The 107,918-nt window shown below is 38.3% G+C and overlaps 13 protein-coding genes and 3 long non-coding RNA genes across 43 annotated transcripts; 6 read left to right on the forward strand and 10 right to left on the reverse strand.

The window, feature by feature from the left end:
• The first annotated feature begins 4,768 nt into the window (after positions 1-4,768).
• Positions 4,769-17,529, forward strand: LOC116655747 (zinc finger protein 768). 4 transcript variants are annotated; one of them, XM_032453664.2, is made up of 6 exons: positions 4,769-5,579; positions 11,883-12,756; positions 12,820-13,681; positions 14,198-14,392; positions 14,451-14,842; positions 14,925-17,529. In XM_032453664.2, the coding sequence occupies exons 2-6, from the start codon at positions 12,295-12,297 to the stop codon at positions 15,513-15,515; spliced, it is 2,502 nt and encodes an 833-aa protein (XP_032309555.1). In that variant the 5' UTR covers positions 4,769-5,579; positions 11,883-12,294; the 3' UTR covers positions 15,516-17,529. The 4 variants fall into 4 exon arrangements, with proteins under 4 accessions (XP_032309555.1, XP_032309556.1, XP_032309557.1 ...); XM_032453665.2 differs by having other exon boundaries at positions 14,451-14,839; XM_032453666.2 differs by having other exon boundaries at positions 12,820-13,597.
• Positions 17,530-23,210: 5,681 nt separating this feature from the next.
• On the reverse strand, positions 23,211-24,650 carry LOC6493865. Its single transcript, XM_001958547.4, has one exon. The coding sequence runs from the start codon at positions 24,577-24,579 to the stop codon at positions 23,959-23,961; it is 621 nt and encodes a 206-aa protein (XP_001958583.1). The 5' UTR covers positions 24,580-24,650; the 3' UTR covers positions 23,211-23,958.
• A 3,457-nt stretch (positions 24,651-28,107) lies between these two features.
• LOC6493863 (calcium-transporting ATPase type 2C member 1) lies at positions 28,108-41,737 on the reverse strand. Of its 6 annotated transcripts, none has more exons than XM_044714957.1 (5): positions 35,796-35,941; positions 34,862-35,147; positions 32,594-34,307; positions 31,290-31,605; positions 28,108-31,213 (listed from the first exon to the last, which is right to left on the reverse strand). In XM_044714957.1, the coding sequence occupies exons 2-5, from the start codon at positions 34,883-34,885 to the stop codon at positions 30,514-30,516; spliced, it is 2,754 nt and encodes a 917-aa protein (XP_044570892.1). In that variant the 5' UTR covers positions 34,886-35,147; positions 35,796-35,941; the 3' UTR covers positions 28,108-30,513. The 6 variants fall into 6 exon arrangements, 5 of the variants coding, with proteins under 5 accessions (XP_044570892.1, XP_001958581.2, XP_014764579.2 ...); XR_006507131.1 differs by lacking the exons at positions 34,862-35,147; positions 35,796-35,941 and adding an exon at positions 41,183-41,737 and having other exon boundaries at positions 28,108-29,715; positions 30,252-31,213; XM_001958545.4 differs by lacking the exons at positions 34,862-35,147; positions 35,796-35,941 and adding an exon at positions 41,183-41,737.
• LOC123257142 lies at positions 35,166-38,118 on the forward strand. The gene is made up of 2 exons (XR_006507132.1): positions 35,166-35,300; positions 35,382-38,118. It is a non-coding gene; the product is annotated as an uncharacterized LOC123257142 (long non-coding RNA).
• Positions 41,738-43,178: 1,441 nt separating the features above from the next.
• Positions 43,179-48,377, reverse strand: LOC6493862 (ras-GEF domain-containing family member 1B). The gene is made up of 5 exons (XM_001958544.4): positions 47,601-48,377; positions 44,753-46,206; positions 44,542-44,685; positions 44,272-44,474; positions 43,179-44,205 (listed from the first exon to the last, which is right to left on the reverse strand). The coding sequence occupies exons 2-5, from the start codon at positions 46,115-46,117 to the stop codon at positions 43,920-43,922; spliced, it is 1,998 nt and encodes a 665-aa protein (XP_001958580.2). The 5' UTR covers positions 46,118-46,206; positions 47,601-48,377; the 3' UTR covers positions 43,179-43,919.
• A 768-nt stretch (positions 48,378-49,145) lies between these two features.
• On the reverse strand, positions 49,146-50,750 carry LOC116655863. Of its 2 annotated transcripts, none has more exons than XR_004310942.2 (4): positions 50,612-50,750; positions 50,311-50,490; positions 49,799-50,248; positions 49,146-49,744 (listed from the first exon to the last, which is right to left on the reverse strand). It is a non-coding gene; the product is annotated as an uncharacterized LOC116655863 (long non-coding RNA). The 2 variants fall into 2 exon arrangements; XR_004310941.2 differs by having other exon boundaries at positions 50,311-50,533.
• Positions 50,751-50,960: 210 nt separating this feature from the next.
• Positions 50,961-51,574, reverse strand: LOC116655862 (E3 SUMO-protein ligase ZBED1-like). Its single transcript, XM_032454563.2, has 2 exons — positions 51,383-51,574; positions 50,961-51,250 (listed from the first exon to the last, which is right to left on the reverse strand). The coding sequence occupies exons 1-2, from the start codon at positions 51,572-51,574 to the stop codon at positions 51,074-51,076; spliced, it is 369 nt and encodes a 122-aa protein (XP_032310454.1). The 3' UTR covers positions 50,961-51,073.
• A 6,605-nt stretch (positions 51,575-58,179) lies between these two features.
• On the forward strand, positions 58,180-61,519 carry LOC6506088. 4 transcript variants are annotated; one of them, XM_014909134.2, is made up of 5 exons: positions 58,181-59,082; positions 59,140-59,948; positions 60,696-60,883; positions 60,946-61,105; positions 61,160-61,519. In XM_014909134.2, the coding sequence occupies exons 1-4, from the start codon at positions 58,434-58,436 to the stop codon at positions 61,055-61,057; spliced, it is 1,758 nt and encodes a 585-aa protein (XP_014764620.1). In that variant the 5' UTR covers positions 58,181-58,433; the 3' UTR covers positions 61,058-61,105; positions 61,160-61,519. The 4 variants fall into 4 exon arrangements, with proteins under 4 accessions (XP_014764622.1, XP_014764620.1, XP_014764621.1 ...); XM_014909135.2 differs by having other exon boundaries at positions 60,946-61,100; XM_014909136.2 differs by having other exon boundaries at positions 58,180-59,082; positions 59,155-59,948; positions 60,946-61,519.
• Positions 61,520-61,737: 218 nt separating this feature from the next.
• LOC26514941 lies at positions 61,738-63,162 on the reverse strand. 6 transcript variants are annotated; one of them, XR_004310992.2, is made up of 3 exons: positions 63,048-63,162; positions 62,605-62,715; positions 61,738-62,542 (listed from the first exon to the last, which is right to left on the reverse strand). It is a non-coding gene; the product is annotated as an uncharacterized LOC26514941 (long non-coding RNA). The 6 variants fall into 6 exon arrangements; XR_006507130.1 differs by having other exon boundaries at positions 61,738-62,498; positions 62,563-62,715; XR_004310990.2 differs by lacking the exon at positions 63,048-63,162 and adding an exon at positions 62,785-62,935 and having other exon boundaries at positions 61,738-62,498; positions 62,563-62,715.
• A 33-nt stretch (positions 63,163-63,195) lies between these two features.
• LOC6506089 (alanine--glyoxylate aminotransferase 2, mitochondrial) lies at positions 63,196-72,702 on the forward strand. Of its 2 annotated transcripts, none has more exons than XM_014909137.3 (4): positions 63,196-63,326; positions 69,213-69,531; positions 70,288-71,362; positions 72,050-72,702. In XM_014909137.3, exons 1-4 carry the CDS (start codon positions 63,308-63,310, stop codon positions 72,182-72,184), a joined length of 1,548 nt encoding a protein of 515 aa, XP_014764623.1. In that variant the 5' UTR covers positions 63,196-63,307; the 3' UTR covers positions 72,185-72,702. The 2 variants fall into 2 exon arrangements, with proteins under 2 accessions (XP_014764623.1, XP_001958577.2); XM_001958541.4 differs by lacking the exon at positions 72,050-72,702 and adding an exon at positions 71,537-71,759.
• Positions 71,732-76,444, reverse strand: LOC6493860 (transmembrane protein 64). 5 transcript variants are annotated; one of them, XM_032454831.2, is made up of 5 exons: positions 76,156-76,432; positions 75,626-76,074; positions 73,414-73,537; positions 72,780-72,941; positions 71,732-72,668 (listed from the first exon to the last, which is right to left on the reverse strand). In XM_032454831.2, exons 1-5 carry the CDS (start codon positions 76,252-76,254, stop codon positions 72,549-72,551), a joined length of 954 nt encoding a protein of 317 aa, XP_032310722.1. In that variant the 5' UTR covers positions 76,255-76,432; the 3' UTR covers positions 71,732-72,548. The 5 variants fall into 5 exon arrangements, 4 of the variants coding, with proteins under 4 accessions (XP_032310722.1, XP_014764577.1, XP_001958576.1 ...); XM_014909091.3 differs by having other exon boundaries at positions 76,164-76,426; XM_001958540.4 differs by having other exon boundaries at positions 75,626-76,432.
• On the reverse strand, positions 73,756-75,580 carry LOC26513984 (xaa-Pro aminopeptidase 3). The gene has a single exon (XM_014910072.3). It carries the CDS (start codon positions 75,385-75,387, stop codon positions 73,822-73,824), a length of 1,566 nt encoding a protein of 521 aa, XP_014765558.1. The 5' UTR covers positions 75,388-75,580; the 3' UTR covers positions 73,756-73,821.
• A 97-nt stretch (positions 76,445-76,541) lies between the features above and the next one.
• LOC6506090 lies at positions 76,542-78,269 on the forward strand. Of its 2 annotated transcripts, XM_044714952.1 has the most exons (3): positions 76,554-76,818; positions 76,878-77,403; positions 77,495-77,624. In XM_044714952.1, the coding sequence occupies exons 1-3, from the start codon at positions 76,724-76,726 to the stop codon at positions 77,558-77,560; spliced, it is 687 nt and encodes a 228-aa protein (XP_044570887.1). In that variant the 5' UTR covers positions 76,554-76,723; the 3' UTR covers positions 77,561-77,624. The 2 variants fall into 2 exon arrangements, with proteins under 2 accessions (XP_001958575.1, XP_044570887.1); XM_001958539.3 differs by having other exon boundaries at positions 76,542-76,818; positions 76,878-78,269.
• Positions 78,270-83,709: 5,440 nt separating this feature from the next.
• Positions 83,710-85,714, reverse strand: LOC6493859 (protein maelstrom 2). Its single transcript, XM_001958538.4, has 5 exons — positions 85,591-85,714; positions 85,247-85,392; positions 84,987-85,188; positions 84,348-84,919; positions 83,710-84,287 (listed from the first exon to the last, which is right to left on the reverse strand). Exons 2-5 carry the CDS (start codon positions 85,364-85,366, stop codon positions 83,784-83,786), a joined length of 1,398 nt encoding a protein of 465 aa, XP_001958574.2. The 5' UTR covers positions 85,367-85,392; positions 85,591-85,714; the 3' UTR covers positions 83,710-83,783.
• A 15,625-nt stretch (positions 85,715-101,339) lies between these two features.
• LOC6506092 (ADP-ribosylation factor GTPase-activating protein 2) lies at positions 101,340-104,022 on the forward strand. 2 transcript variants are annotated; one of them, XM_001958536.4, is made up of 6 exons: positions 101,341-101,651; positions 101,729-102,052; positions 102,213-102,329; positions 102,430-102,576; positions 102,630-103,500; positions 103,560-104,022. In XM_001958536.4, the coding sequence occupies exons 1-6, from the start codon at positions 101,571-101,573 to the stop codon at positions 103,712-103,714; spliced, it is 1,695 nt and encodes a 564-aa protein (XP_001958572.1). In that variant the 5' UTR covers positions 101,341-101,570; the 3' UTR covers positions 103,715-104,022. The 2 variants fall into 2 exon arrangements, with proteins under 2 accessions (XP_014764624.1, XP_001958572.1); XM_014909138.3 differs by lacking the exon at positions 102,213-102,329 and having other exon boundaries at positions 101,340-101,651.
• A 587-nt stretch (positions 104,023-104,609) lies between these two features.
• LOC6493858 (magnetosome-associated protein MamJ) lies at positions 104,610-106,192 on the reverse strand. Of its 4 annotated transcripts, none has more exons than XM_032454755.1 (3): positions 105,948-106,192; positions 105,653-105,823; positions 104,610-105,570 (listed from the first exon to the last, which is right to left on the reverse strand). In XM_032454755.1, exons 1-3 carry the CDS (start codon positions 106,024-106,026, stop codon positions 104,762-104,764), a joined length of 1,059 nt encoding a protein of 352 aa, XP_032310646.1. In that variant the 5' UTR covers positions 106,027-106,192; the 3' UTR covers positions 104,610-104,761. The 4 variants fall into 4 exon arrangements, with proteins under 4 accessions (XP_032310646.1, XP_001958571.1, XP_032310645.1 ...); XM_001958535.3 differs by having other exon boundaries at positions 104,610-105,585; XM_032454754.1 differs by having other exon boundaries at positions 105,653-105,844.
• Between the last annotated feature and the right edge of the window lie 1,726 nt (positions 106,193-107,918).

A 107,918-nucleotide genomic window follows, 5' to 3' on the forward strand; every position in this document is an offset into this window, starting at 1 on the left:
AAAGTGGTGCTATTTTTATTTTCGTTTCTTTTACGATCTTTTTTAGTAAAATATTAAAAAAAAATATTAAAACAAGAATTTGAGTAACTATAACTCTTTTTTTGTTTAGTAAGAATATCATTCTACATAAAAAAATTTTATTTGAATAAATTGGTAACATTATTACTATTTTTTTTAAAGCCCAATCGAAGTGTGATGTAGTGGTGCTATTTTTTTTTTCGCAACTGTACATATATTAATTGGGCCCCTATATTATATTTTAAATTCGAACGAATAATACTTACAACATAAAAACGCGCTAGACAAATCTATGAAAAAAACCTTTAAAACTTTTTCCACATATGTAGTACATAGCACATTTACCATATACATTTTGGGAAAATATGTACAGATAGAAAGGAACATACATATGTATACTTAAATGATATAAAAGGGTACGTAGTGGCAATCAGTATAACGAAAAATATACATATTTACATATGCTGATATGTACAGAGCTTTATAAATGCATTCTCATCCACAAAAAATTTCATTTACGCGCAAAAAATTAATTATTGAAAAAAATCGCGACAACATGCGAAGGGGAGGAAAAAAACTCCAATCCCCTTCCCAATGCATTTTCAGGCCCTTTGGTATCCATCGAAAGGCTAGTGGGGATGGTGGGCGGCCATCGGCAGGCGAAGCACAAAAGCCGAAAGGATGAGCTCCCCAACAGCAGCAGAAAAAAATGAGCCATTAAATGAATTGAAATGAAATTCGTATATAAAAATGCTTGTGTGTGGAGACCAAAGTACAGTTGACTCCACACATTTTTAACGCCAGCGACAGGCAGGCAGAAGCAGTAAAGGCTGCGGAAGGGGTCTAGGCAGGAGCGGTCAGCGAAAGGGGTTGTCTGACCGAATGGTCAGTTGCCGAACGCCGTGCATACGAGGATGTGGGGCAGAACTGTCTGCCACCCACACTCTCGTCCATCCCTCAATCTGTCAGTCCTCCCAATTCGCCAGCATTCCACCCTGGGCAGCTGCAGTTTTAATGGCTTGGAGCTGCCGATGCGTCGCCCAAAAGAGAGCAATTATATTTTCGCTCTCTATCTCCATCCATGCTCCAACTGGCTCCTGTGCATCCCGCATATGTGCGGGCCTACATGTATCCCATGTCATTAATGACAAGTATAATTTGCATTCTCTGCTTTTTTCTCAATTTTTCAATTGGAAACTGCGCTTGCACTTGGCAACAGTCAGTCCCCTACCAATCGGGCAGCGATCGGTTCTGTCTCACTCACTCATAGACCTGGCACACAGCACCTCCGAACTGCCGTAAATTGCATATTTCGGTGGCATTCTTTTCCAAGCCCTTGCACGTTATTTTAGCAGCGACTGCTTAAAAGTTTCTGTGGCTGCCAGTTATTTTGCCAAGTCATTGATTGCAGCTTGAGGGACTGGAGCTAATATTATTAACGGGGGAGGGAGAAGTAGGGGGCAGGTTTTGGGTTCTTTTCAATAAATATGTACTTACAAATAAAATATGTACATACTATATTTGTACAAGTAACTGAAATAATCATTTTTATGATGCTAGACGCGGAAAGTAAAATCTTCTTCCAATTAAGGTTAATGCCGAGTTCAATATTCTTGCAAAGATAAACCGTTAACCAATAAATAAAGGGCACAACGGCTTACGACATTTCGGTTTTCGGGTTTTTGGGAACTAAAGTTTATTGATTTTCTAATTTAAGGGACTTGAAACTCGATATGATCGTATCTGTTATTTAATTTATAATTAGCCGCACATCCATCATAGAGTTTCTTGACTATATGATACCTGGTTGTCATCTTTTCCATTGATAGTTTATTTAACCACGCCAAAGAGGGCGTGGCAAAATTTTGTGATAATTCTGATAGCTCTATATCTTATAGCCTCTGAGATCGACGTGTTCATAAATACAGCAAACGAATATGGGAATCAGAATATAAATGTCTATAACTCCTCTAAAAATGGGCCGTTCTAGATTTGTTTGCTACAGAAATTTAAAAAAAGAAATTTGAAAAAAACTTTATCTTCGTGGGTAATTATAACAGTCTAGAAGTTATAGAAGTTGCATACATCCGACCTTTCCTATTCACAGAGTATACATATTTATATATGTATACTCTGACTCCTACGGTTCCTAAGGATATCCGATACTTGCAATATGTATTCAAATTAATACATATCTTATAATATAAACTTCCACCTGACTGCAATTTTATTTCACTACTATTACTTATTATTACTTTGGCTATACATTTTTATTATACAAATTTAAAAACAATTTTTATACCCTTGCAGAGGGTATTATAATTTTGGTCAAAAGTATGCAACGCAGTGAAGGAGACATCTCCGACCTGTCTGTCCGTCTGTCTGTCGGTTTCTACGCAACCTAGTCTCTCAGTTTTAGAGCTATCGAGTTGAAACTTTGCACACATCCTTCTTTTCCTTGCAGGCAGTACATAAGTCGGAACGGCCGGGATCGGTCCTATATCCTATAGCTGCCATATAGCTGATTGATCGGAAATGCCATAACTTTGGTGTGTTTTAAGTTAGAGGGTTGGGACCTGGTACAGATTCCATTTTCATGAAATAATCTTATTTGCCAAATTCCATGGGCATCGGCCAACTATATACAAAAGCCGCCATATAACTGAACGATCGGAAATGGCACAACTGCAAGCGTTCCGCCAGAAGTTAGCTTTACTTTCTTGTTTTTAAATTAAATTTTTTTTTATAAATTTGAAAAATTAAGCTGGTTTCAAAAAATTTTTGGACCTTTGTGGTTTGGCAAAATACATACATAGGTCTAACAGCGTCAAGGTGAAAATGAAAATAAGTCGACCGGCCAGCCTAATATTATAAAGCTACATACTCGTATCTGCTCGGTGAAAATGTGTTTCTAAGTAATCCTATTACTTACATAAATAACACTAAACGGTAAGAATGGGGAAGGAAAATCCTATGGAGGCGCAGAGCTCATGTGTGACCAACATTTCTGAAGCTTTCAACTAGAGCTTGTAAATTTTCGCACTTTAGGTAGAACAGGGGAAGGTGGCAGCTTCGCATGACTTCTTTGTTGTCACCTCCAAACCGTTCTCTGGTCGATGTAGTATCACATTTGTAAAATATTACTTTATTTGCTGCAACTTAAGATTCAAACACGTTTCGCTAAATTTCCTCTTTTCAGTTATTTAAACTAATTGAATTAGACTAGTTTCATTTTTGTTTAGCAGGCTGGGAACGGGAACCTCACCGTGGAACTGCGAACGTTTTTACTTATCTCAAAAAAATGTTCTTATCATGAGCGCTTGTTTATAAGCCGTATATAAATAGGTTCGTTTTGACAAAAAAATGAAACAAATTTTAATTTATGTACATATCTGCTGAATAAAAACCATAGTAAGTAAATCCATTGAACTTTCTGTTTATCTTTTCGCATGGGAATAAATTTATAATGCAATATGCAATTAAATGCTTTTACAAAAAAAAAGAAAATTGGGATAGGTGATTAAAATTGTTGATTATGTGAAAGGAAGCTGTAAACTCTTGTACACACCCCGAGGTATCGGAATCTGACTATTCTAAACCACTTATGGACTTTCCATATCCGTTTCCATTTCCAATCCTAAACCCAACTCATCCTGAAAATATATATGTAATATACATATATCATAATCAGTATTTTTACAAGATTCAAAGCAATAAGATTCGTGCAAGTTTTTTAAACAACGAGAACGGGAACCTCCCCTTATGTATGTTTTTGCCTGCAATGGCAGTTCGGTTAATTTTTTTATTTCGAGCGGCACAATCAAGAACTTGTAATTTTTTCGCATTTGTGCAATATTGCAAAAAAGGCCAATTAAAAACAGCTTCCCCAAAAGAAAAAAACAAGAAAATGAGACAAAAACTCTATGTCAGCAGTCGCAGCCCCCATGTACACATATGTATGTATGTAAAATACACATGTATGTACATACATAGTTATCGCCGAAGTAGGGGAAACTACCTCGACTTTATTCTGTTTATAAAGAAAATACAAAACAGCCAACACTGTTTATTTATAAAAACAAAAATACTTTTAAATTTTACTCAGGGCCTTCTTCCTCTAAATTTTTGGTCATCTCGTGAAGAAGAGAATTCAATTAATAAATGCAAGTTCTAGTGCATCGAAACTCCAACTCTTATACTATTCCATCGCAACCGAATATGCATTTAGTAGAAGCGACTAATCGTATTTGCTTCAACCGTTTGGGTCAGCAGGTCCAAAGGTTGAACTGATTAGGCGATGGGTGCACGTTGGGACACAGCAGTGAGGTGTAGCGTCGTTGGGGGCTGGTTGACGACCTTCGTGGCTTCAGGCCAAAACGCACAGAAATCCGCGGGATCATAGAGGAAATAAGAAAAAGAATATACACAAAATACGACGGCGAGCACAATCTTAGTGTTCATGCTCCAACATTAGAAAATTCACAACAGAGCAGGAGCTTTACGAGAGACTGCGACTGCACTAACACCTAGCCGATTGAGTAAGACATGGTCCGCACTAATACTCAAGCAGGCTCGTTCGCCGGCAAAAAATGGACAAAAATTCGCAAATGTTTTGGCTAAAAAAGCTTAGAGAGGGGCCTCTCGCTACACTTGCTACTCTCCCATGACAGCGCAACGAGTAGCGCACTTACATATACACGCACAGATTCAGGGAGAGAGAATAAAAAGGAAAAAGAGGAGGAGGAGAACGAAAAGACTAAAACAGACGGCGGCGGCATCGCCAAGAGTTTAGTTGAGTCTCGTTTTTGATTTCGGGTTCGGTCTCGGATTCGGTTTGTTATTTTTTGGCATTTTGTTCGATTTTTGGCTCGACGTCGACGACATCTAATAAAAAAGCTGTACTCGGCAGTAAGTACATGTGTGGAGAGCACCGCGCTGAGAACCCCTGTGCAGCCATCAAAAATAATTCAAAATGTAGACTGCCAGCCAAACAAAGCGAACCCAAAATAAAACGCAAATGTGCAGAAAAACAATCGAGAACTGGGAATAAAGTGTTGTTTAATCGTCAGAAAAATAATTTGTATTGAAATAAAAGTGCCACACAACGCTGCGTATACGCAACGCTTCCTTAGAAAGAGGAAGCACAAGCTGGAGTACAGGCACAGCTTTGGCCATGAATAACCGCCAAATGAACAGATTTCTTGTCATTTCGAATTTATGTGGAAATCGAAATAAAAACTAAACATTTTGTGATCGTCTGCAGTTCTCGTTTTTGAAACATTGCAAAGTGCATTCCGCCTATAAATCTCATTGCCGTCCGTGGCGTGCCTGTGTGTATCTGCCACTACAGCTGCGTTGGTAGAGGTACACATCTATGCAGTCGCAGCCACGAAATTCGGTTCATTTTGGAGGTATCTGTGTGCCCACTTGCATCTTTGTGTGGGTGTGAACTGCGCCTGTGTTTGCGGGTCGTTGCAATCCGCAATTTCGGCCTCTCATAGCTCCCTGGCTCGAAGCTTCGACGAGTCGTGCCCATTGCCTGCCGCAATCAACATTTTGAGGTTAGTGCTTTTATACCTCGCACTCTCTCGCCCTCATACAAATTATGTTACACTTAAAAAAATGTTATTCGATCAATTGCTACTTTCTATGAAAACTTCTTAGCTTATTTAACTATTTTTTGACCTGGTGGTACATCATGACCTGTATTCAGTGTTTTTATAGAATTTCCATTCAGTCCACTTAAGGATTTTAGATTAATTTTAGATACATATACTGTATATTATAGAATGAATGGGTGTACACTAGGGCGGGTCAATTCTTGCTCATGGTAAGAATTATTCGCGACGAAATCGTAATCTGCAAAGTATAGTAAGGACATTTCACCAATAAATTAGGGTTTATAATTAAATTCAACATAAAAATTCCAATTTCAGTATTTTTTATAATTTAATTTATTGTTTAATATTTAACAAATTTAACATTTTTTTTCAAGTAAATTTAAAACAAATTTAGAATTTCTATTACTAAGAATCAATAAAAATAACTTAATAAAAGTAGGCGAGCAAATTATTTATTATGTTTTTGTATTTTTTCTTCACATTTTGTTCAGTTAGCTGTTCGACAAACTAGATTAAAATTTTTCTTATTAAAATAAAAAAAATATTTTATATATTTTTTTTTAAATCATATACAGCTGTGAAAAAAAAAATAGCACCACCACCAGACAAAATTTTTCAATTGCCATCATAATCATATTTTTAACTTTAGGAAATCGATTTATACTTTTTTCAAAATCGAAGACCCTCAAGATAATAGAAATTAACGAAAAAACATAAGTTTTTTAGATGTTCTTAAGTTATTTAACAAAATTTATTAAAGTCTATAAAATTAAACGAAAAAAATAATAGCACCACTTTTCAAAAATGGATTTTAAATGCTAATAATGACTAATTCGTTAGAGATTCATTAGTAAACAATATTGATATATTAAAAATATATCTATATGCGTTGATTAGTATTTGGTAGCGCATCCTTTGTTGGCTAAAACAGCTCCACAACGTCTTGGCATTGAATCTACTAAGTCCTGGCAGCGTTTTTTGGGTATATTAGTCCAGGACTCCTTAATAACACCCCAAAGGCAATCGATAGTCGTTGGTTTGCTATCAGCAACTGCCTTCTTAACGTCGGACCACAGATTTTCAATTGGATTTAGATCCGGCGACTGCGCAGGCCACTCCAAAACTTGTACAGCATTGTTGAGGAACCACTCCTTTGCCTTTTTGCTTGTGTGTTTTGGGTCATTATCCTGCTGGAAGACCCAAATAAGAGGCATATCATCTTCTGCGAAGGGTAACATTACAGATTGCAAAATATCCACATAGACGTGTTGATCCATTATAGATTTTATCCAGTGTATAGGACCTACTCCATTATATGAAAAGCACGCCCATACCATGACGCAGCATCCTCCATGCTTTATAGTCTTTGTGGTGTACTGGGGCTTGTATTCTGAATTCTTCGGACGTCTGACATACGATCGGGATCCTTTACCACCATACATGACCACCTTGCTCTCATCGGACCATAAAATATTCCTCCATTGCTGGGGGGTCCAATTTTTATGCTCCTTAGCAAACTTAATACGGTTAGCAATATGCCTGGCATTTAAAAGTGGGACTTTTCTTGGGCTGCAGGCTTTCAGATTATGTTGCCTGAGATATGTGCGCACTGTTTGATCCGTTGCAGCAATATTCAGGTCCTTTTTTAGATCTGTAGCAGGCTTGAAAGGTTCCCTTTTGCTATGGCGAACCAACCTTTTGACCTCTAGAGGGGTCATAGAAGGCTTCCTACCGCGTGTTTCCTGGTTTTTCTTATAGGTTATGGCGTTCCTTATCATTTTATTTGAACATCCAACAAGTCGACCCACTTCTCGAAAGGATTTTCCATCCTTGATCAACTTTTTGATCAGGTCACGCTTTTCATCCGTGCAGTGTTTTCCACGACCCATTTGAATTTTTTTTTTTAATTGAAATAATTAAATTGAAGACAAATTTGTAAAACACGTGCTTTAAGTCGCTGAAATGTTACCATTTCTTTGTGAATTCTTTAGAGATGGAAAGTGGTGCTATTTTTATTTTCGTTTCTTTTGCGATCTTTTTTAGTAAAATATTAAAAAAAAATATTAAAACAAGAATTTGAGTAACTATAACTCTTTTTTTGTTTAGTAAGAATATCATTCTACATAAAAAAATTTTATTTGAATAAATTGGTAACATTATTACTATTTTTTTTAAAGCCCAATCGAAGTGTGATGTAGTGGTGCTATTTTTTTTTTCGCAACTGTACATATTTCGTTGATCTTTAGTGATGGATGGCGTGGTTAATAATAACAAAGTTCTTGGAAATATATGCATATATATTTCGTATTATATCTGACTAGTTTTTTTTTATTATAAACGACATCAATTCGTTTAAAATATAAACTATGACTCTGCAGGTACTACTTTTATAAATGTAACTACCTTACAATTTAAAAAAAAGTGTCCTTTTATGAACTATGAAAGCTTGGTCCATAGAGGTTATTTGAAATTTTTTTAAGAAATGTGTATAAAGTTTTTGAAATGTTATGTTTTATGCTTTGATGCTAGTGATTAAGAAAAGCTTAGTTGTCAGCAGATGCGACTTCTAAATTGATCAGAATAAATATAGTCTTAAACGAAAACTATAAAAGATCAGGGCTCCTAGTAAGGAAATGACTAAAACTTACTAATGTTTTAAATTTAAAATTCATTGGAAAAAACAAAAAATTTACCTGAGGCGAATAAAACTGATGACACGAAGAAGGGGACGATTTTAATTTGATGGGGGTACTCATAAAATGGCACTAATGAGCAGACAAGCTTAAAGCAGAATGCGAAACTAAAAGCGATAGCAACAAATAATTTGCCAAAATCATTTGCAATTTTATTTACTTTTCGATTTTTCTCTCCGTGGGGCTACATTTTTTTGTTGTATGTATGTATATTGTCATTTTTTATGTATGTCGCATGTAGGGAAGCGAGAGTACTTATTTCATGAGTATGTACAGAATGGAACTATTGAAAATCATAAAAAAAAAAATCATTTCAATAAAAACCAAACTTTTTGAAATCGTCAAACAAGGCACCTTTAAAATAAGATAAATGTTGTTTGTTTCTACAAAAAAAAGACAAATAACTGCATGTATGTACATAAGTATATAAATATGTATGTATAAGGTCTTTTTGGGCCTTATCCGTATAATAATATTCAAAGGATTAGTTTCGCCACCGTTTAGGGAAAACGTATACTTAATTAAGTCAACAATTGCGGATAGATCAATTTTGCAGTTATGTATGTATATATGTATAATATGTATATAAATACATACATATGTATTTATTTGATTGTTTCAAAAGATTTTTGCAGCCAAATAAAGACACATACATACATGTATGTACATCTGTAAGTATGCATTTATTTAAATAAAAAGGTGTACACCTTTTGAGTAGAAAGTATAGTAGCTATTATATAATTATATTTTGTGTAAACTTAAAAACGCTCAAGCTAATAAGATTGGTTTAAAAGTTAGAAAAAAATGTACATGCATACATACATATACATATTTCATGCGGTTCTAGACTCAATAGAATAGTTCAGTTATAGAACTTTAAAAGCAGCCACTAACTAAACAGGGTGCTAAAAAGTCCTTCCGTGAATAAGGTTTCAAATTTTGGATTCTGAAACCCTAGGGACCTAGAAAAACAAAAAATAGAAGCATACGTCGAAAGAACATTTTAGATTTTGCGGTTTTGTGAGTCACTTTTTGCCTTCTTTTTATTTCGTGGCGCAAATTGTTTTTATTTACTCGAATCTCTCATATCTCTATCTGTTCTCGCGGTAGTTTTTGCTCTCTCATTGCCTTTCGGCCTCTCTTAGCTAAGCTCCTCGTCCCGAGACAGCACTTTCTGCGGCAAAGCTTTTGCATGTGTACATATATTATTTGTACGTCGGACAAGATAGCTACAGAAATGATGTTAGAATTTTTGGCGCTCTTTTCTTTATTGTGAGTGCCTTCCCCATGAAGCAACAAGCGAAAACAGTTTTCGCAATACAGGCGTGTGCACTCTAAATACCATAAAATAGTCTTAGCTTTAATGTCTTCATATTCATGGTAGTTTTTATCCAATTTATTGTTTGAATAACTTACATATTTGATAATTAGTGCGTACATGTCATGGAACCAAGTTCGGTATTTATTACTTAGTTCTCGAATATTCGATAGATACATAAATATGTACTTATGTGTATGAAGGCTCTACTCAATATTCACAAAACCAATTCGCGTTTCAATTTTCCTAAGTCTAAGTTTCCCAAGTCTCCCTAATCAGTTTTTAAAAACGACCTTTAATTTAAATTTTTAAAAGGTTCCTGTTGATGTATTTATAGAATAATACCATGTTTGAGCATTCCAAGTAACATTATATCCTCCTATAAAGACCACTTTAAAAGCTTATTTTTCCTACTAATGTACATCCATATATCAGTGTATGCGTATATGTATTAATACATATTTTGACTTTAGGGAGGGACTGGGGCTAAACTGGATCACCAATGACAACTTTCTCCTTCCGCAAAGCCGGAGCCACACATTTTAACTCGGATTTCAGCCGACCCAAAAATTTAGTATCTTTAGGCTGCTGTTTGAGCAGTCCCGTTTGAAACTTCTTTGAAACTTGATTTCGTGTCCAGTACTGTTGTCGTTATTCTTGTACAATCCTCAAAGGAGTACGACTTCCTGACTAATGATAGATTTTTATGTAAATGTAAATGTACATATGTACATTCATATATTTCGTGATTTTAGGACAGCAGTAGCCCCCTTTATCATCCCCAGAATCCTACTTTATTGCGACTGACGTGGGGACATCGATCATTTATAATTCAACTATAGAATAGGTTAAAAACTTTAAAGCTGATCGACTTTTTTTTCGTAAAGAAGACCAACACACATTTATGTATGTTGACTTGGAAAATGGTATTCGGGTCAAGAGTTCTTCAAGGGGTCGAAAATGTTTCTATTACTGCGTTGCACGAGTATTGAGCATTTTTTATAATTTATTATGTTTATTTTTTTATTCATAGATGTTTCCAATTTGGGAAGTAAAATGGAGAGATTTAGTTACATACATATGTATTTAGCTGATCACCAGTAGTAGGAGTACGGGCGGAGTGCGATGAGCGGAAAGGGTGGGCAGTGGGGTGTACATACATACATACAAATGTATATATGATGGCAGCCGACAAAACAAACACTTCGAGTTTACAGATAGTGCAACGACAACGAACGCATAAATTGCAAATGCTGTCGCTCCGCCAATGGAGCGCAATAATTCACAAATAGCAACGGCAACGGTGCTGGCAGTGAATGCCTCGCCTGCATTTAGCACGATAGAGACTCTGACTGCATCTTCGCGTCTGGGTCTCCGTCTCCGTCGACGTCTCGCCAGCTGCCGCGTCCCTGTCCATGCCGCTTCCGTCTTGCATGCGTTCCGGACTCGTTCGCTGTTCGCGTTCCACCACGGGTTCAAGGTAGTTTAGTTCTCGTTCTCTCTCGGCGCGCGATATCCGATTGTCGATGGATTGCCGATTCTCCAGTTAAATTCTTTTAGTCTTCTTTGTGGATACGGAATGCGAGGCAAAGTAACGCAAAGAGAGATTGACAAAATCACTTTATTATCAAAGATAGATCCTAATCTCAAGTTGATCAATTCATATCAAAAAGGCGACTGCCTCCTTCGGCTGAAGGGACTGGGTGGGGTGATTGGAAAATGGAAGTGGGGACCGCTGGAGAGGCGCGCTTACTGCGAGACCTTGATCCCGCATTAAAAAGTTGGCATGACGTCGTCACCGCTGTGGAGCAGTAGGAGGAGAAGGAAGGAAAGGAAAAAACCAAACCAAAACCGAACCCAAACAGACTCTGAAAAAAACAAAAGGCAACAAAGCTGGGAGGAAAGTGAGTCAAGTCAAACTGGCAAGGCCTGACAAGAAAGGAGGAAACATGTGGACATTCATTTTTTTGTTGGCAGGGTGATAGGTAATGAAGGGGATGGTGCCTGTCTGCGTGGCATGTGGTGTCCATTTATGCGCCACTCCCTCCAATAAGACGCTGTTGATCTTCATTGTTTTTAATTTAAAAAACATTTCTGCTAATGGCACAGCCCCATTTTGAGTAGTTTTGCATACGGTTTGAAATTACTATGATTCGCTATTTTCAAAATAATCAGATAGTTTATATAGATTAATACACTTATTACAATGGTATTTTGGTTTAATGCTTACAGCTTCACCGGAAGAAAATTATCATCCACAAGGAAAACGAAATCAGTTTTTTTCAAATAATAAAGGGCTCTGCACCCTCTCTCAGCTCGAGGGCAGCCAACTTAAAACAGTTAATAAATCGTAAATAATTGAGACACTTAAGAAGAAAGGAATTTTAAAATTAACCGCGTTGAAAAAACAGATTGAATACGCAGATCAACAATTTAGCAATGGCAACATTTAAGCCTTGTAGCTAAGAAGCAAAAAAAAATGTGCGTTCGTAAACAGTAAATACGAAACACATAAATATTGATACCGAAGCAGGAAAGCGGCAAGAGCTTTTGCCTATGAAAACAAGCCAACATAAAAGTGGATTGTTGGACAAAGAATAAAATCTATCAAAACCTGCAGAGAAGACCTTAATTAGCAAACAGGATGGCCATCAACTTTTCGGCCTCTTTCGCGGCCTGCATAGCAGCTGGGCTAAAAGTACCACGCCAGATCATGTACTGCATTACGCAAGACACGGGGCAGCCGTACGTTCTTTACAAAGACTCGCAGGACGCCGAGCGGAACCCAGGAGCAATTGGCGCCAGCCCAGCGCAGTGGGGAAGCGAAATGTACCCCAATATCCAGCAGCAGGCGCAACAGCACCTGACTGCTCAGCAGCAGCAGCAACAGCAACAACAGCAGCAAAACGCAGTGCAAGCGGCGGCCCAGGCAGCCGCTGCGGCAGCAGCAGCTGGTCAGCCTCAAAGTCCGCCCGGTGGTGGCCAGGAACCACGGGAAAATGGCAGTGGCGATGGTCGCCAGCAACAAGTGTCGCCTTCGTCAAGCCCTTACCCATCGGTGCAGCAACGAGGAAATGGTGGGGGTGAAGAAGACGCAATGAACCAGGTGAGCCTATCCATAAACAGTTTTTACAGATTGATGTGCAATACCTTTGCATTTTTTTTACAGCTTGCTAATCAACAAAACTCTGCGCCTAACCAAAACCAAAGTAACAATGATCCCCAACACGCCGCACCCAACGCAGGGGAGACAGGAAACCCACACGTGCAGCAAAACGGGGGTGGCCCTCAAGGGGATCCTGGCAACGGATTTCAAACTACCCCGGACTATTACGCATCTCGCCATGCGCCGCCGCAGGGGGGAATGCTGGCACCTCCCGGATTTCCACCTCTCCACTATCTCAACAAAGGCGTCTTGCCAATGGAGCAGGCCGGCGGTGGTGGCGGGGGAAGCGGTGGCGGAAGCGAGTCCTACTCCATGCCTGAGCTACTGCCGAGTCAACAAAACGGCCCGCAAAACGCCGGTCCGGCAAATGCCAATGCCAATGAAGGCGCTGCTGCGGCCAACGCTGGAGGAGGAGGAGGAGTGAGTGCGACCGGTGCGGGCGCCGGCGTTGGAACTGTCAGTGGCGTGGCTACTGGAGGGCGGACGGGTAATGGCCCCGGGCGTCCGCATAAAAATAAGCCACACAGTGATTTACGGTTGTTCAAGTGCCTAACCTGCGGCAAGGACTTTAAGCAGAAAAGCACTTTGCTGCAACACGACCGCATCCATACAGACGCACGTCCCTTTCCATGCTCCGAATGTGGAAAGCGTTTTCGGCAGCAGTCGCACCTGACGCAACACCTACGAATCCACGCCAACGAAAAACCCTTCACCTGCCCGTACTGTTCGCGCAGCTTCCGGCAGCGCGCCATTCTTAACCAGCATATACGCATCCATTCGGGTGAGAAGCCCTTCGCCTGCCCCGAGTGCGGCAAGCACTTTCGCCAGAAGGCCATCCTCAATCAGCATGTGCGCACCCACCAAGGCGAGCGACAGATTTAGATAACTTCTTCCTTACCGATGCAGATTCAGATTGTGTCAGGGAACTATAGAGCTAGTACAAGAGACGACTCTAATGAGGAACAAGCTAGATGTTCCAGAAACACAGCTTGTTTGCAAATTCTTGGCAACTACTTCCCCTGCAAAATTTACCATTATATGCAATTGAGCGAATTTTTGGCCGAATATCAAAATTGTCCCTAGGTTAAGGCATTTTCCGTTTGGTTTGTTGACTCGCTTTGGCGCTGAGGCGGAAACAAAACCAGAGGATAATTGATGACCTCTAGGCGTTTCCACCTGACGATTTTTTGGCCAGTCAGCAGCCAAGCAGATATATATAGAAGTCTCTGTATAAGTAAAAGAGGCTAGGCAGTTTATTTAAACGATTTGCATCCCGGCTGCGCGCCAAGTTTAAGCGCTACTAACATTACCTTTTGCTTTCTTAATTTATTTTATGTGTGAACCTCTTATGCTGGATGATGAACAATACGTCTTCCTACAGATGTCTCTCCCCATCTCATATTCAAGAACGGGCCGCACCCCACACTGTGGCCTTCGGATGTTCCCTTTCCGGGCGAGGACAACGACACCAAGGGGGACATTGCTGGAGGTAGTGGGTACCATGACGAGGATTCACAGGGTACACCCGATGGCAGCGGCGGCATGCATTATCCCTCGTATTTCAAGGACGGGAAAGGTAAGTAGTTGCAGCATGCGGTAAAAATTTAAAGAGTTACCATCATAATTTGCTACAGGACAAAAGATACTGCCTGAGGTGCTACAGCACATTGGTGTACGGCCTGCCAACATGCCGCTGTACGTTCGCTGCCCCATCTGTGACAAGGAGTTTAAGCAAAAGACGACCCTTTTGCAACATGGCTGCATCCACATTGAATCGCGGCCGTATCCTTGCCCGGAGTGCGGAAAGCGGTTCCGACAACAATCGCATCTCACGCAACACCTGCGCATCCACACCAATGAGAAACCATTTGGCTGCATGTACTGTCCGCGCTTCTTCCGCCAGCGAACTATACTTAACCAACACTTGCGCATCCACACCGGTGAAAAGCCGTATAAGTGTGGCCAGTGCGGCAAGGACTTCCGTCAAAAGGCCATACTTGACCAGCACACACGCACCCACCAGGTAGTTGTAGCCTAGCCTCAGTCTTATGTTATGTACCGCCAATAAGTTCAATAATAACATTATTCTTTTATAAACTCCCACACAGGGCGACCGACCCTTCTGTTGTCCGATGCCCAACTGCCGGCGCCGTTTTGCCACCGAGAACGAGGTGACCAAACACATCGACAACCACATGAACCCCAATACCACCAAGGTCCGCCGTCAGCAGCAACAACAACATCAGCAGCAGCAACATCAGCAGCAACAACAGCAACAGCAGCAGCAGCAAAACAACAACAACAACACTGTGGCCCAAGTTGCATCTGTGGCCAACCATTTAATGAATGATGCAAAGAACCTAGCCACCCAACAATTCCTCAACAACAACAACTCCTCGAGTGTGGATAACAAGGCTAACATACTGCCGATGCGGAGCATAGCTGCCAACGCAGCTGCTGCCAACGCAGCTGCTGCCGCCGTCGTCCAACAATCGGTGGTGAAGAACGAGCTTTATTTTCCACAATGCTATGGGCCACCTTTCCAGCATCCCTTCCAGACACAACAGCAAGCGCAACAGCCCAGCGTAGCGCACGCTAATGGGGGACCTACGCCGCCAGTGACCGTAACAGTGGCAAACTCGGTAGCTCCGGGAGTGGTGGTACAACAAAATACGTCGGCCTCTGTGGTGGCTCAGTGACATCCCACCACTTCAGCAACTGGAGGACCTCAGCAGCATCAACAGCCGGCTGTTTCGGCGCAGCAGCCCCATCATCCACCCCCACCGCTGCCGGTGCCGGTACCAGTGCCGGTTCCGCCTACATCGTCCGCCCACCATATTACTGCAGCGGGTGAAGCAACAACACCCGCGTTGCCTACCGCCGCTCACGCCTCGCCAGTAACGGCACCACAGACGGTCACGCTGTCCATCACGCTGCCGCCACCACCTAGTACCCATTCGGATCATGCGGCCCATTCTGGAATGGCAAACGGAGTTCCATCCCAACCACCTACCACTCTGTCACATGCTATACCTATACATCCACATATACACTCGATATTTGGTTCTCTATAATGTCTTTAGTTATCAGAGACAACAGCTGGAGCAGATACGACGAAATCAAATTGAAGAACGGACACACTATTCACAATATTTGATAGGTTTTATAAGTTTCTCTAGTATTAGACACATACAAATTCTCCTAGTTTTTAAAACTAAACTCTAATCTGATTACCACAAAACACAGTTTTGGCTATGGAAAACCATCATTATAAACGGCTTGGACGAAAACGTAAACAGGACGAGTACTAGTCTTTTTCAAAAGGACTCTAAACTCCTTTGATATAAACCATAAACATGAAATGCGAATGGTCAACGATTAAGAGAAACAAAAAAGAAAAAAGTGGAAAAGTGGAAAACTGAAGAAAGTGGAGAAAGCCAAAACACAACGTTATACGATTCCTTTTTGATAATTTAGTTTAAGAATTCGGACACGAATACAAGACACACATCAAATATTTATACTTATGCAAACACCTACACACAAAAACACACGCATTGTTCGTCAATCTTGATTCGACAGGAGTTATACGACTAGGCGTAAAGTTAGGATAGCTCAGATCTAGGGAGTATGAATATGTGAAGTGATAGATAGAGCAGCTAGATGGTTAGGGGAGGACGACTGCATCTGGTCGGAAATAAGGTACCGCAGACGTTGCGCTGAGCAATTTGTTTTTTGATAACAGCAGCTAAGTTTTAGTTTTGTTCTTCAGATATGTTACAATATTGGAGTTTTTGTAGGTTAAATAAGGTTGTTTGGCATAAGCCGGGCAGTTAGCAAAACCGATAGGGTAACCCTGGACTAGCAAACTCTCATTATATTTTTCTTATTTGATTTAAAATGATGTGATTTTTTTTAATAATAAAATAATTTTGATTGCAATTTAAAGATAAAGAATTACGAAATGCTGATTATTTTGAGCTAGGGTTATTTCATTGTCTTCCCAATCTGTGTTTCATTTTTAGTTGTAATTTGCAATTAGAAATATGTTAACCTATAATACATCCACACAATGGCTCGCAGACAGGCAGGCAAAAGGAGCGCTAAGCTACTTGTTTATATAGCAATAAATAAATTCGAATGTGACTCTAATAGTGCCATAAAATCAAACAATAGTCAACCGTTAATAGACCAATTTAACCAATGCTTCCAAATTGAAATTTGATATTGATTCTTGATCTTGAATTGACTTAATCCATTGACAGAAGAGCTCCTCCTTACGCTCTTTTCTCATCCAATGTGTGGATTTACCGACAAATTTAGTTTTTTAAATGAAATTTTCCAATGTACCGACAAAGCATTTATAATTGTTATTATTCTTATAGCTTATGTTTCCAAAATATTTACATACATACGTTTTGTGTGTGTCCCAATATTAAAATATATATAATTGTGTATGCATTTGCGCTTTTCTCGATAACGTTACTTACATATATGTCCTATGCAGAGAGAAAATGCGAATAAAAGCACACACTAATTTTAGTTTAGCTGTTTTCTTTAAAATTATCTACTCATTATTTAATACTTGCATAGCCATGTAGTGAATAATTAGGTTTTCATTAAAATGAAAATATCTCAGATGTTTTCTATGTTTGAAGCCTGAAGATTGTCAATTGTCTTTATTTAATTCTTTCAATAAAAAATTATATATGATTTTCTTTTGTTTTTATTCTAATTTTTATTTCGATTATTCCCTAATATAAGTTTTCATATCCAATTAAATATATTACATGGGCTGACTCATCATTTTTGGCATCATACATTCAAACATACATATATGCATAGCGATTTTTTGGACTAAGGCAGGCGTCAGGATTTTGTGATACCAATGGGGCTCAGATATAAAAAAAACGTTTCGGAACAAATAAATTGTACATAGAATATTTCGGATAAAAAAATTATATATAAATCAAACAGTAAAGGTTTATTAAAAGTTTGGAAAAAAATTGTTTGGCAATATAAAGTACTTATTGAAACCTAACGGTAACGCTAGTCAAAATTTTAAAACATCTTTTAGGCACATTAAACAATATAAATCAAAATTTGAATTTGAACGCGGAAATTGAATTTGAACTAAATTGAATATTTTGGAATATAGGAAACCAAAACAAATTATATATGGCACCCAATAAGGCGGCTTTTATTGGAATTAGACCAAATGGTATTTGATCGGAATGATCAGCATGATTTGCTATAAGTAACACAATGCTTATCACTAAGCTATAGCTAACTTTTAGGCCTTCTTAGACGAAATTTTAAGAATTCTTTCGGCTTCAAGCAAAATCGAAAATCCAAATTAACCAACGACGAACGCACACACGAACCTTTTGGCTTTAAATCAAAATTATTTGTAGTTTTAGTTCAAAAAACTAAAAGGAAATTTTATGAGAATTATATCAAGAAAATTATAGCAAATTATGCTATAATTCCAATAAAAGCAAAAATTAGACTGAATGTCGCTGTGATAAAAGCAAATTAAGAACAAAACGTAAAACTTTTGTAAATTTTAGGCATAAACACAAAATTAAAAGAATACACTTAATCAAAAAACAAAATCATAAATTTAGGCGCAACAAATTCTAGCATTTAAACCAAAATTAACATTTTCAAGCTCCATAAACATTTTGCAGATTAACAAGTTTGCATATGTTTTCCTAAAGGATCATTCTTATACTACATTCTCAAGGTATCTTGTCTGCGACTGTTTCATGTTAAGCTAGTCCTTGGGAGGAATAGCTAAGCGATATCCTGAATATGTGGTATAAGGGTATCCTTTAAGATATTTCATATTACATTTTTATTTTTTAAATTATCTTTTGAATATTTCTATTATAAGTTGAATCAGTTTTTCAACCGATTGATTTCGAGTTGCTAAGGAAGTTTTATAGCAAGATAAGTTCCGAAAAAATAAAGAGAAAAGTATAAAAGCTGCTAAAATCAAATCCACGTAGCTAATAGGGAAGAGCACACCGGCCACGACAAAAAAAAAAAAAGATATATAAAACCGAACATGTAAGACCAAAAATGTAATCTATCCCAGAATAATGACATGAAGCCTAGGCAAGGAAAGGGGCTACTAATTAGAAATCGAAACAGATGATCCATGGGGATATATACATACATAGGTAATGGTAAAATACCGCAGGAAACGGAAACGGAAACGGAAACATGCTGAGAAAATAGAAAAAAAATAAAGTTACAAGCATACCTAACAACCAACAATAGCCCAATTTAAACAACCAATAGTACAAATACAAGTAATTTTTATAGCAGAAATTTTAATTGCAGTATCAAAAGCCGTAATAAGTACTCATAAGAAATATTTAACTTTAAAGAACATCAAAGAAACTCAAACAACCAAATATAGGCATGGAAATGAAACATTTTTAACTTGGCACATTAAAATCGGAAAATAAATCAAACATGACGAAGACAAATTTATCTCGAAATCTAATTTTCGATGAGAGTTCTCGATACCCAGAAAATTAAAATCAAAAATCCAAACAATGAAAAATCCTTTCTTCTTAATGAAATTTATTCTAAATGAAAAATAATCGTGGCTAAAATACATATTAAGATTATAAATATTATAAATGATTCCCTTCCGGCTACAATTCAGACTCAACATATTGCTAAAACACAGATCAACCACCCAAATTTATAAAAATGCCTACTACACATACAAACAATAACAATGCAGAAACGCAAAAGGATTACTGGTTGGAGGCAGAGCATTGATTATAAGCTCATAACTCCCTCGCCATAATCCTTCGAAACGAACGCATTGTAATAAAGTACAGCCGCTTTCTGCAATAGTGATAATAGTTTTTAAGTCAACCACCAAGCAACCAACAAGCAACAAATAAATGAAGAAAATCCCCAAACGAAAGGAATAAATATTTAATCAGTAGATGAAAATGCATTGATATGAAAATGATAAAAATCTACTAATGCATAACATAAATTTAAATAATTTACTTCTTTCATTTTTGGGCAATAAAAGCTCAATAAAAAAACATTTTTTGTTGATTTTTGTGGGTCGTACAGAATTTAATGATTATAAGACGATTAAATTAAACTATCAAAATACTTTAATTGAATAATAAACTAAAGTTCTGTCACCCTTATTCTTAAAGAACCCACAACCACTCAAAAACTAATGAATTAAAAAAAGCATTTGAATAACAAAAGAAAGAAAAATATCAAATAGTGCATACTTATAAAAGCCCTAAACTCTTATTATATGTATGATGTATTATATTTTTTAAAGTATTTAAAGCATACTCTCTATGTATACAATATATCATAAAATATTTGAGGTAACCTATAAAACAGAATTGGAAGAAGTCATCCGAAGTAATGGAAACAGTACAGGCAACCCAATGGATTGCCATTTAATGATTATTACATAAACGCGAAAATCACACATTTCCTTTAAACAAAAACAACTATTTACGGACTAAAGCACTTAATTTTGGTCATGTCATAAAGTCGAAATAGTTACATATTTTCCGGAAACGGAAGCCTATTAATTTTAACTTACGTATTGAAATGATAAAATGTAAACTCTTTGTGAACAGAGTGCCCATAAGCTTAGAAATTCTTTATATATAAAGACAAAAGAAATGATTTTTATTGTGTTGCTTAAAAATACATTTTTTTGAACAATGTGTAATAGAATTCCCGAAATAACCCGAAATCCAGAAACAGAAGCAAATCAAACGTAAAATCGACATAGCAACATAAACGATAAAAGAAAATACAAAAAAAATAGTAAAAGATAAACGCAGCAAAAGCCGAAAAAAACAAACTAAAGCCGAAAATATAGTAACATTTACTTAACAAATATAAAGGTATATTCAACTAAGTGTTAGGTGGAGTATGCAAATGAAAAACAATATTTTTAAATGTTGTGCTCGCCTTTGTGAAAATCAGATGACTAAGCGCAGAGATTATCAGATACGATGATTTACTATAAGTTCAATAACCTAAGGAGTAATCACTTCGGAGTTGGAGATTGAGTCGAACGCAATACAATTTTTGTTGTTGACAATTCATTAATGAGAGTATGCGTTTGAAATTATTATGAACATTTGACAGGGACTACCATTTAATAGCAACCATAGAAATAATAACTTAACGGAGCCAATAGAAACAAATTTTATTTATGCTATTATCAGCGTGCTCCGAAACTGACCGCGATATGCACTTTTTATTAATTATAACTGAACTTTAACTGTACATAAGCAAACAAAAACTGCAACTGCAAATGCAATAGTACCAAAGTAAGTAAATCAATTATTTTACACATTTTGCTAACAAATAGCGAATGCATCAAAGATAGAACAGATAATGAAAAGGAAGTGTTCAAGCGGTATAGAGAAATAATAGATATTATCGAGTTTCAAGAATCTGCTTTAAGTTACAGCTGAACGCAACATATCCACAAAGAGAAGTATTAGCACTGCAACTTCAACAATTCAACTGTTTTGACTTCCCAACAGATCACATATTTAAATTTATTTTTATCAGAAAGTGAGAATTGCATTGAAGACTTAACAATTTTTGGTTTGTTGAGCCAACTGTTAATCAAAACATTAAAGTCGAATCAAATATAATCAACTATAAAAGAATCATACAAAACAAAGCAATAGTGATAATATACTGCCAGGTTCAGGACCCTTGCCTGGCCTGGACTAGCCAATAGCCTGATACATGTAAACAACAATAAACCGAATAAATCTCTTAATTTACACAATATACAAAAAACAAAAATGCAACGGATTACGGAGCAGCAGCAACCATAGTACAATAAACATGTTTTTCTTATTGAACGACTTTTATACAACAGACAGCAACAAAACCAACCCAATTGAGCAACTAATAGGTAAAGCAGTAGCAGATTATGAGAACCGAATCAAAAGTGGAATAATAAAATAGAGACGATTTTAAGTATACAACAAAGCATAAATCAAGAGCAAGCAGACTATATACATACATATATTTTTTAAAGAGGGAAATGCATTACCAGAAACAACAGCTAAAAATTGTTAAACATTTTTATATTTAAATTTGTATAATTTCTTAACAATTCAGTGTAAGAAAGATGTAATACATACATATAAATATAAAAATCAAACTAAAAAAAAAATAAAAAATAAAGCAAAAAAAAAATTTTTATATTACAAGAGACAAGAGACATGTAAAAAATAAATCTCACTTTCCTGGTAAAAATTAAATTTATTGGCACAGCAATAATAATATTGTAAACAATAAAACTGGCTACTCAACATAAATAAATACTTTATTTCTATTAAGTGACATCTTAGTTCAAACCTAAATTTATTTTCGATCTGAACCAATCCTAAGTTAGTTTTTAAAACATCTCCGAGTTTGACGCTAAACAACAATCTTTAGAAAAGCAAAAAATGAATAAAAAACAAATGCGGATTTATTAAATAATAAATGCGAATTTTGAAGGTTACTGATATTCCAATTTCATTTCATGTATATTAGTTTTCGCTGAACCAGTATGATGGTAAATAATACCTTACACGCATTTGGAAACAACATAATACAATTTTCTCAAAACTCCTCTGGCAACATATTTAAATAACAATCTAGATTGCAAACTTTCAACCTAAAGTATTCAAATAAAATAAACTTTTGGATGACTAAATCTCGCTTTTGGCGAAGACAAAAATGTTCAGATATCCAAATCTAGGGAATGGCGATTTACCAATGGCAATGAATGAATGAAACCAGATTAAAATCTTGGCAAAATACACTTATACACAAAATCCTTCTCGGCAAATTCAAAAAATATAAAAGTTCTCGGCTATAACAATACTCTCGGTCATTCCAAAATTATTGAAAACAAAAATTAAAGACAAGGAACACTCGAATAATGGCAACCATGCTATGGTTATTCACATTCAATTACATTATTTGGAGCAAAAAAAACAGAATATTTGAACTTAAATTTAGGTCAAATGCCTAAGCATCATTTTTGACATAAAATTTAAGTAATACTAAAAATAACTATTTTAGGTACTACATATAAGAAAAATCAATTAAAACATAAAAACACTACGATGTTAACAACTTTAAATGTGAAAATTGAAAGTTTTATGAATAAAGAGAAATAAAGAATTGAACTCAAAATTCACGGTCATGAAAGTAAGAAATTAAATAACGCTAAAATGCATAAAATTCAAAATTTTAATTGTTGTAAGCAAATTAAGAAACTAAATATATACGTACATATAATCAGAACATTTATAACAATTTCCAAACCACTCCAGAATTCACCTCCCAACTAGATAACCACTAAATCCCTGATCAAAAATACAATATTCAGACCAAAAACCGAAAAACTAACAACAAAATATCTGACCACCAAACACCCACTGACAACACCACACGCTTAACCCCAATCACCTTCCATTGGTTTAGATTTTAAGAATCATTTTAAAAATAATCATCAGCCAAAAAGATGAAAAATATTCGAAATAGAAAATGATACCTATTATGGCAGTCCAAAATTATGGAATTCAAAAGTAAGAAAATACGATTTTAAGGCAAGCAAATATCGAGTCAAAAGTAAAGTATTTAAGCGAGTAATTATATGAAAAAAAAATTGCGTCGTCTAGTTTAATGTCGTAAAATTTTACTTTTTGTAATAATTAATTAATATTTACATATATATTCTATAACAAAGGCAAGACAAAAAATACATATTGTAACCGTCTCTTGCTGTACTAATTTCCAAAATGAAAACTCAAAAAAGTAAAAAATAGCCAAACAGAGGGTTAAAAGAATAAAAAAGCCATTGCCTAGGCATATGCAACCAAAAAAAAATAAACCACAATGAATTTCTGGCATCAAAACTATAAGGACTACTTAAATTATAAAAACCATATGATTATACAAGAAAATGATTTGAAATAAATTGAATCTTGTAATATAAATTACCGACTTCTTTTACACACGATTTTTTATTTAGCATTTTAGACTACAATACATCTACATTTTATATTTAATAATACATTATAAATTTCAGTTTTTCCGACATTAAATTTATTAGCATGCCAAATCAAACTTTACCACGCCATCGTAGTCTGGACCGAATTCAAAGATTGGCTGACGCTTCCGAGCCCGGTTGAAAAAAGCAGAATACGTTGTTTGCATGTAACTAAGCTCCGACAGAAGTTTCTCGCACTTGAAGCGCTTTAGATAGTTGTGGGTCTTTGTAAGATTACCGAATGCCTGAAGTCGATCGACCTCAAACGGCTGCTGAGGAGGCCCCATCTTGTTATGATCTCTACAAGCGTGTAACATCCTTAGCCTAGGAAGTTCCTGGAACTCAAGGGTCATAGTTGTGGTGAAATTGCGCTTCAAAGAATCATTATCAACCAGGTTCAAATTGGAACGCCCGTTTTTCATAAAATTCTGATAGGCCAGCTTTCGGTGTTCCGTGAAAAATGGCGTTGTATCGGGGGAAACGAAATCTTCTTCCGTGAATGAATCCTTGTAGAGCGACCGATGATGTTCACATCCAACCACTTGGATGCCAGGCAGGATGGCGTTGCTCTGCTCCTCCACTGCGTAGCGCCTTTCCGCCCAGTTTCCAATCAACACAGACGGACTGTATTGTGGCGAGGCCCTGTCGTCCGTCAAAGACTTTTGACTTGAGATAATCATAACTTTCTATTTAATTTAATACTACAGTTTTCACTTATAAAAAAACTGAAATGACAACTATACGAAAGCTAGACACTAAATTACTTACCTCCTTCGAACCCGATACGATACCCCAAATATTCGCCTCCAGTCCCAAAAACACCCAGTACCAAAAATTTCGATTTATTCGATCGAAACTACATTATACCTATGTAATTTTCAAGTCTTCGTGCATGTTGCAGTTAAGGAAAATAAACTTATCACGATCCCTTTTCCTGGTAGCTTCATCAGCAACCGCCCACTCGCCCATCTCCTCGGTATCGAGCCTTGCAGGCTTCTTGGCGACAAAGTCGCCTCTGTAGCTAGTTATACCGCGAGGTGGTCGTTCTTTTGCCAACTTGCAACGCAATTTGTTATGAACGATGCTGTAGTTTCCATAGCTATCCAGTCCGTCTAGCCTAACTGGCGAGTAGCGTAACTGACCGGCTTCACTCATTTTTGCGCTCTGTTCCTGGCGCAGTTTAGGGAACAAGTCATACATAAGGGTGTTCATGGAAGTGTAGTTGTTGAAGTACTGCTCAGCATCATAAAGTTTTAGACCACCAGTTTGCGAAACTTTGTTACCATACATCCGATTTCTGGTAACCAAATGATCATGAACGGATTGAGTGTAGTCAAAAGTTGTGAAGGATGCTTGGGTGCACGACTGGTGTTGTTCGCAACCCTTTTCTGTCATCAGACCGGGCAATATTGTGCTTCCGGTATATACGGGGCCCTGAAATCGATTGTTGTACCAATTTCCAATCAAGACATTGTTGCTGTACATCAGGACCTTCTCGTGCGCATACGAACGACGTTCGTTCTTAGAATCATCTTCAACCGGCTTCATATTGATAATAAATGGGTAATATATAACAAAAACAGTTCTATTATCGAAAAAAATGTTATTAAATAGAAAGTCAGTTGAAATATAAGTCTCAGGAAAAAGTCTATTTTTCACGTGTCGAATAAGAATATTTTTATCTGCAATTTAGTACACCTGCATGCTGTAGGATGTGTTACGTTAGCGGCCGAATTAAATAGACAAGGTTCCATTTCTATTTTCAATATTTATTATAGGTCAATTTAACCCCAAAACAAATGCCGCGGCCGATCCAAGACAATGCCGAATAACAAGAGCTTGCGCAGAAGCTGCACCAAAGCTCCCAAAGCGTTTGCTTGGCGTTGTTGCAACAACGGTGCATTTTTGCTTCAGATAATTTTTTTTTCAATCATTTTCTATAACTTAAAAACATAGGATTATTTCCAAACTCTATATAAAGTATAATAATACTTACCATTTGTTTGACATCTAATATCTAAATCATTTTAAAAAACAAATTAAAAAAAAATCCAATCCACAATTTAAATTGAATATCCAAAAATTAATTTCATTTTTATCCGTTCCAATCCTAGTTCTTTTGAAAGAGCTTTCTAATGGGATCTCAGCGAACACTAAAAGTGATACCGATGATTGCATTAATCAATTTATTTATTTATTTATTTAATATTGTTTTTAAAATGGGATGTCTTTAAAGTATCTTGATTAAAATTTTTTTTTAAATATTTTGCTTCATATGCATTTAATAATGTTGTTAAATTCTTTGGATAATTTTTATTGAAAGTCTTATGATTGGAATGACTATTACTTAAAACTGAATAATAGTGGCAACCTCAAATTTTTTATCATTGTTAAGATTAATATAAAAATGGATAATATTAAAAAATTTGAGAAAATGACTTGGAAAGAGGTTTTCAAAATTGAAACATTTTTCCATTAGGCCTCAAATTTTAATGGAAATTTTGCAACCAGTGTATTTGAGAGCTGTAACTAAAATGTGTAATATATTATGTATTAGAAACAATGATTTTTTAAGAGTCCGAGTAGGTCAGGAAACTTAGGATCCGCCGCCATTAAAAAAAGTAATGGAACTACAAGATCGGTATACAGCTGAGGTAAGTTTAACAAAGTGAAACTATATAAAATGTATTAATGTAATAATAAAATATTTATAATCATTATATTTTTTTTGCTGCTTGTTGGGGACTATTTATAGCCCGATGTGTTGAAACATGTGTTGAAAGTCCCAACCCTCTAACTTAAAAAACACCAAACTAATGACATTTCCGATCAATCAGTTATTTATATGGCAGCTATAGAATATAGTCGACCGATCCCGTTCCGACTTATATACCACCTGCAAGGAAAATATGAATGTGTGCAATGTATCAACTCGATAGCTCTAAAACTGGAAGACTATTTTGCGTAGTAACAGACAGACAAACGGACATGCTTAGATCGAGTCAGGAGGTGATCCTGATCAAGAATACATATACTTTATAGGATCGGAGATGTATTCAATGCGCTGCACACTTTCGACCAAAATTAAGGGTATAAAAAAGACTGTCGCGTAATTCGAAAAAGAACTAACGGCAGACGGGCACTTCGGACTTCGTTTAGCTTTTAATTTAATAGTTGTACTTAAAAATGCATTAAATTACAGGAAACTAGCCGAAACGATTCACTAAGCATATATATTAAAAAAGATTCAACATGTTTTACTTTTAAGAGAAAGCTACCAGAGTCCATCTACCTGCCTGATCGGTCTTTTACCGGTCCCTTGGCCTTCGAAGGCCGCGGGGTGCGCCCAGAAATACCCAAATATGGTGAAAATCCTTGCTTACGTTGAAATGTCATGGCTTCTGGTCCAAAGTTGCACAGTTCGACCGTCGAATACCGAAAAACTGTATTGATTTCCATGGAAACTGGCATTTCATTGATGGATTTCCCACAAAATAAACTTTTGATTTGCACTACATGAAGTAATTTTAATTTTATTCAGTAAATATCTTTTGGGGTTTTTGAAGATAAATATGATTTATTTTAATTTTTACCTACTATTTAATGATATTTCATAGTTTAAGTTTTATTTAAATTTGCAGACTTAATGTGGTTTTTAAAATTCAACATAATATTTAACGTAAATACATGTGCGCATCGTTAGTCGACTAGTGTTTAAACAAATTTTAGGTTTCAACTAAAAACAGCCAAGGGAAAATATTAACCAAACTAAGATGTCTGCAATTTTAAGTTTCTAGATATATTATTTAAGCTTATATTTAATAGCACAGATAGTAATAGTATTTTTTTTTAGAAAAAGCTTCTTTCAAATAAGGTATGTATGACACTGTTCGGTTTTTCGTCTGTTTGTACATTTTATTTTTCTCAATATTTCGTAGGTGAAGAAGTCCTGGCAAACTTAAATTAACATCCGTTATATCGTGCTACTGTTTATAGCCAACTTCATTAGACATTTATACACATACATATATATATATTTGGGAAATGTTGCTCATCCTTTGACAGTAAGAAACTGACAGTAAGAATACGACCTTATTTTGTAATATTAATTATATTTAATTTAGGCATTTTAATTCCAAGTTTAAATTTTATTCTTTGCTTTTTCAATTATTTTTGTGATATATGAGTTTATTTCATACCTGTTGAGAATAAATATTTATTTAGTTAATTTAATGAATTCGATATTTATGAATACCGAAAATATTCTTTTTCAATTACTCATTAACTACTACACTTAATTTTCTAATTATTGTTACCATTGGGATGAGATATAAGTAAATGTGCCTAGTTGTATTGTTTTAATTTGCAAGGACGTACCCAAACCATAGACAAGTACTTAGTGCGCGACTGTTCTGTTCGGTGGAAATATAAATTATTGTGGCCTATATGAACATGTTCTATGGTGGGTTGTAAGTGGGAACAATTCATAAAACAATGCAATAGTCATTTATTTTTCTAACTTTTTTGAAATTATTGTACGTAAAAGTGGAAAACATGCATTGTTAAAGAATCCTTGTTGTACCATATTTGTTTCAATTGTTAGGGTACGCCCCTATTTATTTTCTTTATACCTGTTTAAATCGGATTACATTGTTTTTTTTTTTTTTTTTTGTAGTTTTTGCGTTTTTTTTTTGCCATGATATATGGAGTGCGTATGTTTAGAGCTTAGCGTGATATCGTATGCGAAAAAAATGTTGCAATTTGTTTTTTTATTGGTCCATTAATATGGTCGTAGCCATAAAATCTTTTAAATGCGGAATACCCAAAAATAATTTAAAGTTTTCCAGTTGAGCTCGAATTGGTCGAAGGCGTTTTATGTTAATGGAAAGTGAGGTGACTTTGCGTTTTACGAACGGATATGCTATATATGTAATTATGTGTACGTGGCAGCGCCATTGATGGGTAAGTATTTCTGAGATTTTATGATATGAATTGAATGTCATGGTATTTCGGTAGTTTAATATACTACAGATTTCGAATTTACACATGTACTGTTTTTATAACACAGGCTAACAGTACTTCACTCCTTATAAATAAGGGAGATCCTTTGGGCTCCCCTGAACCGAACAACGTTCCGAATAAAATGTGTGGAAAAATTTGATCAGTTATAGAATTGGCAAAATTATTTGTGGAGTATAAATAGTTAGTCAGCCTGGGTCATTTCTAGCAATAATCATTTGAATAAATTGCTCTCTATATATAAATTTTATTTTACATATTGAGCTACATTTTTTTGATCTAATGACTAAATAATCGTTCGATGTCTTACATCTATTTATTTTCTTGCCTCTAATTTCAATCAAATTCGAAAAGTGAAGAATGTTTGATACATTTTATCCTGTTAAATCCATTAATATAAAAACAAATAATTTGAATATTAACTTTTTGATAGAATTTTCCCAACATTGCTGTTATTTGGTTTTGATTTAAAAATAAACCTATGGAATATTATTTTGGGTGTATAACAAATAAAGCATAAAATTGAATCATCATCTTTTATTTATCATTCTTTTATTTAGCAATGGCGTTCAGAAACGCTAGAGTTTTGATTTGCGAAAATTTATTTCTCCAAATACCGAATAAATTATTAAACAAAGTTACCAAATTACCATTTCCAAGCCTTGCCTATTTTTCAGCTTCTCACATGCATTAGATTTACAATTTTACTTTCTGGGATTCCACGACCTTAGCAGCAGTATTTGTTTTTACCGAAATGTATATAAATCGTGATACAAGTACAGTTGATTTATTTTCAGCTATAATTGCGGATATAAAAGGTTCAAAAATTTAAAAAATAAATTGGTGGTTAGCAATTTTTTATTGCGATTGATTTTATTGCCACAACAAAAATTTTATGTCACAAGTTGCGTTGGTTGATTGGCTGACTTGCGGCCAATTTTTGCATATATGCTTAAAATAATATCACAAACTGTTTTGCCGAAAATTGCAGCATTCTAAACACTTTTATTAACTTAACTTGCATAAAGTGCAACCAATAATAAAAAAAAACATTGAAAGTAAATGATTGACTTTTTGCCTAACGGATAATTTAATTAAATCCATTCGTGATATTGAGAAAGGAATATATTTAAAAATTGTGTGCTCTTTATAAACTTAAACTGGAAATAAATTAAAAAAAACCCTAGAGAATAAGCATAAGTCAGCTCACAAATTGTCTACTTACATACAATACACAGAATGCATTACAATTAAAAATTAACACATAACGTTTAGAATATTGTAAACAATAATACTATAATCTATCAAAAATTAAAGAGAGCAAAGAACAAACCTGTGGGCTTACGTCAAATTTGTAAAAATCCCATCTGGACCCAAAATAGTGAGGACCCAATATTGAAAATTTTTGTTCAAACTTTTGGCGCCAAATGTAAAAAATAAACACACTTCGCTGCTCTTCGTTTTCTACTTCATATCTACCATCTTTCGCAATGCTCCTCGCTTTGTTTTGGCATAGTTTTGTTTTAATTTTCGTGATTAAATATTTTCATTTACTCGGCTTTGGGGTGCAACTCATCTCTAGCGCTTGCGTTGTGTCATACGAAGTCCAGGTCGGAGCGGGTGCTGTACATCTTTCGCTCCATTGTGCGTTCGAACCATTTCTTCACCTCCGATACGATAAGCACGGACGATGTAAGCGAGACCAAGAAGAATATGTCGTATGGAGTTAGAGCTTCCGTTTGAAATACCATTTGCAGTGGCGGAAAATATACGACCAGCATTTGGCCAACGATAGAGAAGGCAACAGCCAATAGAAACATACGATTAGTAGTCAGACCTATGGTAAACACGCTCTTGGTCTGTGAGCGACATGACAGAGCGTTAAACATATCGAAAAACACAAAGCATGTAAAGGTCATGGTTGTATCCCGCTTTGTTTTTCCTAGCGTTCCATCAGCCATTTCGCGCTGAAACACCCATAAGGTTCCCAGTACTATGATACTTGCGCTAAGGAGAACATTGGCTACAACACCCTTCGTAATCATCGGTTGTTTCACATTGCGCGGCTTCTGCTTCAGTACGTCATGATCAACTGGTTCTACACCCAGCGACTGTGCAGGTGGCCCGTCCATAATTATATTAATCCATAGAATTTGCATAGCATTAAGTGGATTGGCAATGTCCATTAGTGTGGCGAGGGCGATGAGGGCCAAAGCAGCGATTGAAGTACTAAGTTGAAAGCGCACAAAATTACGAATATTGTAGAATATGCCCTTCCCCTCCTCAATGGCAGCACTGCAAACAAAGAATGATTATTACGGATTACCTTTTGATCACCACTGATGTGCTGATGACATGCACATGTACTCACATAATTGTGTGGAAATCGTCGTTAACCAAAATCATGTCTGCAGCTTCTTTACAAACATCTGTTCCATTCTTACCCATTGCAATACCAATATCCGCCTTTTTTAAAGCAACCCCATCGTTGACCCCGTCGCCTGTCATGCCGACTATATTGCCGGTACGCTGCAAAGACTTTACAATCTCCAACTTGTGGCGAGGGGAGACACGGTAGAAAACGCTCACGTTGTTGGCCACCTTGTCCAGTTGGTGCTCGTTCATTTGGTCTATTTCTTGGCCAGATAAAGTCTGATGATGTATAGTATCGATGCCGATGAGATTCGCTACAAATAAATTATAATTATATTATATTTTATATATTATTAAATTTTATATCAATGCGAGTATCTCACAGACTTTTAAAATATAGCTATATTTAAATAAAATATATCAAATAATACTCTTGAAAATCACATTTAAATGTACGTCCACGTAGAAAATGAAATCCGTAGAAAGTCCAATCTAGCCAAGTCCAAGTTATAGCTTTTAGTCGGCTATTCTGGCCGCGTTAATATTTCCAAGTTACTCTAAGTCAGCCGGACGCTTACATTTTTTTTCTTAATACTATGTAAGGGGTAACTCATAGTTTAATACACAACATATATAAAATATTTTAATTCTAAATTTACAGATGGAGACAGAACTCAGAGATGTATAAAAGAACGACATTGAAATTGGAAAGATTCTTTTTTTTGTCTTTTGTTTTCATTCTTTCAATTCAATTCAATTCCTTCATTCATGCATTCATTGGGTTTAGGATGCGAAGGTTTACTTTATTGCTTCTTAAAAATCATCCCGAGAGCATGTAAGTAGATGTAGCAGGTAAGTGCTCCCCACACTTCGATGTTTTTTATTTAACAATTTAATTTACATTTCCTCTTTTACCTCAAAATTGGTCTTTAAGTCTGACCTTTAAGTCATTTATTTAGAACGTTCGCTTTTTTTTTACGTACCTTTCGTTCTCTTCGTTTTATAAAGTTTTATTCTAATATTCTATATTATTATACTAAGTAAAACTGAATTTGTACGTGAGCATTAACTTTGAGTATAATACTTTAAGATTACACGATTTATATCATATTAGGTTGATTAGATAAATCCGATCAAAGACTTTAGATGTGTGGCAACATCTAGGTGAGTCTTTCCGTTTCGCTTTTGTATTTTCGAAAATAGTTCGCCGTTACTAGTTTGCTCGACAACGAGTATATATTTAAATCAAAAATATAAAACTGAGAAAAATGTTAATTCAACTTGTTACAGTTAATATCTTACCGATAGCCAAGGCTGTTTCCTGTGCATCTCCAGTGACCATTTTGACACGTACACCGCTTTGCATCAGCATCTCAATGGACTCTCTCACAAGCGGCCTAGGTGGATCAGTAATGCCTACGAGTCCACAGTATATTAGGTCCTGCATAGACCGGCCTTTGGCAAGTGCAAGTACACGAAGTCCTTTGCGACCTATCTCGTAAGCTTCGGCCAAAAATTCAGCCTCGTTCTGTTTGGTTAAAGGCACAGTCTGAGTGCCGAACTGGTACTTAGTGCACTGGGGTAACAAAGTCTCAAGCGCTCCCTTAGCAAAGAATATCTCCTCCTTGTTGTTGTTATATTTTTGGATACACTTAACGGCCATCATTTTCTGTTCCGAGCTAAAGGGGTACTCTTGGATGCGCACATAGTTTTCAGCCGTGGCATACATACCATTTTTCATAGCCACGGCTACCAAAGCGCCTTCTGTAGGTTGGCCAAGTAACGTACCGTTTTGAATATATGCGTTATTACAGACTGCCCCTATCTCTAGAAGATTCGTAATGTTGGTTTTTGCCATCTCCACATTGTTGCAATGCCGGATGTGGATCTCTCCCTGGTCGTTATAACCGGCACCGGTTACATCAGCCATGTAACCGTCTGAAGTTATGATAATGGTTGCCGTCATCTCGTTCTTAGTGAGGGTGCCAGTTTTATCCGAGCAAATCACGTTTACACAACCCAAAGTTTCAACGGTGGGTAGCTTTTTAACGATCGCATTCTGTTTAGCCATCCTCATTACGCCCAGCGCAAGCGTTACCGTGACAACAATTGGTAGACCCTCAGGTATAGCAGCCACCGCGAGAGAGACACTAATGTTAAACATCTCTGAGAGCGGCTTGCCCTGCAACCAGCCTAGCAACATGATGACGCCGATGATTAGGAAGGAATAAAAACTTAGTTGAGCGCCAAGAATATCCATCGACTTCTGCAGTGGTGTCTTCGGGGCCTCTTCGGCCTGCATCATCTTAAACACCTCACCAAACTCGCTGCGCTCTCCAGTGCTAACTACAATGCCTTTCCCATTGCCGCATCGCACTAAAGTACCCATGAACGCTATATTCTTCATGTTGCTGTGGTCCTTTACGTTCGAGTTGTTCAAAAGGACATCAGTAATTTTTCGTGCGGGCTCAGTCTCTCCAGTAAAGCTGCTTTCATCGATAGAGAGGTCTACAGCTTCAAAAAGTCGAACATCAGCAGGCACGCGGTCGCCTACGTTAAGGTATACCACATCGCCGGGAACCAATTCGCGAGCCAGAAATGTGTCCAACCTGCCCTCGCGAAGACAATGACACTCAGGAGGAACTAGTTTCTTTAGCTCCTCTAGACTTTTCTCGGAGCGGTATTCCTGAATGAAAGCCACCGTAACCACTATCAGAATAGCAATGGTTATGCTAACAGCATCGTCGAACTGCTTCATGATTACGGACACCAAAGCCGATCCTAAAAGTAGTAGGATAAGTGGATTCTTGAACTGCTCAATGTACTTCTTCCAGGTAGGGTCCTCCTCAAGAAGCAAGAGCTCGTTATGACCGATGATCTTGGCCCGGTACTTTGCCTCCGTCCATTTGAGACCGGTCCGCACGTCGACCTGCAGTCGCCCAGCCACTTCCGAGGCGCTATGCGTGGATGATTCCGACGTGGAAAGAAGCATTTCAGGTGTAAGTGTGAGACCCGTCTAAAAAAATTAAAGAAAAAGAAAACCGTTAGATTTTTTTAATCAATTACGAATTATATAAATTTTTAATCCAGTACCAATCAAAAAACGATTAAAAAAAATGTTTTAGAAAGAATATACACAATTTATTTAAATAAAAACAGAATCAGAAAAAGACTATTATTTGTTATTGTAGCATTTAATTCTTAGAACGTATAATATATAATATATAATAGAATTATAATAAGTTGTATAATTAAAGCCCAATGGCAAGTACAGTAAACCGGATTAAAATCAAATAATTTTAAGTGAACTAGGTGTTAGCTTAATATTTACTATTGTTCAGGTATAGTAAATTATTATCGTTAGTATATAGAACCTATCGGATAGCTCTGGAAGAAATAGGGACTATTAGATGAGAAACCCCCCCCTTGGAGGCCGACACAAACAATCACATAGAACTAACTAAAATTCAAACCAACACCGCGAATCAAATCTGATGTATATATGTATGTATAAACTCAAATTAGTGCTCGTCTGCCTAAGTGTGCTTTTATGATAGGTGTACCACTTACGTCAGAGGCATTGATGACTATCATCTTGATAGAATTGAATCCGCTACAATGGGGCAATTCTTATCAGCACGGAGTGGATGCCAGCCCACCCATTCACTGCAACTGCAGCCCCACTGAACAGCAATCAGTTCCGGCCGATTCTGGAGCGTTTATGGTAGTGGCTTGTTTTATCTTCTCGGTCACGCACGAGACTCCAACATGAATAACAACGTTTACGGCTTGAAGTTGTATACCAACGCACATACTACGTGCACCGCTTTAGAACCAAGATTTCAAGTCACCTCATCTAATGGGGAAGTGTAAATGTACACATATCGACAAATCGGTATTTGTGAAAATAAATCAAGAAATGCAACTTCAGACAACGGAATCCGAAGAATTGGTATTGCTCATTACAAAAACGATAACGTGGCTCCGTCGTTTGGGCTCTGCCGCACAGGTATTTCTTGGGGGATGCTGGTGTTCTTTTTCTTTCAAAGTTATTGACTGATTAATTGGCACAACTATCACTTATAAACAGACTTGGGATGTGTCTTAGGACGAAGGACCGCACGAAACCTTATTCCTGAACGGATATTTTTGAAGCGGCGATAGGTACATAGATGGCCCCGGTGTTGCTTCAGAAGCTCGGAACACGACTAATGGAATGGGTTGCGCTCAGGTAGGTACATGGTTAGGAAAATGAATTAATTGACTGGCGGAGTGACAGCACGCCATGTATCTACATACATATGTGAGCGAGGCTGTGAGTGGAGCGATAAAAAACTAATGAGATGTGGACAGACAAAACATCAGCGGCAGAAGCACTGCAATGAACGAAAGGTGACAATCACAGTTCAGTAAAACAAAACAATAACGAAGCTGAGAGGAAACAATGAAGCACAAACACGTCGCGAAAGAGCGGCAAAAAGACCAGCATTTTTGTGGAACTCACGCGACAATCGGCAGCGTCGGGAGAAACTTCACTCTGTCACATGGAGCCGGGATTTCCTGGCTTGATTCTCTAGAACGCGTTTGGTTGGACTTTTTTTCTACTATTTCTCCCAATTCTTTTAAGCATGACGAAAGGGGATCATGAACAAAATATGCCAACTTAGCTAATTTCCCGCTAAAATTTAGCCATTTTAAGTGTTCACTTAAAGATTTGTTACAAGGTCATTTGACCAAAATAATTGTGATTACTTTAGAAAAAATATTGACAATTTTTCCAATTTTTTTTTTTTTAATGTCCAATTACAGTTTTACATAACTTTACGAAACAAAAGTAAAATAAAGTTCTTTTTATCGTTGTCATCATTGATTTAAGAATTACCTAAGAAATTACAAGACCAGTTTAAGCAAAATGCATTAGGCTGACTTTGATGCCCGAAATCCGCAACCATAAAAATGTATGTTTTAAGAGCATCCATCTAACAAGACATCTAACAAAAATCCTTAATTTTAACATAGTTATTCGATTGGTTTATATAGTATTGTATGTCACCTTTGATATAACACTATCTACTTGGATAAGATTTAATTAAAAAATATCAACAGTATTTTCATTTATGAATTAAGAAATCTAGCTGTTTTTTTGCTAGTTTAGTTAGTCTATTCAGCTATAATTGACGATCAATAGTTGGCAACACTGACAGCGACGAAACACGATCATGAATGTTTACAGACATCGAGTAAACTTTTTACGTCGAGGGAAGCGCTAACAGCCCTGAAGGTGCTGTTGACGCGAATCTCTCGTAATTCAAAAGAGTAATGGGGAGATGTTGGGAAAACTACATTGATTGCAGTAATTCCATTTGGAAGTGGGTGGGACGTCAAGATCAATGCGGATACTATCGCCACTAAGTATCGTATCGCTTGCAGTTGTTTTAAACAGCTAATTACTTTATTTAAAGGCATCTCCTATCTCACTTAATCGATGTGGTGAGCCTTAATTATGGCTTCGAAAATTTTTTAACATTCAATTCATTGTTTGCCATTACCTTTTAATTAGTATATGCAAATCTCTCGAATTACACCTGACGCGTGAGAGATTTTCTAATAGTTTGGCTATTGCTCGATTAGTATGTATCAGAAATTGCAGTAAACAATCACTACAAATTTGTATATCTACCTGGTACAGACCAAACCGCATAAAGGGGTTACATGCGGTTCCAAAAACTATAATTTTTTTTGAATTTAAACTTTTCCTTCTGACTAAAAACTTTAAACGCTTTAAAATTAAAAATAAAACTCAAATATTTTAAACAGTCCTTCATAATACATCAAACAGGTAAATGAACATAAGATTGTTTCAATATTTTAAATATTCCTATTTTAAATATAAAAATGCGCCAACATTTTCGTCAATTATTTTTTTAATACCCTTTGCAAAAAATCCAATTTTCATTATTTTGGCTTTTCCTTTGATCATTCGCGGGTTTAATTTCGCCGAAAATGACAATGGCTGAGCTTTCCAACTTTTTAGTTAAAAGTATCACAATAAAAAAATTATTGAAAATAGGCTGTTTTTTGGCTCGTAAAACCCATGTAACCCCTTAAGCTCCTATTACACAATCTACATATGTATACTTATGCCTACATATACTATAGAGTTAAAGGCTGTGTTATTTACCCACAGGTAAAATAATGGATGAGATTTTGTTTTTCAATAGTACCTAAATTTTTGTGTTTTGCATAACTTTAGCCTTATTACGTGAACCGGATTGAATCACGCGGATATGACTGACGTTGAAATAATTGAAAGAGGATTGTTATAGTAGTTTTTGTAGAATTGTCGCAAAATCGATTTTAATGAATCCGATTGGTAACAAAGCAGTCATTGCGAATATAATCACGCTTATTCACCATTTGTCAATCAAGATGGCTTTTCATAGCCCCTCACCTGGTGAAGAAACTCCTGGTCCTTCTTCGCCTTGTCGTAATTGTTAACGGTAACATTTGACGCGACATTTGTCATTGAATCATTATTAATCTCATTGTTTCTTTCTTTTCTCCGAGTTTCCACTGTACTACTGCATAGCCCGTTAGATGTCGTCGCATTCCCTTCCTGGGTTCCTTGAGGCTGCGGAAATATGGAATCAATGCCCAAGGGTGGAACATTTGACGGTGGGTGCCGCTTCCTTAAAAAACGCGTTTGTGACATTTGAGCAAATTTTGACTGAAGCTAAACTCAACGAAAAGGTGGAAAAAATTTAAAATCCCAAAACTCCCCCCTCTTACTTTTTAAAAATACGGTTGCGAAACCTAAAAACCTCGTATTTCAAAACTTCTTATTGAAAACTGAGGTCACTAGAAAAATATATCTGTTATCAAAGGATTCCGTCGGAGGCTGGCTATTCGAGAAGAGCCTTGTTTTTCATATAATATGCGCTTAGAATACCATTTTTTGCAAAATACGTTTTTACAGAGCGGTTCAATCGCTATATTGGGGCAAGTTAAGAATAGTTTGCATAAATAGAATAATGATAGCTTGAAATTGATTGATATATAATATATGAAAATGAATAGATAAAAAATAAATTGAAAGATAGACGTGATCAAGGATAGACACAAAAATGTAGAACATGATAAGATTAGAGCATAGGAAGATTTATTATCCTACCATTGGTACATTGCTAGTTAAATGCGATTTGTTTTCCCTCTTTTATCCCGCCCCAAAAAATTAAGTCTCATGTGGCGCCTGATCAGAAATGTTTTTTGGAAACGTTTCAATGCCAAACTTTATAACCATAAAACAAAGTCAGTAAAATTTTATTTTTTGATGACTTATTGAGTTGTTTATTCAAAAATAGACAAAAGTATGCAACAACAAGGGACTGTTTAAAAAATAGATACTTCAAAGGAATTTTTGGAGTATAATAAAAATTTATATAAAAAAAAATGTATAATAAAAATGTACATTTAATACTTACATACGTACATATGTACATATGCATGGGCATTTAAATTTCTATACAATGTTATTTTTAATATTAGTGGGGTCATGCCATGTTAAAGCCGGTTTATAGTTAAAATATAGTTAAAAATTTGGATCATACATTAAGTATATATGTATTCATGTGTATTTATAACATGAAGTCGAAAAATTTACCGAATTCGTTTCGAAGTGATTGTGCTGTTTCATTTTTTCTAATGCGTTTAATGGAAAAAATCTAAAGTTTTTTATGTGACGTTTACTGTACGAATACTTCCGCCGACTACGTCCGAAAAAATTAAATTAACTGAACATCTTTTACTTAACCACTTTTTATCATTCCATTGTATAGCAAAAAGTTCGAAATACGATTCTTTTTCAAATTGATCCCTATGTGCAATTGGTCGGTGCGAATCTCAATTTCATGGAGAAGGAAACTTGTCAATAATCTATTCAATATTTTGACATGTGTGGTTGAGTGACACCTGCCACAACCATGAGTGTACACAATGTGTAAACTGCTTTATGACACGGTGACACTATAGGAAATTTGGGATCGGTCTTAAGGGCCAAAATTATTAGCTAAAAAATCAAGCAATATATTAAAATGCTATTTTTTTTTATAATGTATCGTGAATAGTATATATGAATCCAAAGCCACATATTCAAAAAAAAAACTAGAAAAAACAAATTTTTTTTTAATTTAGACTACATCTCATTTACGGACTTTGCTAAACTCACGTTATAACGCTTTTTATCCCTTTATAATTTTTGTCAAAAGTGTACGACGAGGAAAATGCATCTCCGACCCTATAAAATTTATATGTACATATATTTTTGAGAAGGATAAATTCCTGCGTCGATGTATGCCTGTCCGTCTGTCTCTGACTGTCAATGCTATCGACTTCAAAGTTTTTACACAGTATATAAGTCGAAACGGCAGGTCGACTTTATCCTTTACTAACGTATCGATCCAAAAAGTCATGACATGAGGGTTTTTAAAAGTTGGGACTTGATGAGATATACATTTGGAAGTTTTCTTTAGACAATTAATAAAGATCGTCCGACTATATCCTATAGCTGCCATAATGCTAAACGATCAGAAAAATTGAATAACTAGATTCTCCATGGATTCTATTATTGTTTATAGTTATCATAAGGATTTGCTTTTGATGGTTTTGAAAATTCCCATAAGGATCGACCGATAGATATTTGCGATACGAAAAATACGTTTGCTAAGCTACAATTTCAATAAAATTAAGGGGACAACACATGTAATACAAGTACTCATTTGAACCTATTCTCACATATTTCGAAATAGAAAGTTTACACCATAAGGCTGAATTCCTTTTTATACCCTTGCAGAGGGTATTATAATTTTGGTCAAAAGTGTGCAATGCAGTGAAGGAGATATCTCCGACCCTATAAAGTATATATATTCTTGATCAGGATCACCTCCTGAGTCGATATGAGCATGTCCGTCTGTCCGTCTGTCTGTTTCTACGCAAACTAGTACGCAAACTTAAAGCTATCGAGTTGAAACTTTGCACACATCCTTCTTTCCTTTGCAGGCAGTATATAAGTCGGAACGACCGACGTCAACTATATCCTATAGCTGTCATATAACTGATTGATCGGAAATGCCATAACTTCGTTGTTTTTCAAGTTAGAAGGATGGGAGCTTCAGTGGATTCCTCTTTGGACAAAATAATTCGATATGCCAAATTTCATAATTTCATATACGCAAAAATGTGACTCGGTAAATCATATACTTTCACTAAGGACCATCTTTTTAAAAATTGAAATGAAACTTAATTTTGCAAAGTTTATAAATGAATGTTAATCATTTATTAAATTTATTGATAATTCATTATCGGGGTGGATAATACACACGTTGAGGAACTAACGAGCAGGGAAAATTCAAAGTATTCGGCATCATCGATACGCAGATATATTTAGGTACATATAAATATAATCGCGAAAAATTGACTGTCAATCAAATAAGACATCCCTAAATATTCATAACACATATGTACATATATACATTATAAAAGGAATTATAAGAATATTATGTTTCTTTTGTTGGTATCCTACATTTTCCAAGCCACTATAATATGTACATATGTATGTACATTTTTTTATATAGTTTGAATATTTTTTTAATACATATATTCAAATCATACACCATCAACCGTTGACCGTTGGGCCTTCCCAAAGTTCAGAAGGCCAGGAAGAAACCATACATTTATGTATGTAGTTAACTTTCCGTGTTGCAACAAATGGCAGAAAACTTCTTTGTCGCATATCGATTTTTTTCGTTTCCTTTGTTGTTGTATTTTGTTGCAGATGCTTGGTACCTAACATATAGCACTGGAAGTGGATTCGGGTTTGGATCGTTCTAGACTCACCTTAATCACACTGTCACTGCTAAGACCGCAAATTTTTCTCTTTGCAAGGAGCTGCTGGTCTGAGTGCTGCTTCCGCTTGTTCTGCTGACCCGATGCCACGGAGGTTTCCGTTACCAAAGGAGCAACACCTAAACTACCCTCGCAGCCGACGCCCCCACCTGATACGCCGCCGGAGGCGAAAAGTATCTCGTTGTCCTTGTTGTCCTCGTCGTCCAATTCCAAAGACGTGCATACATTTAGGTTGAGAGCAGCGACATCCGTATTCGCATCTATGTTAACGTCGATATCGGCAGCCGTGTCCGGCAGTAGGTCCAAATCGTTGTGGAAACTCAGGTCGATGTCTTGAGGCAACTTTGCGTACTTATTGTGGTTTTTCATTGTGGCCTCTGACATGAGTCATTTGGCCGGGGCTGCAAAGTAAAAACAAGGCGAGCGACCGCGAACCAAAACAAAAATAACAACGCGGACACAATCGATTTTTCGGTCTTGGTTTACCGCGTCAACAGTGGATGGTGGGTGTAGTAAAACATCGTTAGACTTTGGAAGTGCGCCGGCCAGTGTTACCAGTTACCGTTATTCTGCTAGAATGTCCTAAAGCCTGAACCCCAGAAACCAGGACATTGGGACGGTTTCAAATTTGTGTGACCAAAGGCAGAGAATTTAATCCGTTTAAGTGGCAGCTCTTGGTTCACAGATTCAGTCAGTGAAAGGAAGACTGGGCCCGGATGAATACCAGATGAATGCAAAAATAAGTTTAAATTATTTAAATAAATATATATGCGACATTCTCTTGTGCTCAAGTGCGATATTCGTACTCATTACAGCTAAAAACAAGAAATGAAAGCTAACTTCAAGTGGAGCCGAAGTTTATATAACCCTTCAATTAGGTAGCAGCTAATGTAATTATATATATATCGGATTCTTCCGATATCTTTATGAGAATTTCACCAATTTTCTGTCAATTTAAAGAAATTTTCTGATAAAAATTTTAGAAACAGCCCCAAGTTTGTTATAAAATATTCCACTATGCTGTATGGTTAGTGATTGCACACCCAAAAAATATAATACCCTCTGTAAGGGTATAAAAACATGTGCTGAGACTGTAATTAATTTTAACATTGAATCTTATAGCGTTTGATAAGCACTATAATGGGTAGTTTGATTTTGGGAAACGTTGTTTTTAAGATATGCAAATAAAGCTAAGGTATTCGGAAGCGACAAAAAAGATGTTGCTTTGCAAAAACCAGTTCAAATGAATTTCTGCGAAATTAACGGCAAAATTTTACTGCAATTAATTTTAACATTGTATGTATTAAGTGTTCCTAATAATTCTTTTTGTTTAGTTTAAAAATATTATGTTGCTTTTTATACCCTTGCAGAGGGTATTTTAATTTTGGTCAAAAGTGTGCAACGCAGTGAAGGAGACATCTCCGACACTATAAAGTATATATATTCTTGATCAGGATCACCTCCTGAGTCGATATAAGCATGTCCGTCTGTCCGTCTGTCTGTTTCTACGCAAAGTTTCTACTCTCAGTTTTAGAGCTATCGAGTTGAAACTTTGCACACATCCTTCTTTCCTTTGCAGGCAGTATATAAGTCGGAACGGCCGGGATCGGTCGACTATATCCTATAGCTGCCATATAACTGATTGATCGGAAATGCCATAACTTTGGTGTTTTTTAAGTTAGAGGTTTGGGACTTTCCACACTTGTTATATATGACCAAAATATCTTATATACAACTTCGTTGTTTTTCAAGTTAGAAGGATGGAAGTTTCAATGGGGGTTCCTCTTTGGGCAAAATAATTCGATATGCCAAATTTCATAAGGATCGGTGAACTATATACGATCCGCTATATATCTAATAATATAAGATGCGTGGCGCCACCTAGCTGACTGCGACTCAACTGTGGAAATGTTTTCCAAAAGAATAGATTTATTTTTATTTTGTTCGAAAACGGTTTTAATTATGTGATTTTAAGCCACTTTACAGCTGGTATTTTCATGTTTTTATTCCTTATTATACTAAAAATTCTTAATTAAAAACAAAAATTCTTATAAAAAGTGAAGCAAGGTTTGTAGCTACCTTTAGGTGCCCGGTTGTTCATGGGTTAATGTGGTTTCTCTAAACACTCGAAACCTTTTTAAGCGACATATGTATTGCAGAAGCGCAAAAGCCTCTTGAAAAAATCATTCGTAACTGATAGGAAAATATGAAAAAGATTCAATTTACTATTCAATTTTGTAAAAATATAAAAATAAATACTGATCACTTACGTATAGCGCGCACTCATACTGCTTTGTCAAATGAATTTTACATAAACTATAACATCATATATAATTTTGGTAATACCGAAATTTAGTGCTTCAATAATAAAATACGTTTCATTATCTTATTGCAATAATTTAAGTACATACGCGATTCGGTTACTATTAAACGGCATAGTAAAATATTTGAGTTGTGTTATCCCCGAAGGTCTCACCGCCTTCGAACGGTTAAGATTTTGGCAAATGAAATATGAATAAGGTTTTATACCTCGGGAAAAAATATTGACAAGATACGACACGTAAGTACTAGCTTTACAAGCTTTTCTTAAAAAGGGACACGAGTGTGCAAAAGGATGAGTGACCTTTCCTCCTTAACATATTCATTTACTTAGTCTAACCAATTCTTTTCCCAAAAATAATCATGGCAAGTGTTTATATGTAGCTCTACACACATCTCTACATAGTTCTTAGTGCGACTGCTGCTGCTGCTCATGCAGCTGCTGAAGTAGCTGCTGTTTTGTCTCCGCTTTTACAGTTTTATAGCGGTCCTTCTCCTCGGTATTTTCTGGAGTCTCGCATTCAAAGGAAGCCATCGAAAGAGTGGTTTCGTTAAGCACAACACTGTGCTGTAGGTAGCCAATGACGTTCGGAAGCTTTTCAAATGGACAGTTCACCTTCTTCCACTCGTTAAACTCCATTACTTGTTTGGCTAACTGTGAGCACTTTTCAAAGTTGATATGGTTGTTTGGCAGCCTAAAAAGCAGAAAAAATATATATATGTTATTATATAATCTTCGCTAAAAATTGACTATTTTGTACCGATTTGAACAGCCTTCGTTTAAAAAGTACAGATCCTTAACAAATAAACTAAAAAATGGAATGATAATTCGTTCGCGTTCTTCGGTGGCCCCTTCTGACCGCCACATCGCAGCTTTGAGTGTAGAGCGATAGCTGTTAAAGTTCGATGTTGGATCCATTTGATGTTCCAGCACTGAGAACTTGGCAGATTGCACTTTGGCCCACTTTTAGGAAGAAATATAAAAAATTTATAAAATTAAAAATTCAATTCAAACATCAAATGCTACGTACTGTTTTCTTGAGTCTGCTTATGGGTGCCAGGTTTAGACCAGCTATTATGGCCATCAGACTGTTAAAGTTGCCAATGTTAAAGCATTCTCTTGCCGTTTCGATCCAATACTCAATGATGCGTACTCGCTGCTTCTTTTTTGGATACTTAAGATAAAATTTATTCGTTAGATTAATTTTGTGCCTCCTTAAAAGTGTCGTAAGTTTAACCTACCTTAACAATTTCACTAGCAGTCAAATAACTAAGCCTATTGAACCACTGCACATACGACTCCAAGTTCCTAGTTTTCTTTAAATCGTTCAAAGAACCACCACAGTTTCTTGCTTTGGCGCCTTCTTTTGCCTGGTGCTGATATTCCTTCGCAAAGGCTTGGACAAACTCCTCCGGTCCGATATGCGATAGGCGTTCTAGTTCGATGGCTGTTAACTGGTGGGCCAGTTTGGCACAGCTCTGGCATATATCCATGATACCAAACACTTCGTCCGATATGGGTGTAGTAGAGTTCGGGTTAGATGAAGACGATGAATGGGCACTGGAGATGTTCGACGCACCGCTGGTAAAAGCAGCTGACATCGATCCGTTCGCTTGAGAAGAGGTTCCCAGGAAATTTTGAAATGGATTATGTAAGGGGTGGTGATTTTGTTGTTGTTGAGCCTGCTGCTGTTGCTGACTCTGGGATTCCTCAGCGCTTAGAGTCTGCAGGAACTCCTCGTACTGCTCTAGAGCTGTCAGCCGGGAAACTAGAAGCTGAAGAATTCTCGAGACATTCTTGCCCAGCGAGTTGTCGATGTATACACATTTTCTTGCCAAAATGCGCACCTGTTGCATCAAACGCTCATCTCTAAAATCATAAGGAAAAATTTCAATCCACTCCGAAAGTAGCTGTATGCAGTGCTGCGCCGAGCGCTGTGTGGCCGTTCGTTGCAATGGCCGGGGCTCCAGCTCCGAAGTAATCACGGCCGTTGCAGTCGATCCCTTTCGTTGTGTAAGTGGTGAAGCCGAGTTGATGTTAAGCAACAACGGGCGGCTAGCCACTTGTCCTGCATCATCCACAACATCGCTCTCCAAACTTGCCTCTTGCTGTTGCTTCTCCCAGGTCTGCGAGATCTGCGCTAACAACTCGTAGGGGCGTACGAAAAGCCTAGCGCTAAGAAGAAAGGCGAATATAAACCCCTCATCCGGGTAGTATTCGTGTGTGGGCACCATATGAACAATTAAAGACTGCAGTTGTCCTGAATGTAGTCGACCCTCGCAGTACACAAGGTAGCCCTCTTTGGGTTCTTTACCCATTTCCTGGCTTTGGGGAGGGGCATAGCTAAATATTTTCTCGGCAACCTTTTCGGTCTGAGCAATTCGTCGAACACCAGAAAGTGTGTCATGGGCATGGCAGGCACTGTGACTTCTTTGCGTCTTTAAGTCTGGCAGGGTTTTATGAGTAATTGACGAGGCAGTGGTACCGGCTGCACCAGCTCCTGCAAATTCAGTCGCTACTCCTTTGATGTTGAGGTTTATGTTGGCACTTCCAGTACTTCCGCTGCGGCCGTTGGTGGCGCTGTTAAGGCCGCCGTTGCTTGACATCTCAACTAACTTGGATCCTCGATTAAAGCATTTAAGCTTTCCCGCTGGCAATATGACCGGAATGCGTCGCGACACCGAACAGCCAGATGCTGTAATTGGCGACAAAAAGAAATAATTTGTATCTGTGATCCGAATGCTATATGGTTATAAGAAAGTTTACTTCGGAAGGACCCGAAGGTTAACCTGTTAGAAAAATTTATTTAACGAGAGATTCCAAATTATTCCAATATTTATCCAAATCCCCTTATGAAGTCTCTAACTCTCATTAACAAACTACAAAAGAGGTCTTTCTAATAATAGGTACTCCCTATTTTTTAATTTCTTTTCAGATTTTATCAACAGTGAATAAATTTCAACTCTGTTCCATATAAATAAAACATACATTTACTTGAATAAAAATAAAAAAAATGTATCGAAAAACCGAAATATAAAAATTAAAGTGGTCGTTTTATTATTTGAAAGTCGCAGTTTCTATACCCGGTACTCGTAGAGTACAAAGGTGGATCTTGGAGACTTTGAGAGAAAGCTATACGATTATGCATTTCTACTTCTATAATACCACAAAGTCCAGGTTTGTTTCAAAGAGCCTACGCTCCCAAATCTGGCATACTTCTGAAATTGCTAATTCCCTATTCCTACGACTAACTATATCTAGGAAACAAAAATTCTTTGAGAACTTTGAGCACTTATGCACATTTATATTCAGATTTCCTTCAGCATTGTTTATTTATTGAACGCACGGATTCCAGAGACCAAAAGAGATAGGTCTACAGGGACAAGTATAAACTCCTATAAAACCCTCGCAGATTTTGGGGTCATTTCTTGCCACGCCCCCTCCTGTCCCCAAAAACAAAATTTTTCTGTAGCGCCAGTTCAGCCACTTGAAAAATTGTTAAAGTCAATTTTGGAAGGACCTATAGCTTATTGTGCTTCCCTAGTTTTGATGACATGTTTCAAGACATTTTTTTTTTCTCCTAAAAGTATGCCACAATATAGTTTATATTATATTAAGAATACATTTGTAAAGGGTTTGGTTAAATTAGAAAAACTTTTTTCAGAAAAAAACAGCGTAGAGCTTAGGAGAAAACTGTGAAGTATCCTTAAGTCCGGAACCTCGACCGTTCGTCGGATCTTTTTTAAAATGGAATAAGGACATAAAAGGTTGTCAAAAGATAATAAATTTAAGTCAAAATTGTGTCAACCTTATAAATTAGTTTAATTATGAATGCCTGTCTTTGAAAGTCTATAAGTATTTGTAATACGGCTGCCAGCCTACGCAGTTTGCATCTTACAGAAAACAGAATGCTAACAAAGTAGTCAATAAGGGAAAGAAGCAAAAAGAGTGTGGGCTAAAAACAACAAACAGGTAGAGGCAAAGGGGCATGCCCGTGGTAGATGGAACAGTGGTGTGTTTGACTGTGATATCTAGGAGAAATTCCTAATTGGATGTCTTGGATGGAGTTTTATTTCAGGAATTTCTTACCAGATGTTGTTCTCGAGCATGCTGCACACGGACGGGAATCCTCCGATCAGATCCACGCTGCCAGTACACGCCTAAATCGGGGCAAGAACACGCCCGAAAGATGCTGCCCCAGATGCACTTGCCACGGCGCAGACGAAATCAGGACATGAGCCGCTGCTTGCGTCGATGTCGGCGTTGCAACCAAAAGTGGAACACGATGCCAGCCAAGGGTGAGTGTCTATGCGCGGTCTTGTGTTTGCAAAAGCAATTTACGATACGCGAACGGCAAACATTTTAGTTCCAGCCTTCAGTTCACCACCTCATGCACTCGCACACATACATATGTACATATGGGCACTTGCACGAAAGACGGACAAAATGCCACCCCCGCAATAATGTCTTGGCCAAATGCAGGGCAGATCGGACACATATGACCCGTACAGGAACTAACTACGAATAGTATGATTGTGGACTCTGTTTTTTATAAACAGAGTATTGAAGTGCAATTTGCCGCACACACCTTGAAGTTTTTTCCCACAGTCATAAACGCGTCTGAGCTTGTGTGTATATATGTGCGCTTCAGATGCGACCGGTTTGTTTGCTGTAAAGAGTTGTCCATTTATCAACACTACGAGACCGATTCGATTTGCTGCACTAAACTACATTTACGTCGGACTTGGGACGATTTCGCGATTGTGCATTTTTTTTTTCTCGAAAATGCGTCTAATTGGCGGTGAGCGTATAGTTTGTTTACTATGACCAGTAAGTGTTGCCAGACTCGGAATTGGATTTACGCCTAAAACAGTTGACCAGCCCTAATAACTCACTAAAAAATCCCCAAATTTTTAAATGAAACATATTTTGTGACAATTCCTGAAACATGAATTATTTAAAAGGAAGTGGAATCACGAATGCTCTGACAGTTGATATGATTTCACTATTTATGTATGAATGTTAAAATAAAATGCAAAAAACCACTAAAATAAAACTTATTACCTACAATTACCTATGTATATTACCTATATAGCGCAAAAGTACTTTTATGCCAGAGCGAAAAGTCATAAAATATTTTGATAACTATAGTAAAATAATTAATTCGTAAACACATTTTCATAAATACATTTACATGTCATTGTGAATTAAAATATGGATATTTGGTGATTCTATTATTTGGTCGTCTAGTAAGTGGACAGCCCCTAGACTTGGTATCTTTCTAGTAGATTTTTTTGGATTTCCATCGTTGGTCCACAGAGTAGCACTGGAATTTTAAAGAGCGCGCTTAAACTTTCGTCACCAAATTATTTAAGACGTTAAGAAATGTAAAAATGGCAATTTAAAATTTTGAATTATTAAGCAATTCAAACGATTCCTGGCATATTTTAGGGAAAAACAAGGGAGATTATATTTTATCGTTTATTTATAAAACCAAATAGTTTGAAAATTAAATAGTTTTCTGGATATTTATGTGGAAAACTACACTTAAATTTAAAAAGGGTTTTTTTTTGCAATTCTATTCAAACAACGAAATTAATTTATTAAAAACATTTAAAATTACATTTTTGCTTGACCAAATATCAGATAATCTTGACCAAGATCAGAAATTTCTTTAAAACTTTGAACATGAATTAGAATATTAGTTAAACGAAGAGTTCTTCGGATTGGGCCACGTCCCAATATCGGATACGCTGGTCAGATCTTCCAGTGAGAATGGGGGTGTTTCCTTCGACTACGCCACTGAGGATGCCGCAGCTGCTGGACTGGCCCACAGCACGGTGTGTCGCCCCGATCGGTTTCGATGTTCCTCGTTATCCACACGGATACCTCGTTATTGGACTGCGAGGCGGATATGAGATACGATGGCTCCGTTGGATGACATGATCATTTTACGGATCCAGGAGTCTGCCGGGTGTTTGATCTCGGCAATGGGTAGCAGGAAGCGTAGATTCCAGCAAATGTGCTTTCTACCGCTTGTTCCTGTGGCCAGCCACGAGCCAGTGGGGTCGGCACAGATGGTAGTGATCACGCCGCGCCTCAGTTCATTCTGTAGCCGCCAGTCACTGTGCTGAATCCGCGTATCACAGGCCACAATTCAACCCTATAGAGTGGCAATTTGAGTGGCCTGGTCGTAGGCCAGCATGTTCACCACCGGTTTATCTTTGTGTATGCTAAAATGACAGTTTTTTGAAGTTTTTGATTCAAATGATCGGATAGTAACTTACTTCTGATCAAGAGCCCCCTGCAAGGTCATCTTGGTGTAGTTTCTGTTAATCCGCATCATCTGCATACTGCCATCCTTCCCTCCCAACGCCAGCGATTGGCCGCAGGCAGCCAGTGCATAGATTAGAGTATTGGCGGAGTACACCTGCCGGGACTTGTTGACGCCCTGGTTCACATTTAGCTTGCTGCAGTCACACAGCCTCACTGTTCCATCATTCTAAATCATAATACTCACATTTTGACTTGAATCCCACAGATACAGAACATTTTAAAAATAGCATTTTAAATTTTAAATAATAATAAAATTTTTAATAATTTAAATTGGTCTCATTGTGATGATAAATAAGAATTAAAAGACTTTTAAAATCTATTTTATTCAGTTAACACTAGAAGCTTAATTAATTATCATCCGTCAGATTATATAGCACTATATTTATTTGAATCGCGGTGTTCTGTTGAGTAACAATTTAATATTAATATAAATTTCATTAAATACATGTTTTTCTAACATTACCCAGAAATATAATCAAGTATCTCCTCCGATAATTGACAAATATCCTGTGTAGCCTCCGTGGGCGCTGGTAATTCCTCTTTTAGAGCCGGTTGGGGAGTCGGTGGATTTTTCATTTTATTCCACCGCTGCCGTAACCGCAGCATCTCCCCAGCTGTCATAGTACGATCGGAATTGGCATAACTTGGTGTTTTTTGAGTAGGAAAAATGGGATTTGGTACAGATTCTATTTTGGGCAAAATAATCCATGTCGAAGTTATCTTTTGAAGGAAACACTTCACAACATTGACACAAATTGACTTACCACAATTTTCTGGCTGTAAATGGTCTATTTTGTAGTAGAATTCACTTTTACTTTGTCTTTGGTGTAATATGGACACGATATATCGATGATGGAAAAAACAAACGATAGTCACCCAGAACCCAAATCATCGATAGTACCAAAAATCATCAGCAGTTTTTTAGCTCCGTTCATTCAGACTTTGAATTCCAGAGTAGAGGTGGAGAAACATCGATGTTCGCAAACATCGATGTTTTCGATGTTTTCAAAAAAAACATCGAGTGAAACATCGATGTTTTGAAAAAAAAAATGTTTTTTTTTGTTTTTTATTAGTAGAGAATATAGCGCAAGTGAAAGACTAATATTTTTCAAATTACAACAAAGAAACAAAGGCTTTATTCGCAATTAAATAAAAAAAAAAGATCATCCGAATCCTAAGAGATCATCATATTCACATTTTGGTACGATTAATTAAGAAAAAATATCTTAATTTTTTTTAATAAACATTAACTTGTCCACTACACCAGGCTTGAGCCTAGTGCGCCGATCCGACACTATCTGTCCAGCTTTGCTGAAGCTCCTTTCGGACACACAGGATGTTCCTGGTACACAGAAGTATTTAAGTGCAACCTGTTGCAGCGATTCGTATATGTCTGCTCTTGTCTATAACAAAAAAGAATACTTTAAAATTTGTGATATTAACTTAATCAAAACTTCGGCTATATATAGAGTTTCCTCGCGCACGCCTAGGCATGCAGGTCGTCACCTCGTGGACTTCCGTCCACAGTGATTCACCTTCCAATATTTTAGTGGGTCGCATGTTTCCGGCACGTTTTGGGTTTCGAGATGTTGTCTTAGTAGGATCACAGCGTCGGCTCGCGGTGAATTTATCTTCGCTTTTAATTTAGAATCAAGGAATGAAAAAGCCTTGGAGGGGCCGTGTTCAACTGGTGGTGTAGGCTCCATCGGCGGTGTTGATTTTTCCATTGGAGATTTCTAGATTATACTATGGAGTTCCTGCTCCAAAGCTTTAGCCGCTTGCTCAGCATTGTAGGGTGATTCAAACCTGTCTTTTTTGAAGCGGGGATCAATAAAAAAAAAAAATTTGTGATGTGACAAAAACATCGATTGTGGCGAAAAAACATCGATGTTTCTAGAAAATTTTAAAACATCGATGCATCGATGTTTTCATCGATGTTTCTCCACCTCTATTCCAGAGTCAGAACATCGTTGCTCAAACGATGTTGACATGGCTTCATTAAATTGGCATGGCTTATGAATATTGAAAGATGAAAGAAGAAATCAAATAAGATAATCGAATATTTTAATATGAATTGATCAAATAATTATAATTTTAAAACTGTAAAACAAAATTAATAATAAAACGTTTAATTAAAAAAGAATAATTTATTTTGAAAAAATGTATTGTTTATTTTTAAAAAAAATTTTTTTTGCGATGAAAAAAAAAAATTTACTGTTTTGCGACCATGACTTTATAAATTGGTGCAACAGGGTAAGAGTTAGAGTTGCTACTGTTGATTGTTAAAAAAAACACAGGCCGATAAATTCCAATTTTAAATTTATAATTATATTAATATTAAATAACCACATTTTTCTTAATTTCTTGTGTTTTGTTTGATATTAGAGTTCTTCCTAATAAGATCAGCCACTGCTTTCTCACACGACGACATTATATATTTCCTTCTTACGCAGATCGACCATTGCTCTAAAAAGAACCTGATTTCTTTTTTTTTTATTTCTTCCTTCTTAGATCGGCCAATGCATGCTCAAAAGATATAAAACTTCATTTGTTAAATATTATACTGAGATCGGCCATTGCTTTTTTAAACACCTTGACTCCTTTGTTCACTATGTTTCTCCTTAGATCGGCCAATGCTTGCTCAAAAGACCCCCGTTTGTCGAATGTGTTTTTATTTAAAACTTTATTTTTTAAATATACTGAGATCGGCCATTGCTCTCTCGTAATATCCAGATTTTTTTTTGTGGTTTCTTCCTCGTGATCGGCCATAGCTTTCTTTATTTCCATTTGCCAGATCCGCCTTTTTTTGTTTCTTCTGAGATCGGCCATTGCTTTCTTAAAAACCATGACTCCTTTGTTCAGTTTTTTTCTGAAGAATTAGAAAATCTTATTGCAAGAACTAAAAGTTCCCATACCAACATCCTTGATTTCTTTGCAGCTTGCAAAAGGATGCTTCTTCGAGTACCCTGCAACACGTGTAGCCAGTTTATTGGCTAGAACTTGGTGTCGGCCGCGTGTTTTCGGCTTGGGTGAAAATTTTAGTGCATTTCGGATCATGGAAGCACCGCATCTAATTATTTTCTGTACTTCCTTGTACGTTTTCCCACATGAAATCAAGTTTTTGATCAAATCACGCCGCTCAGGTGTGCAGTGTTTGCCACGACCCATTGCTTTAAATTTTCGATCTTAAACGTTAAAATTGTAGTTGGATATTAATCATTCTATAATTTTAAGCCGTTTTTTTAAGAATATTACCTTTTTTTGCGCTCTGAACAGATTTAAATGGAACACTCCTATTATTTTGATGAGCGCAAAATGAAGTTTGTTTACGCATTTGGGTAATTCTCAGAAAACGAAGATAGTAAAATGAAAAAATAACGGTACCTCAGATTGTGTACCCATAAACAAATTTGGAAAAATAAATAAAATTGAAAAAAAAAATGAACGCATACCATTGCTACAGAAGGGACAAGTGCATATGCAAAAGCATTCCTATTATTTTGAAAACAGCTGTACTACTTGTGGATATTTAAACTCTGCAAAATATTTCCTATATTCTACTATATTCCAAGATACTTCTCCATCAGGCATATTTAAATTGTTTTTCAATAAAAGGTTTCTCAATGATTTTATAAGATGTGGGGCATCGAATATTGCAAATATTTCTTTATCGTTCGTTCCCCATTTTTTATATGCAGATCTATTATTTGAGCCTTGATCGCAAGTAATTGCTCGTTCGTTAAGCCCAATTTCCAATTTTTTTATAAGGGCATCATGTTTAATACCGTTAGCGGAAATAGTATAACTTATAACGTACTTCCAATTTTCAAATAAGCCTCTAGCTATAAAGACGCATACTTGCTGCCCCAAAAATCGAGTTCTTTTTTCGCCATCGTTTTCAAATTCCTGAATTTCATCGAAAGCGGTATTATATTGCAGTCCCTTTTTGATTGTTATTTCATCGCAAAGGAGGACTGCTTCTTTACCTTTCTCGCTCATTTCACCAGCAATTTTCTGGAGGTTTTCTAGAAAATCGGGATGAAATCCAAAGTCATATTTTTAAAAGGAGCCCATCAAGATAACGTACTTTTGGCAGGAAGTTTTAACTTTAAAACATCCCGCATATACATACGTTCGCAATGAATAAAAATTTATATTTTGGGCTATCACTTTCTTCTATAAGAATTCAATTTTTCTAGCAGCATTTTACATAATGTTTTAGCCTCGTCAGAAACATGAGCCAATTTATTTATAATATTAAATAAAGCCCTCCAGGCTTTTCCTACTATTTCTCTTACAACTGCGTCTGCTGGCATTTTTCATTAAAACTAAAGCTCTTCCCATTTTCTGCATTTTTTCTTTGTATTTCTTTAGTTCAAGAAACATCTCATAATTTTTATTCTTATAAAATACTCATTTTCTTCCCTTTTCTGGCAGTTAAAACAAAAAGGTGAATCTTATAACAGCGGTGCACAAGGAGTTTTTAAATTGGAAGGGCTATTTAAAAACTGTTCTGTTCTAATTGGGTTTACATAAATGCCAATTGGTTCTTCCGCCTCATCATTGATATCGAAATCAAATTGTTCACAAGGAACAGGACTGTTCGGACGCAATTGAGAGTTGTCAAATAAATTTAAAGTGGGTACGGCATTGCTTCTAAGCGTACTTTTCCCAATATATTTAGATTCGAAATGTCGGTTACAAATTCGCGCAGTTCGTCTGTTAAAAGTGTCATCCAATTGGCATAAGTCAATCCATTTCTTAAGAGTCCTATCATCGGTAGGAAAAGAAAACAACCTAATTGGAAAGCCTGATGAATTCCTGTAACTTCCTGGCAGGAATCAATTATACACCTGCGTCCATTTTTCATGGTTGAATAGACTTTTTTTGGGAAAAGCATTATAACTTCAACAATTTGTATTATTTTTTAATGAAATTTGTCTCGTTTTATTCAGTATTAATGAGACAATAATGATATGTGGCATAAATGACAGATTTTTTGTCTGAAGAAAGGAATATACTATTATTCTTATACACATTGTTACTCCGGAACGCTCGCTGGTTGAATTGACTTTTTTTGGGAAAAGCGTTATAACTTGACCAATTTTTATAATTTTTTGATGAAATTTGTCTCGTTTTATTCAGAATTTCAGCTCCAGGTGTAAAAATTTTGTCCTTTTTGTTTAACAAAATCGAAGATATATTTTTTTTCAAAAGCTACAACATTTAACTATTGAAAAACACTGGAAATTTTGAAATCGGTTTAAAAAAACGCGTTCATAAATTTTTAATCGCAAAAAAGTCCCGAAAAACGGTTTTTTTAAACATAAATCAAGATTTTGAGGGTGTACAATAATTTCATACATGGTTTTGTGATTTACTCGACCCAATAAACAATTCCTACTATGTCACTTCAAAAGTTCATTCACTTTTGTTTTTTTGCAACACTGTGTTATTTAAGGCATAAATTTTTAGCTATTTTAATACTTGCGATTGACGATGATACAGTCACACGGAAATTTTACGTGAAGTAATATTAAAGTAATTTTATAAAAAAGCATCGCAGCGACACAAGTGTTTTTAAAAAACACTCTTTCTTAATATTTTGCAAAAGAAAATCAGCAATTAATCAAATATCTTAAACACACTGCACAAAGACAGAATCAAATTCCAACTTTTCTATGCATCAACATGTGAAGTAAGTAGCAACCAAAAATCGCGTGCGGGAGGAATCTCTATATATAGCCGAAGAATTAAAAATTTTCTGTAGGCAACCGATCTAAATGAATGATATACCAATCGAGGTATTGTTTTAATTAGATAATTTTTGTCGAAACATATTCCAAAAGTTATTTGATTTGGGAGAAATTAAGGTGAAAGTAAAAAATTTTTTAATCATTAAGTGGGACTGGTGGACACATTTTAGTCCCCAGATAGAAAAATCGAATTTTTAGAATAACTTCTGAATGAAATGTCGGACGGGTCGGTTGAGGTTTCAATCTTGAGGTACCAAAGAAAAACAAGAAAGGAAAGCTAGCTTCGGGCGAAGCCGAAGTTGATATACCCTTGCAGTTGTGCCATTTCCGATCGTTCAGTTATATGGCGGCTATTGGATAAAGTTGGCCGATCCCTATGAAATTTTGCCCAAAATGGAATCTGTACCAAGTCCCATCTTTCTAACTTAAAACACACCAAAGTTATGCCAATTCCGATCGTTCTATGACAGCTATAGGATATAGTCGGCCCATCCTTATGAAATTTTGTACATAAGATATTTTGGTCAAATATAACATGTGTGGAATGTCCCAACCCTCTAACTTAAAAAACACCAAAGTTATGGCATTTGCGATCAATCAGTTATATGGCAGCTATAGGATATAGTCGACCGATCACGGCCGTTCCGACTTATATACTACCTGCAAGGAAAAAAAAGGATGTGTGCAAAGTTTCAACTCGATAGCTCCAAAACTGAGAGACTAGCTTGCGTAGAAACCGACAGACAGACAGACAGACGGACATGCTCATATCGACTCAGGAGGCGGTCCTGATCAAGAATATATATACTTTATAGGGTCGGAGATGTCTCCTTCACTGCGTTGCACACTTTTGACCAAAATTATAATACCCTCTGCAAGGGTATAAAAATCTCTTGACGAGGTAAAGTACCGGTGACGAATCTGCATGCGAAACCCAAAATATCTGATATCAATTTTAGTGACGAAAATATGCTATATAGGTGTACAAAATTGCATATAAAAAATATTTTTCGGCACGTGCAAGAAAAACAAAAAAAATTAGTCACGTGCCGAACAAGAATATTTTTTATATGCAATTTTGTACACCTATATAGCATATTTTCGTCTAAATAATAAATTAACATGTGTTTTATAATATTATAAGATATCAAATACAGATAAATAAAGAAAGTTAACAAGTGCTTTAATAACGTCAACAAAAAGTCAGATGTTTTTGTTTATTCTCACACCCCTAAAAATCATACATCAGATGTTGTGCAAAATTTGGCTGCACCTTTGCAAATGGGCAGTTACGACAATTGTGTGTTTTGGGAGTTTCTGCACATTTTTCGAAATGCGCAGAATACTTATTGTGGGAAACGCATACTAAATAACACAGAGGGCACTGCAAATCATCATTCACCCACTCCTTTCCATTTCCATCTATGGGAACCACCTCCCTCCATTTAAAATTATAATTGACGAGGTAAGCGCGTTTTTCTTTTTTGAACGGTGGCTCTCCTTCTGCTGCTACCACCGGCTCCGGCGCTGCCACAACCGGCTCCGTCGCTGCCAAAACCGGCTCCGGCGCTGCCACACCCGGCTCCGGCGCTGCACCACCGGCTTCGGTGCTGCCAGCACCACGGGTCGCCTTTGAGGGGCCGCGCGCATGATTATGGTTTTTTTTTAATAATCATTTAGTATTTTTTAAGCTAGAATGATGGGACTTTCTACGGATTCCATTTTGGGCAATATAATCCGATTTTCCGAATTTCATAAGGATCGGCCGACTATATCCTATAGCTGCCATAGAACGATAGGAACGACTTTGTTGTTTTTTAAGTTAGATGATGTAGTTTTTAAGTTAAGTTACTTGGTTCTGCCAAATTTCATCAGGATCGGTCGACTATATCTTATAGCTGCCATATAACTGAACGATCGGAAATGGCATAAACCTTAACTGTAAGGGTATATATAAACTTCGGCTCCGCCCGAAGTTAGCTTTCCTTTCTTATACTTACAAAATTTTGAATCTTTCCGTAAAATTTAACCATTTTTTTGAAATTTTTAACACTTGGTCAAATGGTATGGTTCGGATGGTAATTTGAGGTGCAATTCATTTCCACCCGTTTCGAAACCGTGTGCATTTCGAGCGAGCTTTCTAACGGGACCATAAAAGCTCCAGCAGCCCAAGGAGCTACCAGGGCTGCAGACAATTTGCAATAATTATTTAATTAATTTATTTACTAAATATTATTTTTAAAATTGGGGTTGGTTTTGGGTTGAGTTGGATTTTTAAATAGTATTCAAATTTTATTAAATATATTTAAAAAAAAGTTTTCGAGTCCCCGGTTGCAATTAAAAGTGGAATGATTCAAAAGTTAATCATAGGGAGACTGCGTAGGGTTGACCTATTTCTCGCTTACTCTTGAACAGCTGATTATGATCATGAATATGTAATAATATATTAGTTATATCTTGATTGTGTTCATTATTATGTAATTTTTTTATTTTAGATATAAAAGAAGTATCTTATGAAGCTATAAAAATGTTTGTATGTGGTAAGTCTACTTTTGCTATGCAGCCCTTAAACAGTTCTGCAAAGCACTACATAGTTTTCGAGACTTTCCCAGCACTGCTTGGGTGCCAGTGAAAAGTCAGCAGGGGAAATGAAACGCGAAAATAACTGAGTTGTTGGTAACAACGTAAACATACAAGGCACTTATACATCTACCCACCAGGTGGCTAAGATACAGGCATAAGGCCCAGACTATCCAGCTGCCAGGCGAGGAAGTGACATCGCGGGTACTAAACTGAGCTGTTTCGCATTGTTTGGAAAGATATTTATTAAATGGCAAATGGCAACAACGCCACCACCAACGAAGAGGCCACAGCCAACAAACAGTGCAAGCAGGAGCCTCGGAACATGCAGAAGGGTCCCCACCCTACAGCCGTCGAGGCGACTGCGGCCTCCGCGACGGTGGCAGTAAATGATCTAGTAGCTGATCTCTGTCAAAACGAACGAATGTCAGACCCTAGCGGAATTCGACCCACATTTTCTAGCACTACGAGTGCAACGACGGGATCTGGACCGTCTTCCTCATCGTCCTTTTCATTCAAGCACTTTCTCAGCAGCACTGGCACTGTGACGGCACCGACAAGCACGGTTACATCGGTGGATGCACCTGTGGCAGTTCAGACGTCTACAGGTGCGCGACCGAAAGTGCCCCAATCTGCCTCCACCTTCCATATGCAACCATCAGATGCGAACGGTTCCAGCGCCTCCTCCAAAATGAAGCGCTCACCTCGATTCAGTTCATTCGACTCGCAGGCGAGTCTGGCAGAATATGCTGCCTGCGGAGGAGGTCCCGGCTGTAGTAGTGGTTCCCAGCGGCGCTTGCGACCAGATCTGCGGATGGAAAACCACGCCGTCGATGATGACCACGTGGCACTGGCCCAAGTTCGCAATAGCAGGCTCTATGACGAGCACGCAGATGAAGGTAAGTTTTGCCCTCAGTGTCTAGGTAACTAACATTTACTTAAAAGTCAACGCATAGATATCTTTCCCTCAGCTGCTTCGAATCTGCAATCGGCTGAGCCAGGGTTCGGCTACGTACAACGGTCTTATTCCAGCTATGAGATGCCTCGTCCAGGAACGTGTCCCTCGTCTTCTCCACGACGGCGTCAAACTGGAAACAGAGAACAGCGACCTAACAGACTGGTCCTGCCTTGTGGCCCTAAATTAAAGCTTGACCTACCCCTGGACACGGTCCCGGGAACGTGCGCAACTACCAGTTGTGGGTCTGCAGCTACGGCCGCCCTGCCCGACTTCGTTCAAGATCATCTTCCAGACGCGAGGTGTGCGAGCCAGGAAGCGCGCCTAAGTTCACCTCCTCAGTCACCGTTAGGTGCGGCAGAAGCTCCTTGCGGTCCAATAGGTCAGCTACCGTCAGCACTGGCATCGATGGATATGACCAGTGCCGGTGCCATATCCGGCACATCAGGCGAACCACCCGCTGGCTCTACGGTAAAAATGCTGCCTGACTTTCTGTCGGACGGACCCATAATGCACTCATCTCAGCGTCTAGCCGACGTGGCCATTGGACTGCCATCAAATTCCATAGACTCTCCTCCTCAAGAAGCAGTTGGCACATTGCAATTGTCAGGCTTACTGCAGGAAAACGAAAGCCTTAAAAGGGAACTGCAGGAGACGCGTTTTGAACTTAATGCTCAGACAAGGAGAGCTAATGATTTTGAGAAGCAACTGCTGCAATTAACAGAATCTACGCGAAGGCGCGAGACAGTGGTCACAGCGGCAAATACACAAACCACTCAGCGTCTGCGTCGCCAGGTGTCAGCGTTAGAGGTAAGTGTTTCAATAAAAGTTTATAAGCTAAGAAACCATAAGTATATTAAAACATTAGAATTGGATACCTTGATATACCCTTGCAGAGGGTATTATAATTTTGGTCAAAAGTGTGCAATGCAGTGAAGGCCATCTCTGATCCTATAAAGTATATATATTCTTGAACAGGATCACCTCCTGAGTCGATATAAACATGTATGTCTGTCCGTCTGTCTGTCTCAGTTTTAAATCGAGTAGAAACATTGCACACATACTTTTTTCCTTGCAGGTAGCATATAAGTCGGAACGGCCGGGATCCTGCGACTATTCTATAGCTGCCATATAACTGAATGATCGGAATCAGCATAACTTTGGTGTTTTTTAAGCTAGAATGATGGGACAATCTACGGATTCCATTTTGGGCAATATAATCCGATCTGCCAAATTCATAAGGATCGTCCGACTATATCCTATTGACGCCATATAACTGAACGATCGGAAAGGGAAAAACCTTAACATCATCACCTCCTGAGTCGATATAAGCATGTCCCTTCGTCTGTTTGTTTTTTTTAGTTCAGTTTTAAGCTATCACCTCCAAACTGTGCACACATCCTTCTTTCCTTTGCACGCAATTCGTACATATATATTTTGTTTTTCCAAAATACGGTCAGCTATATCCGACACGTATATAGCTTACAATACAAATTACCAACGTCAACTTTTATATTTATTTCTCTTTATAATTACTTTATTTTTTAAATATTTCAGGCAGAGCTTTGCGCCTTGCGTAGCGCCAATGCAACTGATGGCGCCGCGGGAGGTGTACCTGTGGTCACTCCTGTTAGCGGCAGTGGTAGCGCTGCCAGCAGCGGAAGCAACTCATCGCGTCCGTCCAGAACGCAGCAGTTGTCAAGGGATCTGATGCGTGCCGCCGATACTGCCGAACAAAATTTAAGGTAAGCTGAAAAATCTGTCAAATTTATTTTTAAAAAATCCTCTAAACATGTAACGTTCGCAGGCAACTCTTAACTGGCGTAGAGAACCTTCGCCAGATGGCGGCCAACCTTGATCAACCAGTGGAGGGGACCACATCGCCCTGCAGTCCCGATTTATATAGCGATTTCAATTGATTGGCTACGAAGGACTGCATAATACTAAAGAAGTGCCCCAACAGTAATGTAGATTTTTGTGTAACCATTGTAGACTCCAAACCCAAAAGAGCTTCTTATTAGACAACCCAGCAAATGTTCTTAACTGGCATCTAGTGTTTTGCATTGGGCTGCATACTGTAGAGGAAGATTTGGTTACGGTTGTCTGGAAATACAATGTGAGAATCAAAGCGAAAACAAGTGATGTTGATGGATAAAGCAGAATATATTATTATTTGAGGAACAGTGGATAGTTATACTTATGGATGTTATTTAACAGCGCATTGTACGACAAGATTGCCCAGTCTGCACTGGGCAAGTCTAGCACAGACGATACTCATTTTGTTGAAAAAAAAAATGACTTTTCTGTGCACCTTAGTAGTTTGTGCTTTATACCTAGCAAACCAGAATTCAAATAAATTGTTGAGACTAAACGCTCTGTAATCATTGTGTATGTTTCTTTTGACCAAATCCAGGTAAACAAACACTTCTAAAACTTTTTAACCTGTGAAAGAATCTGTAAAGAACGTACTTTAGTCTTTGGAAACTCGTAACTACCCTAATCACAGATTGTTTACCCGGTTAAAAAATTATTTTCTTCTTAAAGTCTTTGGTTTGGTCCACAGCCTTAGTTTCCGAGAATTCAAATAAAAGTGTTGTGATTGTATATAATTGATTATAGATCTCATAATATTTTTTAAATGCAAATACACAGTACCTAAAAATAATTAATTTAATAATTTATTTGAAACAATACACACGCACAATCAATATTCCTGTCAGTAATTTTCCATATAATATTGAACGGAGACTCGGATTTTTTCGGATAAGCTCCAATTTAAAATATTTAAAAGTCGGTATTAAATATTAAAAATTTTCAAGATCAATCGATCTCTGGATGGCAGTCTTCTTGTTTCTTGAAGAATTATTCTTTTAAAGTTTTAAAGCTATGGATAAAACGCATGCTATTTTTGCACCCAGTATTCATGCAAATTAGATTCCGCGCAACTGCTGCTGTAGGATTTGCTCCACTTTCGTCACGCTCGCCATGCGCCGCTGATCACTATTCGCGAAACTGCGCATTATGTCTGCTTTTTCTGATAGCAAAGAAACTGGAGAGTCATCGGCCTCATGGATTCAGCGCTTTAATATTACAAGTTTTTCCTGAAGTTTCTGCTGCTGCTGTTGTTGTTTAACAGTACTCGCTAAGTGTTATACCTCCTCCTTGTAAAAGGATTACTTGGCATAGAACATTAATGGGCTATATATTCTCCGGGGTCTGCAACTGTGGAGTCCCAGGTGTCGAGGGGTTGGCTGGTCCGATCGTTATCGTTTTCATACCGTTTTTTGTTCCCATATCCCGCTTGGCATTATAATTTGTTTACTTGTTCCCAAACCTGATGAAGCAATAATAAAGCTTGACCTTGCTCATAGAAACGAACATTTCAGTATCTAATCCTAAAATGGCTATAAATATAAATATTTACTTATATCTCCATTTTCATAGTCGCTTAGTGAGAGCTCTTTACCGGCAGTCCACATCGTAACTCTGCATAGCGCCGTGAAGAATCTATTCCCGTACTCCCTTGGGGAAACCGAATTTGTCCGTTTCATCGCACTTTATATGGTAAAAGTAGGTGCTGAAACGAAAATAAATTTTCAATTATTGCATACAGTTTAGATAGATACTTGACCGAAGGAAATCGAACATGGAGTCGAGTAATTGTCTTTGTCCTGGAAGATCTGTATTAACAATGAGCTGGAAATCCATATTTTAACCAAAAAATTTTAAAGCAAACCACTCCAAGATTCATTTGAGCGCTTCTTAACACTAAAAACTGACGATAAATCGGCTTAATTAAAATTCTCATCTCTAACATGAATGTTGTGGAGTGACTGTGCCGTGCCGATCGTGCCGCGATTTTAATCATAAAAACATATTAAAATGAATTGATAAATTTGATTTGCGTACCTTTAACCAAAACATTTTCGTACCAATGCAACAACTATGACACTTTTAGAATCATTTTTTAGAAGCTCCTTTGATATCAGATAAATTTTTTCGAGACATGCGGGTTCGTCACGGGATTTTACCTCGTCAAGAAGTTATTTTATTTGATCGATAGTATCGGCAATGTTGAATCGTCGCCCTTGTGCTCGGACGTGTTTTGATATTGTAGCGCAACCGTATAGTGAGGCAGTGCCTATTAGTTCTTATATTATTTAGTGACAATGTCAAAACATCTATTTGGTGAGTTTACAGTCAGGCAATAAATAGGATATTCTTGCAAGACGAAACGCATTTGATCTTTTAATCCGCGGGATCTTGAAGGTCATTAAATAAATACACTGCGTTTTCAAATTTTTAAACAGTTTTATCGGAGACTCGGCATTATCTTAAATGAAAACCATGAAATATTATTCCCTTTCCCTTTGCGTTTAAAACTATTATTTTTTTCCGCTATTCTTCTAAAAGGTAATTGACGTGGTGCTGATAACAATAAGATGAAAGGCAGATAATTCAAGCGTAGACCCCCTAGGAGCGACGACTTAAAATGACTTAGGTGCTCGGTGTGGTTTATTTCTTATCTGCTCAAATTAAAAAACTTTTATTAGCAGCAGAGGCTAATAAAATATATTGCTCTATAAAATATGGCGAATTTAGGTGACCAAAAATTGGGTTAAAAAATTTGAAGTAGGAGCTCTTGCAGTAGGAGCGAATTCAGTCGGTAAACTTTAAATGCGTTTTTCCCAAAACCGTGATTTACAAACTTTCCCCCATCGTATGACCAAAACGGCTTGATCGATGAAATTTTGAGAGTATACTCAGTATGTGTACTCATGTAAATGTACTGTGCTAACTAAAATTTTTATCCCACAAAAAAAAATAAATAAATAAATAAATAAAAATATTTTTTTTTTTTTTCAAATGTCTACCAATTTGTAAATGTTTAGTATATTTATTTGATTTTAGTTGCATTTATGCATTAAGGGGTTATATACAGTCAGGATTTTCAAAAAATCGATTTTTTTTTTTTTTTTCATTTTCTTAAAGAATATATATTTCTCTGTTGTGAAAAAAATTTTTATGAAGATTCGAGAAATATTTCCCAGACAAAACTAGAAAAAATTTTTAACTCAATGTAAACTGTTTGTGAAACTTTAAAATCGTTTTTCTCAAAACTATGTTTCTCAAATCGGTGAACACGATTTCTCGAAAACCACTGAACCGATTTAGCTCTAATTTTCACACAAAATTAATAACTACTTTTTGCTGTCTTTAATCGAGGATCTTTTAAATAAAATTAAAATTATAATTTAAATCAACATTTGAAGTCGATTTTTTTTTCCTTAAAAATGAACTTTTTTTTTTTGGAAGCTGCCATTTTGTCAAAAAGTGATATTTTTTTAATTCCTTCGATTAAGGACTACATTTTTTAATATACTAAAAGCATCTTTTTGAATTTTTGATTTCCGATGATTCTGCAAATAGTTATTATGTTCACCGCGAGACACTTTTTTTTCGAAGACCATTGGGAGATAAGCTGCAGAGGCCAAAGGAAATAATATTTTTACAGATATAATATATTTTTTTTAAACTTTAAAATATGTAAAATAATATAGAAAAAATTCAACTTTAATAAATAAATATTTCCTTGAAAAAAAAAATACCCAAAAACTGCATTTTTTTGACCGCCTGACTGTATATAACCCCTTAAGGTATCTAGATTAAAACGCCGCTAACTTTGTTTCAAATAAACAAATCACCCTGAAACATGGAGTAAGTTGGAGGTAGGGGTGTAAACAACGGTGTAACTCAGGTGTTAAACAATATTTTTAGTTCAAAATGTATATTTATATAGTTAGTTTACAGTTATATAGTAATAAACTATAATTGATTAGATGTTAAAATTTAAAAGGTATATTTCCTTGAGGCAGAAAAACTTCCTAAAAAACCGCGAAAAAAACCGACCGCCACACTTAATGACTCCCTTAAATGTACTATTTCACTTTTAATTCGACTTGCGGTAGGTCATAGGTGCAGAGCTGTTTATAATTCGTGCATGAGTAATTTAAAAGTGTCCGATGCATTTGTTTTTTAAAACCCCTTTTTTATAAACAATGTATCTTAAAAATTTCAACGAAAATTAAGAAAATATGATTTATATTGGATAGATTTGGATATAGTAGTCCTATCCTTAAGAGAATTTTATTATCAAACCAATTTCTTATATAAGAGTTGTGCCAATTCCGATCGTTCAGTTGTACGGCAGCTATAGAATATAGTAGATCGATAACGGTCGTACCGACTTACATACACACCTGGCCAAAATAATAAGTACACAGATATAGTGTTTATTTGTTTCGATATAACTCGATTTTTATGCAATGCACACCCGCCATTTTTTTTATATTGATAAGTTACAATGTTACACAATTTCTAAAACAAGAATGAAATATGGGAACCTCGTGGATTCAATACTAAGCTTAATTTTCTGCTGGGTGGGCGATTTTGGTCTGGTCAAAATAATAAGTACACCTGTGTATTTGATAAATTTTAAAGGATTAAAGCTAGATTCGAGTTAAGATATGTTGGTTTTTATTATTTCCTAGCATATTTAAGTATATCCCAGGAAAAAAAAATTCTATAGTTGGGCAAAAAAAAGAGTTGTACAACAGAAAAAAGAAAAATTGCTTTAATTCTGCAAAAGGAAGGATAAAATCTTCGGGAAATCGCTAAAAGACTTGGGCAGTCATTATGTTTGGTCCAGAATGCCCTAAAATTCAACATTCAATTCGAAACTCGAGGTCGGAAGAAGAAATCCTGTCAAACGACCGACACCCGAATGCTAAGTTTTTACTGCTCATCCATTGCTGCTCATATTGACCATGAAATATCGTCTAGATCAGTTCGTCGAAGACTTACTAATGCTGGCTTACAAGGACACATAGCCAGAAAAGTTACTCTCCTTCGAGGGAATAAATTAAAGATGAGGAAACAGTTAGCCCAAAATCATTTGGCATGATCTGGAACAGAGGGTTCCAAAAAGTGGAATAATGTCCTATGGAGTGACGAAACAAAAATAAATCTATTTGGTAACGACTCCAGAAAGAATGTACGACTTGTTTCGTCGACCCAAAGGCATAGAATTCGACGCCCGGTACTCGAAATAGACCGTTAAACACGGAAGCGGAAACATTATGATTTGGGACTGTTTTTCTTGGCATGGAGTCGTCCCGATTTACGGATTACCGATACTATGACCCAATTTGGATATAAAATTATATTGTCTGACATAATGCTGAGGAAGACATGCCTTTGAGTTGGGTCTTTCTACAGGACAACGACCCAAAACACACATCAAAGCTGGTTAAAGCTTAGTTCACCGAAAACAAGGTGGACATTATGAAGTGGCCAAGTCAAACTGCAGACTTAAACCCAATAGATAACCTATGGGGAGAGCTTAATCGTCGGATTGGCACAAACACATTTCAAAATATAGAAGAATTGCAGCAAAGACAAGGTACGAGAGTTGTTTGGAGACGTGCCGTAAATTGAATGCCCAGCATGCCGAAACGGATAACAAAAGTTATACAAAATATGGGGGGATATACTGGGTATTAGCATAAGATTACTATAAAAAGAAAAAAATTGAGAAAATGTTTTTTATTTTTAAGTTAGAGGCTTTGAAGAATTGCTGTACTTATTTTTTTGACCAACCCTTTTTTATGTTTTTTAAGTTTAATCGACCATAAATTCTACAAATTTCGTGAATTATTCTTATGTTAAGTATTTTTATAATCAACATTATGCCAGAAAACTAAAAGAAATTAGAATTGGTTCGTTACGGTTATCAAAAAAGATTTACGTGACATAGAAGAAATCTTATGAGCGTGTACTTATTATTTTGGCCAGGTGTGTATATACTGAATGTTAAGAACAAAGATTATGTGCAAAGCTAGAAGTTAATAGCTTAAAAACTTAAAGACTAGTTCGCATTAAAACAAACAGACGGACTGATCGACAGACATGTTTATATCGACTCAGGAGGTGATCCCGATTAAGAAGATTTTTAGGTTTGGAGATGTCCTTCACAGCGTTGCACACTTAGACCAAAATTGTTATTGCCTCTGGAAGGTATTGAAAGAAAAGGACCCTGCAATCATTATTGTGTGGGAAGATAGTTTTCAGCTCATTTTATTTGCCTGTCTATTAAAAGTCCATTGTACACATTCAAATCATATAGTTCACAGTACACATTGTTTATTTCAATGTGTTTTTGGAACTAATATGAATTATACAGTCGAACGACCTTAACCAGTATTGAAAATAAAAATTGTGGAATAATGTCCCAGGTACAGTGAAACAAATAAAAATCACAAAAATTGATTACACAGGCCGACAATTTCCAACTTTCCAACGAGTTTTCCCTTAAATCCAAAATTTCACTACTTATTGGTCTACTGATTACAATACAAAAAAAAATAAAAATCGTACATAGGAAAATGTTTGGTAGAAAATCGGAGATTTCCACTTTGGATGAGTATTCCAAAAATATGGTAACTGCTAGATAGCATTTTTTAATTTTAGTTGGTACACATACATTTCAATAACTATATGTACTAGATACAATCGGGCCCGGCAGAAGTAGTGGGTTGAGTGGGTAGCTAGACCCACTCGAGAAATCCCGAGTAGTAAAATTTCCCACTCGAAATAATCGAATACCATATATCGTCAAAATCGGATGAACAACTTCGCTCTTCTACATATTTATTCAAATATGACCGACGAGCTCGATCTGGAAAAACTCGTAAATGAGTTTATTTCCCGTAATTCAAAGCGTACTAGTGTTTTTGCTTTGCGCAAATAATTTTGTTTTGGGAAAATGACTCGATTTTCATGTTTTTGTCACTAGTTGACTACCCACTCGGGCCGAACATGTCCTACCGGGCCTGGATACAATGATGGTCATCGCCATTACACGGCCTACATAATTATATGGTATGGTAAAATTTGATCAATTTCGTCAATTATGCGTGGAGATTTTTTGCTGTTGGCCTGTGTTATTTTTGGAAAGAGGCGAAAAAAAATCAATACATAATCATTGTTTTGTGATTTTGTAAATAAAAATTAAAGAAAAACAAGAAAGAAAAGCTTACTTCGGGCGGACCCGAAGTTGATATACCCCTGCAGTTGTGCCATTTCTGATCGTTCAGTTATATGGCGGCTATTGGATATAGTTGGCCGATCCCTATGAAATTTGTCAAATAAGATTATTTTGCCCAAAATGGAATCTGTACCAAGTCCCATCTTTCTCACTTAAAAAACATCAAAGTTATGCCAATTCCGATCGATCTATGACAGCTTTAGGATATAGTCGGCCGATCCTTATAAAATTTTGTAGACAAGATATTTTGGCCAAATATAACATGTGTGGAAAGTCTCAACCCTCCAACTTAAAAAACACCAAAGTTATGGCATTTCCGATCAATCAGTTATATGGCAGCTATAGGATATAGTCGACCGATCCCGGCCGTTCCGACTTATATACTACCTGCAAGGAAAAAAAGGATGTGTGCAAAGTTTCTACTCGATAGCTCCAAAACTGAGGGACTAGTTTGCGTAGAAACCGACAGACAGACAGACAGACGGACATGCTCATATCGACTCAGGAGGTGATTCTGATCAAGAATATATATACTTTATAGGGTCGGAGATGTCTCCTTCACTGCGTTGCACACTTTTGACCAAAATTATAATACCCTCTGCAAGGGTATAAAAAATATATTTGGGTCTTCGTCGTCTGATGTCGGGTGGAATCTTGATTTCAAAGAACTAAAGCCCTATCCCTCGTATAAAATGATAATCTGAATCTTGTCGCAAAAGAAACAAAACTTGACTACAATGGTAGCTCTGATGACGCCACCTGTTGGTGTTCGTGGGCACTTGCATTGAATAGATGAACAAAATTATGCAAACCGGTAAAGGGTGTTTACTTAAAAAATTTAAGGATATCTATTCAAACATATAACAATTAGAATCTGAACAAAAAATTTATTTTTTTAAATACCCATCTTCATTATTTGAAGTTATACCCAAAAAAAACCTCTTAGCTCATTACTGTTCTTATTTAAGCCAAAAGCAGACTACTTCTGCCGCACTCCGCCATTCGATGGACCTCTACACTGAACTCCGAGCCGAGGTCAGGAATACCAAACCAAGGGCAGAGTAAGATGCCGAAGTGTGAGCACACACCAAAGGCCTATGCCGGACCCAGCTATGAACGGATCCTTGAGACAAGACGCACCCATCTGACTCCCAATCTGTTAGCGCACTTCAAGAAACCCCTGGTGATCCACGCGGGACACATGCAGTGGCTGTTCGATCACGAGGGACGTCGATACTTAGACATGTTCGGCGGGATAGTCACCGTCTCTGTGGGACATTGCCACCCGTAAGATGTTTTGTTCATATTATTTCATATCAATATAATCTTAGTTGAAGACCTCTTCCAGAGCTCCAATTTAATTTAAAATATATTGTTTCTAAATATGTATGTAGATAAATGTATCAATTTTATAATTATTAAGTTCGCTCACTCGGACTCTACTATATTTTTAAAATTGTAACCTAAAACAAGGAAAGCTAACATCGGGCGGTGCCGAAGTTGATACCCTTGCAGTTAAGTAGCAGTTTATTATTAGGTTGAACCATTTCCGATCGTTCTTGTTATCGGAACTGACATATCGGTTATATGTCAGCAATAGGATATAGCCGGCCGATCCTTATGAAATTTGGCAGATGTGATTAGGTTGAAAGTGGAATACAAAGTCGCATCTTTCTAGCTTTAAAAACACAAAAGTTATGGCATTTCCTATAAATCAGTTATATGGAGGCTATATAGTCGAGGCTATATATATAGTCGGCCGTTCCTCTTATATACTGCCTGCGAAAAGACAGATGTGTGCAAAGTTTCAACTCGATAGCTCTAAAACTGAGAGACTAGTTTGCGTAGAAACAGACAGACTGATAGCTTAAATCGTCGCAGAAGGTTATCCTATACTCCAACTTCGGAGTGGATAACCACTTTTTCACTGCTCTTTTGACCAAAATTGTAATACCCTCTGCAAGGGTATAAAAAGAAAAGAAAGCTAACACCGGGGGGATCCGATACCGTTGCAACTAATTGAACATTTTATCTCGTCCGCAGGAAAGTTAATGAAGCACTGAGCGAGCAAAGTTCCAAGCTGTGGCATACCACTAATATTTATATGCACCCCAAGATTCATGAGTACGCGGAACGATTAGTAGCAAAGTTTCCGGGTAATCTGAAGAGCGTCTGCTTCGTGAACTCCGGCTCAGAGGCAAATGACATGGCCATGCTCTTAGCGCGAATGCACACAGGGAACCAAGATATTTTATCATTCCGTAACGCTTATCACGGAATGTCGCCGTACACGATGGGTCTGACCGCGCACTCCACTTGGCGTTTTCCCCTTCCCGGTGTTAACAACGGGTTAATACACGTAATGAATCCGGACCCGTACCAGGGTATATGGGGGGGCTCAGCCTGCAGAGACTCACCCGTGCAAACAAAGCGTGAGTGTCAGTGCCAGGACTACTGCCAAGCCGGAGATGCATACTACACCCAGCTGGAGGAGACGTTTAAGTTCTCGCTACCACGCGGAAAAGTAGCAGCCATGTTTGCTGAGTCGATTCAAGGCGTGGGTGGGACAGTTCAATTCCCCAAAGGCTATCTGAAGCGTGCAGCTGCCCTTGTAAAGTCCAACGGAGGTCTTTTCGTGGCGGATGAAGTTCAGACCGGGTTTGGACGCACGGGGGAGCACTTTTGGGGCTTTGAGAGTCACGACTATCTGCCAGACATCGTGACAATGGCTAAAGGCATAGGTAATGGATTCCCTCTGGCAGCAGTGGTCACCACGCCTGAGATAGCAGCATCACTGGGCGAGGCTCTACATTTCAACACATATGGTGGCAGTCCCTTAGCTAGTGCGGTTGGACTTGCGGTGCTAGATGTCATTGAGGAGGATGGACTTCAACGCAACTCGTTGGATGTGGGCACCTACTTCCTGAAGGGCCTAGCCGAGTTGCAGCAACGATTTGAAATTATAGGTGACGTTCGTGGCAAGGGACTCATGATCGGCGTGGAACTGGTCAGTGATCATGTGAAACGGACGCCGCTGTCTTCCCCGCATGTTCTGGATATCTGGGAGACGTGCAAAGATCTGGGAGTGTTGTTCGGACGTGGAGGGCTACACGGAAATGTAAGTTTTATCCAATATCCGAAGCTGCTTCGCCCGGTATTACAGCTCATCTTACTAACCAAGACTCTTAAGAGAGTTTCTAGGCTAACTTGGGTTCTGTGGCACTCTTTAAGGCCACTATCATATTCGTTCTTTGTCTTTATACATATGCGCATCTCTTATTCACTTTCCCAGGTACTACGCATTAAGCCGCCTATGTGCATTAATAAAGCGGATGCAAAGTTCGCCATAGATGTGCTCGCCGAAGCCATCACATTGTCACTCACGAAGAAGCACTAGCCTTGGAGAGTGTTGGATACAGAGCCTGGGTGGGACGATTGGACGCTCTTCTATTTGCATTTATTAATATAGTCACTAAAGTATAGTAAATATAGTAAACCATTTCTGCCCAATTTTATTTATTTTCGTTTAAATATTATGAAAGGCATATGTTTGTCATTTGAAATTGGCAAAAAAAAATAAATTTTTCAAACTAACTATTTAAACTATTGTTTAAACTAATATGTATTATTTTGGTATTTTAGAAAATTGACATTATGTTCGATCCATCGGTTCCTCAACTACTATTTTACTTGGTCATTTTAAACTAACCCTGGGCATCTAGTGGTCTTAGAACCGAATAATAATACAAAACACTCGAAATAATAATGGAACACTCTTTATAATACATCGTTACTCCCCACTCAGGTACTGAGCTGCAGGCCACCGCTTTGCTTGACTAACGATAATATTGACTTCAGCCTGGACGTTCTGAGCACTGCCCTTATAAAGCATATTAACAAAAGACCGAGAAGCTGGAGATATGGCCAGAAGGCAAGCTAGCCAATTTTTCATTCAAACTTTGGTGTATGACGCGCAATTAGTGTTCTTAGCAACCTCAAAAAAGAATTCCTTAATAATAAAACTTTGATTCGAATATGTAACTTAGCAGATAAAAACAGTCGAATACATATAAAATGTTGTGGATAGTCCAACAAATGCACCTTGGAAGGAAGGACATTATATGTACATATTGTAAATAGTTTAACTCCTTAGAATAACGTATTGTTTGGCCTCGTATCTAACTTGGTATATTTTAAAACTAGCTAATGTACAAATACAGTCTTTTGCAACTGATCAAGAGATTCATCGAATTGGGGAACCTCAGGAAGCTTAATCGGAGAATATCCTGTCCTCGGGAATCCTGTTATACCTGCAGTTCCGGGTGTTTACTTTCGTTGTCGTAATCCGCGCTTAAAAGGGACTCTGATAGCTCCTTCCGAGCCCTTTGCACTACCCACAACATGAGTACAACGCCACAAACGACCTTCAAAAAATAAAAGATACCAAATTAGAACGTACTTTTTTCAAATAAAAATGGTTTTAATGTTTAAAATATATTGCGCTATAAAAATAAATTTTAAATTAATGAACTTACTTCAAAGACAAAGCTAAGATATCCCGTCACCTTGGTGTGGTTGTCATTAAGCACCTCGTGCATAGATCTCAAAGTAGAGCCCAAGTACACATTGATAGTCTGGGCTGGCAACAGGCCAAGCAAGCTGGCTAGATGGTAGTCCCTCGAGTTGATTGAACTAACCTGCGGAAAAAATATTTCAAATATAAACATAGTGCGTTGGCAGATAATAACATCGTAAATGGTTACCAATACAAGTATGGAAACAGGGAAATAGGACGATTATTTTATATTTGCACGAAAAGATATCCTTCAACAGAGGATGGATACTTTTTTGCGTAGTTTTTATAAAGGTCAAGAACCCCGGCGTACGTTGTCTTCACGACATGTTAAATCATATATGTATGCGGCATTAGATAGCAAAAGAAATTTAGTTTCGTTTCGAAGAATACTTCATCTTTAAGTTGGCCGTTAAAAATTGTTGCATCAAGAAGGCTTCAATCCTCCGAATTAAATTAACATCAATTATTTTTGGTGTGCCATGCGCGTTCGTCACAAACGCCCTGTCAAGAGGTTTTGCTTTTTATTATAAAAAAGCGAACGAGTCAGGATCAGGATTATCTACGAGTAATTTTAAAAAATTCGTTACACTCACTCCGAATATAACATTCTGCAGCCCAAACGGAATGGGTGTGAGTCTTGTAAAAAGCACCACACGGAAAGCCTTCTGTCCTGAAATCACACGAAGAATTGCGCGTCCCGTATCATTTTTAATCAGCCTAAAAATAAAAAAACGGAGTTATTGGCTACGTTGTTAAAAATTTTAATAAAGGTGCATTAAACATTTTAATATGTAAAATGTTTTTTGAACAGCTTCCACACTCCAAATTGACAGTTTAAAGCAGAATATTTGAATAAAACAATTTGTAGAAATTTAAACAATTTTGACAAGGTTTAAATAGGTAATTTTTTTCATTAACCCATTAGGCTTACTTCATACATTATTTTAAATAGGATTTACATTTTATTCAGAATTGTGCTTCATGTTTATATCAAATAAAGTTTATATGATTTTTAGCTCTTTTACATTAAGGTTTTCAGAACTACTGAATTTGTATTTTACTGGGCACTGCACAGTAAGAACTTCCACTTTGCAGTTCTCCCCGATATGCAATGTGTTTCCTAGTTGGCAGAAGACACCCCTGAACTCAGGATAGGCCTGAAAACAGTTGTCTGGAATGGATATAGACAGGTTTAGGGATATTACGTTCCCAGGCACCAAAGGACACTTGAGAAGTTGATGGCTAGTTTCACAAGGATCCAATCCCACATGGCATACCGCGACTGGTGAGCAATTATAATTTGCAGCAGCTTTAACGGTTTCCTTTGGACTTCTTAAGGTCTTAGGAAGCACATGAAGCTCCTCAAGATAGCGCGCTAGGAGGATGAGGTACGCGGCGTGTATGTCTAGTGGCGTACGGACTGGCCCACCTGCATCTCCACATTGGATAAGCTCGCAAAGATCCCGATGCATATCTAAAAGAGCATCATAAAGCAACTTCTGAGGAGGCGTAAACCGGCCTGAACCAGGCCAAGTTCTGGCAAGCCCGCCCTGGTACCCTTCGTACTGGCAGCCCGCTTCCATGTGCCAGAGTGCTGTGTCAGAATATCCACCCATAACTTTGGCTTTAAAAGATTTATCTGGATGACCATAATGCCGACGACATTTAAAGTCGAATATCGTGATCAGGTCCTGTGGCTGCAGCTTATGATGGTGGCGCTGTGACATTTGTCGGGCAATCACCGCCGCCATAGACTCTGCAGCAATGGTGTTCGCCTGTCGAATAGCTCCAAGCTCCCGAGCTGTCTTAACGCTGCGCGTATGCTCCATTATATAACGAGGATTGTTTACCGGCGTTTGACTAATTTCTGCTACCTCGTTTACTAATCGACTGACTGCATTAGATCGTTCTAAAGTATGCCACAATTTTGGAGAATCCTTAAGCAGCATGGCGAGCCGTTCCTTTAATCGGGTTAGTGGTAGAACTTCGTCCACATGGTGCATGCCAGTTAAAACCGCAGCCACTTGAGAGTCCACCTCTTCAAAGATAAAGAGAATAGCCCACGTTTTTTTCTTTCGACTGCGATATAGCACAAGAGCCGACTGTGGCCGCGAACAATCACAAAGGTATTGAAATTCGGAACTTTGATAAAATGGGCATCCCTTGGTTGATTCAGCTCCAGCCACTACCAACACGTGAGCAAACACCTGTTGCTTCCGATATGGCGCTTTAAAGGCAGACTTTGCTTTTATGTAGGTATTGAGGTCCTCTAGAACTACAGCTCGATGCAAATTGATCTCCTCAGGAATGGGAACAGTCTTTGGCTGTGGTTTATTGCATAGGAGGTTAGTTGGGGACAACATGGGGCCACATGGGACCCGATGTGAAAGCTTTTCGATCAGTGCTGGGACAGCAAGAGGGCAGATGCGACTGGCGAACTCAGAAGGCACAACCGTGGGAAGCGTTAACTGCACATCGCTTCGATCTGATCTGGCCAGATAGGAGCAGCAACTCTTTGGGATATCTCGCCAGGCTGAGGACTTTAAATTTCGAATGTAACGGAGCATTTGAGTGGTGTAGACTGCCGTGTTTGGCTAAGGCGACAAGGCCTTTTGAGTTTATATGATACTTTTCAAAAATGACTCAAAACACTGATAAATTTTTGGTAATTTTTACAATACGTCAAACTTTTTCATCTGAAATACTTTTTACATGAAATTCAGTTTTTGAATAGAATGCCTCAATAAAACTAATAAAATATATACGAAGGTTTTTAGTTAAGCTACACAGTTTGCAAAAACTCACCTCTGTACTGGGATACGGTGACGACACGAACGAATTGTAGCATGGGCGATAGCGACGCCTAAATTTGCGCCCAAAGTCACGGTCAACCAACCGCGAAGACAACCAAATAGGTAGCCTGCCGTAATTAGCAATACGAAGTAGCCAACTACTACCGGAAAACTAACAACTGTAAAAAGCCCCATAAAGACGGTAAACATTATCCAGCTGTTCTGTTCCTCAATCCAAAGCAAAAGTTGTCGAGCGTAATCCCGCGTCAACCATCCAATTAAGAGCAGCGCGCCTATGATGGAGACTGGCAAAAGGAGTCCCAAATACCATTTTAGTACTACGAAAGAATGGGCGCGTGCCCAGCAAGATCCCCGCATCCGATAATGGTGCAGGGTTGTGGGGGTGTTGAAAGGGTGGGCTTCGACGTCACTGCTGAGGAGGAAAGAGTCACATTCAGTGGCCTGAATGTCTCTGTTCGCATTAATAGACGAGTCCAGGAGAGACACTGCTACGGAAGTGGTATTGGAAGCAGCTTCCCTTACATTGATACCTTTATTAGACATTAGTTGGGGAGAATCGGCATTGTGACTACGTGGGCTGTTGGAACCACTGCTGCTCCTGAAGGTGTAATCCGTTGTCATTGCTAGGCTGCGATATACCCCATAAGTGTAAGTAGGTCCCACTTTTTTATCGCAACGAAGTGAGTGTTTTACCAGCCTTTGAAAACTTTTATGGCCCAGTGGCACATATGTTTAAACTGAATTGATCAGCAGGCCTATACAAAACCAAAACAAGACCAGGGTTGCCACCTTAACCAAACTTTTTACTTAAACGCTGGCTTAGTCTTCTCTATAGCTGTTCTCTTAATAAATAATTATTTTCTTGCTTATAATATTATTATTTAATTATAGTTATTTTATTAAAATAGTTTAAAGATGCAAAAACTTTCAACCAAATTAAAAAAGTGGTCGTTTCTGACAGTGTGACCGATCGACACCAATGGAAAATAGTCTTAATTATTAATCCGTTTATACCTGGCATTTTAAAAACGGGCACATTTCGCAGCCAAAGTAGATGCAACAGCCTCAATAACAAAATAAAATTAAGGAAATGGCCCACAAACGATTGCTGCCAGTCTATACCGACTTTCAGCGTTTAAAGATACTCGAGGCCCTCAATGAGAAAAATATAGCTCAAATGCTTAAGTAAGTGTATTTATACATAAAAAGAATGGTTATACATTAAAAGGAACTCTTTTCTAAAGCTACGACATAACCAAAGCAAAGGCTTCGAAACTGCACGCATGGAAATCCCAAAACGGCCCATTACAAGAACTCAGCGATATTTTCAATGTTGAAGGATTTGGTCTAAAGGCGGCGACAAAATTCTTTGGCAGTCTTCTAGAGGCTTCGGCCAGAGGAAAAGGTGCCAGCTGCGCCAAGCTGAAAACAAAGCCGGTGCTAACGGGCTCTTTCATTAGTCCAACGATGGACGAAGAACATCGTCTTCGGATAGGATCCAGCGTTGGCATCCGCATCGGAGTATCTAGTGTCAGCTGGTCGCGTTTAGAAATGGGAAATAGCGAATCCCAATGCCAACTTACTCATTGGCATCACTACGAACTTAATGATAAGAAGCTACACCTAGTGGAGCTTGCACGACGATGTTTATACTTAGTCCACCAAATCGAGCAAGCTGATTGCTATGTTATGGAGAGTCCACAAATGGCGCAGGCCGTCAATAATCCCGGCAGCATAGATCACCAGAACATAAACATTCAAAAGGCACAGGTGTCGGCTATAATTAGTTACGCCCTAATGTTACGGGCTGGTGTTGATAATAACATCAATAACCTATTTTTTATGCGTCGTTTTCTTACAGCCCGCCTGTTTAATCACCTTGTCGGCGCGGAGCGTGTTTCTTCTGAAGATACATTGTTATCTATGATGAGGAACAATGAAAAAAACTGTTCCTCAGAGATTCCGCCTAACAAATTCATTGATGCTAAAGTTGAATTCCCTAAGAAACTGTGCAAAATGTTTGAGCAGCAACAGAGATACCAAAGAGAGCTGCTGGGTCAGGCCTTTCTTCTTAATTTGGCCTTTGCACGTCTGGTTCTATTTCAGGATCCAAAAGCCATTTCATCTGTTTCCCGCTACTCAAAGGGTTCCGCACATGCTGAATCAACTTCCGAGACCAATATTTCATAATTTTTTTATTTTATGTAAAATAATATTTCAATGGAGAAAGATGAAGCTAATGCATACAAATAGGCCGTGTCAATTTTTTTCACTATAGGCATCTATAAAAATAGAGGTATACAAATTTTTGTAGACTTGTCTCAGAATTGAAGAGTTTTTATTTCCTTTACTCCTGGAGTACAAGTGTATGTGTTCGTTGTATTCGTACAGCGAGAAGCAACAATCTTCGATGATCATGCTGATCAAGTATATACAGACGCGTTGATATAGTCATGTTTGTCTGTACAGCTGTCCGAGTCCGATACTAGTTGTAGAAGCTGTCGAAAATATAATAGTTTCAGAGAAAAACCGGGAAACATTCAAATTTAACGGCTTTTACAAATACTAAACCTGGTCACATTACCTGTATTTCTATCCTCAATAACAATAATAAAGTTGGGTTCAGTTAAACGGCAGCTATAAGATATAGTCATCAGTTCCTTTTGAAATTTTTTTAGATCGACACAGTTGAAGGCAATTAGTCAAAAGTAGAATCTGTAAAAATTCCTAGCCTTCTGTCTTCAAAAACACCAAAATTATGCATCAAAGTTATATGGCATCCTGCAGATCGGATTAGATTGTTCAAAATGGAATCCGTATAAAGTCCCATGTTGGGCCAAGCAGCCACCAAAGAATTCATCTAAAATAATTATAATATGCTAAGCTGCAGCTGTTGTTATCAGCATGTTTCGTCTCTGTTTTGTCCCCAGTTTCGCATGCGCTTTATTGGCATTTGTAGCGTATGCGCTTTGGGGAGCTTTAGTTGAGCTTCTGCGCAAGCTCTTGTTTTGGCGTTTGTTGTGATTTGGAGTTTATTGGAGCCGCTTGTATTAGGGTTAAATTGAGCCCAAAATAAATATATTGAAACTATAATTTGAAACGCGTATAGTTATTCGGTTGCTATTAAAAACTATTAATAGCTCAACATTTGGTGACCCCGACGTGATCTCATCCCGGTTGATTATTGTGATCAACATTAAAAGTGCCAAGAAAACGCCCTTGTTGTTGTTACAAGTTGCATTTTAATCAAATAATGGAGTCTGAAGCTGAGACTATTGGAGCTGCTGCCGCGAACCGGGAAAGGATGCTGCGGAGAAGAGCAGAGGTCACCTGCCAGGAGATGGAGGCGCTGCATCATAAAGTGAAGGCTGCGGCGCGGACTGAGGATTGTACTATTATGGCGCTGGAGTCAGTGGAGAAGCGTTTGCGTGAGCGGTTCACCGCGCTTCAAGAAGAATTGGAGGAGCTTAATTTTAGCGAGATCGGGAGTGATTTGTATTGGAGATTCTCGCAGCTGGCGACTGATGTGGAAGTGGAAATTCAGGTGGAGGTTGCCAAGCGCTCCATGAGAATCGCTGCCCACTCCACACTTCTCGACGGTGCCAGTGTATCGCCAATGCCATACAAACCAGCCCCCTCCTTGCCACCGTTGCCGATGCCAACATTCAGCGGCGGCTATGCCGAGTGGCCGGATTTCTGCGCCCTATTTAGGACAACCATCGACAGTCACCCGCACTTGACCAAGATGGAGAAGCTCAGGTGGCTCATTTCCTGCCTGCGGGACTCAGCCCTGGAGACTGTGAGGGCGCTAGAGATTACCGACGCTAACTATGATGTTGCCCTTGACCTTTTGCGCAACCGTTTCAGCAACCGTCGGTTAATCTTCCAGGCTCACATCAACGAAATCCTGCAGCTAAGGGTGGTTGAGCCGGGATCCGTTGCTACTCTTCGGGAGTTATCCGACCGATTCAATGGACATATGCGGGCCCTCATGAGTTCCGGGACGTCGGCCGAAATTCAAGGGTGCCTCCTCATCCAGATCCTCTTCCAAAAGCTGGACCCCGCTACAAAGGCCAAATGGGAAGACTCTCTGGCAGGAAGCACTGATGACAGCCTTCCATCTTGGGAGTCTATGGCACGATTCTTAGAGCAAAGGTGCCGGACTCTCGAAAGCGTTGACTTTTCTTTGGCGTATTCACCAGTTAACCAAGTAGGCCGAGGTAGATCGTCCAATAACCGATCCTCGTGCATGGTTATTAACGCCAGTCCTGTTCTATGCGCCCTGTGTGGTGTTTCGGCGCACGAGCTTCCAGCTTGTCCAAGGTTCAGTGCTTTGCCAATTGAGGAACGATACGACGAAGTGCGGCGTCTGGCTCGCTGTTTTGTTTGTCTGGAGGATGGCCATCTCGCTCGCGGATGCTCAGCTTCCCGCTGCTCGACGTGCAATCACCGTCATCATATTCTGTTGCACCCTCGCGGGCAGGTTTCACCCGCACGAGTCTCACGTCCCATCGGTGCAGTTGCTGGTGCGAACCCATCCCGCTCAATCAACCCTGTTATGAACCAGGATCGCAATGCTGAGCTAGTGCTCCTGCCAACAGCAAATGTACTCGTTCGTGGTCGATCTGGAGACTTCCTGCCTTGCCGAGCGTTACTGGATTCCGGTTCACAAGTACATCTCATCTCGTCGCTGCTGGCGAATGAACTTCAGCTTGGCCGCTCCAAATGCTCCACAACGGTGGCCGGTTTCGGCGGCGCTGGATTTGAAACAGATGGAGCATCGGTTAATGTGTGCTTGAAGTCCCGCCTTAGCACATATTCAGTGGAAATTGAGGCTGTTGTGGCTTCACATATAACGGACTATCAGCCCAGCCAGGACATAGATGCTTCGGGCTGGAAGATTCCTGGTAATATGGACCTAGCTGACCCCAACTTCCACAAAACGCAGCGAGTGGACCTGCTGATTGGAGCCGGCTTATTCTTTGACCTGTTGTCGGCTGGCCAAATCCAGTTAGGTCACGGGCTCCCAATTGCTCAGAACACTCGATTTGGCTGGGTGTTTTCTGGCCACGGTGGACTATCACGGGATGTGTCGGCGCTCTGTGTTAGGGAGGACAACCCATGGAACAACCTCTGCAATAATGTGACTGCTGCCCCTTCCGACATTGTTATTGAAGGCTAACCCTTCAATGGGGGGAGGATGTTGGGCCAAGCAGCCACCAAAGAATTCATCTAAAATAATTATAATATGCTAAGCTGCAGCTGTTGTTATCAGCATGTTTCGTCTCTGTTTTGTCCCCAGTTTCGCATGCGCTTTATTGGCATTTGTAGCGTATGCGCTTTGGGGAGCTTTAGTTGAGCTTCTGCGCAAGCTCTTGTTTTGGCGTTTGTTGTGATTTGGAGTTTATTGGAGCCGCTTGTATTAGGGTTAAATTGAGCCCAAAATAAATATATTGAAACTATAATTTGAAACGCGTATAGTTATTCGGTTGCTATTAAAAACTATTAATAGCTCAACATCCCATCTTTCTAACTTAACATCTAAAGAACATAAAAGTTATGGTACTTCCGGTCAGTCAGACAGCGAAATTTTCAGTTATACATATTTTTTCTGACTCCCATATTGGCTTGCAGTGTTTTTGAACGCGTGGATTTTTTTTAGATACAGCTATCCGATTCCGAAAAAAAAATGTTCTGCAGACCCTATAAAGTATATATTATAAAAAAAAATCACAAATATTTTTTAAGAGGATCACCTCCTAAGTCTATATTATTATCATTATATCTCTCAGTTTTAAAGCTATCGAACTTTTCACACATCCTTTATTTTGCAGGCAATATATGAGACGACCCAGCCCAGATAGATCGACTATAACCTCTACCCGCCATATTAGTAAAACTAAATGCCAAAATTTTGGTATTTTTGAAGATAGAAGCTTCGGACTTTACCAATTTTTTTTTAAGTTGACTATATAGTGAAACTTTCATAAGGATAGACCTCTCATCTATTTGTTTCCCACAACTACGCAAAAATGTTGGATTTTTTTATTGAATTTTTGGCATATTTTTAATTACAATTTTTAAATTAAAGTTCTTAAATCTAATACCTTTTTAAATTAATAAAAAGTAAAACTTTAAAACCACTGAAGCTCTTGAAACATACTTTACATCTTTGGAAAAGATTTTAATTATTCCACTTTCTTCAATGTAAAAATCTATGGAGTAAAAAAATAGTTTTGGTGTTTATGCTCACATTTAAAGTTTTGCAGACAGTGTGAATCGCCAGCCCAGAACACTTCAACTTTGATCTTCTATATATTATAAAGATCTTTATATAATAAGGTATATAACGGATCAGTTCTATGTCGCAAGTTGGCTATATACAAGTTCTATATAGTTGGCCAAGCCCTTAGAGGATTTCACTAATCAATCAATTTTTATAATATGAATTTTGAAAAAAAGAAAGTCCGAATCTTCTAACCTCAAAAACACCAAAGTTATGTCATTTTCGATCGTTTAGTTATATGTCAGGTGTAGATATAGTCGGCCGATCTCGGAGGTTGTGAAATGCATACTGCGAATACATTTTTGACCAAAACTATAATACCCTTCTCCAACGGTATAAAAAAATAAAAACAAAAACAAGAAAGGAAAGCTAACTTCGGGCGGAGCCGAAGTTGATATACCCTTGCAGTTCAGTCGCAGTCCGCTAGGTGGCGCCACGCATTTTAAATTATTAGATATATAGCGGATCGTATATAGTCGGCCGATCCTTATGAAATTTGGCATATTGAATTATGTTGCCCAAACAGTAATCTGTACCAAGTCCCAGCTTTCTAACTTAAAAAACACCAAAGTTATGCCAATTCCGATCGTTGTATGACAGCTATAGGATATAGTCAGCCGATCCTTATGAAATTTTGTACATAAGACATTTTGGCCAAATATACCATGTGTGGAAAGTTACAGCCCTCTAACTTAAAAAAACACCAAGTTATGGCATTTTTAATCAATCAGTTATATGGCAGCTATAGGATATAGTCGACCAATCCCGGACGTTTTGCTTATATACTGCCTGAAGGCAGTATATCCTATACAAAAGAAGGATGTGTGCAAAGTTTCAACTCGATAGCTTTAAAACTGAGAGACTAGTTTGCGTAGAAACAGACAGACGGATAAACGGCCATGCTCATATCGACTCAGGAGGTGATCCTGACTAGGCATGGGCTGAATTTTTCGACACGTCCCAACACGACACGACAGCGAAGTTTTTTTAGCACGCACGCACACGCACGGCCAAAAATTTTGCCAACACGGCCCAACACGAAAATTAATATTTACATTACAAAAATTATTTTTTTCTCGAAATTTCTAGAAAATACAAAATTTTTAATGCTTCGTGTTTTGGAAGGTCGGCACGAAAACGCACGCACGCGTGTTAAATTTTAATTTTGAACACGAAAACGCGTGGCCACGCGTGACCAAGAATCCTGGCCAAGAATATACATATATACTTTATAGGGTCGGAGATGTCTCCTTCATTGCGTTGTACACTTTTGACCAAAATTATAATGCCCTCTGTAAGGGTATAAAAAGTTGAAAAAGTTCCTCATAACTTCTTAAATTATTTACTTCGATGGTCGTAATATTTTGATACACTATTCTGGATTTCCTGAGAATTACAAAAAATATATATTAAAATAGGTATTATAAAGGTTAAATAAGCTGCGATTGCGCCAGATTTTTCGCTTTTTTCCATTTTAAAATTATGTTTACTTCATAGATACATTTTGTTTCAGGTTATTTTATTTGAAGAATTAACAAATGATTTGTATTTGTACCGGACAACTGTGAATACATAACAAAGTATTAAATGAATTGTGTTCACTACAACGTTATAGCGATTATTTTTGTAGTTCGTAATAAAAGAAAATGTTGTATTTTTCTCTAGACAAAATCAAAGGATTCAAAAAAATCTAACGAAAGGGTTTTGCATAAGTGCACAGTATATTCTTATTGTAAATCTTCTTTCTTAGAATGTAACAAATCAAAATGTTCTATTTTCGCCAGTAAAAGTCTAAACATTTATGTAATATAAAGGTAAGGTGAACGGAATGTAATCAAATTCAATTAATGCAGTTCAGTAAAATCTAATGACGGGTCTCCTTTCTAGAGCTTGTTACACTAAAGTCGTCGTCAGAAAAGTCATGAAGGGCACGGGCGTGAGCGGGTAGATTCCAGGATCCCATAGTGTTAGATCGCTGGGCACCAGTGCGACTGTTGGCGGTTCGCCGCCCACCGAGAGATGGAAATTCGTCTTTCTTGTTAAGGTCGCCAACAAACGAAGTATGGTCTGTTGGCACGTAAGGGGATGATGCAAGTGATCGCCGGCTGGAGGCTGGCGATAGAACTGTGGGTGAATCTTCTTTTTTCTCACGTGATGCCGGAATTGAGTAGAATGAATCAAAAGAAGACTCGTGAGCACTCGAATTAGCGGGAATTACCCTGTAGTTCGGTTTTGTCTTAGGTGGAATATGTTTTCCCGGTTGAACGGATATAGCCAGGTCACTGCACATATAATCGCTGAAGGTGTAAGCCCATCGCATCACAAGGCTCTGCGTGCAATATTTTGAGCGGTCATTTTCTTCATGATACTGTAAAGATATCGCAAAGAAATTTAATCAATGGTTTTATGTAATAATCGTGAAACTCACCTGGCAAGAAATTTCAGGAGTAAACTCGAAAAAGTCCTTTAAAAAGTATGCGTCCGTCACATATAAATTTATCTTTTCGTCTGAAACTCCAGCTATGTCCAAAACCTCCTTTTTCAGGATGAAAAGCAAATATTGGATGTCAAGTACCTGTATCTGGTCTCCATTTTCATAGGAGCCGTCCTGATTTTCGCAAGCCAAGTAGCGAAAGCATGACTTAACGACCGGTACCATATCGGTTTTAGTAAACACTACGAAAGGTTTAGTAGCGTCTTTGCCCTCCTGAATTTTAGATAGATATTCCAAAATGTTACGGTATAATTTTCCCATGTTTTTTTCCCCCAAAGCGTTAGGAGGCAGCGGTAAGTTGTGCGTGGTCGACGAGTGATGTTGGGCGTCGCTGCCCTGCCCAAATATAATTTGACCTGGGTCGATTAAGGTACTGTACACGGACATAATTCCTTCATTAAAAGAGTATTCACTCGCTGAAAATTCGGCAGGGACATATACGTCGGTGGTGAGAGCCTTGGTGAAATAATTAAAGGCAACAAACACAAATTTTGTGTTTTCTAGATCTGCAAAGGCCCGTTAGGGAAAATATGTAAGTGAATAACTTTGAGTGGATGTGAAGAAGGGACTTACCATGCGAGCGTTTGGCATCCATAACGATGCGTTCGGTACAGCGCTTCATGTTTATTTGGCTCTCGGCCATTTCGCGCTCCTCAAGCTCAACCTGGGATAAAACCTGCCCATGGCAGTTAAGGCGCTCCTTCTTTACGCGGGTCAAAACGTCAGCGTTTTTTGCCCCAGAGTTGTACGGACCGCGCTGCTGAGCAGTCATTTTCTGCAACGACGTAAATATTTACTTATTTCTAAGAACTGGCTGAGTTGTCAAAACTTACCTCCCAAATAGACCCACATCGGGACACAGCTTGGGCAATGCTCAAATTGCGACCTTCGGGGTTGTTGTCGCGCCATTCGTTCACGAACATCATAAATCCGCTGTGTTTTTTCGGCGGCATCTTGAATCTTTAGGAAACTGCTGAAACTAATAAATACAATACCGCGATGAGAATGGCTGCCTCAAACAGGCAAGTAAACACGTGTGTGCGTTAGGACTAGAAAACTAGTGGTTCAGCAAACGTAAACCAATCGAACACCGGCAACAAGGCAGGTAAAGGAAAAAATGATTTTTGGACTAAAGGGCTCTTTGCTTGACGTTTTCCCTTTGAGCACACATACTCACCGAACCAATGCGAAAACAAACAATATCAGCGTATTTGACAATGCGCTCCAATACGAATCTCTCATAAGACTGATCAAAAAAAACAAGAAACCGAATTCCGCGAAAATGAAGACATTAATCGAATTAATCGAATGTGAGTAAATTATTGTTGCGTTTATGAACACTTTAGAAGTACTTGGCTTTTTTTTTTTTTAATTTTGAATATGTTTTAAATAAATACTGAAAATGGTTTTTTAAAATAAATTAAGTAAGAAGTTGTAACATTTTTTTTTATAAATATATATACATCTAGAAAATCTAGTGGTCGTCATTTGAAGATGTTAAGTACAACAATTTTTTTGTCTAAGCTGTAAAATTTTATGTTAATTATTTAATGTCCATTTCTTTTCATGTTAGCTTCATAATTTGTTTTCGATATTTTCGGCCATTATAAATTTGATACGTGAGCATTTCTGTTGCAAAAGATGCCCCTTTCTAAAACTTATAACATTATTTTTTTGCTTTTATGCGGTAGATAGAGATCGACGCACAACAGGACTTTGAAAGGATGCATCGTCGTTGGACTGGACAACCTCGTATAGCTGCTGGAGTTTGGCTTCCAGTGGTGTGACGACAAAGTCTTGGAATAAATCGTGTTTTTCTGACCACGCAAAAATCAAAAGACGGTGATCCAGCAGCGCAGGATTCCTGTAAAAAATCGAATAAACTGCCATCTTTGTGTTGACAACTTTTGTTGGTTTTTAAACACTGGTAAAATCTATACGTAAAGCTTTGAAGAACAGGTGGTGCAATTGACAAAATCTGTAAACATAATCTCTTTTATTTTGTTCTTCATTTTGTAGGATGACAACAAATTAAATTTCTTCACTATTTTACTATTATGTCCATAGTGCCGATGTCATTATTTGTTGTAAAAGCAAAGCAAGGATGAACACCAACCAAGACGAAGAGCATCAGCATATTCAGATGCTTGGACTCAGATTGACTGACCTTGACTTTAAGAAAAGACAGCAACCGGCTGAAACAGACTTCAGAATGAACGACGCGTTTGTGGCTATCATCCGTGCCAAAGCTAAGTCAATTCCCGAATCGGGAAATTTGGATTCTAATGCTATCGAGGAGGTCGCGTCCCCACAACCTGACGACCCATACCCCTGGATGAAGTGCTGCGGACGAAATTTCACGCGGTCAATATTTTCATTGCAGCAGAGCCGACAACCGCAACGTGGATTTTGGCGCCACCAACGTTCTCTCTCCAACAGACAAGAACACCAGCTATAAATATAAGCATATTATATAAGTTATTGTTTATGTTTTGGTCTGGACGCTATTGGTAGCAAAAACTTAACCGCTCTAATATACACATGTATGTATATACCCGCTCTAATATAATAATAATAATATGTATGTACTTACATACCTATGTATGTGCACTAACGATATCTTGTCTTATATGCGTCTGAAATGCATATAAAAATCGAAAGAATAGGTTTTGTTAGAGATTAAATGACTAACTTTCTTACTTGCCCGATAATAACTAAAAATAATTAATTTTTGATCTAGTTTGAAATAGTTTGAACGCTTAAAAAGGATTACTGTTTTAAGTACGTAGATTTAATTAAAAAAGGTGGGAAGCGTTAGGGGACAACATATCTTTACCCATACTAACATGACTCTTTCAGGAATTGTATGGGAAAGTTATTTTGAAGCACTTTTAAGTTCATGTGTTATGTTAACATAAGTACGTAGTCATGTGGTAAAAGGAGTAATAATAATAAATGATGCTACTCCAATGAGTTCAATTTAAAAACTGATTTTATTTATAGAAATATCAAATTTAAGACGTTGAAACTACTTCAGCTACATACGCATCAGCTAGGCCGCATTGCACTCTGGCCTGCTATATGACCCATTTAAGAGCGACAAGTGGTGGTGTCATTATGTTAGGCTTCGAGGGATCGATCCTAAAATATAAAATGTATGGTTTCGTGTGGGAACGATCCCTTGAAACTCTAACTTTATCTACACACAGAATATTTTAAGGAACTACAAATATTTGTGGGGTCCACGGTGTGACGCAGCGCTCCATGAGTAATTTTGAGTCAACTTGAACAATGCGCATAAGCACGAATAAGTACGACATGTAGTTTTTGCCTACAACTATATGATGAACTACATGGTAAAAGCTAACACTCTCTTGACCTTTTTGACTGTTACTGATCATTGAAAGACAGGTAAGGGTAAAAAAGGGTGATATATCGTCCTAATCATAACAAAAGCAGACACGGGTGAAAATATTTGTAATATCTAATTTTGTATACCTATATTGCATTTTTTCGTCACCAAAACTGTTTATTCATAGAGTGTTATGCGGCCAAAATTGTTGCAGTTGGACTCGCTGGAGTATCGGTAGGTGCGGAGGATGGCCTCTTGAATGTGTAGATTGTGTTTGGGGTAATTATCCTACTGGTAGTCCTTCTGACCAGAGCAGCACGCTGAGGATATTTTAAGTACCGCGGTTTTGTGCACTGGGTAATGAACCGATTAACTTTCTATTCGCAACTGTCTTTATTATGGAGCAGGTGATCTTTTATAAGATCATCTGAATCATCTAATTTCATACATATGTTGTGGTTTAACGTTGATTGGCAGGTCAAAGCTATTAAAAGTACGCACCGTAAGGTCAAAGTTAAAAAAAGTACGTGCTAGGTAAACTAGTTCTGGGTCTGCTGACTCAGATGCTTGGTATTGGGTTTCTGCTGAGTTTGTTGGCTTGGCTCGCCCTGATTTCGGGCCGATTCAGGTGATTTCTGGTGTCGTCTGGTGCCAACAAAAACTTTTTCAAAACTAATTTCCTTAAAAATCTTTTCTGGCGCTACAGAAACGTAGGCGCGAGGAGGCTTGGAAAATATTAAACAAATTTGAACCGATGTCTCCATCACTGCGTTGTACACTTTTGACGAATATTATAATACCCTAAAACTAAGACATTCTAGGCTATAAGCGGGATAGCATCTGAGGCCTTGCTTGGGATATGGATAGTGTTTTCGGGCCTAGCTTCGGCAGAATATTAATTTATGGCCTGTCATTTGTGAGAGCCGGCCCAAAGGAGGCTTTTTAGCCTTTAGCTTCCGAAAACTAAGGCATGTCGTATATTTCTGAACCGGAACGTAGTACATGTCTCATTTTTATTTGGGAAAAATTCAAGTGGGCGATTGGATGATTAACGATTATCGAGTGATCACCAAAACCTCATAATGGAAGGGGAATCTTTCTCTATCACGGTGTGGGACACTCATCGTTATAAAAGGGGGATACAATTTTACAATTCTCAGGAAACGGCCGGGATCAGTCGACTATATCCGATATAACTGAATGATCGAAATTGGCATTTTTTTTAAAGTTAGATTGATGGGACTTTCTACGGATTGTCCATTTTGGACAAACTAATCCGATCCGCCAAATTTCATAAGGATCGGCTCACTATAACCTATAGCTGGCATGTAACTGAACGATCGGAAATGGCGTAACCTTACTATTATTAAAGATGTTTGGGGCTGTTTCAAACATTTTTATTGGAAAATTGATTTGTTGGTGAAATTCTCATAAGCAGAGCTTGGAAAAAAAAATTTACCGTTTCTACTTGTTAAAAAATAGGTCTCAATTATGAACCCTTTGAACAAATTGTCAGGAAAAAACCTATAGATTTGGCTTTTGAGTTAAAGTTGAGGTAAAGTCTCACTCAGAGAAAAACCGATATTTTTTGTTTAAATTTGATCAGATTATTTACTGTCCCTTTGACTGAGAGTTTGAAAACAAATATCTTTTGGATATCTGTCAATTTGATTTTTCAGTTTGATTTGTCGTGTTGTTAGTCTTGCCATTTGTATTTATTTAAAACTTTACTTTGCTTTTAAATGGTATTTTTATTAAGAATGTGTCGTAAGCAAAATAAAAAAGAGCAGCAGTTATAAGTCATATGGATCGGCCAACTATATACTACTATATACGATCCGAAATAGATTTAATAATATAAGCTACTAACTAACTGTAAGGGTATATCAACATCGGCTTCGCCCAAACAATTTCGCTTAACTTTTTATTACTATAATAATAACTTGTGCTTAACTGAACATGACCTTATGCTAAGTTAGATGCTAGTTAAACTGTTCTTTGCTGCAGCTCCTGGAATGTCCAGCGTTTTAATCTACGCCTTATGGATGTAGTTTGAGCCAGGAGATTAGGGTAAACTCAATCGGTTCGTCGGTGTGAGGCTGTAATAGCTAATAAGGGGATTACAAACAAATAATTGAAAATAAACAAACTTTCTTTAATATTGTTGGTCCGTAGAGCGTTATGCGGCCACTACGTCGAACTTGAACTCGCGGGCGTAACGGTAGGTCCCGGAGTCGTAGGCAAAGAACGTATAAAAGTTCTGAATAAATTTACCAGGTTTCTTCAAAGGTCTGCTCGGGTTTGAACAGGCGCTTGCTGCGATCAGGCAGAGGTTGAGGTGAGATACTTGAAGTCCTGGTTGTTTGTTCTCAAGTACAGGTGGTAAGGGATTTGGGATGATTCCGTATCGGCCCATTGCTGGTCCGTCTGTTTAACAGGAGCAACACTCAGCGATGGATACGTATCGGCAGGTCCTACTTGTGGTCCGATTTCACAGGAGCAACACTTGAAGTAGGTTGGTTAAGGAGGGTCCTACTTGTGGTCCGTTTTCACGGGCGCAACACTCGAAGTAGGTTGGTTTTAAGTGCCGTAACTTAACACTGAGTAACGAACCGATTTACTCAGTATTCGCAACTGTCTTTATTTTGGACCAGGTGATCTTTTACATAAGAACATATTACATAAGTTTTGGCTTAACTATGGTTAGCTGGTAAGTTCAATGTCAGGTCAAGCAGCCGCCGGAAAATTGGGCCGCCATTTATTGAATTTGTTTTCTTTTCTTTTATCTTTATGTCTCTATTCGCGTCACCCGCTCTCGTGCATTCGATCGGCCACCTGCATCTGCCGTCATGCGCGATCGTTTTCTCGCGGTATCTCTCGGTCGCTCCGCAGCATCAAGCGTTGAGCCGCGCTCCCGCGTCTTTTAATTCTAATTCGGTCTTCAACCCTACGCAGTCACATATGTACATATGTATGTCATATGTTGTATATATAAACTAAATAATTTAAATAAATTGTACTCATACTTAGAAATTTAAAAGTGCTTGTTTTTTATTAAAGGCTAGATTTTGAACATTAAATAAAACTCCCGAAAACGTTCGGTATCTGAACTGTCAATGTTAACGAACGTACGTGCTATGTACTAGTTCTGGGTGTGCTGACTCTGATTAGACCCAGCGTGGTATTGGCTTTCTGGACAGCTCGCTGGTTTGCTTGCTCCGGTCAGTCGTTCATTCGTACCGCTGATATTGCTTATATCTGTTTCTGGCGCCGTCTATTAGAGCTAGGTTATTAGGACTAGGGACTAGGTGCCACGACTAGGACTGATTGATCGTAAATGCCATGTTTGGTGTTTTTTAAGTTAGAGAGTTGGGACTTTATACAGAGAAAGATGGGAGTTGGTACAGATTCCATTTTTTGTAATCTACATAATTCCTATTTTTTATTATTTTGTGTTTAACAGTGTTGGTTTAAATAATTGAAATTGAATCGTACCTGGCATTTCAATAGTAATTTAAAAAATAAAATTTTTCTCGCAGCCGCCGCTGCTCCCCCATAGGGATACAAGGTGTGCCCACCGTCCCAGGGCACCATCTATGGTGAGCTCCCACTTTTGGCTTCGTGCTAACAAAAGGGCACCATTTCCAGGCTGCATTCACCTTCACGTGGTTATAATAGAGGCATGGCCTCATGGACTGGTACATGCCATTACACCAGTGCCCACTTCTGCCGGCTTTTCTGGGGGGAGGTGCCGGTGATTCTTCTTCCGGTGGCGGTGCCGATTGCCGGTGCCCACCATACGTCCATGGCGCACCATGTGCCCATGTTAGTGCCCGCTCTGGCATGGACATATGGTGCGCCGGCGCAACTTGTCTCGGTGCATGTGCAGCGAGTGGTGCTTCCGATGCCCCGTTTACTGTAACGTTTTGCAATACAAAATAGATAGATATTATATAATAGAAATGATATAGCAAGAAATTATATAATTATAATATATAATTATAATTATACTATAAATACTTAAAAATATATACCAACATTTCAAATAATAAAACTGATCCCCCCTCGTCGGCGAACGGCAACAGCTCCGCCTATGAGACGGCTGCCACTACTGTGATGACCCACGGCCCAACCACACCCCCGCCCCCAGCACACCAGAGACCTGTTCCTCCAGCTCCAGCCGAAGTTCCTAGGGCTCCTCTGGCCGCCGAGCTCCAGCCAGAAGCCGCCGTTGCATCCTGCCCCGAGGTACCTGCCTTTCTCAGATAAAAAGAAAGAAGAGGGACAGCGGCAGCGCGTCAGTTCCCCAGCATCTTTCGGGACAGCCGGGACAGGATTCAACTCGGAGCCCGTCACTGCACGCACCTCGATCCGGATCTCCGGCAAGTCCATTTCCCAGCCGGCGGACACGCCGGCCATCCAGCGCCGCCAGCCCCTGGCGGCCGTGGGCTCCGGCCTCTCCATGAAGCAGAGCCTCAGCGAGCTGCACTTTACGGGCGGGGCGGTGAGCCCGCCCAAGGCTTTGGCGGAGTGCTCGCTGCGAATGCGTCCGCGCAGCTCCACCCTGAGCACGGAGAACACTGAGAACGGGACGCGGGATGATGTGCTTTTTAATGGCTTTTTAACGCCATATGTATGGCAACCTCTTCTCTTCATAATACCTTAATGGCAACCTTAGTAATTGTAACTTTTTTTTTTAACCTTTATATTTATTAAAATTAACAGGCATACTGCTACCTACATGGCAGCCTTCGAAAGTACCGTCTGTTTAAGGATTGTGTGCAACGCAGTGAAGGGGACATCTCCGACCATATAAAGTATATATATTCCTGATCAGGATCACCTCCTGAGTCGATATAAGCATGTCCGTCTGTCCGTCTGTCTGTTTCTACGCAAATTAGTCTCTCAGTTTTAGAGCTATCGAGTTGAAACTTTGCACACATCCTTCTTTTATTTGCAGGCAGTATATAAGTCGGAACGGCCGGGATCGGTCAACTATATCCTATAGCTGCCATATCAATACTGATTGATCGAAAATGCCATAACGTTGGTGTTTTTTAAGTTAGAGGGTTGGGAGTTTCAATGGATTCCTCTTTGGGAAATATATTTCAATATGCCAAATTTCATAAGGATCGGCCAACTATATACGATCCGCTAGTTATATCTAATACTATAAGATGCGTGGCGCCACCTAGCGGACTGCGACTCAACTGCAAGGGTATATTAACTTCGGCTCCGCCCGAAGTTATCATTCCTTTCTTGTTTCGAACAATTTTCATGTTCTTATCCTTGAAATGTTCATTCTGTAACGAGCTTTTCGACGGGACGCATGTGTAGTGCGGGTGCCGGAGAAAATTTGTGAAAATTGTGTTTTTTAAGAAAAGGACAAGTTTACAATAGTGGCGAAGTAACTAAAATTGACGTGAGAAGTCAAAAGCAGTGGAAATTCTGTTGAGTGAAACCGAGATAAACTTAATTACCAAAGTTAAAACTTTTTGTGCAATTGGGTCAAATGCTGATTGCCCATTTTAATTTTTTCAGCACGTGCTAATCAGCTGTTTAGTACTGTGAAATTAACAGCTGTAATTGCTAAACACTAAATACAGCTTACTTTTTGGAGCATACATTAGTGCAGGGCACTAATTGCATTTTTCAACCCTATTGGAACCCTCCTATCCGCCGCTTTAAGCGGCTGGATTCGAGAGGATAGAGGAAATCGCTGGCCAAAGCCCAGCGGGACTAAGAGCCATTCTTGCTAGAGAGGTGGCTCAACGGCAGTTGGATGCAATTAAAGTGTCTCTTATGTGTCAACATGTACTGTCGCATCCTCCTCTAGTGGTATTCCAATTACTTCTACTATTGGATCTTCATTGCAAACAAATGTCAGTGCTATAGCAATGCCTACAACAGGATGCTCTTTCCAAGCTTCTGGACGTGTACTTCGTAGAAAACGGACCCCCTCTGATCTCAACAAGGATTTAGAAAATCCAAAGAAAAGTAAGACAAATGTACTAAACGCTAATGATAAACAAAAAGGTGCTTTGACCTCAACTGGGCTACACAACAACCGATTCGCTCTTTTTGATGAAGAAGTGGCTTCCATAGACGAAATGGATATAAGCGAGGAGACTACAGGGTCACCTTCCTATAGATTCGCAAACAATACCCATACAGAACAAAGACAATTCAATCGGGCTCAATCGGGAAAAATATGAAACCATCACCAATTTGTGTTCCCAAAGTTAACAATGTTCTTACGCTGGAACTTACCCTGAACGAGATCATCTCTGCGGATAATTATAGCATTCGTACATCAAGGTTTGGTGTTACCCGCATTTACACAGACGGCGCTGATGCGTTCCGCAAGCTTGTCCATTGCTTAACGGCTTTAAATTGCGAATTCCGGCATCATCAGCTTCGTGAGGACGAACCGTTTCAGCTAGAACTGAAGAATATTCATTCAACTGTTCCCAAAGAAGAAATAGAGCATTGCTTTACGGACAAAGGCTTCGCGGTTTTAAATGTTTATTGGCCAAGAAAGCCTGGCTGGCATATACATAATGGAAATGTTGACGAAGAAAACAACGACGAAGGTTCTAGGCAAAACTTATTTTTCGTAAACCTTAAACTGACTCCGAATGCTTCTGAGTCACTTAAAGTTAAGCAAATTGGACGACACAGTGGAGAAGGCTACTTATGACAATGTTATAAATGTCAAAATTTTGGTCACACTCGAAATTGTTGCTTTATTAAGCCTGTCTGTGGTAACTGTGCTGGAGACCATGCAACTGATTCTAAATCATGCGAGGCACTGCCCAGAAACCAAATAATGTGTGCAAACTGTGGGGAAAATCATCCTGCCAGTTTTAAAGGATGTAAAGTCAGACTGGAATTAAGTAGAAAACTGAAGCCTTGAGCGAGATTAGGTAACCTTACCGGAAATAGAGTAATTAATCAAGCTTTTCCCTTCCATGTCAAGTACCAGAGCCGGCGTTTCTTATGCTGGTATGGCAACTCTCGAGACAGTGATAGTGCTGAAACTAGACAAACCTTCATACATGTTCAAAGGGAGCAGCAGAACTCCAACGAAAACTTGGCTGCTATTGAGAAGGCTATCCTCGACATTAATACTAGACTAGATCAACTGTTCAAACTAGTCACGGAAACTATTGAGCCGAATAAGGCATTCCGCGATCTGGTGCAGATTTTTATATCTTAAAAATGACAGTCTCTAACATAAAAATCGGATTATGGAATGCCAGAGGGCTAGTTAGAAAAAACGAAGAGCTCCATCTCTTTCTTATTGGAAACTCACTTGATATAATGCTCATTACCGAGACACATATGCGTCCTGGCCTAAGATTTTTCCTTCCTGGTTATGATCAATACTTTGCCAATCACCCTAATACGACTGGCAAAGGTGGCTCTTCAATTTTTATCAAAACTAGCATTCATCACTCTCAGAACGAGTCTACAACGCGTAATAATCTACAACAAACCAGTGTCAATGTTACAACTAATGATGGAGTTGTTAGAATTGCTGGAATGTCTTCCTTCCAACGAACCATGGTCTAAAAACGATTTTGACCAATTGTTGATCTCACTTAGCCCCAAAATTCGTTGCTGTAGGAGACTTTAATGCTAAGCACCAGTGGTGGGGCAATTTATTGTCCTGTTGGCGAGGAAAGCGACTTCAAGAGGCTATTGCATCCAGCTCTTGTCAAATTTTAGCTAACGGTAGCCCTACCTTTTTCTCCAGTAACGCCAGACTAACACCTACAGCTCTGGACTTTTTCATTGTAAATGGCGTCCCACTCAACAAGCTATCGATTGCAACAAACTACGAGCTGACTTCAGGCCATTTACCGATTGTAGCAACCATAAGCCACATTCCACAATTTAAAACTAGAAGAAAATCCATACTGCCGCCTGGATCCTCTCCGGAAAAATTCATGGAAGCCCGTGACAGAATCATTCATCACAACATTGAAATCAATTAACCTGAAGATATTGATGATATCTTTTTAATCGACTTTTAATGGAAAAAATTCACATGGCTGCGAATTTTACTAGATCCAGTCAAAATCATCGCCCGAATCACAACAGAAGATTCTAATTCAGCTTAAAAGGAGAGCTCGTCGTGAATACACCAGAACAGGGGACATACGCGTCCATAGAATATACAAAAAACTCTCACATCGTCTCAGCAAAGCTCTAAAGGAAAACAAGCAAGACCACTTTGATCAGTTCCTGGAAAATGGAGGTACAGATGCTTCGTCCAACTATACCTTGTGGAAGCTAACTAATCGCTTCAAAAGGCAGGTCATCACGAGGGCTCCGATCAGGAACCCTGCTGGTGGATGGTGTTACACACGTCAGCAGAAGGCTGATATTTTTGCGACAAGCCTAGAAGACAGATTTAAGCCATTTAACCTGACTCCGATTGGAAACCAATTCATAATTAAAATGGTTCTGGATAGACCTTTTCAAATGACGCTTTCCACAAACCCAGTTACCCTCACAGAGGTTGTGTCCCTGATCGGAAAGCTTAAAAATAAAAAGCTCCAGGAGCTTGATCTTCCTTCTTGGTGATAAGGCACTTAAGATTCTTCCTACTAAAGCTTGGCTTTTTATTGTTTTTCTATTCAACAGCGTTTTGAGATTAAGCTATTTCCCTGCTAAATCTGCTTCCATTACAATGATCGCAAAATCTGGAAAGCAGCCCACAGATGTGGATGCTTACAGACCAATTAGTCTGCTTCCAGCACTTGGAAAAATGATGGAACCAATCATTTTTGGGAAGCTGGAATCTGTAAGCAGTGCAATTCCAAGGTGGCAGTTTGGCTTCCGATAGGGTCATGGTACACCTGAACAGCTACATCGTGTAGTTAACTTCGCTCTGGAAGCTATAGAGAGCAAAATGTATGCAGTAGCTGTCTTTATGGACATAAAACAATCTTTTGACAGAGTATGGCATGACGGTCTGTTATGCAAACTAAAGACAATTCTGGCTTGTTCGTAATTCATGCATTGATACCGCAACATTAGGTCTACAGGAATATGTTTCCCGCTTTGAAAAATGAACCACGTATTGGAATATTGGTATCAATTGCAGCAAATGTGCTTGTGTCACATTTACAACTAGGACCAAAATCTGTCCTGGAATTTCTATTCTTGGTTCTGCATTACGCCATGAGAACACATACAAGTACCTCGGGGTGACTTTAGACAGAGAGCTAAATTTTCAAATGCACACAACCATCCTGAAACAGACGGTACTTTCAAAAGCAGCAAAGATGGATTCTGGATTCTGTCGCCGAGAAACAAATTATCATTGTCCAACAAAGTACGCATATATAAATCTATTTTGAGCCCCATTTGGAAATATGCATTACAAGTTTATGGAATAACAGCGAAAAAAAACATGAATAAAATAGGAGTGGCCCAAAGTAATGTGATAAGGAAAATGTGTAATGCCCCTTGGTATATGAGGACGAGGGACATTGAAAAGTTCCTCAAGATCCCTAAAGTGGGAGACGTTTGCAGGATACACGCTGAAAACTACCTCAAACGCCTTGGTAATCACCCCAACGCCCTGGCAAAAAGATTGCTTCGTCGTCCCAGAATTAGAAGACTAAAAAGATTCCACCCGCATGACCTACCGTTGCGTTACATATAAAAGTTCCTAATAATAATTAATAAATTAAATTCAAATAATATCATCTGTAATATAACATAACACAAATTTCTAAATTCTCGTAGTACCTTAATTGTTAATGTTGGTGGCAGTATACTTGTTAATTTTGAATAAATATAAACGTTTTAAAAAAAGAAAAAAACAACGACCCGTATTCACCAATAAGAACATGCATTTTATTTTATATTCAAAAAAGGAAGTTTTTAGAATTTTACAAAAATGTTTCCAATAATTCCTACAACTCCTCCATCGATTTAAAATCGTAATTTCATTTTTTTTATTTTATTGAAAATCTTAAAAAATATATATATAGATTTCAGAATGCATCCATTGAGTACAGCAAGTGAAAAATATTTTCCATTGCATGAGCCAATCTGAAGGGCGATTTGCAAATTGTATATTTGAAAACAGTAAGTAAATTTTAATATATATAAAAAATTGTTGGAAATAACAAAATTTTGTTCATTATTTAGACGACGACTTATGATTATTTATTAAGCTTCTAGTGTTAACTGAGGCTCTCGATCAGAAGTAAGTTACTATCCGATCATTTGAATCCAAAACTTTAAAAAGCTATCATTTTAGTGAACACAAAGATTGGCCAGTGGTGGACATGCTGGCCTACGACCAGGCCACTCAAAGTGTCATCACCTACGCCACTCTATACGGTAGAATTGTGGCCTGTGATACGCGAATTCAGCACAGTGACTGGCGGATACAGAATTAACTGAGGCGCGGCGTGATCACTACCATCTGTGCTGACCCCACAGGCTTGTGGCTGGCCACAAGAACAAGCGGTGGAAAGCACATTTGCTGGAATCTACGCTTCCGGCTACCCAGTGCCGAGATCAAACACCCGGCAGACTCCTGGATCCGTAAAATGGCATGTCATCCAACGGAGCCATCGTAACGTATCCGTGTGGATAACGAGGAACATCGAAACGGATCGGGGCGACACACCGTGCTGTGGGCCAGTCCAGCAGCAGCGGCATCCTCAGTGGCGTAGTCGATGGAAGTCGATTCTCACTGGAAGATCTGACCAGCGTATTCGATATTGGGACGTGGCCCAATCCGAAGAACTCTTCGCTCAAGGAGCCGGCCGCCAATGCACAGTGGTTGCGCTCATAGGCCAAAAATAAAAAAAGTCATAACAACAAAAATATAGGAAAAGTAAACAAATCGCTTCTAAATTGTCCAAACTTCTTTGTGGCTTACTAGGTTTGTCCGGAAAATTAAACGTTCTTCTTAAAAATAGAATTGAAGTTGAGTGAAGGTGTTTATTTTCACAGCGCAGATTGCGCGCATCGCGAATTTTTCATAACAAAACCGAACTTTGAAGTGGTCAGATCATTTATTACGTATCCAAATTTAAAATATTTGTAATGGATTTTGAAGTTTAAGGTATTTTCTAAAATTTGAGATATTATAAAAAATCGTACATGTTAAACTGTTCTTGTTATATTAATTTGAAAAAATACATGTTTTTTGTCTATTTTTTGAACGTCTTTTTCATGTTTAGTTAAAGTTTTAGTTGTGATGCCACGAAATGCCATAATTAAGTTATATACTAATGTGTTCGTCTGGCTCTAAAGGTAATAAATGTGTAAATTTTTTTTGCAGAAATTTGCAGATGTGCTTACAATCGTGGAAATTCTAGCACCCTCTTAACTTTTTAAGGGTCAGTTTTGCACTACAAAAATTTATTTTCGCTTGTGGGGTTGTTGTTCTGTTGCTTTGTCCTTCGTCTTTTGAGTTTGTGTTTATTAATGGATTTGCATATAATAGTTTTGAGTTATTTTTTGTTTATTCCATTGCTTTAAACTTTATTAAGTTCTTCTTATAAGTGTGTTTTCTCACGTTTATATGCTTTTAATGTATGGTGCAGCGAAGAGGGCTTACAGAATTTTATGTTGATGAAGTCTTATAACTCTTTCTTTATACAAATATAAGTAAACATCAATATTTAGTTTGTTTTTTTAATAGTAAGACTTCCCTCAACTTAATAGTTACGTAAAACTTCTTAGGGATTACAATTTAATGCTTGTATTTAAAGGTCAAATATTTAATTTTAGTATTGGAAAAAAAATAATTTTATGAAAAATCGCGCCATTGGTTTGTATGGAAGCTATACGATACGATTTTTTTACAGTGTGTTTAGAATACTTTTATAGATTTTTGGAAAAAATTTCATTGCGATATCGCCACTAGAAACATTTTTGGCGCGGCACCATACAAGCCCAACCACTGTCGATGGTTCAGTTATATGGCAGCTATAGGATATAGTCACCCGATCCTTATGAAATTTTGTAGGTTAGATATTTTGACCAAATATAACATCTGTGGAGAGTCTTAACTCTCTAACTTAAAAAACACCAAAGTTACGACATTTCCGATCAATGAGTTATATGGCAGCTATAGGATATAGTCGGCCGATCCTTATGAAATTTTATACATAAGATATTTTGGTCAAATATACCATGTGTGGAAAGTCTCAATCCTCTAACTTAAAAAACACTAAAGTTACGGCATTTCCGATCAATCAGTTATATGGAAGCTATAGGATATAGTGGTACGATCTGGTAAATTTTTTTTATAATATATTTATAATACTTTTCTAGATTTGTGGTGAAAGTTTCATAGCGATAGCACACCTAGAAGTATTTATGGCCGCGGTTCCATACAAGCCCGACCACTGTGCAATGACGCTCTGTAGGACATAATATTCCACTAATATTCTAATTCATGTCTGGTATTTGGTCAAGCAAAAATGTAATTTTAAATGTTTTTTATAAATTAGTAAGAGCAAAGTGTTAGTTAATTATGTTATTTGTTTGAATAGAATTGCAAAAAAAACCTTTTTTTAACCCACCTTTTTTTAATTTAAGCGTAGTTTTCCAAATAAATATCCAGAAAACTATTTGATTTTCAAACTATTTGGTTTTATAAATAGGCGATCAAATTTAAAACAATAAACTTCCTTATTTTTCCCTAAAATATGCCAGGAATCGTTTGAATTGCTTAATAATTCAAAATTTTAAATAGCCATTTTTACATTTCTACGGCACGTTTCATAACGTAAAATTCTCGTTACGATTTTCTGGACTTACGTTTTGCATCGTTACGATATTCTGGACCTACTTTTTCGTTACATGGTATGATTGTAAAATGTAAGATGTAAGGTAAACTTTTTACCGTAAAATCTAAATGTACATGCAAAATGTATTCTGTTAATCGTATGTAACACATAGACCTCGGAATTTGCATGTTTTCTTATTTTTTATCCATTTGATGCCAAATTTTGTATTTAGACATTATATTTTTCAAATATTGGAATTTTAAATACATATTAAAAGTATGCTAAATATATGCAATAAATATGCAAAAATTATTCAAAAAATATGCTAATACAAAAATACTAATACATACTATGTATAAACTCTCTAGAGTCTAGACCTAGTAAATTTTAAAGTTTAAAGTAAATTTGAAAGTATCATAAGACACTTTTTATATTGAATTGTAGCGAAACAAATATTTTATACAAATAATACCAACGTATTGATAATATTATATATTATATATTATCATCAGTTGGCCTTCTTGGTGACGACGAACGGTAGCTATTAAGCGAATGCTCAAACCAAGAAGCGAGAGCACAAACCATGAAACAAAGGCACATGCTATTGACATACTTGAAAACATCGAATAAAATATACATATAAATTCAAAATTAAAGCAATACTATGTGCATATTGTCGGGTGAGTTTGCGGTATGTAAAACAAAGTGTAAAAAAAATAATAATATAGCAGAAACAACTTTACGATTTTAAGGTAAAATCCCTATCACGATATCACAATATTCTTTTTATTAAAAGAATATCGATATATTGACATATTGACAACCCTAAAACACACCGAAACATACGTCCACGTACGTCTTCAAGAGATTGTTCCAAAGATTTTTCTGTTTGGAGCGCTAATTACCAAACGTCGCCCAATAAAATACTCGCAAAGTTATCGGCGAGGCTATTGCAACAAGGGCAGTGTAGATCTCGCATACAACAACCATCTACGTGGACAATTTTTTTAATCCCAGCCACACAAAAGCGCCATGGCCACTCAAACTACGGGACCCACCAAGCAGGAGATTGAGTCTGTCTTTACTCGCCTGCGCGCCCAGCCAGCCAATAAGGTGAGTGTCCTACTTTTGGTATTTGCCCTTGGTACTTCAAATGAACCCAACCTCTTTACTTCACCCCATCGCCATAGTCCTGCTTCGACTGCGCGGCCAAAGCACCCACCTGGTCCTCTGTCACCTATGGCATCTTTATTTGCATCGATTGCTCGGCTGTGCACCGCAATCTGGGTGTTCACCTGACCTTCGTGCGCAGCACCAACTTGGATACTAACTGGACGTGGCTGCAGTTGCGCCAGATGCAGTTGGGTGGCAACGCCAACGCGGCTCAGTTCTTCAGGTCACACAACTGCACCAACACCGACGCTCAAGTCAAGTATAACTCGCGAGCAGCTCAACTCTATCGGGACAAACTAAGCAGCCAGGCCCAACAAGCTATAAAGGTTCACGGCACCAAGGTTAGTTAATAAATCCCCCGTTTCAATGGATTCCGCTTGTTTTTGACACCAATCCAATAATAAAAATTTGCTTCCGCTTTCCTGGCTCCCGCTTACTATTACCCACCTATGATTTCCGCTCCCACGCCCACCTTTCCACTCTCAAACGCCTCCAACACAGCTGCATCTGGAGCAGTCGGAGAAAAGCGAGGGTAATGAGTCTGCCAAGGAAGAAGACTTTTTCTCCCAATGCGATCACGAGGTGGACTTTAATGTGGAGAACAACAATTGCAAAAAGGTAGGGTGACACACGAAAATGACACGCATGCGGCTTGAAAGTTTTTTTGTTTTTTTGGAGTATACTATAAAATTTATTTTGATGTTCGATCTTCTTCTAGGAGGAACAAAAGCCAATTCCAGCTTTAATCAAAGATTCTGAACCACAATTGGGAAGTGGCCCCACCGTAGATCTTCTTAATTCGTTCGTACCGACAGCAGTTCCCTCCACAATAGGCGTACGCAAGATCCAGCCCAAGAAAGGAGGAGTAGGTAACATAAATAAATATAAAGAGCTTATCCTAATCCAAACGATCTTCAGCTAGGTGCTCGAAAGGTGGGAGGTCTTGGAGCCACCAAGGTGAAAGCTAACTTCGCGGATATAGAGGCACGTGCTAATGCGGCTAATGAGATGAAGACGTCCGCGGCCCCGGCAAGTCAACCAGATAAGCTAAAGACTGCCGAAGAGGAGGTGGAGACGGTGGCTAGCATGCGGCTGGCGTATCAAGAACTGTCCCTTCAGAAGACTCGAGAGGAGGCTAAGCTTAAGAGCATGGACCCGGCTAAAGCCAAACAGATGGAGCGTCTTGGTATGGGTTTTAGCTTGCGCGGCTCCGACGTAGCCCACTCTGCTATCGGCGACATGGAGACCATCCAGCAAACGGTCGCACCCAAAAACAAACTTTCATCGCTGGAAAATGATAGCTTCTTTACCGACTACTCCTTGTATGGCAACAGTCCTGCAGCCAGCGGCAATGGAGGCGTTGGCGGTTCTAGCGATAAGCGAGAGAGTATTGAAACTAGCTCAAGCAAACTGGACAAGTTTGAACTGGATGCTTTGGGCTACGAGACGATCGAACCTATTGGTGGAACTCATGGCAATATTACATCCATGTTTTCTAGCAATTACGACAGCGAAAAACCTAAATCTTCGCCACCGGCAAAAAGCTCCAGTGGGTCTGCATCTTCCGTTTCCCAGACCACTGGAAAAAACAAAAACTCCAGCAATGATCCCGTTATTGCACAGCAAAAGTTTGGTAACTCTAAGGGTTTTGGCTCCGACCAATACTTTGCCAGCGAGCAGTCTGCTGCTGATATAAGTGCAAATCTTAATCGCTTCCAAGGCTCACGAGCAATATCTTCATCAGATTACTTCGGCGATGGCTCTCCTGCGGGCAGTTCGGGAAGCAGGGGTAAGTTTTTAGTGCAGTAGAATCGAGTTTGATCAGTGTATGAAATTTGATTTTTACAGGTGGCTATTCGCCGTCGGTCAATTTTAGTGCACCTGATTTGGATGTAGAAAGTGTGAAAGAGAGCGTACGCCAGGGTGTACATAAAGTGGCTGGACGTCTTAGCAATCTCGCCAACGACGTGATGACTTCGTGGCAAGACAAGTACGGTTACTGATATCAGCGGGACTCTGGAACTGATCGGAGCACTAGCGATTGGAAGACCATTAGCGATGGTGACGGAGGATAGTCAAACTTTACCGTTTTTTTAAATTAGGGAAACATCCAATATTTAGCGATTACGCAAAAAGTTTTAAGCAGATAGCCACTTAGTCGAGCTTCAGGTGGCAGTTTTACAGCCTACTCTGTCTCGTTAATGTATAAAAAAAGGAAACAAAATCCATGCAGTGCATTGAGCTGTATTATACAGTAGTGTCTTTTAAATATAAATAAATATATACGAAAGTTCGTGTGCTTTCCATTCCATGCACGTTTACGTTATCCTTTAGACCGTTGGCAACTTTTTTTTTCTGAAGGTAACGAAAAAAATCATTCAACATCACTACCACCTCTGCTGTATTACAAAATAAGCCTACACAGATATTGTTCCGGAAGGACTCTCAAGAAGATTATTATCGAAGCAAAGAGATTTGTTGGGATTCCCAATAATTGAGTTTACTTAGAAGAGTCAACAGAGTCAAATGCTTTACTAAAGTCCGTCTAAATGACATCTGTTTGTAAGCCATTTCGAAAAATGGAAAATGGGGCATATTGATTCTATAACCTTTCAAAAGAAGTTTTATGCTGATTTTTTTTTGTGCTGAACTGGACAACCTTTGTTCTTGTAAAAAAATTTGTTCATCTTCAAACATGGCAGAGGAAAATGGAAAATATTTTTTGGTGGTACGGTTATGACATTTTGAGTGAACTTATGCCCATCGTAAATGCCCATAACTTTGGTGTTTTTGTTCAAATGATCTTTGTAATTTCATATGGATCGGCAGCTATAGCTACAATATGTTCTTTTTTAGCAGCGTTCTTACATGAGTCCACCAAAAAATTGTAGCCAGGAATTTTACTTGGAAGAACTTTACTTGAAAACATTCAAAAGATGTACAATTTTGCTAATAGTTTACAGGTTAACTGCGTGAACTTTATAGAATCGAGTGCCTTTTTCAAGATGCGGGCGCGAGCAAGATACGGATGAAGATCGACTCTTAGTGGCTTAGTGGCGGAACTTGCTGGGATTGGGACGCACACGGCGTGAGGCCGACTCGGGGGAACCGTAAGCGATGGCGTGGCTGGTGGCGGATCCGCCCTCACCGGTACTGAAGGAATTCGCGATGGCAATAGCCCCTCCGTTGGTGCCTCCAAAGTCAATGGGAAAGAAAGTGCCGGCTGGCAGAGGAGCGGCTGGCTTTTTGGCGGGCTTTCCTCCGGCCGGAGCAGCTTTCACGGGTTTTTTAACTGCAGGGCGACGTGCGTTGGGCACGCGAACGGGATTGACTGGCTTCACGGGAACGGATAGCTCCTCTTCGTCTTCTTCGACATCGTCAGACACGGCGTTCTCAACTTCTTGTTCATCTTCAAAAGCCGCGGCCTGGGGCTCCTCATCCTCCTCTGGCGACTGGTCCAACTCGACGATTACCTTCTTCTTGGCGGGGAGGTATCGGTTGGCGGGCACTACGCTGGCTACTGGAGCAATAGGTGCGGGCAGTTCGGACTCAACAGCAACAGGAGCAACAATAGACTCCTCGTCAGCAACGGGGCCGGGAGCGGGTACAGCGGCAGCAACTTCCTCATCATTAAACACAAGATCGCGGGGCACCTTAGAGGCATCATCGTTCTCTGAGGGGTTCGATTCTGGGGCAGGTTCAGCCTCGGTTTCGACCTGTGGTGCTACGTCGGCATTGATGGAAACCTGGACGACGGGCTCAGAGTCTGGATATGCCTCGGCAACGGATGTGGCACTATGGGCACCAGCAGCGGTTAAGGTATCATCTGCCTGAACTGCCTCGGCACTGACCTCAGATTCTGCGTGATTGCAATCTTTAGTTAGGAAGCGCATGGTTAGTGGTGAAGGTAGGTAGGTGAGTGGGTTGGGTGGGAGCATTACCTCTTAAGTAAGTTCCGGTGGCGACAGTTTCGCCGGCCACGAGCGCGCTGGCCGCTTGGGTAGAGCGGGCGTGGGTACGACCTGGCTGTACGTACTGCATGTACATGATACGTTGCTGGGGGGCGGAGCCATACCACTCGGCGGCGGCAGGCTGCTGGTAGTATACCATTCCTGGAATGAGGTATTGCCGGTCTTCATTTGAGTAACGAATGGAGATGGAAACGGATATGGGATGAGCATGTGCGTGTGATCAAAGCCGTGAAAAATGAGTAATCCTCTAAATTGCTCAACTCACTCTTCCGTGCCGGGAGGGCGTCGCCAGTGGCGGCGATGCCGGCGATCACCAGCAGAGCCAAGGCAGTACTGAACTTCATGTTTTCGGTTGGTGGTATTGAAGGCGACTCTTGAATAAATCCACAAACGGGCGGTAGGGACGATATAAAAGGATGTTTGCACTGATCACGACAGGAGCTAAACTTGACACTGAAGTTTCCACCAAAGAAGTGATGTCTGACCAAGCAGCGCGTTAGATTTATATACGCGGCGCGAAAGGCAAGAAGTAAAAAAATAACTAAATAAAGAGCATAATGAGGGGGCAATTGCAAAAAATCGGATATACCCATAGTTGCGGCTGATCCCTGCTTAGTATGCGGCAGGGAATTTCGGTGAAACGTGCTAACCAAACGCCAGGTAACTCCGATCGCAATATGATGACGTTGCTTGCTTTTGTGTGAAGCGGTAGCTGTACACCTTTTGTGAAAAATTTTTTGCCTTGTGGGCTTAATCGGGAGCTACATACGTATGGGCCAAAGGGATCGAATATATTTTTGGAAGAGGCATATGGTATTAAACTTGGTGAACGGTTGTGAGTCTTAAAAGCAAAATTTGCAATTTAGTGGAAGGTCAGTCCGATACCCAGCAAAGAGACAATCGCTTGGAATCAAGGTTTATGGGTGCGTGTGCGCCTTATCACCCCAATAGAAATCCCCGCTAAGAGTATTAAACAGCCCCTAATAACATGAGGTGCATACGAAAATCGAGAGCTACGTGGATTCAGCAAGTGATTCATAGGGCCATCGACGTCAGCAAAGGCTCATGGCGGTTGAATTGTCAACTGCCTGGAGACAGTTCAATTCACATTAATGTAGTCCTTCGCTGATTTTACAAAATAAGCTTGATCCGAAGTGGAGGAGGGTAATTCTGATATTCGGAGACTTCAACAGTCACTTGTCGAGGTGCATCAATCATACGCAATGTGGCGTCCTGCGTCGTAATGGTTTTTTGATTATAATTTCCCTATTTGGTGCCATCTGTTAGGAGTTGTATTGGCTGATTCACTTGTGTTAGTCGTAAAATAAATTGACTGGATTCATATTAAGCAATGAACATTGCGTATTTTAAGCTTCAACTACGCGAGTGTGGACAAAAAAATGTATTACGTAGTATGATAAATAAATTTATAAAATTGAGAAGACCATCGGTTTAAACCATGCAGTTGAGTTATACCATTACCAGACCACCAAGGAGCGTAATTGAATATTTTGTATTTACGGATCCCCATTTACGATTTTGCTACAGCGCCATTCTAATTATGTGCATTTTTTTTTTCAAATAACCCATAAAGTTCTCGAACAAAGCTTAGCCCAGTCGTGTGCTTGGCATCACAATAACCAATTTGGCATAGTTATACGCAATAGTTTGCTTTAAGAAAACTATAAACAAAAACATTGAATACTCCGTCGTAAAGCCAAAATATTTTTAAGCTATATTAGAATACCATTATATATTATACATATGTATAGGTAAGAATACAAAAAGCATTTTGCCATTAAAGAAGGTGCCTTTTGACTGGCCTTTTTTATAGATTTTATTGTAGACTTGGTCAAATGAAAAATAAAATATATTTATAATGGTATGTTCACTGGAGCTCTTCCTTAATCCTCCAATGAATACATAGATACATTGTCATGTATGTGGAAACCTTTGTACTCAGCAGGCATCAAAAACGTAAATAAACGTAAAAAGCAATAGAATTTTATATCCTGTTCAACACCTTTTTATCTGTAGCCGCGGCTGCCTATTTATGCAAATGAAGAGATCTCACTTGCTTCTTTCCAGTTTCATTTTATTTGGAACACCAAAGACTATTAAATCGAATGCTTGTGCGGCAGATAGTGACAGACCAGTACAGCAATAGCCCGCAAACTGGACAGAGGGAAAAACAAACCACCCAATATTCGACATTATTGCTGGTACGCGAACAGAA

Source organism: Drosophila ananassae, chromosome 2R (genome assembly GCF_017639315.1).
Source record: "Drosophila ananassae strain 14024-0371.13 chromosome 2R, ASM1763931v2, whole genome shotgun sequence".
NCBI classification, from domain to species: Eukaryota; Metazoa; Arthropoda; class Insecta; order Diptera; family Drosophilidae; genus Drosophila; species Drosophila ananassae.

What these genes read in the sequence shown, in the direction of transcription:
- LOC6506090 (XM_001958539.3), top strand. Translation starts at nt 76,724, where the DNA reads ATGGCCCACAAACGATTGCTGCCAGTCTATACCGACTTTCAGCGTTTA. An exon ending in AATATAGCTCAAATGCTTAA is followed by an intron (nt 76,819 to 76,877) that starts GTAAGTGTATTT and finishes TCTTTTCTAAAG; the next exon opens with CTACGACATAACCAAAGCAA.
- LOC6506089 (XM_014909137.3), top strand. An exon ending in TCTGTGGGACATTGCCACCC is followed by an intron (nt 69,532 to 70,287) that starts GTAAGATGTTTT and finishes TCTCGTCCGCAG; the next exon opens with GAAAGTTAATGAAGCACTGA. An exon ending in GTGGAGGGCTACACGGAAAT is followed by an intron (nt 71,363 to 72,049) that starts GTAAGTTTTATC and finishes CTCCCCACTCAG; the next exon opens with GTACTGAGCTGCAGGCCACC.
- LOC6506088 (XM_001958542.3), top strand. Translation starts at nt 58,434, where the DNA reads ATGGCAAATGGCAACAACGCCACCACCAACGAAGAGGCCACAGCCAAC. An exon ending in GCCAGGTGTCAGCGTTAGAG is followed by an intron (nt 59,949 to 60,695) that starts GTAAGTGTTTCA and finishes TAAATATTTCAG; the next exon opens with GCAGAGCTTTGCGCCTTGCG. An exon ending in ACTGCCGAACAAAATTTAAG is followed by an intron (nt 60,884 to 60,945) that starts GTAAGCTGAAAA and finishes TAACGTTCGCAG; the next exon opens with GCAACTCTTAACTGGCGTAG.
- LOC6506092 (XM_001958536.4), top strand. Translation starts at nt 101,571, where the DNA reads ATGGCCACTCAAACTACGGGACCCACCAAGCAGGAGATTGAGTCTGTC. An exon ending in GCGCCCAGCCAGCCAATAAG is followed by an intron (nt 101,652 to 101,728) that starts GTGAGTGTCCTA and finishes CCATCGCCATAG; the next exon opens with TCCTGCTTCGACTGCGCGGC. An exon ending in TAAAGGTTCACGGCACCAAG is followed by an intron (nt 102,053 to 102,212) that starts GTTAGTTAATAA and finishes CCTCCAACACAG; the next exon opens with CTGCATCTGGAGCAGTCGGA.
- LOC6493863 (XM_001958545.4), bottom strand. Translation starts at nt 41,575, where the DNA reads ATGTCAGAGGCCACAATGAAAAACCACAATAAGTACGCAAAGTTGCCT. An exon ending in GGAAACAGCCTTGGCTATCG is followed by an intron (nt 31,606 to 32,593) that starts GTAAGATATTAA and finishes ATTTATTTGTAG; the next exon opens with CGAATCTCATCGGCATCGAT. An exon ending in GACGATTTCCACACAATTAT is followed by an intron (nt 31,214 to 31,289) that starts GTGAGTACATGT and finishes CTTTGTTTGCAG; the next exon opens with TGCTGCCATTGAGGAGGGGA.
- LOC6493865 (XM_001958547.4), bottom strand. Translation starts at nt 24,579, where the DNA reads ATGATTATCTCAAGTCAAAAGTCTTTGACGGACGACAGGGCCTCGCCA.
- LOC6493858 (XM_032454753.1), bottom strand. Translation starts at nt 106,026, where the DNA reads ATGAAGTTCAGTACTGCCTTGGCTCTGCTGGTGATCGCCGGCATCGCC. An exon ending in CGCCCTCCCGGCACGGAAGA is followed by an intron (nt 105,845 to 105,947) that starts GTGAGTTGAGCA and finishes ACTCAAATGAAG; the next exon opens with ACCGGCAATACCTCATTCCA. An exon ending in CACCGGAACTTACTTAAGAG is followed by an intron (nt 105,586 to 105,652) that starts GTAATGCTCCCA and finishes TCCTAACTAAAG; the next exon opens with ATTGCAATCACGCAGAATCT.
- LOC116655862 (XM_032454563.2), bottom strand. Translation starts at nt 51,574, where the DNA reads ATGGAAAAATCAACACCGCCGATGGAGCCTACACCACCAGTTGAACAC. An exon ending in ACCCACTAAAATATTGGAAG is followed by an intron (nt 51,251 to 51,382) that starts GTGAATCACTGT and finishes TTTTTGTTATAG; the next exon opens with ACAAGAGCAGACATATACGA.
- LOC26513984 (XM_014910072.3), bottom strand. Translation starts at nt 75,387, where the DNA reads ATGCTCCGTTACATTCGAAATTTAAAGTCCTCAGCCTGGCGAGATATC.
- LOC6493862 (XM_001958544.4), bottom strand. Translation starts at nt 46,117, where the DNA reads ATGTCAAGCAACGGCGGCCTTAACAGCGCCACCAACGGCCGCAGCGGA. An exon ending in CTGCTAGTGAAATTGTTAAG is followed by an intron (nt 44,686 to 44,752) that starts GTAGGTTAAACT and finishes TTTTATCTTAAG; the next exon opens with TATCCAAAAAAGAAGCAGCG. An exon ending in AACGAAGGCTGTTCAAATCG is followed by an intron (nt 44,206 to 44,271) that starts GTACAAAATAGT and finishes TCTGCTTTTTAG; the next exon opens with GCTGCCAAACAACCATATCA.
- LOC6493860 (XM_001958540.4), bottom strand. Translation starts at nt 76,254, where the DNA reads ATGACAACGGATTACACCTTCAGGAGCAGCAGTGGTTCCAACAGCCCA. An exon ending in TGCAGAATGTTATATTCGGA is followed by an intron (nt 72,942 to 73,413) that starts GTGAGTGTAACG and finishes TTTTTTCCGCAG; the next exon opens with GTTAGTTCAATCAACTCGAG. An exon ending in ATCTTAGCTTTGTCTTTGAA is followed by an intron (nt 72,669 to 72,779) that starts GTAAGTTCATTA and finishes TATTTTTTGAAG; the next exon opens with GTCGTTTGTGGCGTTGTACT.
- LOC116655747 (XM_032453664.2), top strand. Translation starts at nt 12,295, where the DNA reads ATGGCCATCAACTTTTCGGCCTCTTTCGCGGCCTGCATAGCAGCTGGG. An exon ending in GCATGTGCGCACCCACCAAG is followed by an intron (nt 13,682 to 14,197) that starts GCGAGCGACAGA and finishes GTCTTCCTACAG; the next exon opens with ATGTCTCTCCCCATCTCATA. An exon ending in ACACACGCACCCACCAGGTA is followed by an intron (nt 14,843 to 14,924) that starts GTTGTAGCCTAG and finishes ACTCCCACACAG; the next exon opens with GGCGACCGACCCTTCTGTTG.
- LOC6493859 (XM_001958538.4), bottom strand. Translation starts at nt 85,366, where the DNA reads ATGCCGCCGAAAAAACACAGCGGATTTATGATGTTCGTGAACGAATGG. An exon ending in GGATGCCAAACGCTCGCATG is followed by an intron (nt 84,920 to 84,986) that starts GTAAGTCCCTTC and finishes GGGCCTTTGCAG; the next exon opens with ATCTAGAAAACACAAAATTT. An exon ending in CTCCTGAAATTTCTTGCCAG is followed by an intron (nt 84,288 to 84,347) that starts GTGAGTTTCACG and finishes ATATCTTTACAG; the next exon opens with TATCATGAAGAAAATGACCG.